The 135,324-nt window shown below is 42.9% G+C and overlaps 20 protein-coding genes and 1 gene segment (V, D, J or C); 11 read left to right on the plus strand and 10 right to left on the minus strand.

Moving 5' to 3' along the window:
• The first annotated feature begins 433 nt into the window (after window positions 1-433).
• LOC119220809 (cartilage intermediate layer protein 1-like) lies at window positions 434-15,895 on the plus strand. 4 transcript variants are annotated; one of them, XM_037477061.2, is made up of 6 exons: window positions 434-484; window positions 684-720; window positions 823-856; window positions 976-1,026; window positions 1,147-1,315; window positions 1,536-2,055. In XM_037477061.2, the coding sequence occupies exons 2-6, from the start codon at window positions 709-711 to the stop codon at window positions 1,636-1,638; spliced, it is 369 nt and encodes a 122-aa protein (XP_037332958.2). In that variant the 5' UTR covers window positions 434-484; window positions 684-708; the 3' UTR covers window positions 1,639-2,055. The 4 variants fall into 4 exon arrangements, with proteins under 4 accessions (XP_037332958.2, XP_062422231.1, XP_062422230.1 ...); XM_062566247.1 differs by lacking the exon at window positions 1,536-2,055 and adding an exon at window positions 15,235-15,895 and having other exon boundaries at window positions 463-484; XM_062566245.1 differs by lacking the exons at window positions 434-484; window positions 684-720; window positions 823-856; ... (1 more) ...; window positions 1,147-1,315; window positions 1,536-2,055 and adding exons at window positions 14,134-14,197; window positions 14,397-14,433; window positions 14,536-14,569; ... (1 more) ...; window positions 14,859-15,027; window positions 15,235-15,884.
• Window positions 4,938-6,563, minus strand: LOC119220541 (cartilage intermediate layer protein 1-like). The gene is made up of 6 exons (XM_037476642.2): window positions 6,485-6,563; window positions 6,250-6,286; window positions 6,137-6,170; window positions 5,969-6,019; window positions 5,668-5,836; window positions 4,938-5,432 (listed from the first exon to the last, which is right to left on the minus strand). The coding sequence occupies exons 2-6, from the start codon at window positions 6,259-6,261 to the stop codon at window positions 5,330-5,332; spliced, it is 369 nt and encodes a 122-aa protein (XP_037332539.2). The 5' UTR covers window positions 6,262-6,286; window positions 6,485-6,563; the 3' UTR covers window positions 4,938-5,329.
• A 3,608-nt stretch (window positions 15,896-19,503) lies between the features above and the next one.
• On the minus strand, window positions 19,504-21,083 carry LOC119220543 (cartilage intermediate layer protein 1-like). Its single transcript, XM_037476644.2, has 6 exons — window positions 21,012-21,083; window positions 20,796-20,832; window positions 20,660-20,693; window positions 20,490-20,540; window positions 20,188-20,356; window positions 19,504-19,959 (listed from the first exon to the last, which is right to left on the minus strand). Exons 2-6 carry the CDS (start codon window positions 20,805-20,807, stop codon window positions 19,857-19,859), a joined length of 369 nt encoding a protein of 122 aa, XP_037332541.2. The 5' UTR covers window positions 20,808-20,832; window positions 21,012-21,083; the 3' UTR covers window positions 19,504-19,856.
• Window positions 21,084-27,899: 6,816 nt separating this feature from the next.
• On the plus strand, window positions 27,900-29,465 carry LOC119220542 (cartilage intermediate layer protein 1-like). The gene is made up of 6 exons (XM_037476643.2): window positions 27,900-27,963; window positions 28,163-28,199; window positions 28,302-28,335; window positions 28,453-28,503; window positions 28,625-28,793; window positions 29,001-29,465. Exons 2-6 carry the CDS (start codon window positions 28,188-28,190, stop codon window positions 29,101-29,103), a joined length of 369 nt encoding a protein of 122 aa, XP_037332540.2. The 5' UTR covers window positions 27,900-27,963; window positions 28,163-28,187; the 3' UTR covers window positions 29,104-29,465.
• Window positions 29,466-33,974: 4,509 nt separating this feature from the next.
• On the minus strand, window positions 33,975-35,559 carry LOC134133026 (cartilage intermediate layer protein 1-like). Its single transcript, XM_062566320.1, has 6 exons — window positions 35,481-35,559; window positions 35,265-35,301; window positions 35,129-35,162; window positions 34,961-35,011; window positions 34,667-34,835; window positions 33,975-34,441 (listed from the first exon to the last, which is right to left on the minus strand). The coding sequence occupies exons 2-6, from the start codon at window positions 35,274-35,276 to the stop codon at window positions 34,339-34,341; spliced, it is 369 nt and encodes a 122-aa protein (XP_062422304.1). The 5' UTR covers window positions 35,277-35,301; window positions 35,481-35,559; the 3' UTR covers window positions 33,975-34,338.
• Window positions 35,560-42,517: 6,958 nt separating this feature from the next.
• Window positions 42,518-43,148, plus strand: LOC134133029 (immunoglobulin lambda variable 1-51-like). The segment is given in 2 exon segments: window positions 42,518-42,647; window positions 42,738-43,148. Coding segments are annotated over 2 exon segments (369 nt in total).
• Window positions 43,149-44,748: 1,600 nt separating this feature from the next.
• LOC119220901 (immunoglobulin lambda-1 light chain-like) lies at window positions 44,749-48,057 on the minus strand. The gene is made up of 4 exons (XM_062566333.1): window positions 47,976-48,057; window positions 47,563-47,885; window positions 45,998-46,031; window positions 44,749-45,260 (listed from the first exon to the last, which is right to left on the minus strand). Exons 1-4 carry the CDS (start codon window positions 48,013-48,015, stop codon window positions 44,932-44,934), a joined length of 726 nt encoding a protein of 241 aa, XP_062422317.1. The 5' UTR covers window positions 48,016-48,057; the 3' UTR covers window positions 44,749-44,931.
• A 3,830-nt stretch (window positions 48,058-51,887) lies between these two features.
• Window positions 51,888-55,187, plus strand: LOC119220902 (immunoglobulin lambda-1 light chain-like). Its single transcript, XM_062566337.1, has 4 exons — window positions 51,888-51,987; window positions 52,078-52,400; window positions 53,931-53,964; window positions 54,702-55,187. The coding sequence occupies exons 1-4, from the start codon at window positions 51,948-51,950 to the stop codon at window positions 55,028-55,030; spliced, it is 726 nt and encodes a 241-aa protein (XP_062422321.1). The 5' UTR covers window positions 51,888-51,947; the 3' UTR covers window positions 55,031-55,187.
• A 1,872-nt stretch (window positions 55,188-57,059) lies between these two features.
• Window positions 57,060-58,994, minus strand: si:dkey-282h22.5 (uncharacterized protein LOC107988040 homolog). Of its 2 annotated transcripts, none has more exons than XM_037476727.2 (4): window positions 58,897-58,994; window positions 58,608-58,710; window positions 58,333-58,459; window positions 57,060-57,768 (listed from the first exon to the last, which is right to left on the minus strand). In XM_037476727.2, the coding sequence occupies exons 2-4, from the start codon at window positions 58,699-58,701 to the stop codon at window positions 57,474-57,476; spliced, it is 516 nt and encodes a 171-aa protein (XP_037332624.2). In that variant the 5' UTR covers window positions 58,702-58,710; window positions 58,897-58,994; the 3' UTR covers window positions 57,060-57,473. The 2 variants fall into 2 exon arrangements, with proteins under 2 accessions (XP_037332624.2, XP_037332623.2); XM_037476726.2 differs by having other exon boundaries at window positions 58,333-58,462.
• A 1,914-nt stretch (window positions 58,995-60,908) lies between these two features.
• On the plus strand, window positions 60,909-62,291 carry tspan10 (tetraspanin 10). Its single transcript, XM_037477122.2, has 3 exons — window positions 60,909-61,064; window positions 61,169-61,761; window positions 61,860-62,291. The coding sequence occupies exons 1-3, from the start codon at window positions 60,975-60,977 to the stop codon at window positions 62,164-62,166; spliced, it is 990 nt and encodes a 329-aa protein (XP_037333019.2). The 5' UTR covers window positions 60,909-60,974; the 3' UTR covers window positions 62,167-62,291.
• A 1,548-nt stretch (window positions 62,292-63,839) lies between these two features.
• On the plus strand, window positions 63,840-67,828 carry ccdc137 (coiled-coil domain containing 137). Its single transcript, XM_037477321.2, has 6 exons — window positions 63,840-64,036; window positions 64,542-64,687; window positions 64,802-65,027; window positions 65,293-65,375; window positions 66,014-66,093; window positions 66,190-67,828. The coding sequence occupies exons 1-6, from the start codon at window positions 63,966-63,968 to the stop codon at window positions 66,412-66,414; spliced, it is 831 nt and encodes a 276-aa protein (XP_037333218.1). The 5' UTR covers window positions 63,840-63,965; the 3' UTR covers window positions 66,415-67,828.
• A 2,527-nt stretch (window positions 67,829-70,355) lies between these two features.
• LOC119221078 (G-protein coupled receptor family C group 5 member C-like) lies at window positions 70,356-73,232 on the minus strand. Its single transcript, XM_037477510.2, has 4 exons — window positions 72,766-73,232; window positions 71,097-72,082; window positions 70,582-70,685; window positions 70,356-70,481 (listed from the first exon to the last, which is right to left on the minus strand). Exons 2-4 carry the CDS (start codon window positions 72,073-72,075, stop codon window positions 70,383-70,385), a joined length of 1,182 nt encoding a protein of 393 aa, XP_037333407.2. The 5' UTR covers window positions 72,076-72,082; window positions 72,766-73,232; the 3' UTR covers window positions 70,356-70,382.
• Window positions 73,233-76,009: 2,777 nt separating this feature from the next.
• Window positions 76,010-79,846, plus strand: btbd17b (BTB (POZ) domain containing 17b). Its single transcript, XM_037477509.2, has 3 exons — window positions 76,010-76,264; window positions 77,577-77,862; window positions 78,184-79,846. The coding sequence occupies exons 1-3, from the start codon at window positions 76,177-76,179 to the stop codon at window positions 79,256-79,258; spliced, it is 1,449 nt and encodes a 482-aa protein (XP_037333406.2). The 5' UTR covers window positions 76,010-76,176; the 3' UTR covers window positions 79,259-79,846.
• A 150-nt stretch (window positions 79,847-79,996) lies between these two features.
• On the plus strand, window positions 79,997-88,229 carry LOC119220864 (dual specificity mitogen-activated protein kinase kinase 6). Its single transcript, XM_037477152.2, has 12 exons — window positions 79,997-80,337; window positions 83,479-83,545; window positions 83,844-83,892; window positions 84,026-84,139; window positions 84,356-84,475; window positions 84,547-84,663; window positions 84,931-84,982; window positions 85,078-85,205; window positions 85,652-85,729; window positions 87,443-87,582; window positions 87,819-87,864; window positions 88,048-88,229. Exons 1-12 carry the CDS (start codon window positions 80,319-80,321, stop codon window positions 88,123-88,125), a joined length of 1,008 nt encoding a protein of 335 aa, XP_037333049.1. The 5' UTR covers window positions 79,997-80,318; the 3' UTR covers window positions 88,126-88,229.
• A 14,557-nt stretch (window positions 88,230-102,786) lies between these two features.
• On the minus strand, window positions 102,787-109,227 carry LOC119221043 (inward rectifier potassium channel 2-like). Its single transcript, XM_037477451.2, has 2 exons — window positions 109,067-109,227; window positions 102,787-107,172 (listed from the first exon to the last, which is right to left on the minus strand). Exon 2 carries the CDS (start codon window positions 106,922-106,924, stop codon window positions 105,605-105,607), a length of 1,320 nt encoding a protein of 439 aa, XP_037333348.2. The 5' UTR covers window positions 106,925-107,172; window positions 109,067-109,227; the 3' UTR covers window positions 102,787-105,604.
• Window positions 109,228-110,396: 1,169 nt separating this feature from the next.
• Window positions 110,397-114,137, minus strand: LOC119220581 (inward rectifier potassium channel 16-like). Its single transcript, XM_037476682.2, has 2 exons — window positions 113,938-114,137; window positions 110,397-111,548 (listed from the first exon to the last, which is right to left on the minus strand). Exon 2 carries the CDS (start codon window positions 111,519-111,521, stop codon window positions 110,397-110,399), a length of 1,125 nt encoding a protein of 374 aa, XP_037332579.2. The 5' UTR covers window positions 111,522-111,548; window positions 113,938-114,137.
• A 1,737-nt stretch (window positions 114,138-115,874) lies between these two features.
• LOC119220582 (5-hydroxytryptamine receptor 3A-like) lies at window positions 115,875-118,296 on the plus strand. Its single transcript, XM_037476684.2, has 8 exons — window positions 115,875-115,975; window positions 116,104-116,148; window positions 116,224-116,330; window positions 116,420-116,592; window positions 117,037-117,152; window positions 117,451-117,658; window positions 117,748-117,936; window positions 118,043-118,296. The coding sequence occupies exons 1-8, from the start codon at window positions 115,880-115,882 to the stop codon at window positions 118,294-118,296; spliced, it is 1,188 nt and encodes a 395-aa protein (XP_037332581.2). The 5' UTR covers window positions 115,875-115,879.
• Window positions 118,297-119,182: 886 nt separating this feature from the next.
• zgc:112148 (uncharacterized protein LOC550424 homolog) lies at window positions 119,183-121,668 on the minus strand. The gene is made up of 7 exons (XM_037476685.2): window positions 121,562-121,668; window positions 121,325-121,392; window positions 121,096-121,240; window positions 120,556-120,645; window positions 120,013-120,138; window positions 119,789-119,917; window positions 119,183-119,707 (listed from the first exon to the last, which is right to left on the minus strand). Exons 1-7 carry the CDS (start codon window positions 121,571-121,573, stop codon window positions 119,681-119,683), a joined length of 597 nt encoding a protein of 198 aa, XP_037332582.1. The 5' UTR covers window positions 121,574-121,668; the 3' UTR covers window positions 119,183-119,680.
• Window positions 121,669-122,354: 686 nt separating this feature from the next.
• On the minus strand, window positions 122,355-125,222 carry LOC119220578 (proton channel OTOP2-like). The gene is made up of 6 exons (XM_037476679.2): window positions 124,734-125,222; window positions 124,515-124,651; window positions 124,363-124,421; window positions 123,597-123,739; window positions 122,671-123,515; window positions 122,355-122,586 (listed from the first exon to the last, which is right to left on the minus strand). Exons 1-6 carry the CDS (start codon window positions 125,206-125,208, stop codon window positions 122,416-122,418), a joined length of 1,830 nt encoding a protein of 609 aa, XP_037332576.2. The 5' UTR covers window positions 125,209-125,222; the 3' UTR covers window positions 122,355-122,415.
• A 1,447-nt stretch (window positions 125,223-126,669) lies between these two features.
• Window positions 126,670-132,591, plus strand: ush1ga (Usher syndrome 1Ga (autosomal recessive)). 2 transcript variants are annotated; one of them, XM_037476680.2, is made up of 4 exons: window positions 126,671-127,070; window positions 129,469-129,922; window positions 130,835-131,631; window positions 131,754-132,591. In XM_037476680.2, the coding sequence occupies exons 1-4, from the start codon at window positions 126,907-126,909 to the stop codon at window positions 131,755-131,757; spliced, it is 1,419 nt and encodes a 472-aa protein (XP_037332577.2). In that variant the 5' UTR covers window positions 126,671-126,906; the 3' UTR covers window positions 131,758-132,591. The 2 variants fall into 2 exon arrangements, with proteins under 2 accessions (XP_037332578.2, XP_037332577.2); XM_037476681.2 differs by lacking the exon at window positions 131,754-132,591 and having other exon boundaries at window positions 126,670-127,070; window positions 130,835-131,635.
• Window positions 132,592-133,279: 688 nt separating this feature from the next.
• The window catches only part of LOC119221108 (tripartite motif-containing protein 16-like), a 3,691-nt gene continuing 1,646 nt past the window's right edge, over window positions 133,280-135,324 (plus strand). The window contains 4 exon segments of the mRNA XM_037477559.2: window positions 133,280-134,740; window positions 134,743-134,865; window positions 135,028-135,123; window positions 135,203-135,324. The exon segment at window positions 135,203-135,324 is cut by the window's right edge and continues 112 nt beyond it. Coding sequence (XP_037333456.2) covers window positions 134,477-134,740; window positions 134,743-134,865; window positions 135,028-135,123; window positions 135,203-135,324 — 605 coding nt within the window. The 5' untranslated portion in view covers window positions 133,280-134,476.

The raw sequence follows: 135,324 nt of genomic DNA on the forward strand, positions 1-135,324 counted from the left end.
CACATGCATACAAGCATGGCATGCATGCAATGTTCAGAAAAAAGCCATTTAAGTAACATCTAAAAATAAAGACGTGATGCATTGCCATAACACATAAAGCAATATAGTGACGGGACCAGTGGATTTGAACGGCTTCACTCCAAACATTGACTTCTCATTAAACCCTCCCATAGGTGACAACATATCTTTGTAGCCAAATCAATGTGACTCGTAGGTCCTTCTCAGTACACCTGTAGCACTTAATGTTTAAACAAACATTCTTTATTTAGTCACAACAAAACCTCTGCACGTTGCCCTGGGCTATCTCAGACCAGTCCACAATGTTGCCAAATGTTTTTAATGTTTCCCTGTGGGTGGGGTCTATGTGATTGCAGCAAGCTAAGGGTTTAGCAGACACTGTATATAAACAGCTTCAGTAACCATGTGTGAGTGTAGACAACAGGAGAAGCTGAAGAAGAGAATTGTTTTTTTTTTAAGGACAAAGGTACGTTTTACAATTCCTTGCAATATCATTGACCCTCTTATTGCTACTTTGTTTAATTTAAAATTTATTAAAAACTGATGTTACAGTTTACATTTTAATATTGTAAAGAGTCTGTGAATGTTTATCCACCTCTGGAGAACTTATTTTGATAATGCAATGTTTTATTGATTTTCCTAAATGCAAACATCTTTCCTTGCAGTAATAAAAGTCCATTACCTACAATCATGAACACATTGGTAATGTATACATTTTTTTCTTAATTTGTTAATGTGGATTTACACATTCTTTATGCAGTTTGCCGTATTTTCTGATTAAAACCCTTTTATTCTCTTTAATAGTTAAGCATTGCCATTTTTGCTGGATTGTTCTGTGGTAGGTTAATTATATATATATATCTACAGTTTTCAAGATCCAAAGTCCAAATTCTGACTACAAATAAGAAAAATACACAGTGACAGTAAAGTCTATTTTTACTAAATTATTATTAACAGCAAGCAGCCAGCGGGTGGCTCCGGACGCCATCATTCCAGTGGACCAAGAATGTAAGTTTTTATTTTTTTCATTTAGCATGGCCCTGCTACAATACCATCCATATTCCAAAGCAGATTTCACCTGTTTTAAGCTGCTGTTCTCTAGCAGTCATCATCTCTCTCTTATTGCAGATTGCTGGACTTCATGGTTTGACCGAGACAATCCCAGTGGAACCGGGGACTGGGAGCTTTTGTCTGACCTGTGGACAGAATACCCAGGACAAATCTGTAACAAACCTGTGGCCATTGAGGCACACACCGTATCAGGCATCCCAGCAGTTCTCACAGGGGAGATCTACACGTAAGTTGCTTGATAAGAAAAATGCGATGCACCAGAAAATAATAAATTTGATACTTCTCAATTCCAAAGACTAATTACTGATATTTTGTAATCATCATAATGTCACCACTTTAGCTGCTGCTTAAACACTGAATGCAAACTTAATTCATATTTACTTTAGAAATTTTGTCTTACTTTAAATGTTGTAATGATTTACATAATGCTTGGAACTTTTTTTCAGCTCCCATCCACTTTATGGATTTGTTTGCATCAATAACCAGCAAAAATCTGGGTCGTGCCTTGACTCCAAAGTTCGGTTCATGTGTCCATGCAGAAGCGACTGATTCCACCACAAACACTGCGATGGATAAAAGGGGCAACGTTCAAATTTCGATCACTTGAACTTTTGTCCGATTTTTCTTTCATGTTATTTCTTCTCTCTTGTTGTGCCGGGTAGAGGAAGCATTTTAGGTCTTTTTTGCAGCAAGCAATTAGACTTAACTGTGTGAAGCTAAATGTAGCTTAGCCATTGCTAATTCTATTATCCAAGCTTCTGCTTTTACCATCTTAAAACCTCTTGTGGCATGAGGCCCATATTGTGTTTTGTCAGTCCGTCTATCATCTTTTCTTTTTTGTGATTGTTAAATCAATATCTTGTATTGTCAAGAATAAATCAACAGTACAAATCAATAAAACTGGCAATATACAACAAACTCATTTTGTTGTTACGTTTTACTCAACAAAAGGATTTGATGTTTGGAACAGACGGTCTAATCAGCTATGATACAAAGACTATAGGCAATGCAGGAGAGCAGTTTGACCTTAATTTTAGACAGAGATTGTGTACTTCTTAGGCACAGTCATAACCTAAAGTTGTACAAGCAACTTTAAATTAAAGCTGCGAGCAGCGATGAACGGGCCTTCGCCTCTCCTTGCATGTCGGGGAGGGCAGCGGTCAGCAGGACACGCGGTCAAAAAGAGACTAAAGAGACAAAAGAAGTCATTCTTCGGGCTGGTATTCCAACCTGAGTCTGTGGTTTCATAAACGGAATCCACCAAGACTAGGCTATTGCCGAACTGCAAAAGAACTGCAAAACGTAAATGAATTGTAGGATCACCTTGTTCAGTCAAGGCAAAGGACGACAGCTATTCACACCACTTTTGCTCCATCAAGATATACAGTATTAACCTTTTAAATACACAAACTGGATTACCACGTGGCTGTCTTCCTGAAGAGAGCTTTGCTTAATTTAGTAAATAATACATTTAGTAAGATACGCTTCTCCTCCAGGACATTATATATTGGTAAATTCAAATTGAATCAGTTAAGCCTTGTACTTTCAGGTAAAAGTAATATTGCAATCTTAAGGCAGAGGAGATTCCAGCAATGTTGTCAATGGATTGTGAATTCAGGTTGATAACAAACCCAGGTCTACAGATTCCAAAGCATCAAGCCAACCTCTACAACACAGGACTTGTTGTGAATCAATGATCAAAACGTCACTAAAATAATTTTGATCGCCCCCATTCAGTCAAGGCAAGATTCCTCTCCATGAGCCTTTTCATATGTGGCATGACAAGCTCTTTACCCAGTTCCTTAAAGAATAGCATGGCTTGGCTTGGAGATAACCACAATGCCATCGGCTCACTTGTGATTGCGCAATCAAAATAACACTAAAAGAAGGTTGGATCGTCTCTATTCCGTCAGGGCAGAGAATGCGATCTGTCTGTAGCGGACGGGATCTCCATCCGCTTAGTAGGGGTAAGCAACTCTCCCCCGAAAGGCTGGAGATAAAAGGAATCTATGTCTCTAAACCCCCAGGCCAACTAGTCTTGGGTCTAATCTGCCTAAGCGTAACGCATATGGTAGTCTAGGCCTTAGGATTTGTTCATGTCGCGGTGATGACCTAAGGATAGAATACGAGCATAAGTGTTCATAGGTGTAACCTACCCAGTATATCCCCTAACCACCATATACCGGCAGAGGAGACGCCCCTACTTCAGGGAAGATTAAAAACTGTAACTCAAACATAACAAGCCATACTGACTCAAGGAAATATAATTATACGCCCTTCACAACATAAGTGCACTGGAGGTGTCATATAATAAATAATGCAGATTCATCACAGTTTGACTTCACAGAAAAAAAACAGCAGTGACCAAAACAGAATACAATAAACGTCAGTGATTAGTGTCCTCACGCCCAGTAGTTTTAAAGCATGAAATGGTTCCAGTCCAAATAATGAAAAACCGGATTCCCAGTGAAAATGTTTTTTGACAGTCCGGCAAAATGTTCAAACCCCGTTCTCTTGGTCCACAAGAAGACGGCACAGTAACAAATGAAATGGGCTAGCCAAAATGTTTTGGTCCTAGCAGAACAAAAAAAAGTCAGTTCAGCCCGAGCAAAGCTATACTTCCCCATAGCTTCCTGCTAGTTAGGTTACGGAGAGACATGAATTGCATTTCTATAAAATAAGCTGCTATTCCTAAAAAGTTCACTAGGGGACACACTCTGAGTCAGTGCATGCGTGGGGACCAGGTTGTTCACCAACGCAGTGCTGGTCGATCCCTTTCATGCTGCTCTCGACCTGCGTTTCCTCTTGGCAGGAATAGACAGCTAGTTAACACTTTTCCTTCTCAGTAAAAAGAAATGTCTTGCTTTTCTTGCGTTTACCTATTTCACCCTCTGCTGTCACTCATACAGGAATGATCATTTTGTAAAACTGGAACAGACAAAACAAAGAGGTACCTAAATACCACTCGCGAGCCAAAAAAGCGTGGAGATCCCTGCGTTAGACCTTTTCTACGATGGCGTTTCTCAAGTCAGCAGCGCCTGCTTGAAAATGACTGTTTCCCCCCAATGTCGACCGTCCACGAGGACAACCCGCACCCACCGCCCATCTATCTGGTCTGGCCCACTTGAGATCAAAGTGGACGCAAACGTAAAATGAGCTTTAAGCCCCTGCTCCACGCTGTCCAACTTGGACGTAAGCTTCCCCAGCTCATCTTTGAGAGTGTTGAAGTGCCTGTAGAGGTCTCACAGGGCATCGGACAGAGGCTGGATCCTCAGCACATGCACAGTACTAATGAGTCCATTATTTCATTAATGAAATGAGTATCCAAAGAGCTTTGTGTTGTACAGTGTTATGTTTCAAAAGCTTACAGAAAGAGGAATGTTATTAATGTTCAAAATATAACCAAGAGAATTCCAATTTGCTACATGCAGGTTGAAGGCAGGCAGGACTCAAACACAGGAGTTTTCAGAATTTGCTCTTTATGCACCACAAAATCAAAAAAAGCCAAATGCCTTGCACCAACGACGACTAGACATTGACACGACGAGGGACAACAGGCACACGGGGCTTAAATACACAAGGGAGGTGCAGGTGATTGTACACAGGTGGGAACACTCAGACAATCACAGGACAGGAAGTGAAGCTCACCCAGAGACACGAGAGATAAGAAATTACAAAATGAATGACATAATTTAAAGTTGCTTTTACAACTTTATATTGTGACTGTGCCTAAGAAGTACACGATTTCTGTCTAAAATTGAGGTCAAACCGGTGTCCTGCATTGCCTAGAGTCTTTGTATCATAGCTGATTAGACCGTCTGTTCCAAACATTAAATCCTTTTGTTGAGTAAAACGTAACAACAAAATGAGTTTGTTGTATATTGCCAGTTTTATTGATTTGTACTGTTGATTTATTCTTGACAATACAAGATAATGATTTAACAATCACAAAAAAGAAAAGAAGATAGACGGACTGACAAAACACAATATGGGCCTCATGCCACAAGAGGTTTTAACATGGTAAAAGCAGAAGCTTGGATAATAGAATTAGCAATGGCTAAGCTACATTTAGCTTCACACAGTTAAGTCTAATTGCTTGCTGCAAAAAAGACCTAAAATGCTTCCTCTACCCGGCACAACAAGAGAGAAGAAATAACATGAAAGAAAAATTGGAAAAATCTTCAACTGATCGAAATTTGAACGTTGTCTCTTTTCATCCATCGCAGTGTTTGTGGTGGAATCAGACTCTTCTGCATGGACACATGAACCGAACTTTGTAGTCAAGGCACGACCCAGTTTTTTGCTGATTATTGACGCAAACAAATCCATAAACTGGATGGGAGCTGAAAAAAAGTTCCAAGCATTGTGTGAATCATTACAACATTTAAAGTAAGACAAAATTTCTAAAGTAAATATGAATTAAGTTTGCATTCAGTGTTTAAACAGCAGCTAAAGTCGTGACATTATATCAGAAATTAGTCTTTTATTAGTCTTTGAAATTAGTCTTTGAAATTGAGGAATTGAGTATCAAATTTATTATTTTCTGGTGCATCGCATTTTTCTTATCAAGCAACTTACGTGTAGACATCCCCTGTGAGACTTGCTGGGGTGCCTGAGATGGTGTATGCCTCAATGGCCACAGGCATGTTACAGATTTGTCCTGGGTATTCTGTCCACAGGTCAGACAAAAGCTCCCAGTCCCCGGTTCCACTGGGATTGTCTCGGTCGTACCATGAAGTCCAGCAATCTGCAATAAAAGAGAGATGATGACTGCTGGAGAACAGAAGCTTAAAATAGGTGCAATCTGCTTTTGAATTTGGATGGTATTGTAGCAGGGCCATGCTAAATAAATAAAAAATAAAAAAAATCAATCACATACATCTTTGGTCCACTGGAATGATGGCGTCAGGAGCCACCCGCTGGCTGCTTGCTGTTAAAGATAATTTAGGAAAAATAGACTTTACTGTGACTGTGTATTTTTCTTATTTGTAGTCAGAATTTGGACTTTGGATCTTGAAAACTGTAGATATATATATAATTAACCTACCACAGAACAATCCAGCGAAAATGGCAATGCTTAACTATTAAAGAGAATAAAACGGTTATATTCACAAAATACGGCAAACTGCAGAAAGAATGTGTAAAAAATAAATACATTACCAATGTGTTCATGATTGTAGGTAATGGACTTTTATTACTGGAAGGAAAGATGTTTGCATTTAGGAAAATCAATAAAACAGTGCATTATCAAAATTAGTTCTCCAGAGATGGATAAACATTCACAGACATTTACAATGTTAAAATGTAAACTGTAACATCAGTTTTTAATAAATTTTAAATTAAACAAACTAGCAATAAGAGGGTCAATGATATTGCAAGGAATTGTAAAACGTACCTTTGTCCTTAAAAACAAACAATTCTCGTCTTCAGCTTCTCCTGTTGTCTACACTCACACATGGTTACTGAAGCTGTTTATATACAGTGTCTGCTAAACTCTTAGCTTTTTGCAATCACATAGACCCCACCCACAGGGAAACATTAAAAACAATTGGCAACATTGTGGACTGGTCTAAATAAAGAATGTTTGTTTAAACATTAAGTGCTTCAGGTGTACTGAGAAGGACCTACGAGTCACATTGATTTGGCTACAAAGATATGTTGTCACCTATGGGAGGGTTTAATGAGAAGTCAATGTTTGGAGTGAAGCCGTTCAAATACACTGGTCCCGTCACTATATTGCTTTATGTGTTATGGCAATGCATCACGTCTTTATTTTTATATGTTACACAAATGGCTTATTTCTGAACATTGCATGCAGGCCATGCTTGGATGTATGTGCATGCATACGGCTCATCCTGACCCTCACAAATGCCAAAAGACCCAACCAAGCCCAAGTCACAAAGGTCTCCTGTCAAACGGAAATTATGTTAAACTATCCCAATCCAACCCTCTTCCATGAAGATAGCAGAACTTCTCAAGGCTTTGGTGCCCACATGAAAGCATGCAAAGAGGGGAAATACGGCATCATGTGCAGATGAAGTGAGATGATATTTTTGTCTGGAGATTATGTATTCTGTTAAACCTTTGACTTTTGTTAAAGACATCCTGGTGAAAAAACTCATCCATCCAGCTGAAATATTCTAACTTTCTGGTAAATAAATCACATGTTGACATTTCAGGGATTTCTGACAGATTCCTTTCCACCACACTATTAATGTCTGTTTTACACTGACAGATGCAGATAAAACAAACTGCATGTTCGTTTTATCAAGTTTTACTAAAAGTTAATGTATTCTGCTCCTCTATATATAATTTGGGTGAATCCAATATTAGATTTCATTATAACAATATTATTATTTAATAGATAAAAAAACTGTAGTACGAAATGTTATTCCTATGTTGGCAAACATTTTTCATATTTTACATCTTGCTAAAAGGGGTCAAAAGCTTATAGGACAGATTGTTTGTTGGGGGGTCAGCAGGATTATATCTCCAAACTTGTAAAGCATATTCTTCATTTTCACAACAGCTTTTGTGCAGCACCTCTGTCTGTCTACGTGAGTGTGTGTTTTGGAAAGAGAGAGCGAGAGAAAGCGCTGAGTCACAATGTTGTTTTACGGTTGTGTTTATTGTCATAACTCTTACTTTCACCAGTGGACCATATAATCAATCCACATATTTTTTATCTCCATCTGTGATTGATAGATACTTAACAAACATTTATTTAATCAGAATCTGGCAGAGTTCTTAAGATTTGGTGAAGACAGGCCTTTGACTTTTAAAGTTATTGGTCTTTCCTATTTAGGCCACACCCCCTACAACTTGATCAATTAAAAACCCAATGAGATATCAACAAGCTTTCAAAAACTTTAGATGACATTAAGCCAATGATCATTTTAGTATAGGTTTTGTAAAAATCGGAAAGTGTCTGGGAGGATTTTGCAAAAACGTGTTTTTCACAAAATTCAAAATGGCGGACATAAAACGGTAGGCACATTTGCAATCCATGATTGACTTTTTTGTAGAGCACATCCAAGAGCACCTGTTTGCAAAGGTTCAAGTCAATTGGTAAAAGTGGAAAAAATGTCCCCAGAGGGAGGATTTTTGGGGTTTGATGGTTAAAGTCCAGATGGAAGTGTTTTTAGTTCCTTGCCTAGCTCACAGATCCTTAGGAAATTCACACAGAACTCCCTGCAGCCACCTTAAACTAACACTAATGGTGTATTGTGGACCAAAGGTGGAAACATTGATTTGGTTATAGCAGAGATGCTCACAAGTCCCAAAGCTCGAGTCCGAGTCGAGTCTGAAGTCTTTCGAGGATGAGTCTGAAGTCGAGTCTGAAGTCACCGTGTGTGCGACTCGAGTCGCACTCGAGTCCGAGTCTCCAACTCGAGTCCCCATCTCTTATCAACGTCCCTTTTACCGTAAAAAAAACATACCAACAACTTTTTACTCCTCCTTTACTCTTTACTTGATGTTTTTTTTGTGGTTTTTCCCATAAAATGAAAATACGAAGCGTAGCCGCTAAACCGGAAGTACGTAGATTTTCGCAGTAAGAATCGACGCAACCGTCTGTAATGACAGCGGTTACCAGGGTAACAAGGAGAAAAGTTCATGAACGGATATAAATAAATAATCCTGGTCTGACGGGATGTGTTAGCAGCAGTAGTTGACTACACTCGCTGCTCTTGGCTCTGATATTTTTTGTCCACGTATTGTTTTGCTTCAGTGAGCAGAACAGAGACAGTTAAAGGAGAGTAAACGGTCCGCCGCTGGAGTGCATACGTCCCGACGTCAGCGAACCGTCGGTCGGACCGCCAGCGGCACCAGGGGCACCCCCGCCTTCCCGTCAGCGCCACCCAGCAGCGGCATTTGACATCTTATCGTGTGTGGCCGCGTGTGTGTCAATGTACGTGTTAAGTAGGCAGGTAACAGAGGGAGCGATATAGCGAGCTCATCAGATTTTTCCTAAAATTAAACATTGTTCACGAGTCCCAAAGCTCGAGTCCGAGTCGAGTCTGAAGTCTTTCGAGGACGAGTCTGAAGTCGAGTCGGAAGTCACCGTGTGTGCGACTCGAGTCGCACTCGAGTCCGAGTCTCCAACTCGAGTCCCCATCTCTGGGTTATAGGATATATCATTAAGTCTAGTATTGCTTCAAGTAATGCAATTGTTATACAATCTGAACCTGGATGCCCCTGGAGCTCCTCACTTCCAGTACAGGCTACCGGAGTTCCGGCTTAGGGCCAAAGGTCTGCAGGTCTCCCCTCTTAGCGGAAGAAGAAACCTTGTCACGAGTTTGTTCAGACAGGACATGCAAGATCATTTTGTTCACTTTGATGGGTAACAGAAAGCTGAGAGGCTCAATGACGCTAACAACAGCTAAGGTCATTACAGGTGGATATTTCTGTGAATTGACCTTGATTTAGACTGCATCTTTAAGATAAACAGGACAAGAAAAATGCACTGGATGTAAATTGTATATGTGATGAATTCGCAATCTGGAGAACGAGACAAGTGTTTCTGTGGTTCTTGCTCTTCAGCTGAGAGGCTGAGAGGCTCAATGACGCTAACGAGGGAGTCAGAACCAAAAACGTCTGATTGTAGCAAACTTAGTGATGCTCACTCATCCACCAATATTACTTTGAGCTAAAAGTAAAGAGGCAACGGATTTTAGTTTAATTTAAAATGACTAACTTTTTCTTCTCTCAGCCCGAATTAGAAAAATATATCATACATGTCAAGCGCAAGAGGTTGCTAGGCAACGTGAGCGACTGAGGAGAGAACGATTTGTAGAGCCACAAACTATTAAGCTACATATTAGCTTCATATTGAACCTGTGTACCAGTTCATCGAAGCCGCGCGATCTTGGACAAAAGAACATGTAGTCCCCCAGGCAGGACGGTCTGTGCTGCTTTAATTCATAGGTTAGACAGCGTGAGCACCCAGGATGGAACCTGCTCTAATCCACAGAGGGAGGTGGCAGCAGAGGGGGAGGGAGATAAAACCAGGCCAAGAGTGCTCCCTCTACTCCTTTTTCTGTCTGACAATGATTGACCAGCAGTGTAGCAATGATGCCTCAAAAAAAACTATCCAGTCCAACAATCTACCGCCTCCGGAAGCGCTTCCACCCTTGAGGGACAAACAAAACCATGGGCGGACAACAACAGGGCAGTTTGTGTAGGAAGACCCGCCTCACCTAAAACTCCACATAAAGAAATATATACTAATGGGCATACTGCTTGCCAGCTTCAAACTGTATTGCTTGTCACAAATATAGTTGACTGGAGAGTCCTTACATGAACGAAGATGAGCTGATGCAATCAGCTCGAGGCGTTCACACAGGAAACACATGCAAAATAAGAGCAAACATAGCAAGAGAGGCCGGGTAAAAAGAAGAGCAAAAAGAAAACACCTTCCATGTTCCGTTTAAATTCAACTAGAGTCCAAGACCACATCTTTTTGCAGACGATGTGGTCCTGATTGCATCCTCGGTCTGCAGCCTCCAACTCTCACTAGAGCGGTTCGCAGCCGAGTGTGAAGCGGTTGGGATGAGGATTAGCACTTCCAAATCTAAAGCCATGGTTCTCAGCAGGAAACCGATGGATTGCCTGCTCCGGGTACAGAATGTGTTCCTATCCTCACTTATGCTCATGAAGGACGGGTCATGACCGAAAGAACTAGGTCACGGGTACAAGCGGCCGAAATGGGTTTCCTCAGGAGAGTGGCTGCCGTCTCCCTTAGACATCGGGTTAGAAGCTCAGCCATTCCTGAGGAGCTCGGAGTAAAGCAGTTTCTCCTTTGCATTGAAAGAAGCCAGTTGAGGTGGTTTGGGCATCTGGTAAAGATGCCCCCTGGACGCCTCCCTTGGGAGGTGTTCCAGGCACGTCCAGCTGGGAAGAGGCCCCGAGGAAGATTATATCTCTACACTGACCTGGCAACGCCTGGGGATCTCCCTGTCAGAGCTGGTAGACGTGGCCCGGAAAAGGGAATTCTGGGGGCCCTGCTGGAGCTTTTGCCCCCGCGACCCGACCCCAGATAACCGGCTGAAGATGAGATGAGATGAAAATGAAATAATTTCATGGTATGAATTTTGAACAAATTAAAGTCACGAGACTTTTGTAGCCGCTCCTCATCTTAGCCAAAGCTATAGGCCTTACATTTTTCCTACATCCCATAACTGGTTGATGTGGGAGGTGTGTTTCGACAAGGAAGAAGGAGACATGGAACAACAAAGACAGCATGTTTGGTTCTGCTGCATCAGTTTTAATTCGTTTGGGTAAATGGTCTAACCATGGTCTACATGATCCATCAAGTACATACCAGATACACACTTGATGTGGTTTTGGACTAGTTGAATTTAAACGGAACATGGAAGTTGTTTTCTTTTTACTCTTCTTTTTACCGTGCCTCTCTTGCCATGTTTGCTCTTATTTTGCATGTGTTTCCTGTGTGAACGCCTTGAGCTGATTGCATCAGCTCATCTTCGTTCATCTAAGGACTCTCCAGTCAACTATATTTGTGACAAGCAATACAGTTTGAACCTGGCAAGCCGTATGCCCATTAGTATATATTTCTGTATGTGGAGTTTTAGGTGAGGCAGGTCTTCCTACACAGACTGCCCTGTTGCTTTTTGCCTTTTGTTTGTCCCTCAAGGGTTGAAGCGCTTCCGGAGGCAGTAGATTGTTGGACTGAATAGTTTTTTTTTGAGGCATCATTGCTACACTGCTGGTCAATCATTGTCAGACAGAAAAAGGAGTAGAGGGAGCAGTCTTGGCATGGTTTTATCTCCCTCCCCCTCCGCTGCCAACTCCTTCTGTGAATTAGAGCAGGTTCCATCCTGGGTGCTCACGCTGTTTAACCTATGAATTAAAGCAGCACAGACCGTCCTGCCTGTGGGACTACATGTTCTTTTGTCCAAGATCGCGCCTCTTCGATGAACTGGTACACAGGTTCAATATGTAGCAAATTGCTCTCTCCTCAGTCGCTCACGTTGCCTAGCAACCTCTTGCGCTTGACATTGATATATTTTTCTAATTCGGGCTGAGAGAAGAACAAGTTCCAGTCATTTTAAATTAAACTAAAATCCGTTGCCTCTTTATTTTTAGCTCAAAGTTATATTGGTGGATGAGTGAGCATCACTAAGTTTGCCACAATCAGACGTTATTGGTTCTGACTCCTTCGTTAGCGTCATTGAGCCTCTCAGCCTCTCAGCTGAAGAGCAAGAACCACAGAAACACTTGTCTCGTTCTGCAGATTGCGAATTCATCACATATACAGTTTACATCTAGTGCATTTTTCTTGTCCTGTTTATCTTATAGATACAGTCTAAATCAAGGTCAATTTACAGAAATATCCACCTGTAATTACCTTAGCTGTTATTACTGCCTAATATAGTTCAAATTGACCAACTGCATAAGGGACATTTGCACACTATATCACTACTCTTAATACTATCATAAACTTATACAACTCTTATTCACATATGGACATTGCACTTTAGAATGTATATTAATTAACTCAGCATGCAAGCAACGATTAACGTGAAGAGAGCTTATCTTAATTAATTAATTAATACATTTAGTAAGATACGCTTCTCCTCCAGGACATTATATATTGGTTAATTCAAATTGAATCAGTTAAGCCACATGTCGATGTCCGGCCCGTGAATGAATTATCTTTAGCCCGCATGATCAAATCTATTTACTATTAAAGCTGGCCCGCCGGTATATCGCACGCATCACCATAATACTACAAATCCCACAATGCACTCTCCGTGTTTTTCGCAGGCCCGCGAATGCGCGCCTCACAGTTTCTTTTACATACCGCTTGTGTCAACTTTCGTTGTGTACCTTATCGTCCCTTTTACCGTAAAAAACCATACCAACAACTTTTTACTCGGTTAGATTTTTTTGTGGTTTTTCCCATAAAATGAAAATACGAAGCATAGCCGCTAAACCGGAAGTAGGTTGATTTTCATAGTAAGAATCGACGCAACCGTCTGTAATGACAGCGGGTTACCAGGGTAACAAGAGGAGAAAAGTTCATTAATGGAGATAAATAAATAATCCTGGTCCGACGGGATGTGTTAACAGCAGTAGTTGACTACACTAGCTGCCCTTGGCTCTGATTTTTATTGTCCACGTATTGTTTTGCTTCAGTGAGCAGAGCAGAGACAGTTTAAGGAGGTCGCAGAGTAAACGGTCCGCCACTGGACTGCATACGTCCCGACAGAAGCGAACCGTCGGGCGGACCGTCAGCGCCACCCTCTTGTCAGCGCCACCCCCCGTCAGCCGTTGGCGCCAATCGGCAGTGGCCCGAGTCCGGTCGAAGTCGGCAGTATCTGGCCCGAACCTAAAATGAGTTTGACACTCCTGAGTTAAGCCATGTAAGGCAGCACAGACCGTCCTGCCTGTGGGACTACATGTTCTTTTGTCCAAGATTGCGCCGCTTCCCAAGATCGCGCCACTTCGATGAACTGGTACACAGGTTCAAAATGTAGCTTAATATGTAACTTAATAGTGTGTGGCTCCACAAATCGCTCTGTCCTCAGTCGCTCACGTTGCACTAGCAACCTCCTGCGCTTGACATATATTTCTATCCGAATTAGAAATATATATCAAAAAATTTCCCCAAAGGTTGCAATTGCGGGGCCAATAAAGAGCACTAATGGCGCGACGCAAAAAATTGAGATGCAACGTAATGCATTGCCATAACACATAAAGCAATAAAGTGACGGGACCAGTGCATTTGAACGTCTTCATCTCCAAACATTGACTTCTCATTCAACCCTCCCATAGGTGACACCATATCTTTGTAGCCAAATCAATGCAACTCTTAGGTCCTTCTCAGTACACCTGAAGCACTTAATGTTTAAACAAACATTCTTTATTTAGTCACAACAAAACCTCTGCAAGTTGCCCTGGGCTATCTCAGACCAGTCCACAATGTTGCCAAATGTTTTTAATGTTTCCCTGTGGGTGGGGTCTATGTGATTGCAGCAAGCTAAGGGTTTAGCAGACACTGTATATAAACAGCTTCAGTAACCATGTGTGAGTGTAGACAACAGGAGAAGCTGAAGAAGAGAATTGTTTGTTTTTAAGGACAAAGGTACGTTTTACAATTCCTTGCAATATCATTGACCCTCTTATTGCTAGTTTGTTTAATTTAAAATGTATTAAAAACTGATGTTAAAGTTTACATTTTAATATTGTAAAAAGTCTGTGAATGTTTATCCACCACTGGAGAACTTATTTTGATAATGCACCGTTTTATTGATTTTCCTAAATGCAAACATCTTTCCTTCCAGTAATAAAAGTCCATTACCTACAATAATGAACACATTGGTAATGTATACATTTTTTTCTTAATTTGTTAATGTGGATTTACACATTCTTTATGCAGTTTGCCGTATTTTCTGATTATAACTCTTTTATTCTCTTTAATAGTTAAGCATTGCCATTTTTGCTGGATTGTTCTGTGGTAGGTTAATTATCAATATATCTACAGTTTTCAAGATCCAAAGTCCAAATTCTGACTACAAATAAGAAAAATACACAGTCACAGAAAAGTCAATTTTTCCTAAATTATTATTAACAGCAAGCAGCCAGCAGGTGGCTTCTGACGCCATGATTCCAGTGGACCAAGAATGTAAGTGATTTTTTTTTTTCATTTAGCATGGCCCTGCTACAATACCATCCATATTCCAAAGCAGATTTCACCTGTTTTAAGCTGCTGTTCTCCAGCAGTCATCATCTCTCTCTTATTGCAGATTGCTGGACCTCATGGTACGACCGAGACCATCCCAGTGGAACCGGGGACTGGGAGCTTTTGGTTGACCTGTGGACAGAATACCCAGGACAAATCTGTAACAAACCTGTGGCCATTGAGGCACACACCTTATCAGGCATCCCAGCAGTTCTCACAGGGGATGTCTACACGTAAGTTGCTTGATAAGAAAATAAATTTGATACTTTTCAATTCCTCAATTTCAAAGACTAATTACTGATATTTTGTAATCATCATAATGTCACCACTTTAGCTGCTGCTTAAACACTGAATGCAAACTTAATTCATATTTACTTTAGAAATTTTGTCTTACTTTAAATGTTGTAATGATCCACATGATGCTTGGAACTTTTTTTCAGCTCCCATCCCCTTTATGGATTTGTTTGCCTCAATAACCAGCAAAAATCTCGGTCGTGCCTTGACTACAAAGTTCGGTTCATGTGTCCATGCAGAAGCGACTGATTCCACCACAAACACTGCGATGGATGAAAAGAGAAAATGTTCAAATTTCGATCACTTGAACTTTTGTCCGATTTTTCTTTCATGTTATTTCTTCTCTCTTGTTGTGCCGGGTAGAGGAAGCATTTTAGGTCTTTTTTGCAGCAAGCAATTAGACTTAACTGTGTGAAGCTAAATGTAGCTTAGCCATTGCTAATTCTATTATCCAAGCTTCTGCTTTTACCATGTTAAAACCTCTTGTGGCATGAGGCCCATATTGTGTTTTGTCAGTCCATCTATCTTCTTTTCTTTTTTGTGATTGTTAAATCATTATCTTGTATTGTCAAGAATAAATCAACAGTACAAATCAATAAAACTGGCAATATACAACAAACTCATTTTGTTGTTACGTTTTACTCAACAAAAGGATTTGATGTTTGGAACAGACGGTCTGATCAGCTATGATACAAAGACTCTAGCCAATGCAGGACACCGGTTTGACCTCAATTTTAGACAGAGATTGTGTACTTCTTAGGCACAGTCATAACCTAAAGTTGTACAAGCAACTTTAAATTAAAGCTGCGAGCAGCGATGAACGGGCCTTCGCCTCTCCTTGCATGTCGGGGGGGCAGCGGTCAGTAGGACACGCGGTCAAAAAGAGACTAAAGAGACAAAATAAGTAGGGCTGTCAAAAATAGCGCGTTAACGGCGTTAATTAGCTGTTTGTTGTTAATTACGTCAATTTTTTTGACGCATTTCACGCATGCGCAGTGTGACAAATTATTCAGGTCCGGAAAGAACCTCTTCTTCTAGGGAATGCACTTCATCCTATACAACACATTACTGCCACCTGCAGGCATAAGTCAGGCCGTCAGGTTCAGCAAGTTGTTTGCGCCAGAGACCCGCTCCCCCCGCCCCCCCCCCCCCCCCCCCCCCGTTCTCGCGCAGCAGAACAGAGAAGAAGAAAAGCTCCGCCCAGCAGAGCAAGAGCAGCGCTGTTCTGAAACATGCGGAGGAAGAGAAACCAATGCGATCTAAATCCTCCCAGGTATGGGAATATTTCACACTGAAATGGGGGTGGTAGCGGATTTCTTTGCAGCGCCAGTCGTTCTAATCGCCGCGCTCGACTTCAAGGTGTAACCTTTATTATTGTTCGGTCTGAAACGGCGCGCCCAGTGACGGGTGGTGCAGCAATATTGTTGTTCGGGTGGAAATCGGGAGAAAGGTCGGTCCGGGAGATTTTCGGGGGGGGCTTTGAAACATCGGGAGGGTTGACATGTCTGGTCATGTCTGGTCATCGCAGGAGCACAAACTCGCAGCAGAGTGGGATAAACTGCAGAGGCTCGAGACCCTTCTAGAGCCATGCAGGGAAATCAGTCTGTAACTTATCAAATAACATTGATTTGATTATTTTCTGGAATGAATTAAAAAATCAAATATCAATAACATATATTTATGTAAAAAATAATAATTATGATAATAATAATGATAATTATGTATCTGTGTCCTGTTATTTATCTTTAGTATGCATTTCAGAAAGAAAAAATGGTTAGGATTCAGGTGTGATTAATCATGATTAATCCACTGAAAATTCTGATTAATTTGATTAAAATTTTTAATCATTTGACACCCCTAAAAATAAGTCATTCTTCGGGCTAGCATTCAGACCTGAGTCTGTGGTTTCATAAACGGAATCCACCAAGACTAGGCTATTGCCGAACTGCAAAAGACCTGCAAAACGTAAATGAATTGTAGGATCACCTTGTTCAGTCAAGGCAAAGGACGACAGCTATTCACACCACTTTTGCTCCATCAAGATATATTAACCTTTTAAATACACACACTGGATTACCACGTGGTTGTCTTCCTGAAGAAAGCTTTGCTTAATTTAGTAAATAATACATTTAGTAAGATACGCTTCTCCTCCAGGACATTATATATTGGTAAATTCAAATCGAATCAGTTAAGCCATGTACTTTCAGCTAAAAGTAATATTGCAATCTTAAGGCAGAGGAGATTCCAGCAATGTTGTCAATGGATTGTGAATTCAGGTTGATAACAAACCCAGGTCTACAGATTCCAAAGCATCAAGCCAACCTCTACAACACAGGACTTGTTGTGAATCAATGATCAAAACGTCACTAAAATAATTTTGATTGCCCCCATTCAGTCAAGGCAAGATTCCTCTCCATGAGCCTTTTCATATGTGGCATGACACACACTGTCCGATGCCCTGTGAGACCTCTACAGGCACTTCAACACTCTCAAAGATGGGCTGGGGAAGCTCACGTCCAAGTAGGACAGCGTGGAGCAGGGGCATAAAACTCATTTTACGTTTGCGCCCACTTTGATCTCAAGTGGGCCAGACCACATAGATGGGCGGTGGGTGCTGGTGGTCCTCGTGGAGGGTCGACATTGGGGGGAAACAGTCATTTTCAAGCAGGCGCTGCTGACTTGAGAAACGCCATCGTAGAAAAGGTCTAACGCAGGGATCCCCACGCTTTTTTGGCTCGCGAGTGGTAAATACTCTAGCAGGAAGCTATGGGGAAGTATAGCTTTGCTCGGGCTGAACTGACTTTTTTTTGTTCTGCTAGGACCAAAACATTTTTGGCTAGCCCATTTTATTTGTTACTGTGCCGTCTTCCTGTGGACCAAGAGAACGGGGTTTGAACATTTTGCCGGACTGTCAAAGAACATTTTTACTGGGAACCCTGTTTTTCATTGTTTGGACTGAAACCATTTCATGGTTTAAAACTACTGGGCGTTTATTGTATTCTGTTTTGGTCACTGCTGTTTATTTTCTGTGAAGTCAAACTGTGATGAATCTGTATTATTTATTATATGACACCTCCAGTGCACTTATGTTGTGAAGGGCGTATAATTATATTTCCTTGAGTCAGTATGGCTTGTTATGTTTGAGTTACAGTTTTTAATCTTCCCTGAAGTAGGGGCGTCTCATCCTCTGCCGGTATATGGTGGTTAGGGGATATACTGGATAAGTTACACCTATGAACACTTATGCTCAAATTCTATCCTTAGGTCATTACAGTGACATGAACAAATCCTAAGGCCTGGACTACCATATGCGTTACGCTTAGGCAGATTAGACCCGGGACTAGTTGGTTTAGAGACATAGATTCCTTTTATCTCCAGCCTTTCAGGGAAGAGTTGCTTACCCCTACTAAGCGGACGGAGAGATTGCATTCTCTGCCCTGACGTAATAGAGACGATCCAACCTTCTTTTAGTGTTATTTTGATTGCGCAATCACAAGTGAGCCGATGGCGTTGTGGTTATCTCCAAGCCAAGCCATGCTATTCTTTAAGGAACTGGGTAAAGAGCTTGTCATGCCACATATGAAAAGGCTCATGGAGAGCAATCTTGCCTTGACTGAATGGGGGCGATCAAAATTATTTTAGTGACGTTTTGATCATTGATTCACAACAAGTCCTGTGTTGTAGAGGTTGGCTTGATGCTTTGGAATCTGTAGACCTGGGTTTGTTATCAACCTGAATTCACAATCCATTGACAACATTGCTGGAATCTCCTCTGCCTTAAGATTGCAATTTTACTTTTAGCTGAAAGTACATGGCTTAACTGATTCAATTTGAATTTACCAATATATAATGTCCTGGAGGAGAAGCGTATCTTACTAAATGTATTATTTAATAAATTAAGCAAAGATCTCTTCAGGAAGACAGCCACGTGGTAATCCAGTGTGTGTATTTAAAAGGTTAATATATCTTGATGGAGCAAAAGTGGTGTGGTTAGCTGTCGTCCTTTGCCTTGACTGAACAAGGTGATCCTACATTTCATTTACGTTTTGCAGGTCTTTTGCAGCTCGGCAATAGCCTAGTCTTGGTGGATTCCGTTTATGAAACCACAGTGATTTATTTTCTCTCTTTAGTCTCTTTTTGACCGCGTGTCCTGCTGACCGCTGCCCACCCGGCATGCAAGGAGAGGCGAAGGCCCGTTCATAGCTGCTCGCAGCTTTAATTTAAAGTTGCTTGTACAACTTTAGGTTATGACTGTGCCTAAGAAGTACACAATCTCTGTCTAAAATTGAGGTCAAACCGCTGTCCTGCATTGCCTACTGTCTTTGTATCATAGCTGATCAGACCGTCTGTTCCAAACATCAAATCCTTTTGTTGAGTAAAACGTAACAACAAAATGAGTTTGTTGTATATTGCCAGTTTTATTAATTTGAACTGTTGATTTATTCCTGACAATACAAGATAATGATTTAACAATCACAAAAAAGAAAAGATGATAGACGGACTGACAAAACACAATATGGGCCTCATGCCACAAGAGGTTTTAACATGGTAAAAGCAGAAGCTTGGATAATAGAATTAGCAATGGCTAAGCTACATTTAGCTTCACACAGTTAAGTCTAATTGCTTGCTGCAAAAAAGACCTAAAATGCTTCCTCTACCCGGCACAACAAGAGAGAAGAAATAACATGAAAGAAAAATCGGACAAAAGTTCAACTGATCGAAATTTGAACGTTGTCTCTTTTCATCCATCGCAGTGTTTGTGGTGGAATCAGACTCTTCTGCATGGACACATGAACCGAACTTTGTAGTCAAGGCACGACCCAGTTTTTTGCAGATTATTGACGCAAACAAATCCATAAACTGGATGGTAGCTGAAAAAAAGTTCCAAGCATTATGTGAATCATTACAACATGTAAAGTAAGACAAAATGTCTAAAGTAAATATGAATTAAGTTTGCATTCAGTGTTTAAGCAGCAGCTAAAGTCGTGACATTATGATGATTACAAACTATCAGAAATTAGTCTTTGAAATTGAGGAATTGAGAAGTATCAAATTTATTATTTTCTGGTGCATCGCATTTTTCTTATCAAGCAACTTACGTGTAGACATCCCCTGTGAGACTTGCTGGGGTGCCTGAGATGGTGTTTGCCTGAATGCCCACAGGCCTTTTACAGATTTGTCCTGGGTATTCTGTCCACAGGTCAGACAAAAGCTCCCAGTCCCCGGTTCCACTGGGATTGTCTCGGTCGTACCATGAAGTCCAGCAATCTGCAATAAGAGAGAGATGATGACTGCTGGAGAACAGCAGCTTAAAACAGGTGCAATCTGCTTTGGAATATGGATGGTATTGTAGCAGGGCCATGCTAAATGAATAAAAAATAAAAAAAAATCAAACACTTACATCTTTGGTCCACTGGAATGATGGTGTCAGGAGCCACCCGCTGGCTGCTTGCTGTTAAAGATAATTTAGGAAAAATAGACTTTACTGTGACTGTGTATTTTTCTTATTTGTAGTCAGAATTGGGACTTTGGATCTTGAAAACTGTAGATATATATATATAATTAACCTACCACAGAACAATCCAGCGAAAATGGCAATGCTTAACTATTAAAGAGAATAAAAGGGTTATATTCAGAAAATACGGCAAACTGCAGAAAGAATGTGTAAATCCACATTAACAAATTAAGAAAAAAATGAATACATTACCAATGTGTTCATGATTGTAGGTAATGGACTTTTATTACTGGAAGGAAAATCAATAAAACGGTGCATTATCAAAATAAGTTCTCCAGAGGTGGATAAACATTCACAGACATTTACAATGTTAAAATGTAAACTGTAACATCAGTTTTTAATCAATTTTAAATTAAACAAACTAGCAATAAGAGGGTCAATGATATTGCAAGGAATTGTAAAACGTACCTTTGTCCTTAAAAACAAACAGTTCTCTTCTTCAGCTTCTCCTGTTGTCTACACTCACACATGGTTACTGAAGCTGTTTATATACAGTGTCTGCTAAACCCTTAAGCTTGCTGCAATCACATAGACCCCACCCACAGGGAAACATTAAAAACATTTGGCAACATTGTGGACTGGTCTGAGATAGCCCAGGGCAACTTGCCGAGGTTTTGTTGTGACTAAATAAAGAATGTTTGTTTAAACATTAAGTGCTTCAGGTGTACTGAGGAGGACCTAAGAGTCGCATTGATTTGGCTACAAAGATGTGTTGTCACCTATGGGAGGGTTGAATGAGAAGTCAATGTTTGGAGATGAAGCCGTTCAAATCCACTGGTCCCGTCACTTTATTGCTTTATGTGTTATGGCAATGCATCACGTCTTTATTTTTATATGTTACACAAATGGCTTATTTCTGAACATTGCATGCATGCCATGCTTGCATGTATGTGCACGCATACGGCTCATCCTGACCCTCACAAACGCCAAATGACCCAACCAAGCCCAAGTCACAAAGGTCTCCCGTCAAACGGATATTATGTTAAATTATCCCAATCCAACCCTCTTCCATGAAGATAGCAGAACTTCTCAAGGCTTTGGTGCCGACATGAAAGCATGCAAAGAGAGGAAATACGGCATCATGTGCAGCTGAAGCGAGATGATATTTTTGTCTGGAGTTTATGTATTGTGTTAAACCTTTGACTTTTGTTAAAGACATCTTGGTGAAAGAGCTCATCCATCCAGCTGAGATATTCTAACTTTCTGGTAAATAAATCACATGATGATATTTCAGGGCTTTCTGACAGATTCCTTTCCACCACACTATTAATGTCTGTTTTACACTGACAGATGCAGATAAAACAAACTGCATGTTTTTTTTATCAAGTTTTACTTAAAGGTAATGTATTCTGCTCCTCTATATATAATTTGGGCGAATCCAATATTAGATTTCATTATACCAATATTATTATTCAATAGAAAAAAAACTGTAGTTTGAAATGTTATTCCTATGTTGGCCAACATTTTTCATATTTTACATCTTGCTAAAAGGGGTCAAAAGCTCATAGGACAGAATGTTTGTTGGGGGGTCAGCCGGATTATATCTCCAAACTTGTAAAGCATATTCTTCATTTTCACAACAGCTTTTGTGCAGCACCTCTGTCTGTCTACGTGAGTGTGTGTATTGGAAAGAGAGAGCGAGAGAAAGCGCTGAGTCACAATGTTGTTTTACGGTTGGGTTTATTGTCATAACTCTTACTTTCACCAGTGGACCATATGCTCAATCCACATATTTTTTATCTCCATCTGTGATTGATAGATACTTAACAAATGGACCAAAGGTGGAAACATTGATTTGGTTATAGCAGAGATGCTCACAAGTCCCAAAGCTCGAGTCCGAGTCGAGTCTGATGTCTTTCGAGGACGAGTCTGAAGTCAAGTCTGAAGTCACCGTGTGTGCGACTCGAGTCGCACTCGAGTCCGAGTCTCCAACTCGAGTCCCCATCTCTTATCAACGTCCCTTTTACCGTAAAAAAACATACCAACAACTTTTTACTCCTCCTTTACTCTTTACTTAATGTTTTTTTTGTGGTTTTTCCCATAAAATGAAAATACGAAGCGTAGCCGCTAAACCGGAAGTACGTAGATTTTCGCAGTAAGAATCGATGCAACCGTCTGTAATGACAGCGGTTACCAGGGTAACAAGGAGAAAAGTTCATGGACGGATATAAATAAATAATCCTGGTCTGACGGGATGTGTTAGCAGCAGTAGTTGACTACACTCGCTGCTCTTGGCTCTGATATTTTTTGTCCACGTATTGTTTTGCTTCAGTGAGCAGAACAGAGACAGTTAAAGGAGAGTAAACGGTCCGCCGCTGGAGTGCATACGTCCCGACGTCAGCGAACCGTCGGTCGGACCGCCAGCGGCACCAGCGGCACCCCCGCCTTCCCGTCAGCGCCACCCAGCAGCGGCATTTGACATCTTATCGTGTGTGGCCGCGTGTGCGCAGCCAGCAATATGTGTCAATGTACGTGTTAAGTAGGCAGGTAACAGAGGGAGCGATATAGCGAGCTCATCAGATTTTTCCTAAAATTAAACATTGTTCACGAGTCCCAAAGCTCGAGTCTGAGTCGAGTCTGAAGTCTTTCGAGGACAAGTCTGAAGTCGAGTCGGAAGTCACCGTGTGTGCGACTCGAGTCGCACTCGAGTCCGAGTCTCCAACTCGAGTCCCCATCTCTGGGTTATAGGATATATCATTAAGTCTAGTATTGCTTCAAGTAATGCAATTGTTATACAATCTGAACCTGGATGCCCCTGGAGCTCCTCACTTCCAGTACAGGCTACCGGAGTTCCGGCTTAGGGCCAAAGGTCTGCAGGTCTCCCCTCTTAGCGGAAGAAGAAACCTTGTCACGAGTTTGTTCAGACAGGACATGCAAGATCATTTTGTTAACTTTGATGGGTAACAGAAAGCTGAGAGGCTCAATGACGCTAACAACAGCTAAGGTCATTACAGGTGGATATTTCTGTAAATTGACCTTGATTTAGACTGCATCTTTAAGATAAACAGGACAAGAAAAATGCACTGGATGTAAATTGTATATGTGATGAATTCGCAATCTGGAGAACGAGACAAGTGTTTCTGTGGTTCTTGCTCTTCAGCTGAGAAGCTGAGAGGCTCAATGACGCTAACGAGGGAGTCAGAACCAATAACGTCTTATTGTAGCAAACTTAGTGATGCTCACTCATCCACCAATATTACTTTGAGCTAAAAGTAAAGAGGCAACGGATTTTAGTTTAATTTAAAATGACTAACTTTTTCTTCTCTCAGCCCGAATTAGAAAAATATATCATACATGTCAAGCGCAAGAGGTTGCTAGGCAACGTGAGCGACTGAGGAGAGAGCGATTTGTAGAGCCACAAACTATTAAGCTACATATTAGCTTCATATTGAACCTGTGTACCAGTTCATCGAAGCCGCGCGATCTTGGACAAAAGAACATGTAGTCCCCCAGGCAGGACGGTCTGTGCTGCTTTAATTCATAGGTTAGACAGCGTGAGCACCCAGGATGGAACCTGCTCTAATCCACAGAGGGAGGTGGCAGCAGAGGGGGAGGGAGATAAAACCAGGCCAAGAGTGCTCCCTCTACTCCTTTTTCTGTCTGACAATGATTGACCAGCAGTGTAGCAATGATGCCTCAAAAAAAACTATCCAGTCCAACAATCTACCGCCTCCGGAAGCGCTTCCACCCTTGAGGGACAAACAAAACCATGGGCGGACAACAACAGGGCAGTTTGTGTAGGAAGACCCGCCTCACCTAAAACTCCACATAAAGAAATATATACTAATGGGCATACTGCTTGCCAGCTTCAAACTGTATTGCTTGTCACAAATATAGTTGACTGGAGAGTCCTTACATGAACGAAGATGAGCTGATGCAATCAGCTCGAGGCGTTCACACAGGAAACACATGCAAAATAAGAGCAAACATAGCAAGAGAGGCCGGGTAAAAAGAAGAGCAAAAAGAAAACACCTTCCATGTTCCGTTTAAATTCAACTAGAGTCCAAGACCACATCTTTTTGCAGACGATGTGGTCCTGATTGCATCCTCGGTCTGCAGCCTCCAACTCTCACTAGAGCGGTTCGCAGCCGAGTGTGAAGCGGTTGGGATGAGGATTAGCACTTCCAAATCTAAAGCCATGGTTCTCAGCAGGAAACCGATGGATTGCCTGCTCCGGGTACAGAATGTGTTCCTATCCTCACTTATGCTCATGAAGGACGGGTCATGACCGAAAGAACTAGGTCACGGGTACAAGCGGCCGAAATGGGTTTCCTCAGGAGAGTGGCTGCCGTCTCCCTTAGACATCGGGTGAGAAGCTCAGCCATTCCTGAGGAGCTCGGAGTAAAGCAGTTTCTCGTTTGCATTGAAAGAAGCCAGTTGAGGTGGTTTGGGCATCTGGTAAAGATGCCCCCTGGACGCCTCCCTTGGGAGGTGTTCCAGGCACGTCCAGCTGGGAAGAGGCCCCGAGGAAGATTATATCTCTACACTGACCTGGCAACGCCTGGGGATCTCCCTGTCAGAGCTGGTAGACGTGGCCCGGGAAAGGGAATTCTGGGGGCCCTGCTGGAGCTGTTGCCCCCGCGACCCGACCCCAGATAACCGGCTGAAGATGAGATGAGATGAGATGAAAATGAAATAATTTCATGGTATGAAGTTTGAACAAATTAAAGTCACGAGACTTTTGTAGCCGCTCCTCATCTTAGCCAAAGCTATAGGCCTTACATTTTTCCTACATCCCATAACTGGTTGATGTGGGAGGCGTGTTTCGACAAGGAAGAAGGAGACATGGAACAACAAAGACAGCATGTTTGGTTCTGCTGCATCAGTTTTAATTCGTTTGGGTAAATGGTCTAACCATGGTCTACATGATCCATCAAGTACATACCAGATACACACTTGATGTGGTTTTGGACTAGTTGAATTTAAACGGAACATGGAAGTTGTTTTCTTTTTACTCTTCTTTTTACCGTGCCTCTCTTGCCATGTTTGCTCTTATTCTGCATGTGTTTCCTGTGTGAACGCCTCGAGCTGATTGCATCAGCTCATTTTCATTTATGTAAGGACTCTCCAGTCAACTATATTTGTGACAAGCAATACAGTTTGAACCTGGCAAGCCGTATGCCCATTAGTATATATTTCTGTATGTGGAGTTTTAGGTGAGGCAGGTCTTCCTACACAGACTGCCCTGTTGCTTTTTGCCTTTTGTTTGTCCCTCAAGGGTTGAAGCGCTTCCGGAGGCAGTAGATTGTTGGACTGAATAGTTTTTTTTTGAGGCATAATTGCTACACTGCTGGTCAATCATTGTCAGACAGAAAAAGGAGTAGAGGGAGCAGTCTTGGCATGGTTTTATCTCCCTCCCCCTCCGCTCCCACCTCCTTCTGTGAATTAGAGCAGGTTCCATCCTGGGTGCTCACGCTGTTTAACCTATGAATTAAAGCAGCACAGACCGTCCTGCCTGTGGGACTACATGTTCTTTTGTCCAAGATCGCGCCTCTTCGATGAACTGGTACACAGGTTCAATATGTAGCAAATCGCTCTCTCCTCAGTCGCTCACGTTGCCTAGCAACCTCTTGCGCTTGACATTGATATTTTTTTCTAATTCGGGCTGAGAGAAGAACAAGTTCCAGTCATTTTAAATTAAACTAAAATCCGTTGCCTCTTTATCTTTAGCTCAAAGTTATATTGGTGGATGAGTGAGCATCACTAAGTTTGCCACAATCAGACGTTATTGGTTCTGACTCCTTCGTTAGCGTCATTGAGCCTCTCAGCCTCTCAGCTGAAGAGCAAGAACCACAGAAACACTTGTCTCGTTCTGCAGATTGCGAATTCATCACATATACAATTTACATCTAGTGCATTTTTCTTGTCCTGTTTATCTTATAGATACAGTCTAAATCAAGGTCAATTTACAGAAATATCCACCTGTAATTACCTTACCTGTTATTACTGCCTAATATAGTTCAAATTGACCAACTACATAAGGGACATTTGCACACTATATCACTACTCTTAATACTATCATAAACTTATACAACTCTTATTCACATATGGACATTGCACTTTAGAATGTATATTAATTAACTCAGCATGCAAGCAACAATTAACGTGAAGAGAGCTTATCTTAATTAATTAATTAATACATTTAGTAAGATACGCTTCTCCTCCAGGACATTATATATTGGTTAATTCAAATTGAATCAGTTAAGCCACATGTCGATGTCCGGCCGGTGAATGAATTATCTTTGGCCCGCATGATCAAATCAATTTACTATTAGAGCTGGCCCGCCGGTATATCGCACGCATCACCATAATACTACAAATCCCACAATGCACTCTCCGTGTTTATCGCAGGCCCGCGAATGCGCGCCTCACAGTTTCTTTTACATACCGCTTGTGTCAACTTTCGTTGTGTACCTTATCGTCCCTTTTACCGTAAAAAACCATACCAACAACTTTTTACTCGGTTAGATTTTTTTGTGGTTTTTCCCATAAAATGAAAATACGAAGCACAGCCGCTAAACCGGAAGTAGGTTGATTTTCACAGTGAGAATCGACGCAGTCCGGTCGAAGTCGGCAGTATCTGGCCCGAACCTAAAATGAGTTTGACACCCCTGAGTTAAGCCATGTAAGGCAGCACAGACCGTCCTGCCTGTGGGACTACATGTTCTTTTGTCCAAGATTGCCCCGCTTCCCAAGATCGCGCCACTTCGATGAACTGGTACACAGGTTCAAAATGTAGCTTAATATGTAACTTAATAGTGTGTGGCTCCACAAATCGCTCTGTCCTCAGTCGCTCACGTTGCACTAGCAACCTCCTGCGCTTGACATATATTTCTATCCGAATTAGAAATATATATCAAAAAATTTCCCCAAAGGTTGCAATTGCGGGGCCAATAAAGAGCACTTTTTTATCCCCTAATGGCGCGACGCAAAAAATTGAGATGCAACGTAATGCATTGCCATAACACATAAAGCAATAAAGTGACGGGACCAGTGCATTTGAACGTCTTCATCTCCAAACATTGACTTCTCATTCAACCCTCCCATAGGTGACAACATATCTTTGTAGCCAAATCAATGTGACTCTTAGGTCCTTCTCAGTACACCTGAAGCACTTAATGTTTAAACAAACATTCTTTATTTAGTCACAAAAAAAACCTCTGCAAGTTGCCCTGGGCTATCTCAGACCAGTCCACAATGTTGCCAAATGTTTTTAATGTTTCCCTGTGGGTGGGGTCTATGTGATTGCAGCAAGCTAAGGGTTTAGCAGACACTGTATATAAACAGCTTCAGTAACCATGTGTGAGTGTAGACAACAGGAGAAGCTGAAGAAGAGAATTGTTTGTTTTTAAGGACAAAGGTACGTTTTACAATTCCTTGCAATATCATTGAACCTCTTATTGCTAGTTTGTTTAATTTAAAATGTATTAAAAACTGATGTTAAAGTTTACATTTTAATATTGTAAAAAGTCTGTGAATGTTTATCCACCACTGGAGAACTTATTTTGATAATGCACCGTTTTATTGATTTTCCTAAATGCAAACATCTTTCCTTCCAGTAATAAAAGTCCATTACCTACAATAATGAACACATTGGTAATGTATACATTTTTTTCTTAATTTGTTAATGTGGATTTACACATTCTTTATGCAGTTTGCCGTATTTTCTGATTATAACCCTTTTATTCTCTTTAATAGTTAAGCATTGCCATTTTTGCTGGATTGTTCTGTGGTAGGTTAATTATCAATATATCTACAGTTTTCAAGATCCAAAGTCCAAATTCTGACTACAAATAAGAAAAATACACAGTCACAGTAAAGTCAATTTTTCCTAAATTATTATTAACAGCAAGCAGCCAGCAGGTGGCTTCTGACGCCATCATTCCAGTGGACCAAGAATGTAAGTGATTTTTTTTATTTATTTAGCATGGCCCTGCTACAATACCATCCATATTCCAAAGCAGATTGCACCTGTTTAAAGCTGCTATTCTCCAGCAGTCATCATCTCTCTCTTATTGCAGATTGCTGGACCTCATGGTACGACCGAGACCATCCCAGTGGAACCGGGGACTGGGAGCTTTTGGTTGACCTGTGGACAGAATACCCAGGACAAATCTGTAACAAACCTGTGGTCATTGAGGCACACACCTTATCAGGCATCCCAGCAGTTCTCACAGGGGATGTCTACACGTAAGTTGCTTGATAAGAAAATAAATTTGATACTTTTCAATTCCTCAATTTCAAAGACTAATTACTGATATTTTGTGATCATCATAATGTCACCATTTTAGCTGCTGCTTAAACACTGAATGCAAACTTAATTCATATTTACTTTAGAAATTTTGTCTTACTTTAAATGTTGTAATGATCCACATGATGCTTGGAACTTTTTTTCAGCTCCCATCCCCTTTATGGATTTGTTTGCCTCAATAACCAGCAAAAATCTCGGTCGTGCCTTGACTACAAAGTTCGGTTCATGTGTCCATGCAGAAGCGACTGATTCCACCACAAACACTGCGATGGATGAAAAGAGAAAATGTTCAAATTTCGATCACTTGAACTGTTGTCCGATTTTTCTTTCATGTTATTTCTTCTCTCTTGTTGTGCCGGGTAGAGGAAGCATTTTAGGTCTTTTTTGCAGCAAGCAATTAGACTTAACTGTGTGAAGCTAAATGTAGCTTAGCCATTGCTAATTCTATTATCCAAGCTTCTGCTTTTACCATGTTAAAACCTCTTGTGGCATGAGGCCCATATTGTGTTTTGTCAGTCCGTCTATCATCTTTTCTTTTTTGTGATTGTTAAATCATTATCTTGTATTGTCAGGAATAAATCAACAGTTCAAATCAATAAAACTGGCAATATACAACAAACTCATTTTGTTGTTACGTTTTACTCAACAAAAGGATTTGATGTTTGGAACAGACGGTCTAATCAGCTATGATACAAAGACTATAGGCAATGCAGGACACCGGTTTGACCTCAATTTTAGACAGAGATTGTGTACTTCTTAGGCACAGTCATAATCTAAAGTTGTACAAGCAACTTTAAATTAAAGCTGCGAGCAGCGATGAACGGGCCTTCGCCTCTCCTTGCATGCCGGGGGGCAGCGGTCAGCAGGACACGCGGTCAAAAAGAGACTAAAGAGAGAAAATAAATCACTGTGGTTTCATAAGTGATTTCAAAAGACCTGCAAAACGTAAATGAAATGTAGGATCACCTTGTTCAGTCAAGGCAAAGGACGACAGCTAACCACACCCCTTTTGCTCCATCAAGATATAATAACCTTTTAAATACACACACTGGATTACCACGTGGTTGTCTTCCTGAAGAGATCTTTGCTTAATTTAGTAAATAATACATTTAGTAAGATACGCTTCTCCTCCAGAACATTATATATTGGTAAATTCAAATTGAATCAGTTAAGCCATGTACTTTCAGGTAAAAGTAATATTGCAATCTTAAGGCAGAGGAGATTCCAGCAATGTTCTCAATGGATTGTGAATTCAGGTTGATAACAAACCCAGGTCTACAGATTCCAAAGCATCAAGCCAACCTCTACAACACAGGACTTGTTGTGAATCAATGATCAAAACGTCACTAAAATAATTTTGATCGCCCCCATTCAGTCAAGGCAAGATTGCTCTCCATGAGCCTTTTCATATGTGGCGTGACAAGCTCTTTACCCAGTTCCTTAAAGAATAGCATGGCTTGGCTTGGAGATAACCACAACGCCATCGGCTCACTTGTGATTGCGCAATCAAAATAACACTAAAAGAAGGTTGGATCGTCTCTATTACGTCAGGGCAGAGAATGCGATCTGTCTGTAGCGGACGGGATCTCCATCCGCTTAGTAGGGGTAAGCAACTCTCCCCCGAAAGGCTGGAGATAAAAGGAATCTATGTCTCTAAACCAACTAGTCTCGGGTCTAATCTGCCTAAGCGTAACGCATATGGTAGTCCAGGCCTTAGGATTTGTTCATGTCACGGTAATGACCTAAGGATAGAATACGAGCATAAGTGTTCATAGGTGTAACTTATCCAGTATATCCCCTAACCACCATATACCGGCAGAGGAGACGCCCCTACTTCAGGGAAGATTAAAAACTGTAACTCAAACATAACAAGCCATACTGACTCAAGGAAATATAATTATACGCCCTTCACAACATAAGTGCACTGGAGGTGTCATATAATGAATAATGCAGATTTATCACAGTTTGACTTCACAGAAAAAAAACAGCAGTGACCAAAACAGAATACAATAAACGTCAGTGATTAGTGTCCTCACGCCCAGTAGTTTTAAAGCATGAAATGGTTCCAGTCCAAATAATGAAAAACCGGATTCCCAGTGAAAATGTTTTTTGACAGTCCGGCAAAATGTTCAAACCCCGTTCTCTTGGTCCACAAGAAGACGGCACAGTAACAAATGAAATGGGCTAGCCAAAATGTTTTGGTCCTAGCAGAACAAAAAAATGTCAGTTCAGCCCGAGCAAAGCTATACTTCCCCATAGCTTCCTGCTAGTTAGGTTACGGAGAGACATGAATTGCATTTCTATAAAATAAGCTGCTATTCCTAAAAAGTTCACTAGGGGACACACTCTGAGTCAGTGCATGCGTGGGGACCAGGTTGTTCACCAACGCAGTGCTGGTCGATCCCTTTCATGCTGCTCTCGACCTGCGTTTCCTCTTGGCAGGAATAGACAGCTAGTTAACACTTTTCCTTCTCAGTAAAAAGAAATGTCTTGCTTTTCTTGCGTTTACCTATTTCACCCTCTGCTGTCACTCATACAGGAATGATCATTTTGTAAAACTGGAACAGACAAAACAAAGAGGTACCTAAATACCACTCGCGAGCCAAAAAAGCGTGGAGATCCCTGCGTTAGACCTTTTCTACGATGGCGTTTCTCAAGTCAGCAGCGCCTGCTTGAAAATGACTGTTTCCCCCCAATGTCGACCGTCCACGAGGACCACCCGCACCCACCGCCCATCTATCTGGTCTGGCCCACTTGCGATCAAATTGGGCGCAAACATAAAATGAGCTTTAAGCCCCTGCTCCACTCTGTCCAACTTGGACGTGAGCTTCCCCAGCTCATCTTTGAGAGTGTTGAAGTGCCTGTAGAGGTCTCACAGGGCATCGGACAGAGGCTGGATCGTTCTGATGTCCTCCTGATGACGACCGCAGGTGTCTCTTTTTTCAAATGACCTCTGTTATCTCTGTCTTTCTTCCTGATATTTTCTGCATATGATGAGGCTTTCATGGTCATGTACCAAATTGAAATTCTCTTGGTTATATTTTGAATATAAACCACTTTCCTCTTTCTGTACGCTTTTGAAACATAACACTGCACAACACAAAGCTCTTTGGATACTCATTTAATTAATGAAATAATGGACTCATTAGTACTGTGCATGTGCTGAGGATCCAGCCTCTGTCCGATGCCCTGTGAGACCTCTACAGGCACTTCAACACTCTCAAAGATGAGCTGGGGAAGCTCACGTCCAAGTTGGACAGAGTGGAGCAGGGGCTTAAAACTCATTTTACGTTTGCGCCCACTTTGATCTCAAGTGGGACCACATAGATGGGCGGTGGGTGCTGGTGGTCCTCGTGGAGGGTCGACATTGGGGGGAAACAGTCATTTTCAAGCAGGCGCTGCTGACTTGAGAAACGCCATCGTAGAAAAGGTCTAACGCAGGGATCCCCACGCTTTTTTGGCTCGCGAGTGGTCAATACTCTAGCAGGAAGCTATGGGGAAGTATAGCTTTGCTCGGGCTGAACTGACTTTTTTTTGTTCTGCTAGGACCAAAACATTTTTGGCTAGCCCATTTTATTTGTTACTGTGCCGTCTTCCTGTGGACCAAGAGAACGGGGTTTGAACATTTTGCCGGACTGTCAAAGAACATTTTTACTGGGAACCCTGTTTTTCATTGTTTGGACTGAAACCATTTCATGGTTTAAAACTACTGGGCGTTTATTGTATTCTGTTTTGGTCACTGCTGTTTATTTTCTGTGAAGACAAACTGTGATGAATCTGCATTATTTATTATATGACACCTCCAGTGCACTTATGTTGTGAAGGGCGTATAATTATATTTCATTCAGTCAGTATGGCTTGTTATGTTTGAGTTACAGTTTTTAATCCTCCCTGAAGTAGGGGCGTCTCATCCTCTGCCGGTATATGGTGGTTAGGGGATATACTGGATAAGTTACACCTATGAACACTTATGCTCGTATTCTATCCTTAGGTCATTACCGCGACATGAACAAATCCTAAGGCCTGGACTACCATATGCGTTACGCTTAGGCAGATTAGACCCGAGACTAGTTGGTTTAGAGACATAGATTCCTTTTATCTCCAGCCTTTCGGGGGAGAGTTGCTTACCCCTACTAAGCGGATGGAGATCCCGTCCGCTATAGACAGATTGCATTCTCTGCCCTGACGTAATAGAGACGATCCAACCTTCTTTTAGTGTTATTTTGATTGCGCAATCACAAGTGAGCCGATGGCGTTGTGGTTATCTCCAAGCCAAGCCATGCTATTCTTTAAGGAACTGGGTAAAGAGCTTGTCACGCCACATATGAAAAGGCTCATGGAGAGCAATCTTGCCTTGACTGAATGGGGGCGATCAAAATTATTTTAGTGACGTTTTGATCATTGATTCACAACAAGTCCTGTGTTGTAGAGGTTGGCTTGATGCTTTGGAATCTGTAGACCTGGGTTTGTTATCAACCTGAATTCACAATCCATTGAGAACATTGCTGGAATCTCCTCTGCCTTAAGATTGCAATATTACTTTTACCTGAAAGTACATGGCTTAACTGATTCAATTTGAATTTACCAATATATAATGTTCTGGAGGAGAAGCGTATCTTACTAAATGTATTATTTACTAAATTAAGCAAAGATCTCTTCAGGAAGACAACCACGTGGTAATCCAGTGTGTGTATTTAAAAGGTTATTATATCTTGATGGAGCAAAAGGGGTGTGGTTAGCTGTCGTCCTTTGCCTTGACTGAACAAGGTGATCCTACATTTCATTTACGTTTTGCAGGTCTTTTGAAATCACTTATGAAACCACAGTGATTTATTTTCTCTCTTTAGTCTCTTTTTGACCGCGTGTCCTGCTGACCGCTGCCCCCCGGCATGCAAGGAGAGGCGAAGGCCCGTTCATCGCTGCTCGCAGCTTTAATTTAAAGTTGCTTGTACAACTTTAGATTATGACTGTGCCTAAGAAGTACACAATCTCTGTCTAAAATTGAGGTCAAACCGGTGTCCTGCATTGCCTATAGTCTTTGTATCATAGCTGATTAGACCGTCTGTTCCGAACATCAAATCCTTTTGTTGAGTAAAACGTAACAACAAAATGAGTTTGTTGTATATTGCCAGTTTTATTGATTTGAACTGTTGATTTATTCCTGACAATACAAGATAATGATTTAACAATCACAAAAAAGAAAAGATGATAGACGGACTGACAAAACACAATATGGGCCTCATGCCACAAGAGGTTTTAACATGGTAAAAGCAGAAGCTTGGATAATAGAATTAGCAATGGCTAAGCTACATTTAGCTTCACACAGTTAAGTCTAATTGCTTGCTGCAAAAAAGACCTAAAATGCTTCCTCTACCCGGCACAACAAGAGAGAAGAAATAACATGAAAGAAAAATCGGACAAAAGTTCAACTGATCGAAATTTGAACGTTGTCTCTTTTCATCCATCGCAGTGTTTGTGGTGGAATCAGTCGCTTCTGCATGGACACATGAACCGAACTTTGTAGTCAAGGCACGACCCAGTTTTTTGCAGATTATTGACGCAAACAAATCCATAAACTGGATGGAAGCTGAAAAAAAGTTCCAAGCATTATGTGAATCATTACAACATGTAAAGTAAGACAAAATGTCTGAAGTAAAAATGAATTAAGTTTGCATTCAGTGTTTAAGCAGCAGCTAAAGTCGTGACATAATGATGATTACAAACTATCAGAAATTAGTCTTTGAAATTGAGGAATTGAGAAGTATTAAATTTATTTTCTGGTGCATCGCATTTTTCTTATCAAGCAACTTACGTGTAGACATCCCCTGTGAGACTTGCTGGGGTGCCTGAGATGGTGTATGCCTCAATGCCCACAGGCCTTTTACAGATTTGTCCTGGGTATTCGGTCCACAGGTCAGACAAAAGCTCCCAGTCCCCGGTTCCACTGGGATTGTCTCGGTCAAACCATGAAGTCCAGCAATCTGCAATAAGAGAGAGATGATGACTGCTGGAGAACAGCAGCTTTAAACAGGTGCAATCTGCTTTGGAATATGGATGGTATTCTAGCAGGGCCATGCTAAATAAATAAAAAAAATCAATCACTTACATCTTTGGTCCACTGGAATGATGGCGTCAGGAGCCACCCGCTGGCTGCTTGCTGTTAAAGATAATTTAGGAAAAATAGACTTTACTGTGACTGTGTATTTTTCTTATTTGTAGTCAGAATTTGGACTTTGGATCTTGAAAACTGTAGATATATTGATAATTAACCTACCACAGAACAATCCAGCGAAAATGGCAATGCTTAACTATTAAAGAGAATAAAAGGGTTATATTCAGAAAATACGGCAAACTGCATAAAGAATGTGTAAATCCACATTAACAAATTAAGAAAAAAATGAATACATTACCAATGTGTTCATGATTGTAGGTAATGGACTTTTATTACTGGAAGAAAAATCAATAAAAGGGTGCATTATCAAAATTAGTTCTCCAGAGGTGGATAAACATTCACAGACATTTACAATGTTAAAATGTAAACTGTAACATCAGTTTTTAATACATTTTAAATTAAACAAACTAGCAATAAGAGGGTCAATGATATTGCAAGGAATTGTAAAACGTACCTTTGTCCTTAAAAACAAACAGTTCTCTTCTTCAGCTTCTCCTGTTGTCTACACTCACACATGGTTACTGAAGCTGTTTATATACAGTGTCTGCTAAACCCTTAGCTTGCTGCAATCACATAGACCCCACCCACAGGGAAACATTAAAAACATTTGGCAACATTGTGGACTGGTCTGAGATAGCCCAGGGCAACTTGCAGAGGGTTTTTTTGTGACTAAATAAAGAATGTTTGTTTAAACATTAAGTGCTTCAGGTGTACTGAGAAGGACCTACGAGTCACATTGATTTGGCTACAAAGATATGTTGTCACCTATGGGAGGGTTTAATGAGAAGTCAATGTTTGGAGATGAAGACGTTAAAATCCACTGGTCCCGTCACTATATTGCTTTATGTGTTATGGCAATGCATCACGTCTTTATTTTTATATGTTACACAAATGGCTTATTTCTGAACATTGCATGCAGGCCATGCTTGCATGTATGTGCATGCATACGGCTCATCCTGACCCTCACAAATGCCAAATGACCCAACCAAGCCCAAGTCACAAAGGTCTCCCGTCAAACGGATATTATGTTAAATTATCCCAATCCAACCCTCTTCCATGAAGATAGCAGAACTTCTCAAGGCTTTGGTGCCCACATGAAAGCATGCAAAGAGGGGAAATACGGCATTATGTGCAGCTGAAGCGAGATGGTATTTTTGTCTGGAGTTTATGTATTGTGTTAAACCTTTGACTTTTGTTAAAGACATCTTGGTGAAAGAGCTCATCCATCCAGCTGAAATATTCTAACTTTCTGGTAAATAAATCACATGATGATATTTCAGGGCTTTCTGACAGATTCCTTTCCACCACACTATTAATGTCTGTTTCTGACAGATGCAGATAAAACAAACTGCATGCTTTTTTTATCAAGTTTTACTAAAAGTTAATGTATTCTGCTCCTCTATATATAATTTGGGCGAATCCAATATTAGATTTCATTATACCAATATTATTATTCAATAGAAAAAAAACTGTAGTTTGAAATGTTATTCCTATGTTGGCCAACATTTTTCATATTTTACATCTTGCTAAAAGGGGTCAAAAGCTTATAGGACAGATTGTTTGTTGGGGGGTCAGCCGGATTATATCTCCAAACTTGTAAAGCATATTCTTCAATTTCACAACAGCTTTTGTGCAGCACCTCTGTGTGTCTACGTGAGTGTGTGTGTTTATTGTCATAACTCTTACTTTCACCAGTGGACCATATGCTCAATCCACATATTTTTTATCTCCATCTGTGATTGATAGATACTTAACAAACATTTATTTAATCAGAATCTGGCAGCGATCTTAAGATTTGGTGAAGACGTCCTTTTACTTTTAAAGTTATTGGTCTTTCCTTTTTAGGCCACACCCCCTACAACTTGATCAATTAAAAACCCAATGAGATATCAACAAGCTTTCAAAAACTTTAGATGACATTGAGCCAATGATCATTTTAGTATAGGTTTTGTAAAAATCGGACTGGGAGGAGTTCGCAAAAACGTGTTTTTCACAAAATTCAAAATGGCGGACATAAAACGGTAGACACATTTGCAAACCATGATTGACTTTTTTGTAGAGCACATCCAAGAGCACCTGTGTGCAAAGGTTCAAGTCAATTGGTAAAAGTGGAAAAAACTTCCCAATAGGGAGCACTTTTGGGGTTTTTACGGGGGCGCTGTAGAGCACTTTTTTTCATCCCCTAATTGCGCAACGTCAAGAATATCAGAATTTTTCTGCTCTCTAGTGGCCCCGTAATTGCTCCCTATGGGGACATTTTTTGATATATATATATATATATCAATGTCACGCGCAAGAGTTTGCTAGTGAAACGTGAGCGACTGAGGACAGAGCGATTTGTGGAGCCACACACTAATAAGCTACATATTAAGCTACATTGTGAACCTGTGTACCAGTTCATCAAAGCGCCGCGATCTTGGGAAGCGGCGTGATCTTGGACAAAAGAACATGTAGTCACGCAGGCAGGACGGTCTGTGCTGCTTTACATGGCTTAACTCAGGGGTGTCAAACTCATTTTAGGTTGGGCCGGATACTGCCAACTTTGATCGAACGCGGGCCACTACCGATTGACGCTGACGGCTGACGGGGGGTGGCGCTGCCAGGGGGGTGGGGGGGTGCTGGCGCCCCACGGTTCGCTTCTGTCAGGACGTATACACTCCAGTGGCGGACCGTTTACTCTGCGACCTCCTAAAACTGTCTCTGCTCTGCTCACTGAAGCAAAACAATACGTGGACAATAAAAATCTGAGCCAAGGGCAGCGAGTGTAGTCAACTACTGCTGCTAACACATCCCGTCGGACCAGGATTATTTATTTATATCCGTTAATGGACTTTTCTCCTCTTGTTACCCTGGTAACCCGCTGTCATTACAGACGGTTGCGTCGATTCTCACTGTGAAAATCAACCTACTTCCGGTTTAGCGGCTATGCTTCGTATTTTCATTTTCTGGGAAAAACCACAAAAAAAAAATAACGGAGTAAAAAGTTGTTGGTATGGTTTTTTACGGTAAAAGGGACGATAAGGTACACAACAAAAGTTGACACAAGCGGTATGTAAAAGAAACTGTGAGGCGCGCATTCGCGGGCCTGCGAAAAACACGGAGAGTGCATTGTGGGATTTGTAGTATTATGGTGATGCGTGCGATATACCGGCGGGCCAGCTTTAATAGTAAATAGATTTGATCATGCGGGCTAAAGATAATTCATTCACCGGCCGGACAACGACATGTGGCTTAACTGATTCAATTTGAATTAACCAATATATAATGTCCTGGAGGAGAAGCGTATCTTACTAAATGTATTAATTAATTAATTAAGCAAAGCTCTCTTCACGTTAATCGCTGCATGCATGCTGAGTTAATTAATATACATTCTAAAGTGCAATGTCCATATGTGAATAAGAGTTGTATAAGTTTATGATAGTCAATATGGTGTCCGAATGCCCCTAATGTACCGTATTTTCGCGACCATAAGGCGCACTTAAAACCATTTTTTTTTCTCATAAAACAACAGTGAGCCTTATAATCCGGAGCGCCATATATATGGATCAATTGGTTGATCCATACTGGTTAATGAGGATCCATTGGAGGGAAAGTCTGCTGCCAGCAGCGGCGGTAATTCCAGCTCAAACAGCGTATATTAAAGCTCGTAGTTGGATCTCGGGATCGAGAGGACGGTCCGCTGCGAGGCGCCACCGTCTGTTCCAGCGCTGCCTCTCGGTGTAAGATGCACGAAAGCATTTGCCAAGAATGTTTTAATTAATAAAAAACGAAAGTTAGAGGTTCAGAGATATTGTTAATATCCACATTAACGTTTGAACAACGTTACCATGGAAGTGAACGCTTAATAACGTTAGCACAGCCCGATCTAGTGGATGCATAACGCAACCCCAGTCAAACGTTTTACTGCAGTATCTTCTATTCTATGCGCCTTATAATCCGGTGCGCCCTATATAGGAAAATAGTTCTAAAATCGGCGATTCATTGAAGGTGCGTCTTATAATCCAGTGCGCCTTATAGTCGCGAAAATACGGTAGTTGGTCAATTGGAACTATATTAGGCAGTAATAACAGCTAAGGTAATTACAGGTGGATATTTCTGTAAATTGACCTTGATTTAGACTGCATCTATAAGATAAACAGGACAAGAAAAATGCACTGGATGTAAATTGTACATGTGATGAATTCGCAATCTGGGGAACGAGACAAGTGTTTCTGTGGTTCTTGCTCTTCAGACTCTACCTTTATTTTACAGGAATACATCTTTTTGTTATTGTGGTCATCGTGCCCGAGACCCTTAACAATTACTCTGCGATCTCCATGAACTGTCTCTGCTACATTTCATTTACTTTTTGCAGGTCTTTTGCAGCTCAGCAATGTTGGTGGATTCTGTTTATGAAACCACAGACTCAGGTTTGGATACCAGCCCCAAGAGTGATTTATTTTTATGTTTCTTTTTTCAGGGTGCTTGTTCTCTCCCTTTTGGCTTTTGGTCACAATGCAAATGGTGAAAATTTAGGGGACACAACGGGTAGCTTCAAATTAGTAACCTCTTTTCAAATCTAGATTTCTTTTAGAGCTCAGCAACAAAAGGGGAGGCACCTGTCGCACAAGGCCTCTCTTTTGCTTATCCAAGAAGTCATAACCCTGTGCCATATTATGAGAGTTTGGTGCAGCCTGGAGGATTTCTGGGTACTTCTTGATCAAGTGGAAATGTGCAAGTAGATGGTTACAGTCCAGATGGAAGTGTTTTTAGTTCCTTGCCTAGCTCACAGATCCTTAGGAAATTCACACAGAACTCCCAGCAGCCACCTCAAACTAACACTAAAGGTGTATTGTGGACCAAAGGTGGAAACATTGATTTGGTCCCTGAACCAAAAGCATATATAATTAAGTCTGGTATTGCTTCAAGTCATGCAATTGTTATACATTCTGAACCTCATCCCCGTGCTTTTCAAGTTTTAAGTTCTTCTCTCAGCCCGAATTAGAAAAATATATCAATGTTAAGCGCAAGAGGTTGCTAGGCAACGTGAGCGACTGAGGAGAGAGCGATTTGTAGAGCCACAAACTATTAAGCTACATATTAGCTTCATATTGAACCTGTGTACCAGTTCATCGAAGCCGCGCGATCTTGGACAAAAGAACATGTAGTCCCCCAGGCAGGACGGTCTGTGCTGCTTTAATTCATAGGTTAGACAGCATGAGCACCCAGGATGGAACCTGCTCTAATCCACAGAGGGAGGTGGCAGCAGAGGGGGAGGGAGATAAAACCAGGCCAAGAGTGCTCCCTCTACTCCTTTTTCTGTCTGACAATGATTGACCAGCAGTGTAGCAATGATGCCTCAAAAAAAACTATCCAGTCCAACAATCTACCGCCTCCGGAAGCGCTTCCACCCTTGAGGGACAAACAAAACCATGGGCGGACAACAACAGGGCAGTTTGTGTAGGAAGACCTGCCTCACCTAAAACTCCACATAAAGAAATATATACTAATGGGCATACTGCTTGCCAGCTTCAAACTGTATTGCTTGTCACAAATATAGTTGACTGGAGAGTCCTTACATGAACGAAGATGAGCTGATGCAATCAGCTCGAGGCGTTCACACAGGAAACACATGCAAAATAAGAGCAAACATAGCAAGAGAGGCCGGGTAAAAAGAAGAGCAAAAAGAAAACAACTTCCATGTTCTGTTTTAATTCAACTAGAGTCCAAAACCACATCAAGTGTGTATCTGGTATGTACTTGATGGATCATGTAGACCATGGTTAGACCATTTACACAAAAGAATGAAAACTGATGCAGCAGAACCAAACGTGCTGTCTTTGTTGTTCCATGTCTCCTTCTTCCTTGTCAAAACACGCCTCCCACATCAACCAGTTATGGGATGAAGGAAAAATGTCCCTTGTGAGATTAAAGTTTACTACGCTAGTTGTAAGGCCTATAGCTTTGGCAAAGATGAGGAGCGGCTACAAAAGTCTCAATTTGTTCAAACTTCATAGCATCAAATTATTTCATTTTCATCTCATCTCATCTTCAGCCGCTTATACGGGGTCGGGTCGCGGGGGGAGAGAAGGGGGCCCCAGACTTCCCTTCTCTCTAAGGGAGACTGCAGCCACTCTCCGGGCCATATCTACCAGCTCTGACTGGGGGATCCCGAGGTGTTTCCAGGCCAGTGTAGAGATACAAAGAGGCGGAAGTTAGTTCCATGGTGCAGTGAGTGCAGTGAGGCAATTAAGAAATAGAAAAGGGCTTTTAAGATGTTAAAAAATCAGCTGCAGCTGATTAGCAAATAAGAAAGAGGATAAATTGCGGTGCCAAGCCAGAGTTGGGGGTGGTTGTGGCAGTGGAGGCCAGAGTGAGCAGAGAGGCGTCGGAGACCAGTTGGAGACCATTTGGAGACTAAACCAAAGAAGCCAAGCTGGCCTTCCTTTTGAAGATTGTTTTCAGTTGCTTTGTTGAGTTTTGTTCATTAAATACCTGTCTGTCAAGACCTCCCGGGTTTATTATTTAACATTGTTTCCGTCCTCCACCCCTAGACCTTTTAGGGACATAACACAGATATTGTGATCATACTAATGCAGTCAAAGACATTAGCTGCATAACATAACAGTAACTTGCTCTTCATCCTCCTTTTCGTGTCCCCTCACAATAAGACTCATGTTGGCCCTCTGCTGCTTGTTTGCAAAACAGCAGCAAAAGTCATCTAAGATTGAGAAGCACCACTTTTCTCTCAGGCTTTAAAGTAAAATATTTGCATTTCCAAAATACTACTGCTACAAGGAATATATTTAAGTATTTAAATGATTGATTCAGAATATTGAATAAGATCACCCAAGTACACACATATTCCTTGCATGAAACGTTTTTTTTCTTTGGTTGGTTTTCACATTAACGTGAGGGAGGTCAGGTGTTGTTACTCCTTTGAATGCACAGTAGAGAGCAGCACTGGATTGTTGTTGGAAAGACACAAAGGGAACTGTTACAATTTACATAAGTTAAAAAGGAAATGCAGCCTTGAAAAAGAGAACAGCAACACTAGATTTCAGTGGAAATTACCGCTCATTTTTTTTAACTTGCGTTCAAATCTTCAGGATGCACCTGCAGGCCTCCTGTCTTTATTTAACCTCATGCAAATGAAGAGGTTAAGTCTCAGTTCTCTGTAATCCTGCACATGACTGGAAGCACTGATGTAGATTATTATCCCTTGCTTTTTTTTTACATGTGAGAATAGACTTTTGCAAGTCAAAACTTTGTTTAATCTTTAACAAATTATTCTTCTAACCGACTAAAGGAAATATACAAAATACCATGTATACCATCACTGCAAGAAATCTTTTCAAATCCCTTTTTTGCAGAGTTGTTTAAGGAAATAACCTGCACTGATAATAAGGCTGACGAATAACACAACTGTGAGAAACCATGCAGACTGAAGCTAAGCTCCTCCCCCTGTCAGTCACTCCCAGCTTCAGTGTTGTATTAAATGTGCCCCCAGCACCTCCTCTCCTCATCCTCCAAAGCCTCTAATGTGGCAGCAGTCAGGTCTCTTTCCAAGTCACAAGGCCATTCTCATCACACACTGACACCATGCTGGGGACCCTCTGCACTCTCATCACTGCTCTCACATGTGAGGAGGCTGACTTCCTGCAGCTTGGACTTCATGTTGGACTCATCAGTGTGTGTTTCTCTTGACTCCATGTCGTCTTGTTGTTTCCAGGTGTGAGTGGTGTGACGCTGGTGACACAGAAGCCTGTTGTAGCCGTGATGAGAGGACAGACAGTCTCCATAGACTGTAACCTCGGGACTGTTACTGGCCGTGTTGCTTCCTGGTATAAACAGATTCCAGGAGGAGTTCCTCAGTTTGTGTTATATTTTCATCACACCCACAGCTCTCCAACGTATGGCACTGGTTTCTCATCTTCAAAGTTCACATCTACTCATCAGTCCACTACAGATTATCGTTTGACCCTAAATGACATCGAGGAGGGAGACTCAGCCGTCTATCACTGTGACACATGGGACGACTCTGTTAATGAGGAAGCATAACAGTGATTTACACTGTGACAAAAACCTCTTCACTGAGTACTTCTGCTTTTTGAGACACTGACACATTTTGAGTGAAGCCATCAGTCAATTTCTGTAACTCATATTTCTTTTAATAATATATATATATATATATATATATTATATATAACCCATATATAAACCCATTTATTGAAATTCTACACAAATTCACAAATCCAGTGTAGTTATTAATAGTCTGCATTGTGTACACACTTAAACCCTGATATCATTGTTAATACAAGCAGACATCCAAAGACAACTACAAAAAAATAAATGAAACAATGTGGATGTGATGCAAGAAATACAAACCAAAATTCTATAATTTATTATGATTAACTGTGTTTTATCTCCTCCTTCTCCCCTCCTCAGTGTATTTATTAGCTCTATCGTTACTTTATCACTTTATCCCTTGTCAATAACATTTGCATCACACATTCTTCTCTGGTCTTCTTCTTTCAAGACACATATTTGTTTTAACATATTATGTATTAATATATTTAATTCTAATATATTAAATACGTTTCACACCATTGTTCCTTTAAAGCTAGTTCAAGATTAATGAGTCCATATAATAATGCACCATTTTATCAATAAATACAGTAAGTATGGGAATATTATATAGTTATTTCTGCTAGTATTTTTTATATTTTTTCATAGTTATTGCTGCAAGAGTCTTCTGATCTGTCAGCCTTTTTACCTCCAGAACCATGTTTGAAACAAACACTGCAAGATTAGGCTTTTTCTTACTGTAAAAAGTAGAACTATTTGAGAATAGAATGTATTTTATACCAATTAGTATCCTTCCACAAACAAATCCACTGACTGACCATTTTATTAGTATTTATATAGTATTTCATACCTCATATTAACTGATAATGTAGTTTAGTTGAGGTCAAAGATTAATAAAAGTAAGGAGAGGAGACAGCTGCATTCTGGGAAGTCAGAGAGGGATGAATAGAGAGGTGAATGATGCACAATGTCAATGATGACAGTAAAGCGACTAAACCAGATTAAGAAATATAGTCAGCTTTAAAGCCATAAAAGTAGTCTCCTTAATGTACTAGTAGTAGGACCAAGTTTGCACAAAATGTTCTTAACAAAGCTACAATTTGAGAAATTGAGACAAAAGGTTATCTACAAATCTGCTTTTTCTTGAACTTTCAGTGATGGAGAGACAAGAAATGTATTGTTTTACAAAATGCTTTTTATGGTTCTAGATTCCTCTGTCAGCTTTTTTTTTAAACAATAGAGTGTCTTTCAAAACAATTAAAGGATTGTTTTTCTCATTTCATAACTCATGTAAAGAGAAATGTTTAATGGATAAAATCATGAAGTTTGGTTGAGGTCATGGAATAATAAAACTAAGGAGTGGAGACTGCTGCATTCTGGGAAGTCAGAGAAGGTTGAATAGAGCGGTGAATGCTGAACTGACAGAGGATGACAACTTGGTTTCATTTGCCCATTTCATTTGATTAAAAGACTGCAAGCAGATTAACCAGCAACAAAACTAGTTTTTCTTCATTTACTTTCACAGAGTAGAACCAAGTTTGGACAAAACGTTCTTAAAAAGCTACAACTTGTGCGAGTGAGACAAAAGGTTCTCTACAAATCTGCTTTTTCTTGAACTGTCAGTGATGAAGAGACAAGAAATGTATTGTTTTACTAAATGCTTTTTATTCAAAACCTTTTACTACATTTTGCGTTTGCAAAGCGGATACAACACCTCTACCTAAGCGTCAACAACATGTGTTACAAGCGTGGAGACACATGTTATAACATGTAACGCTTGTGATGAACAAACAGCACAAAGAGGGAAGAAGCAGATGTTAAATGGTCCTTGTGCTCCTCTACTGTTGTTCAGTGAGGCAGTCAGACTTCTTGATGCTTTTCTGTGCAGTCTGGGAGCCCAAAGACACTTTACATGTGTAAACCTTATCCATGTTCCAGTCTGACGCCTGGATGGCCAGATAGCTGCTGATGTGGAAAGTGTGATCAGGTTGCTTAACAGCGGTGCTGGTAGAGATCCCAGTGACCACTGGACTCCCTCCAGACATCCAGGTCACATCTGCAAAAGGCCCAGACTGACTGGACAGACAGACCAAAGAGGCTTTGTTGGACTGCAGCTCAGCACTGGACGGAGGAAAGACAGTGAGGACGGGAGCAGGGAGGCTGGAGCCTGAGATACACAAAAGGCTTTCTTTAGATGAAGGGAAGTGGAGTTATTAATACAAATCATGGCGGCAAAAGTCATCTGTTAGTAAGTTGAGAAGATGATCAGCACTAAACTAATGAAGCATTTCACACAAACAAGCATTGAGAAACCATCAGTTTAAAACAAAGTATATTATTCACAATCTAGATAATACAACACTGTTCTATGTTGTTAATGTTCAATACAATTGTACTTTGTGTTACAAAAGGCTGTCATTTATAATATAATCTCGTTTGTTGCTGTGAGAATACAGTCAAACAGAACTGACTTTGGTTTAATTTTTCTTACTATCAAAGCAAAACTACATTTTAAAAACCGAGAAATAAAGCAATAAAGCTAACAAATGAAGGTAAATTAAAGACGTGCCTTTCATTTTAAGAGAAAAGTAGTTTATCAACACAAGCTCTGTAATATAATATTCATACTTTAACTTTGATAATTTAGTATACTGTAAAGTATACGATTTTAAATGTTAGTTTTCAATAAACAGCAAAATGTAATATGTTAAAACTTGTTGAAACAGAACAATTGTTTGCTAAAAAGCAGCTTGGTTTCAAAGTAGATGAACAAAAGTCTAACATGTTAAATATCTTTAAAAAAATACAATATGTAAAATACTAACATATTACATGATTCTCTGTCAAAATGAAGTAGGAACCAAAGAATCCCTTTAGTCTTAAGAAGAGATTTAAAGTACTTACTTGTCACCATCAGCTTGGTTCCTTGTCCGAATACCACAGTGATTCAGTTGGTACACATGGCTGTACAAAAACCTCTCGACTCGCTCTAATGACGGAGTGGAACTGAAAGATCCTGTTGACACCAACTTTCATTGTCAACATCTCACTAACTTCATCACTTTGATTTGCTCCACACTGAATTGTCTCTTTAGAAGAATTGATTTGTTGTCCTTCAATATTTTGAAGCAGTTTCCCTTGTTTGATGTGTCTGATTTAGCTGAGAATCAATAAATCTTCAGTAGGTCTCTGATGGAGGTTTTTGTCACAGTGTGAACCACTGTGATACAGCTTCACTGGCAGAGTCATCCCATGTCTGACAGTAATACTGAGCAGAGTCTCCTGTCTCTGAAAGCTTTATGATGAACTCGTATTCTATGTCTGAAGAGGATTTAGAGTTGAACCGTTCTGATGAGAATCCTGATCCAAATTCGAGAGAATCTGAGTCATGGTGAAATGCTAGAACATACTGAGGAGCTTCACCAGGAACCTGTTTATACCATGACACATAATTTCCATCATATCTCTGAATGTTGCAGTTGAGGACAACCTCTCGTCCTGGAGGAACTGTGTGGACAGCAGGCGTCTGAGTCAACACTATCGCTGCATCAACATCTGTCAACACACAGAGAAAAGTCAGGGGAAAGGTTTCTGCATGAAAACATGGAGCATGAAGTGAAGGAGAAGGATATCTTACATGTGAGAGCAGTGACCAGAGTGCAGAGGATCCCCAGCATGTTGTCAGTGTGCTGTAAACGTTCCTTACAGTCCAGCTGAGAGGTGAGCAGGGCGGGAGTGTGAGGAGAAGAAACACTGAGGCTTATAAAGACAGTGAGGAGGAGCTTAAACACTTGATTCACTTGTTACACACAAACAGACATCGAGTGTGAGTCACATCAAACACTTGTTCAGGAATTCTGTTGATCAAAAAGACGTTTATTTTGTTTTTGCAAGTCAGCTAATGTCATTTGAGTATTAAATTTAGTTATGGAATCACTTCATTAAATCTTGATGAAGATTATAAAACGGATTATTGTATGGATGTGGCTGCTGAATTTTAGATGAGACTCGTTTGAAACTACAAGATTTCTAACTTGAGTGAAACCGGAGGATGACACAAATTCAAACATTTGGATAATTGTGGTCCAAGAACTGAACCCTGAGGGACTCATGATAATCAGTTGAGATCATAAGCTGGTACAGTGTTTACTTTACTTGTCATGTGTCACCTTAAGAAGAGACATTCATATTTACATCTTTTTAACTAGTTTTTAAGTAATTTACATTACATGTGAGCTTGTTTTTTTTTCATGTGTGTTCAACGCAAAGTAAAAATAATTACCACTACGTAAGATTTGAGAAATTTTGTGAGAATCGAAACAATGGGTTTATAAGTTTGAAAAGATCTGTTAGGAAGAAACATGAGTTACAGAAACTGACTGATGGCTTCACTCAAAACGTGTCAGATTCTCAAAAAGCAGAAGTACTCAGTGAAGAGGTTTTTGTCACAGTGTAAATCACTGTGATACGTACTCTTTAACAGAGTTGTCCCATGTGTCACAGTGATAGACGGCTGAGTCTCCCTCCTCGATGTCCTTTATGGTCAAACGATAATCTGTAGTTGACTGATGAGTAGATGTGAACTTTGCAGATGAGAAACCAGTGCCATATGTTGGAGAGCTCTGGGTGCGATGAAAATATAACACAAACTGAGGAACTCCTCCTGGAATCTGTTTATACCAGGAAGCAACACGGTCAGTAACAGTTCCGAGGTTACAGTCTATGGAGACTGTCTGTCCTCTCATCACGGCTACAACAGGCTTCTGTGTCACCAGCGTCACACCACTCACACCTGGAAAAAACAAGACGACATGGAGTCAAGAGAAACACACACTGATGAGTCCAACATGAAGTCCAAGCTGCAGGAAGTCAGCCTCCTCACATGTGAGAGCAGTGATGAGAGTGCAGAGGGTCCCCAGCATGGTGTCAGTGTGTGATGAGAATGGCCTTGTGACTTGGAAAGAGACCTGACTGCTGCCACATTAGAGGCTTTGGAGGATGAGGAGAGGAGGTGCTGGGGGCACATTTAATACAACACTGAAGCTGGGAGTGACTGACAGGGGGAGGAGCTTAGCTTCAGTCTAAATGGTTTCTCACAGTTGTGTTATTTGTCAGCATTATTATCAGTGCAGGTTCTGCACTTATAATAACAACTCTGCAAAAAAGTAATCTGAAAAGATTTCCTGCAGTTTTATTTGAATACAGTTTCAATTAATTGGAATTCATGGTTTACATGATATCTTGTATATTATTTTTTCATTTGTATGTCTCCTTTTTTTAGTCGTTTAGAAGAATCACCTTTTTTTAGTCTCGAGTCTAATTGCTTTTGTCACATGTATATTAAACAAAGGCAGGATTATAGAGCAAACACAACACTTATGTGATGTCAAAACACATAACGTATGACGGTCATTGTATCTTAAATGTTTAATGGCTGGAATTCAATAATTAAAATTACATAATTTTTAATCATCAAATATAGATACAACATATTACAGTATTTAGCTCTACACACTTACTCAATCTAAGAACTACGAGATGTCAATTCAAAGAGTGAATTATAGTTACCTCTTATTACACAGAGTGCTGAGACTTGACCTCCTCATTTACATGAAGCTTTGAATAAGAAGAGGAGGCCTGCAGGTGCATCCTGGGAAAGAAAGGGGGAGTAAAAAGGTGATGCTTCACTGATAGAGCATGAAAACGCAAGTTTCGTTTTACATAATGTAGTCAGATTAGAAAGGAACATGGTTTAACATGTTTTTAATTTGTCAAGGTGTCGAGATGGTTTCTTTCCTCCTATAATGAAACTCGTTGTATTGATTCAATTTTACTGTCACAAACAAAAAATCATTGGATATATTTAAAAATAAAGGCGTGAAGGGTCTTGGCTTTTCCAAAATCCATCATGATCTATCCATATTTCTGTAATCTTGCTCATGCTATGGCTCATCAGGATACAGATGTACAGCATCTCTCATGAGGTAATTGATTTAAGCTGCCACCTTGTGGTTAAAAGTGTCTTTTTATACAGAGAGGATGATGAAAACATTGTTTGGGAGTTTTGAAATTTGTCTTTTCAACACCATCTTGTGACCATCTCTGTCACATAAAGAGTTCCTTTTAAATTTATTTTGTAGTTTCCTGCCTCTTGTGTCTGAGGGTTAACTTCCCTTCTGGCCTGCTGTATTTTCCCCTGTGAAAGTGTGATTTTCTGCCCTGTCCTGGTTTCCTCCTGTGTCCAATCACCTGCACCTCCCCAGTGTATTTAGTCCATGTGTGTCCCTGGTCTCCTTGTCGGTTCTTTAATCCTTGATGCTGTGTGTGTGTTGCCTCCCTGCGTTTCTCGCTAATAGCAAATAAATTTGGTTTTGGTTTCTGAAAAGTAACAAGTTGGACTGGAGAATCTCCCAGGGCATCAGACAGAGGCTGGATCCTGATCACATGCAGAGATATTTGGGAAAGTACAAATGTCATGTTCATCTTCAACCTCTTATTCACGGTTAAGACGCGGGGGAAACCGCTCCAGCCTGCAGTCAGCCAACAAAGCCCCTTGAAACGGTTACTGAGGAATGCTCTTTTATTAAGAGTCGTTTTCCCTAAACAAAACAGTTCTCAACTGGGAATACGGTGTCACTTTATATTTCACGGATTCCTTTTTACAGTGTAGCTGTTGCTATCACCGTGCAGACACTAATATCTGAAGGAAAGGCTCAGTGAAACACTGGCTGAGGTTAGAGGTCATTGACAGCCTTATTTGGACCACAGCACTGGCTCCGACGGGTCCGTGGTCTTCTGCCCAGGAAATCATTTCAATTTCTAATTTAGTACAACAGCGAGGAACAATAAAATGCTCGCTGACGTCACTGACTGTTTTGTTTCACACTTCTACTCAACATTTGGACTTTCAGGGTTAGAATGGCATATTTTTAGTTGTTCAGTACCTGGGTCAGGTTGGAAAAAGTCTTTACGTTAGTATGTTCTGCTGAAGATGCATCAGGCTTTTTCCGTCCCATTTAATGAATTTCCAGAGGAATCCTCCTAGAGAGTAAGAGCACTTATTTAAATTGAATAAAACAACTTAGATCTGAGATATACAGGTATGTTGTGCATTCTTGGGACAGATATTGTTGTGATCGTACTATTAGTTAAAATCCGCCTTGCATTTGCTACACAACATCACAACAACCTCGGATTGCTTCTCATCCTCCTTATTGTGTACCCTCCCTCATATTCAGACTCCTGTTGGCCCTCCGCTGCTTGTTTGCAGAAGAGCAGCAAAAGTCATATAAGATTGTTTATATTCAAATGATCAATTCAGGAATATTGAAAAGATCGCTTAAATAGTAATAGTTCAGGAATCAGGAATCGTTTATTGCTATAATATGTCAGACATACATGGAATTTGACTTTGGTGCATGACGGCAGATAGTACAGTAATGGACAACAGACAATGTGATGCAGGAATAAGATGAAAATATAATAAAATATATGCTGTGGGTTAGTAAGTTAAGAAATAAATATACAATTAAAAATAAAGATAAAGTGCACCACCTAAAAAAAAAAGTCAAGAGTGAAAGTGACAAAGTGTATGTAAATGGGGTGAGAGTCATTCAGGGGGGGACCCGGGCGCTGTTGATGAGCCTGACTGCCGACGGGGCACAAACAGTTCATCTTCGGGGTGAGAGGGGTCAGCTACAATCTTTCTGGCCCGCTTCAAGGTCCTGGAAGCAAACATGTACTGAAGAGTCGGCAGATTGCAGCCAATCACCCTCTCTGCAGAGCGGATGACACGCTGCAGCCTGCCCTTGTCCTTGTCCTTGGCTGTGGCTGCAGCGTACCACACGCTGATGGAGGAGCAGAGGATGGACTCGATGGTGGCCGTGTAGAAGTGCACCATCATCGTCTTTTGGCAGGTTGAATTTCTTCAGCAGAGGTGTGAGCCTCTGATGGTCGGGGGAGGGAGGGGTGATGGAGCTGAGGGGGATGGAGTCAGGACATTGTCTTTCAATTCTGCAGAAGACCTCATTCAGCTCATCTGCCAGACGGAGGTCATTCATGGAGTTGGGGGGTTTCGTCTTGTAGTTTGTGAGGTGTTTAAAACCTCTTCAAACTGAAGGAGAGTCACTTGTTTCTCAGAGTAAAGTAGTTACATTCTTGAAAGACATTTCTAAGATCAACCACGATTTGTTTTACTTTGGTTGGTGTTCACATTGACGTGTGAGGTCAGGTGTTGTTACTCTTTTGAATGAACAGTAGAGAGCAGCACTGGATCGCTGTTGGAAAGAACTGTTACTGATGTGGCTCATTTTTGAACTCTCTTTCTAATCTTCAGGATGCACCTGCAGGCCTCCTGTCTTTATTTAACCTCATGCAAATGAAGAGGTTAAGTCTCAGTTCTCCGTAATCCTGCCCATGACTGGAAACACTTTTAAGATACTATTTTTTGTGGTTACGTGCGAAAAAAGCCATCTTCTGCAAAGCCAATCTACGTTTAACTGAAAAAAGATTTATCTAAACTACTAAAGAAAAGAGAAATAAACAATTGGATGCTTGCCATGAATTCTAATCAAATGGAAATGTTTTACTAAAGAATTGCCAGAAATCTTTTCAGATCAGTTTTTTGCAGAAGTGTTTAGGGAAATAACCTGCACTCATAATAATGCTGACGAATAACTGTGAGAAACCATTTAGACTGAAGCTAAGCTCCTCCCCCTGTGAGCCACTCCCAGCTTCAGTGTTGTATTAAATGTGCCCCCCAGCACCTCCTCTCCTCATCCTCCAAAGCCTCTAATGTGGCAGCAGTCAGGTCTCTTTCCAAGTCACAAGGCCATTCTCATCACACACTGACACCATGCTGGGGACCCTCTGCACTCTCATCACTGCTCTCACATGTGAGGAGGCTGACTTCCTGCAGCTTGGACTTCATGTTGGACTCATCAGTGTGTGTTTCTCTTGACTCCATGTCGTCTTGTTGTTTCCAGGTGTGAGTGGTGTGACGCTGGTGACACAGAAGCCTGTTGTAGCCGTGATGAGAGGACAGACAGTCTCCATAGACTGTAACCTCGGAACTGTTACTGACCGTAATGCTTGGTGGTATAAACAGATTCCAGGAGGAGTTCCTCAGTTTGTGTTATATTTTCATCGCACCCAGAGCTCTCCAACGTATGGCACTGGTTTCTCATCTGCAAAGTTCACATCTACTCATCAGTCAACTACAGATTATCGTTTGACCATAAAGGACATCGAGGAGGGAGACTCAGCCGTCTATCACTGTGACACATGGGACAACTCTGTTAAAGAGTACGTATCACAGTGATTTACACTGTGACAAAAACCTCTTCACTGAGTACTTCTGCTTTTTGAGAATCTGACACGTTTTGAGTGAAGCCATCAGTCAGTTTCTGTAACTCATGTTTCTTCCTAACAGATCTTTTCAAACTTATAAACCCATTGATTCGATTCTCACAAAATTTCTCAAATCTTACGTAGTGGTAATTATTTTTACTTTGCGTTGAACACACATGAAAAAAAAATAAGCTCACATGTAATGTAAATTACTTAAAAACTAGTTAAAAAGATGTAAATATGAATGTCTCTTCTTAAGGTGACACATGACAAGTAAAGTAAACACTGTACCAGCTTATGATCTCAACTGATTATCATGAGTCCCTCAGGGTTCAGTTCTTGGACCACAATTATCCAAATGTTTGAATTTGTGTCATCCTCCGGTTTCACTCAAGTTAGAAATCTTGTAGTTTCAAACGAGTCTCATCTAAAATTCAGCAGCCACATCCAGACAATAATCCGTTTTATAATCTTCATCAAGATTTAATGAAGTGATTCCATAACTAAATTTAATACTCAAATTACATTAGCAGACTTGTAAAACAACATAAACGTCTTTTTGATCAACAGAATTCCTGAACAAGTGTTTGATGTGACTCACACTCGATGTCTGTTTGTGTGTAACAAGTGAATCAAGTGTTTAAGCTCCTCCTCACTGTCTTTATAAGCCTCAGTGTTTCTTCTCCTCACACTCCCGCCCTGCTCACCTCTCAGCTGGACTGTAAGGAACGTTTACAGCACACTGACAACATGCTGGGGATCCTCTGCACTCTGGTCACTGCTCTCACATGTAAGATATCCTTCTCCTTCATTTCATGCTCCATGTTTTCATGCAGAAACCTTTCCCCTGACTTTTCTCTGTGTGTTGACAGATGTTGATGCAGCGATAGTGTTGACTCAGACGCCTGCTGTCCACACAGTTCCTCCAGGACGAGAGGTTGTCCTCAACTGCAACATTCAGAGATATGATGGAAATTATGTGTCATGGTATAAACAGGTTCCTGGTGAAGCTCCTCAGTATGTTCTAGCATTTCACCATGACTCAGATTCTCTCGAATTTGGATCAGGATTCTCATCAGAACGGTTCAACTCTAAATCCTCTTCAGACATAGAATACGAGTTCATCATAAAGCTTTCAGAGACAGGAGACTCTGCTCAGTATTACTGTCAGACATGGGATGACTCTGCCAGTGAAGCTGTATCACAGTGGTTCACACTGTGACAAAAACCTCCATCAGAGACCTACTGAAGATTTATTGATTCTCAGCTAAATCAGACACATCAAACAAGGGAAACTGCTTCAAAATATTGAAGGACAACAAATCAATTCTTCTAAAGAGACAATTCAGTGTGGAGCAAATCAAAGTGATGAAGTTAGTGAGATGTTGACAATGAAAGTTGGTGTCAACAGGATCTTTCAGTTCCACTCCGTCATTAGAGCGAGTCGAGAGGTTTTTGTACAGCCATGTGTACCAACTGAATCACTGTGGTATTCGGACAAGGAACCAAGCTGATGGTGACAAGTAAGTACTTTAAATCTCTTCTTAAGACTAAAGGGATTCTTTGGTTCCTACTTCATTTTGACACAGAATCATGTAATATGTTAGTATTTTACATATTGTTTTTTTTTAAAGATATTTAACATGTTGAACTTTTGTTCATCTACTTTGAAACCAAGGTTTTTTTTAGCAAACAATTGTTCTGTTTCAACAAGTTTTAACATATTACATTTTGCTGTTTATTGAAAACTAACATTTAAAATCGTATACTTTACAGTATACTAAATTATCAAAGTTAAAGTATGAATATTATATTACAGAGCTTGTGTTGATAAACTACTTTTCTCTTAAAATGAAAGGCACGTCTTTAATTTACCTTCATTTGTTAGCTTTATTGCTTTATTTCTCGGTTTTTAAAATGTAGTTTTGCTTTGATAGTAAGAAAAATTAAACCAAAGTCAGTTTTGTTTGACTGTATTCTCACAGCAACAAACAAGATTATATTATAAATGACAGCCTTTTGTAACACAAAGTACAATTGTATTGAACATTAACAACATAGAACAGTGTTGTATTATCTAGATTGTGAATAATATACTTTGTTTTAAACTGATGGTTTCTCAATGCTTGTTTGTGTGAAATGCTTCATTAGTTTAGTGCTGATTATCTTCTCAACTTACTAACAGATGACTTTTGCCGCCATGATTTGTATTAATAACTCCACTTCCCTTCATCTAAAGAAAGCCTTTTGTGTATCTCAGGCTCCAGCCTCCCTGCTCCCGTCCTCGCTGTCTTTCCTCCGTCCAGTGCTGAGCTGCAGTCCAACAAAGCCTCTTTGGTCTGTCTGTCCAGTCAGTCTGGGCCTTTTGCAGATGTGACCTGGATGTCTGGAGGGAGTCCAGTGGTCACTGGGATCTCTACCAGCACCGCTGTTAAGCAACCTGATCACACTTTCCACATCAGCAGCTATCTGGCCATCCAGGCGTCAGACTGGAACATGGATAAGGTTTACACATGTAAAGTGTCTTTGGGCTCCCAGACTGCACAGAAAAGCATCAAGAAGTCTGACTGCCTCACTGAACAACAGTAGAGGAGCACAAGGACCATTTAACATCTGCTTCTTCCCTCTTTGTGCTGTTTGTTCATCACAAGCGTTACATGTTACAACATGTGTCTCCACGCTTGTATCACATGTTGTTGATGCTTAGGTAGAGGTGTTGTATCCGCTTTGCAAACGCAAAATGTAGTAAAAGGTTTTGAATAAAAAGCATTTAGTAAAACAATACATTTCTTGTCTCTTCATCACTGACAGTTCAAGAAAAAGCAGATTTGTAGAGAACCTTTTGTCTCACTCGCACAAGTTGTAGCTTGTTTAAGAACGTTTTGTCCAAACTTGGTTCTACTCTGTGAAAGTAAATGATGAAAAACTAGTTTTGTTGCTGGTTAATCTGCTTGCAGTCTTTTAATCAAATGAAATGGGCAAATGAAACCAAGTTGTCATCCTCAGTCAGACATTCACCTCTCTATTCATCCCTCTCTGACTTCCCAGAATGCAGCAGTCTCCTCTCGTTAAATTTATTAATCTTTGACCTCAACTAAACTACATGATCAGTTAACATAAGGTATGAAATACTATATAAATACTAATAAAATGGTTAGTCAGTGGATTTGTTTGTGGAAGGATACTAATTGGTATAAAATACACTCTATTGTTGTTTAATATCAAATGGTTCTAATTTTTACAGTGAAAAAAAGCCTAATCTTGCATTGTTTGTTTCAAACATGGTTCTTAAGGTAAAAAGGCTGACAGATCAGAAGACTCTTGCAGCAATAACTATGAAAAAATATAAAAAATACTAGTAGAAATAACAATTTCCCATACTTACTGTATTTATTGATAAAATGGTGCATTATTATAATATGGACTCATTAATCTTGAACTAGCTTTAAAGGAACAATGGTGTGAAACGCATTTAATAAATTGGAATTAAATATATTAATACATAATGTGTTAAAACAAATATGTGTCTTGAAAGAAGAAGACCAGAGAAGAATGTGTTATTGACAAGTGATAAAGCGATAGAGCTCATAAATACACTGAGGAGGGGAGAAGGAGGAGATAAAACACAGTTAATCATAATAAATGATAGATTTTTGGTTTGTATTTCTTGCATCACATCCGCATTGTTTTATTTGTTTTTTTGTAGTTGTCTTTAGATGTCTACTTGTATTAACAATAATATCAGGGTTTAAGTGTGTACACAATGCAGACTATTAATAACTACATTGGATTTGTGAATTTGTGTAGAATTTCAATAAATGGGTTTATAAATTGTTATATATTATATATATGTATATATATATACACCTGGAAACAACAAGACGACATGGAGTCAAGAGAAACACACACACTGATGAGTCCAACATGAAGTCCAAGCTGCAGGAAGTCAGCCTCCTCACATGTGAGAGCAGTGATGAGAGTGCAGAGGGTCCCCAGCATGGTGTCAGTGTGTGATGAGAATGGCCTTGTGACTTGGAAAGAGACCTGACTGCTGCCACATTAGAGGCTTTGGAGTATGAGGAGAGGAGGTGCTGGGGGGCACATTTAATACAACACTGAAGCTGGGAGTGACTGACAGGGGGAGGAGCTTAGCTTCAGTCTGCATGGTTTCTCATAGTTGTGTTATTCATACAGTTTTAAGTGATTTGAATTTATGGTTTACATGGTATTTTGTATATTCTTTTTCAATGTGTAGGTCTCCTTTCTTTAGTCGTTTAGAAGAATCACCTTTTTTCAGTTTAGAGTCTGATGGCTTTTGTCACATGTACATTAAACAGATCCAGTCAAAGGGAGGGAGTGCTGAGACTTGACCTCCTCATTTACATGAAGCTATGAATAAGAAGAGGAGGCCTGCAGGTGCATCCTGGGAAAGAAGGGGGGAGTAAAGAGGTGATGCTTCACTGATAGAGCATGAAAACGCAAGTTTCGTTTGCTCATTTCCTTTAATTTTCAAACATTTTATTGCAGCTGAGTCATTCAACATTTAAATGTAGTAAATTTAACCAACATAGTCATTCTTTAATTTGTCATGATGATTGGTTCCCTCCTATAATGAAATTATCAGTGCTCGTTGTATTGAGTCAATTTTACTGTCACAAATAATACGTTAAATTTATAATTAAGGTATTTAACCAAAATAATAATTTGGGTAAATAACTAAGATAAAAACTGTCTGTTATACAATGTATAAATATTGTATGAAATCTTTTATGTAGACTATACAGCCATTATGATGTCCTGCTATTATTTAAACACAGAGCAGTGTGATAAAAGTGCCAATAAATTGATTTAAGCTGCCTCCTTGTGGTTAAATGTGTCTATTTAGGCAATGGTGAAAAAATTGTTTGGACTTTTGAAATGTGTCTTTTCTAGACCATTTACTAGCTTGTGACCTATTCTCACATTTCACTTCTCAATAAAACTATACAAACTAATCATGTTAAAATAACCACAGTAACCCTTGGTTGATGCATCAGTTCTGATGGGTCTTCAGTCTCTGTGGTCCTCTTCTCCTGGCTCTGCTCACCTTTGACCCCTTGATTGTCCCCTTGTCAGGTGACCTCATCTGAGCTCTCAGTGGAGACCTCAAACCGAGGGAGGGGGGAAGCCTCTGTACGGGCCGCTGAGCCACAGACAGCCTGCCGTTCTTCAGGTCGTCCACAAAACCCTCCACGCTGTCCAACTTGGACGTGAGCTTCCCCAGCTCATCTTTGAGAGCGTTGAAGTGCCTGTAGAGGTCTCGCAGGGCATCGGACAGAGGCTGGATCCTGACCACATGCACAGTACTAATGAGTCCATTATTGCATTAATTAAATGAGTATCCATAGAGCTTTGTGTTATGTTACATAAGCTTACATGAGAAAGAGGAACGTTGTTTATACTCAAAATACGACCAAGAAGAGAAACCCAACTTGCTGCATGACCATGAAAGTCCAGAAATTGTGTAAAGCAGAAACAGCCTCATCATATGCAGGAAACATCAGGAAGAAAGACAGAGACAAAAGCCCCTGAAACAGTTACTCAGGCAGGTCATTACCTAGCTGTTGCTATAACGGTGCTGACACTAATCTCTGAAAGAAAGGCTCCTGTTTTCTGTCATAGGTCATTGAGAGCCTTGTTTGGACCACAGCACTGGCTCCGACGGGTCCGTGTTCGTGTGCACCAGAAAGTTGCATCATTTCTAATTTAGTACAACTGCGAGGAACAATAAAATGCTCGCTGACGTCACAGTGTGTTGTTATCCGCGCTCTTACTCAACATTTGGACTTGGGTCTTCTTGTTTTTACTTCTGCCTCTAGAATCACAACAATGCAGGATCCAGTGTGACCCACCTGCTGTATTCTGGCAGCACAGAGGCATGGTCATTGATCAGCAGGTCTTTCACGTGGGTTAGAATGGCGTATTTCCAGTTGTCCAGTACCTGGGTCAGGTTGGAACAGGTCTTTGCGTTGGTACGTTCTGCTGAAGATAGTCATTCATAGAAGTTATCGTCACGAACGGCAAACAAACTTTAGAATTCATTCAACGCTCAAATTAACAAACAAAACCTTTGGCTTATCTTTTACAGATTGTGGAGAAAAAAAAGAAAAGACACATCGTCCCTGACCTTTGGGGTCCCAACGTGAGCTTCCCTGGTTCCATTTCTGAGCTACGCACGTCAGGACGGTGCACAGCAGGACCACGATCCCCTTCATCATCATCTTCCTCGCCTGACAAAAACAGAAATATGAGAGGGGTTCTACAGAGAGGCAAGTGTACAGCAAAGGAACAACATACTGGTGACTTTTTACATTTAAAAAAAGCACAATTTACTAACACTATAGTATTCAAACCAGATCAAATTGGTTCCAAAGAGAAGAACTTTACCACTAAAGTTTATTTGGGTTTTACTTTACCTTTCTGTGAAGTAGCGCCAGGGGTCTGTCCAGGTCACAGCAGCGCAACACACGCTGTGGTACGATCCTCCAGCGAGGACACACTCAGAAGACTTGACCCGGTCAGCACCCTCTTATAACTGCCTCCCTCATCACCCGGAGCCATTCCCCCCACCTGCCCCCACCCACTTCAGTGATGCAGTGAAGACTCACCCTGTTCCTTCAGCACGCACACACACGCACGCACGCACACACAAACACACACACACACACACACTTGCTGCTGCGGACAAAACATTTCATGCATGTCAAAGCTCCTGAAACACTCTTGATGGGTCTCATCTCCTACATTGATGAATAGCCCCTGAATCGGAGGTCCCGATGATCCTCCATCGATCCCCCAGATGTGTTTCAGCTGCTGTGAGCAGTGTAGAACAACAGCGCTCGCTGTGGGCTCGTATCCAGAGAAGGTGTTTGATGTAGCAGTGTGGCTCCAGCGCAGCATTCTTACTGCCCACTGTAATACAATCTGCTCAACATCTGGGCTCCGACAGATGCAGCCAGCAGCGGCCCCTGTCACTGTCAGTCGTGATCAAAACCCAGAGACACGTTCAACGGGCTTGATGGAGCTAAAAAAACAAGTGTTGGCTGATGTTTGGCATTTTTATAAATATACTAAATAAGAAATAAACAGCTGAGCGTGATTGACCTTATTACACAACTTTGACACTAATCCGCCTGTGATGAGTCCAAATGATTTCAATGTGTCTGGAGGACAGGTCAGTGATTTGGACAGTTTGGGGAAGGAAAAAAGGCAGCTGTGCTCAAAAAAGCAGAAAGATATTCATCCGGGCAGGGAGAGGGCTTTAATTTAACAGCTCGGTCATGAAATAACTCTTCATAACCAACTCCAGCTCAGAGCAGTTCAATTTGAAAGGCCCTGAATGCTGGTGCATCCGGAGTATTGATGTGTGAGGCAGAAGGGAATCTGACTGGGCCATGGTCCCTGCCATCTGCACCTATATTAAACCCCCCGAGGCCTACTTGTCTACTGTATGCTGTTAGTAGTATGATTCTCATCTATATACCACACATCTTCAATGCTGAATATACACAACTGGTTGGAGTCAATTCAAAGAGTGGAAACCAGATGCTCTTTAAATCAAGCCCCCCCCCCCCCCCCCCCCCCCCCCCCTCATGAAGGATTTAAAAAGAAGTAAATATCTCACACTCACTTGATTATCTCAACTGTCAACAACCAGTCACAGTGATTTAGCTGCTACATATGGACCATATATGCTAACATCTGTCTCTCTGTTATATATATATATAATATATATGTTTGGACACACAGAAAGTGTGGCCAAACATATATATGGTGCTGTACACGTACATCTATATACCATATATATATATACCAAATGAATATGGAAATAAGTTAACTGAGTTAACACTCGTATCGTCCTTCAGCGCCGGGCTCCATCTGCAGAACGACTTCCTTCCAGCTCGGTGCAGCGCAGCCAGAGGAAAGAATGACAGCAGCCGACCGGCAGAGCCAGAGAGTGAGATAACCGGGCCTCTCTCTCTCTCTCTCTCTCTCTCTCTCTCTGCTTTTTAACTTTCTGTCACGTTGGTTTCGGCAAACGCTGCTTTCAATGACTCACAGCAGCACATCACTTCATGAAGACTTCACGACTGTCAAGCACAGACTTATTCAAAGCGTTCTCAAGATTTCAATGTGTTTCCATGCGTTTTCGGGCCAGACCAAAAAGGCAAGAAAAAGAAAAAAATACTTTTTTAACTACTTCCTTTAACAATTAGACCTTGGTGGTTCATCTAAGTCGAACCAGAAGTTAGTTCTGCTCAGAGTCCCGTTCTTGTGTGCGTGGATACCTCACACGGGCCGTGTAATCCCCTCACTGTGACTCTCACATGATGAAGAAATCCTCCCAGCAAACCGGAGGCTAAACACTGCATGGGTTTCTCCAGCTCAGCTCACATGCTTCTCGGCTCACACTGTGGTCAATGCTCCCCCTGTGCTCCACTTACGCTTGAGTCATTCCGTCCAGCTGAAAGAAGAAGGGAGAATCGTCTCCGTCATGAGCAGAAATTACACGATGAAAAGGATTCTTTGGCCGTGGTCGAGGAGGGACACCACGCCCAATGAGTCCAGTCCGCTCATACCAAAGGTAAGGGGTCACTCTTGACCCTCCGTACATTGAGTACCTCTGTGTGTATTTAAGTGCTTGGGGTGGCATTAGTTCTCATAACTTGCATTCCTGTGTGTCCAAAGGTAAGCGCTGCCAAAGAGGACGCCGAGGAGCTTGGCGATGTCCCCGCCGCCATTCACCAGGCAGGGCCGAACAGGGGGCGGGACGACGGCCCCGTCTTCGCAGGCGTCCGGCCCCACTACAGATATTCTTTTATGGACTATTTCCTAAAGTACCTCCTGGTCCTGTCCAACCTGGTGTTCACAGTCCTGAGCCTGATGGCTCTGGTGCTGGGGCTGTGGGGCCTCGTCAGCAAGCAGTCCTTCGCTCAGGAGAGGATCGGCAGCATCGGCACCGACCCAATGCTGGTGTTTCTGACTGTGGGCTCGGTGCTGACCCTGCTCGGCCTGTCCGGCTGCGTGGGCGCCCTGAGGGAGAACCGCGCTTTGCTGAAGCTGTTCTCCGCCGCGCTGCTCGCCCTCATCACAGCCCAGGTGCTGACCGCCATCGTGGCCTACAGCCTGCAGGATCGGGTCGTGGGCTACCTGCGGTCGGGCATGTTGGCCGCCGTGGCGCGCTACCAGGATGACCTGGATCTGAGGTTCATAACGGACGAGATTCAGTCCAACCTGCAGTGCTGCGGGGCGGATAACTACCGCGACTGGGAGCTCAACATGTGAGTAGCAGGTGACTAGCTAGGGACGCGTTTATGTAAAAGTAAGTACACCACCAGTGCCCGGAAAAGTGAATGGTTATCGATCCCTCTTACCCCAGATATTACAACTGCTCCGCGCCGGGGGTGCTGGCGTGCGGCGTCCCGGCGACGTGCTGCGTGGACCCCCTGGAGAACGGAACGGTGTGGAACTCTCAGTGCGGTTTGGGAGCCCAGCTGCTGGACGAGTTCAGCGCTCAGAGTGTGATCTTCCTGGGCGGATGTCTGGGGGGAATCTCTCGCTGGATTGAGCAACACGAGGGCCTGATCGGCACAGTTGCAGTAGTCGTGGTTGGGGTCCAGATTCTGACTTTGTTCATCTCCACGCGACTGTTAGAAAGCATCCGGTGGCATAAGGTTTACACATAACACGGGATGGTGGATATATCCGTCCACTATATTATGTTTATGCAAATTATGTGATCCAGATGACCCTGTATAAACATCTTGTGTTCTGATATTTAAGTTTCTCAGTTGTCTCATGCTGTACATCCTGAACCACACCTTATTTCATGGACGTATTTTTACATTTCTGTATTAAATGTGAAAATGTGCCATGTGCATTATTTTGCTGTTTGATTCACAAAGATATTTTGAAGTTTTAAAGGCCAAGACGTCTTTAACATAAGGTTACAAGGCTTTACGAAGTCATCAGAACCCCCATGAAAACCTTTTTTTTTATTTTTGTTCAAACAAAGTAGACATGCCATGTATTAATTTGTGATCTTTACATTTAGGGATTTGGACAGAGCTGGACCTCGCTGTCTACCTACTGCTGCTCTACATTCACCCCATTGACATGCGAGTGGTATCATTTTTCTCATTTAACTCTGGGCAGGAAAGCAAAGACAGAACAAAAACTTAAACGATTCCTTTTCCTAGTGATTCCTATGATTCCTGTAATTTGGCGCAAATTGAGATTGGAAAAACTTGGACAAAGCACAGCGTTCCTTTTCACCCGTACTTTAGTTTGTGGTTTACCCTTCCGTGATATTGGTAAACAATTTCCCAGCAGAAAGAATCAAATGACACCATACAGAGCCAGTTCATGTAGCTCTAGATGGTGGTATGCTTCCCACGGGCCGATTACGGTGATGTCTGAACGAGCAAGAACAAACACAGAGTGAGGCAAAGGAACCGTGGGGATGTTGTTTCGGTGTTTTTGGTGCAGTGGTCCACAGGAACTGTGATACTTGCTTGCCGTGGTTTGGCCACATCCAAATTCATGTTTGGGCGGGAAAAGCGAAGTAATTGTTGTCCTTCGTGCTAAATGTTAAAATACATTGCATTCAAGGCCTATATCCACTTCTCCCGTTCAGACAGCTGCAGCTGTTTTTAGAATAGTAATGCTGATGTGTGTCCATCAAGAGGCATTTGCAAATTTGCTGTTGGATTTTCTCAGATTGCCTTTTCTCTCCAACTGTTTTATTATGATTCTGAGAATAGGGCATGAATGGCGAAAGTTTTCTCCTTTCCCATCAGCAGTCTCTGAGATTCTGTTGCATCAATTCATCTGATGCCTTACAGCTTCTCTGAGTAATCTATTCCATTCATAAGCAAACACATGGGACACGTGCAGGGACACGCACTCACTTTCTTGTGCACTATTTAAACAATGTTTCTCTCGTTGACTCACAAACCCAACCTTATACTATGCAACAGAATCACTCAAAACATGTGGATACATTTTATTCGATTTTCTTTCTGGCCATTAAAGGGGTTAATAATGATGTCTGATACTTGATCAGGAGGATGCTGAATCAGACACATATTACAAGATACCAAACCTGAAACAAAGTGACATCTCGAAAGTAACTTAGTGCACACTAGTATTGTCTTATACTTTAGCATACTATAGCATTGCCATCGTGTGATTCCCTATTTCACAACATTGAAAAAGCTCTGGGTCTCATTCGACGCCAACTAGTGGTGTCCGATGGAAGCACTAGCTATAAAACGGAATGAAGGATCCAGCAAAGATCGTCTATTGTGAATCTGAGGAACCGACCCCGGTACCCGGAAATAGATACGGAGTAAGACCTCACTACTTCCTGTCTCCCACTATCGAGGTTAAGGTTTGTAGGTTAAAGGTTATACACGCTGCTCCACATGTGTGTTGTTGTTTTTTTATTGATAACTGGCAATCCGTTCAAATAAAGGGCAGTGACATGGGGAAGAATAAGAAGAACAAAAGTAACGAGTCAGATAAACAAGCGGACAAGTCCGGCCAACATTCCAGGTAACGTTGGGAAGCTAAAATGTAACAGAAGATATGCTAGCTAACCTTAGCTCAGCTAGCCGTAAACGCTAGCTCTCATTAGCTCGCACGTTAATCACGGCTAACTGCAGCGTCACATTTAATAAATGAGATTCAACTTGTCAACGTAATCAATTTAGTTAAGTTAATGCGAACTGATGACATTCACCTGCATCACGTAGCCTTGAGACATTGAAAGACTGACTTGAATTAACGTGAACGTATCGTTAGTTAAGTTAACGATAGCTAACGTTATGTGTTCCTTGCAGTTACTTTCCGACCTGTATTGTGTTTATGCTTCGTACTGTGAAACTACTATATCCAAAACGTGACACCCTTACGTTTAAATTTAAGTTTCTATTGTACGTTTCTTCTATTTTATATATTTGATTCTGGATTTGTTTTGCAATTCTTAACTCACCCTCCCCCCTTACTACGTTTATGGTGTGCACCAATGCACAAAATGGATTGTGATTTGTTTTAACAGTGATAAGAGACTCAAACAGAGAGATGGGAAACCCAAGAAAGCCAAACCAGATCACATGGAACACATCCCCTTCAAACTGCGTGAGATCATGAAGAGCAAAGAGAGGCTGAAAACGGGATCCGTGAAGCCCAAAAAGCCCAAAGAAGGTGGACAGACACACTTCTTTGACATTACGTCATGTGATGCAAGTCTTTATCTTTTTAACAGTAGTGCTAGTTTTTCTTTATACGTATTGGGAAAACTTGTTTTTGTCTCTATAGCCATCGCATCCAAAGGTAAACCAGACGATCTGCAGATCGAAGACATCCCTGTCCCACATTTCAAGAGGGGAAATGCAGAGAGTGTGAAAGCATATCTGCGGCGCATGGAGAACGAGACGAAACACGTCCTCTTCCTCACCAACAACCAAGTGGACAGAAAGCCTGAGCTGGATGTAGATGATCAAGAGAGACCCGCGAACCAGGGCAAGTCTGAGAAAAAGAAAGAGTAAGTTTGCCAGTACACTGATTAAATGCATTTGTGCTATAACGGGATGGGAAAGTGGGTCTGACTCATGCCCTCCTCCTGCTAAGGCTTCTTATTGTATACTTATCTTATTGACTCAACTGGGTAATTTGTTTTAGTTGTCTGGACTGTAACGGTTTACAGGTTACAGTAAATTCAACAAAAAGTGCTTTACTTTTTCTTTGAAATGAGTGGGTGAATTAAAGACATGTATATTGTAATGTGATCTCTGCTTTCTTTGCTACAGGCACGGCAGATTCAGATTAGAGAAGCTACACGAGAAAAAACTGAACAGACAAGTGGCCGAGATGGAGAAAGAGATGTTTATTGGTAAGGAGAGTTATATTTATATATTATATTTATATTAACACAGGGTCTTTTGACGTGAGGTAGGATGAGACACACATTCATACATAAACGCTGCTCGCCCTGGGGGAAGCAGTAAAATCTAGATATATATCTAGTAATTTGGAGAAAGTCAAACAAGATACCTGCATTTCTTCCCTCTATGAGAGAGGCATCAACATCCTGGATGGACAGTTAATCATCTTTATTTATATTTTAGTTTATGTCCCTGGAATCAAGATGAGAAGAAACTAGTTTGGTTTTCAAGTGTATTTAAAGCTGCAGTTTTTTGTTTTATATATAATATAATATCAATGGATCACATGACCTCATGTAAGGGGTTGTTTATAGTAAGCAACCTACAAACAATAATCACTCAACACTGCAGTTACGCTAAGCTCCACTGAACTTATAGTTGTCAGTTTTCTAGTGTACCTTCCAAACTCCCTGTGGGCTACTTCCACAGTGCACAGCACCACACAGCAGATCTGGAAGCAGCAGCAGCCAGCCATATTATTTGCCATATCATTTGCTAGCTAAGGTTTCAGATATTTACCATAGAACAGGTGTGGTGCTGATCATATACTGACATGATTGACCTATTCTTATTATTTTCTTTATAGATACCGTTCCCTTCGGTGAAGTTGCAATGGCCCCACCGTTTTTAAGTGCCAAACCCAAGAAAGCGCCGGTCAAATCTCAGGTAACCCCCTAAGTTATCCAACGTCACATGGGTGATCTCCCTGCTTGAATGAGAGGTCAACGCTGTTGTTTTTCCTCCCCCGGCGACATCGTCCAGCAACCACCAAAGGGGCTGCTTCTCAACTCTCTCCTGGGCCGCGCGGTGGTCTCCACGGCCAAGCCCTCCATGGCCAGACAGAGGATCGTGGAGGAGGAGAGGGAGCGAGTGGTGGAGGCTTACCGTCTCCTTAAGAAACGGAAACAGCAGCAGCGCATGGACCTGCCGGCTAATCTGGAAAAACTGAAGAACCCAGCGGGGACGTTCCCCGTCGAGGAAACCTAAGTCGGCACTGAGGCAGAGGGACTGAATCGGGGCGCGAGATAACGATCGTCAGACAGTTTGCGTCATGTGACCCTGGAACCGCCTCGCGTGACGTAGCCATGCGAGGGGGGGGGGGAGACTAAACTTTTGCACGGGGCGGCCACAGTAAGAGGTAATCATGGCACCGACTTTTGCCTGCTGCCTCCAGTGCTGCATGTTCAGCTCAAAATGAAACGGGGGGGGCTATTTATACGTCTTAAGAAGACAAGTGATGCCACCAAAATAATTAGATCTAGACAACTGACTTTTGTTTATGATCCCACCTGTGATTTTTAGTTTTTTTGTATTTGCTTCTTTGTTCTTGCGACTATGACATCACATGTTATGTGGTAGAGAGTAAATTCAGAAAGGCCATGTCAAGGCTAAAATAAAGATTCGACTGTTCTCTCTGTTGCCACTAGATGGCAGTCTGCCCGCAAAAAGCTGGTTTTGTGATGTTTGTTTGGTGAACTGTCAGAATATGAAGACTTTAAAGACAGGACAAGTCATTCTTTATTTTAAATGTTAATTTATGGCTATAGACTTTAAATACCTTCAAACCATGTCCCCCCCCTTTTTTAAATCCTGGGATCAATGAATCCATCAGCCGTTTCAAGTGCTGCGCATTACAGCCTGGCACCGCTGTTTTAATCCGTGAACAGGGCCTTTTTGTCTCGACAAACTGCAAATTCACATTTGTTCGTTGAACAACTTCATCTTTTAAATCAACGTCAATCTCAAAGCAAACATTACACTGATAATTGTTTTATTGTGACAGTATTACTGTGCTAAATAAAAACACCAGATGGTTTCACCTTTTTAATACTGACTCCCTGTTGTCTGGTCTATCGGTTCACTGTCATTTCTGTTTGAGCAGGGTTTTTTTCGTCGGGTCTGTGTTTGTCCACTGACGGTTGTCACAGTGACAAGGAAATGCATTAAGTGGGGACAGCTGCTTGGGATTGGTAGTGCTGACTCCCTTGTGCTGAGCTCAACCGCCATTGGTCATTTAGCCCCGGTGCCCATGTGCACAAGACAGCTATCTGCATTACCAAGGGATTTACAGAAGCGCCGTGTCAGAGAGAGCTGCTGTTTTTCATTTCAGCTCAAGTCACTGATGAGGTATTAACATTTAATACGAGTGCCGCGGTTAACACACGTTACCCTTGGTGTGGGGATAACCCCGGACAGGTGAGATTACGTTGGAAAGGAGATGACAAGATTCCAAGAAACCTGAATGCGGTTCTGGTTTTACATTTGTCCCGCTCTGTGTTCACAGTAAGCTCCTTCGATAAAACTGCAGAGCTTTCATTTTTGCCGCTCTTTGTGTCCGATGTTGTTTCTACGAGCCGTGGAATAAAATGGCCATCCCACCGTGAGAATCTCTACATTTGTGTTATGTTGTACACTCACCGGCCACTTTATTAGGTACCCCATGCTAGTAACGGGTTTGACCCCCTTTTGCCTTCAGAACTGCCTCAATTCTTCGTGGCATAGATTCAACAAGGTGCTGGAAGCATTCCTCAGGGAGTTTGGTCCATATTGACATGATGGCATCACACAGTTGCCGCAGATTTGTCGGCTGCACATCCATGATGCGAATCTCCCGTTCCACCACATCCCAAAGATGCTCTATTGGATTGAGATCTGGTGATTGTGGAGGCCATTTGAGTACAGCGAACTCATTGTCATGTTCAAGAAACCAGTCTGAGATGATTCCAGCTTCATGACATGGCGCATTATCCTGCTGAAAGTAGCCATCAGAAGTTGGGTACATTGTGGTCATAAAGGGATGGACATGGTCAGCAACAATACTCAGGTAGGCTGTGGCGTTGCAACGATGCTCAATTGGTACCAAGGGGCCCAAAGAGTGCCAAGAAAATATTCCCCACACCATGACACCACCACCACCAGCCTGAACCGTTGATACAAGGCAGGATGGATCCATGCTTTCATGTTGTAGACGCCAAATTCTGACCCTACCATCCGAATGTCGCAGCAGAAATCGAGACTCATCAGACCAGGCAACGTTTTTCCAATCTTCTATTGTCCAATTTCGATGAGCTTGTGCAAATTGTAGCCTCAGTTTCCTGTTCTTAGCTGAAAGGAGTGGCACCCTGTGTGGTCTTCTGCTGCTGTAGCCCATCTGCCTCAAAGTTCCACGTACTGTGCGTTCAGAGATGCTCTTATGCCCACCTTGGTTGTAACGGGTGGTTATTTGAGTCACTGTTGCCCTTCTATCAGCTCGAACCAGTCTGGCCATTCTCCTCTGACCTCTGGCATCAACAAGGCATTTCCGCCCACAGAACTGCCGCTCACTGGATGTTTTTTCTTTTTCGGACCATTCTCTGTAAACCCTAGAGATGGTTGTGCGTGAAAATCCCAGTAGATTAGCAGTTTCTGAAATACTCAGACCAGCCCTTCTGGCACCAACAATCATGCCACGTTCAAAGTCACTCAAATCACCTTTGTTCCCCATACTGATGCTCGGTTTGAACTGCAGGAGATTGTCTTGACAATGTCTACATGCCTAAATGCACTGAGTTGCCGCCATGTGATTGGCTGCTTAGAAATTAAGTGTTAACGAGCAGTTGGACAGGTGTACCTAATAAAGTGGCCGGTGAGTGTATATCGCTAATTGGCCTGATTCATTATTTTTTTCCAGGTTGCGAGCAATTTCTTTTCCTGAGCAAAGGACAGGCGACTGCTGACGCAGTGCATGGTAATTGGGGGAGAGCCTACTCGGCCTGCTGCTAGGCAGCCACAGATCACTCAGAAGCTCATAAAGTGTGTGTGTGTGTGTGTGGCATGTCACGTGTTAATAATTGTTCCTCTCCCTGTGGAGAGAGGAAACAACTCTTTGCAAGTGAAAGCAGTTGTCCCTGCTAACGTGTCCCTCTAACAGCGATGCGGTGATGGTGTCTGCGGCCCACTCGGCTTCCAATGTGACCAACATTCACCACTTCTGCTGTCACACAATGCCGTTTTTATTAGATTGTGCATCAACGTACAGCACGGGGCTTCAGGTGAAGCTGTCAAAGCTTATTAAAGCCAACCTATGTAAATATCTTCTGCGAATATTGCGTGCACTTCCTCGTGTACTATCCCACATTTGCATCCTAAAAAATTGTTGTTGAGAATTAAAAGATCCATAGGCAGATAGTATTTAAGTAACCTTTTATATGTCAAGTTAGAAATGTACACCTTTACATTCAATTACAGGTTAAAAAAAGTTAAAGCGCTAAATAATAATTTGGCTTTCATACTATAAGTCTGAATCATAACTTCATATCACAAGTGAACAAAGTATAGTTCACAACACATTAACAAATTAGACTGTTGATTTGTGACGTTAAAGGCTTTATATTGGTGGAAAAAACTTTCAGTTTGTAGATAAAAATGTATATATATGTATTTGCTTAATCGTAAACTTTTTTCTTTCCAGTGCACCTAACGCATGTCTTGTTTCTCCATCAACCCACTGTAGGCCATAATGTATACCTGTATCCACTTTGAGATGTCCTCTTTTTATTAATGTAAAAAGCTCTCTATAGGGTATATGACATAATCATTGCTTTTCCATAGAGGTATAAGAAAAAACGCAGCTCCTTCTCTGGGTAGTCTTTGAAAATCAAGGCACAAGTAAGATGGTTTTAGTTTGCCTTAATAAGGTGCAGGGCTGATGGAAAAACCTAATTTAAGCTACAACAGCCTCTCTGCTGTCCATCCAACAGATATTGTTTTGTGCCTCTTTTATAAATGACCCTCGGCACAGACAAAAGGCACAAATATGAGAGGAAGTAAACAAAGTTTGTGAGAGGAGCTTGTTGAAATTACCGCGAGCTCAAGAAGAGAAAGGAGGACCACATTACATTTGATACAAGGCATTTCCAGTGGAGACACATCGGCCTCCGAGACCCCCCCCCTACTCCCCCCTGACTCCCGCTGCCTCAGGGCGAAGAGGACCGCGTCGGACGAGGCAGAGAGCTGCCACTTCCCTGGCTCAGAAAGGCGCCAGGAGCTCGAGGCCTCATGGCGCCCTGGTCCATCTGTAGAAACACACACAGCGATGTGGTTGTATATATCGGCAGATGTGACAAAGCCGGGGGGAGAAAGTTCCATGGCTCAAGTGATGTCACCGGGGCTCACCTTGGTCAGTCCCCTGGCGATCAGGGCTAATTCGGTGGGCTGGTACATGCAACCCCGTGGCTGACCGTTATAAGCGCCATACGGAGACACGGGCTTGCTGGGTACTGGAGAAAGAAAAGGTGGATTGAAAAACATCGGTTGGTTTGAGAGGGTCGTCCAGCCCGTTAGTTTGCATCCTTTGACACAAGATCAAAGATTAAAACAGGCGTGTAAAACAAAACGACATAGCAACACGTTTAGTCACGCCGAAGCGTGCCGTGATTCAACATTTGCTGCATCAGTGTGGATAAATTAGACGCCTTGCACGCGTCGGGCGTTGTCACCCTTTACTGTATTCTGTTACTCTGTTTGACACCAAGTGAATGGCTAAAGGGTACGAGCATTAACTCACCACCTAGAGCGCCGTCCTCCACACTCCTTTACATTTTTTATTGTGAGGATTAAGCCTGTAATCTATACGTAATGTAGCTGTCATCGTAAAGGTTAACGTTAAACCACCGTGTGTCATGCAGTACCCATTGGAGGCTCGTCCATAGCGAAGGCTTTGTTCTCCATGTACAAGTTCGGCTGGGGTGGCTCCGGCTCCCGAAGGATGTTGTCATAGGCCACGCTCCTGGCGGGATAAACGGGATCTCCATCGATTGGCAGCTCCTGATCTGGGTCCTCCTCGGTCAGTAAGCAGACCCCCGGGATGGCGTAGAGGACGAGGAACACCCAGGCGTTGGACACCACGGCTACGGCCAGAGTGGGATCGTCCCAACTGGGATTCCCGAGGACTCGGTTCCCGTGGACGTACATGACGACCCAAGCTACCCAGATCGCCGCGCTGAAGAGCCCCGAGACCAGGATGAAGGCTCCGTCCCGCCGCCACTGGGCGTGCTCGTGCGCCAGCGAGGGCACGGCCGTCAGCACCACCGCCAGCAGCAGAGCCATGACGTAGATCAGGGCCATCACAAAGTCGCGATTGGCGATGCTGCAGGACAGGTCGGAGGCGTTGAGCGCCGTGGCCGAGCCCCTGGCCACGGTGATGACGAGCCACTCGGTGTTGATGATCACCTCGACCAGCCACAGAGCCAGGGCACCCAGGCACAGCATCCAGCTCCTGGGGCCCCGGCCCCTCCGCCCCAGCAGGGCAAGCCACAGCGCGTGCATCACCAGGCAGGCCAGGCAGCCCGAGAACAGCACCCCAAAGAGGAACCTGCGAGCAGCGCAGCTGGTCGAGTGGCGCTCCACGATGAAGGCGAAGGTGAGTCCGAAAAGTCCCAGTGTGAAGACCAGCACGCCGGCCTGCAGTGCCACCATGCCCTTTCTCCTCTGGTCGGTGACAAACGGTAGGCTGGCCATGAGGACGACCAACAGAACGAAGGAGGTCACCCCGCCGACCGCAGCGACGGCCTCCACCGCGACCCCCCAAACTGCAGTCAGGTCACACAGGTTGTAATATACGGAGTTGATACTGGGATCGCATCCCTTCGGAGCGCTGGTCGATGCCATGGCTTCACTGGAGGTTTTTTTTTTTTTTTTAAGCAAAGCAGCCACAAAAAAAAAAACTTTAACATTTCATTATACATGGATGGAAAGATCAACAAATGATGTTTACTTTCTACTACTGTGCCACGGACATTAATGACTAAACCTGTTTTACTGGGTCGCACTCACATTGCTCGCAATGGAAGTAAATTCAATCAGGTGACTCAAGAATCTAAAACTTAGAGCAATTGGTCTCCCCGGTCTTCAATCATAACATGAGACCTTGTTGGATGACTACAACTCTGTCCGGGCTGTCTGACCCCGAGGTATCATTTTAACATTTTCAACATATCGAGTACATCCACCTAGCATCCCGATTAAATTAAAGCGCAATTTGTATTCAGTTTTAATTCCTATAATTACATCATTGTCAATGTAATAATATTAGCATCCACAAATATATACACAATACTACAACTGATCAAAGAACATTGGCTGTGTAGTTAAAGGCCGGTAACTCCCAATAGGATTATGTGATTGTGATGTTTTGAAGCAAATTAAGATATGAATTGCCCCTGTATAGGTCGCAGATGTTAAAGTTATAACCGTATACGGCCACAGAGAGTATCATTAACATCATTATTATTATTATTATTATTATTATTATTATTATATAACGTTATTAATAATGATAATCCCGGTAGGACGTCTTACCTGGACCGATGACTGATGACGCAGAGCAGCTCGCTCCAGCAGGTGACTCAGGTGGATTCACTCCGGGAAGAACAACCACGCGGGGTCCGGAATTTATACCTCGAGCGTTGAGCGCTCAAATGATCACCTAGTGACGGAAGGGCTGCACGTTGTTGTTGTTGTTGTTGTTGTTGTTGTTGTTTTGTGTCTCCTTGCGGAATCATGCCCGGTCCTCCATCACGTCCACTCCTCCCCAGCTGGTAATGATCCGCGTTGTCAGAAAAGTTAAAAGGGGCCACTTGTGAGCCGAGCTCTTCTTTCCCCGTGAAGGAAACCCTTTGGAAGGAGTGGATCAGGCTCGGACCCCTCCGCCGGTCATCCGGGCTCTCGTGCAGCTTTGCATATTCCGTGAGATTATAGGTCCCGGCCTGTAGACCATTCGCTGCAGGCTGCTTACCTGCAAACAAAGGGGCCACTCACTTCTCGAGTGAGACATTAACCTGATGTGCTCGAACTGCATGCAAACGTCATCCAAACCGTGGTTGCGGGTCGCGCACAATGGAGGTGAACGGCTTTTAACTGTTGGAGTCAGCGTTCAATGACTATTCAAAATGCACTTTAAGACAGTAGAATACCGTATTTATATTTTATAGGGTGATTTGCAGTAGTGTTTTAAATACATTCATTTGTGCAAAAAGCTTGGTTGAACATTATCAACGTCCTTCAAAATGTATTTATTTGTTTAACATCTGTTGTAATTCATTAAAAGTACGTAGAAATAGGATTGATTACTGCAGAACAAAGCAAATGATCCAAGCAGCATTTGTAAAAGGATGATTCTTTCCCAAGTCTTTTGATCCATAGTGGATTGATGTCACTGAGCTCAAATAATACCATGTTTTTCAGTTATATAGACGAAAAAGGTCATCATAAAGTTGTTCAATTTATTTTTTATTTTTCTTTGAATAATAAAATGATACTTTATACACAAGCAACTGTAGACTCTTGATGCTTTCTCTTTTTAAGCATTAGTACTTCAGGGCAGTCACCTTGTGACTGTGGCTCCAGTTTGCAGAGCCACCTGGTGGAAAATATTGTTACAGGAGAGGTTGACGCCTGTGTTTCATAATCCAATGAGACCGCACACAAAAAAAACAACGATTTTGTCATCGATCTCTTGTAGGCCACTTAACAACCATTTGGCAAATAGGAAATGACAGATGTCATTGATTTAAAGCTTTTAAATTGTGTTCACTCAGTAAAATGTATAAATATTCAGGGTTCTGATGAATTATTGTGATATTATTAAACTGTGACAGTCCGGACTCTTTATTTGCTTGTTTGTCTTATTAAAAATCTCAAAACTTCTGTTGTCACCTCTCTGCCTCATATAGTTGTGAAATATGTGGTTAGAAAATCTTTGTCGCAAATAAAAATATATTTAGCCCAGACATTCTTGGAAATGTCGTCGTGAGACCTTTCAACGGAAGGCAATGTGGGTTTTACACATTTTTGTTTGATTCTTCTTGCATTCATAAGACACTTAGTGCATCCAACGTGAATGTGAAATGTGTGATTCAATCAGACGTCCTTGGTCTCATGTTTTGGAGACCTGTTTATGTGGGTCATACCCTCAGGGTTCAGCACAAGAGGAAGGTCATCCAGGGCGCCTTGCTGAAGCTCACTCTGGCACACGGCCTGCACTAAACGCACTGTTTACGCTGCATGATGGAGCCCCCCGTTGTGCATATCGATCCCTTCGATGGGTCCCGTCCCGAGGGGCGCTCTCACAGGCCGAGCGGCTTGTCAAACCGTCCCTCCGCACTCGTTGTCCCTTTAGCGGATTCTTAAACGGGAGCTGATCTCGAAGGAGAGAGAGCAACGTGACCTTAACGAAGGGCACGCCGTTCTCACGCATAAAGAGGGCTTTGTTTTTGGTTTTCTGATTTCATTGCGCAGCTCGACTTTAGCTGCCTGATTTGTGTGTACAGCTATACTTTGAGCTGTGAACCAGTATATCAGTATTTCCACAAAGCTCATCATTTTCCATTTTGTGCGGCTTTAGGAAGTGAAACGAACAAAGCATGTCACCATAGTGTGATCCAGTGCCTGGTCGTGGTTTGGTCCATTTCATCAGGGCACCTCAGCAGCACATTGTCTCCTCCGAAAACCTGTCAGGGAACTCATAGCAGAGACTCATTCTACCGCATTTTTTTTAGCACAGCCTCGGCGGCACCCCGGGGCAACACCACAACCCTGTTCCCTCTGAAAGGATGTCCCTCCCTGTCGGTCTGTCCTCTGCTGACACGGTATTTTGAACGCATCTGTCACATTGGACCATTGTGATTGGGCTAATGGTCTGGTCGGAATCCATGATTTCCAAAGTAAGTATCAGGTCATTACTGATGACATCTGTTTGAGAAGATTCAAAGTCCCTTTATCCACTGTCCCATCTCTGTCGGATCAATGCTAATTGAGGGATATAGAATTGGCTCTGTAAACATCTCTTTGCGCCATGGCCTGAGGCGATGCTATTGCTGTTTGACATTGAAGCGTTTTTTGGGGGGGGATTGTATTTTATTCTATGATATGTGGCTCTCTCATGACATAAGGCTCATAGGCTCACTTTGAGTCGTTATAGCATTAGGTATTGATTATCATAGCTGGAAGGACACTATGTTCCATATCCAGCTGGACTTTGAATATGTACTTTTTGCGGCATGTGACTACATCAAATAGTGATTGGCAGTAGAAGTTGATCAACAGAGCGTGCCTTTAATTGACGAGCGGACCCAGCACCAATTACATCACCCTTCCATTAGTGAGATTAAGATGCCATGAGAGGAATGATTCATCCCAGTTCAAAAACACCTTACAAAATGAGAGATTTGACAGTCACAACCTCATTAACTCATGGCAGATCTCAGTGGCAATTTCCTCTGATTAATTGACTCATTATAGGATGCCGATTATACTTAACTTAGATATCTTATTGAATATTTTACAGTCCAGAGATTTGCTGCATTCTTAGTGCCATTAAAACATGAAATTATGTTACTATCGATTGTTGATTGATCTAGAACTTTGAAATAAACAACAAAAACAAACAAACATTAAACTGAGTCCGTGGTTGGCCCGGTGCCAATGATCAATGTAACTTCCAAAAGGGAAGAATTCAAAATCATAGCTGTCGCTATAGCAACGCCCCCTGCCAGATTCCACCAATCAATGGAGTCCGCGGGGTTGCGAGATGCGCCAGGGAAAGGCCAGCGTCCTACATAAAGAGTGCGGGACAGGGAGCCGGGCGGCACACGCGGGGGCAACAGCACCTTTCTGCAAGCACCACCGCCAGGACACCAGCAGCGAGAGGAAGAGTCGGGAGAAGGGTGGCACAGAGTAAGGAAGAGAGAGGCAAGGAATAACTGAGAAGATATGGTTCGCTCATGTGGACGAGGGATCCCTGGCGGGGCCTATGTGGGCGCCCTGTTCCTCTTAATCCACTCTGTCACAGTTAGAGGAGGTAAGATGACAAAAGGAATCAGCACTTTCAACTGATTGCTACCGAAGAGCCATATAACCCTATTAATCTTTTTTCTGTGTGTTTTTTTTAATTTTTTAATTTATTTTTATATATCCTAAATAGTAAGCTGTGTTGTTCTATTTCTATTATCCATCTTCCCCCACACTATCAGTGGGTAGTGGAGCACGGCATGAATGCGTGGCTGGTACTCGGCCTCGGGGCAAGGGATGTGTGTTCATCTATTCTATCTGTCTGCCGGGTGCAGGGTAAGAGAGGCAAGTCCACTTGCTCTCTGGCGTTGTGCCGGCTCGGTAATACAGTACAAGCGCAGAAGGAAGGCTTTCCTTGCTTCTTAAAGAAGATCTGACTTTGACGGGTTCTGACCACAGCTCTCGAAGGCCACATTCTTCTGCGTATTGGATTCTGTTTGAAATTCCTCTAAAATGTAGGGAATGGGTATAAAATGTGTTATTCAAAAGCTGTTCTCAGCTTGGGTTGAAGAAAAAAAATTGTGTTTAAATCTCTTAGACGTGATTTTTTTTTCTTTGAGAAAATATACATATAAACATGTATACTGTTTCCGTAGTTATAATGATGTGGGTGTTTTCAATTGGCTTCAGTCTGCCAAAACAATTTGGCCAAACACACCCTGACACCCTGCTCAGCCGGGTGCTGGCGGACTAATTGGAAAAAGGTTATTTGAACTGGGAGCGCTTGATTGTGGCAGAGATATGAGGACTAAGACATTCCAGGGAGCCAAATGTGCTCCCTCTGTGTCTCATTAAACCCCCCCCCCCACACACACACACCCCGTAATAGGCCAACCACGCTGCCGATGGCTAAGGCGGAATGGAAACAGCAGCTTGTCATGCTGAGTCTTTCATGTCGGATTCTCCAGTATGTGACTCTTGTACTCGCACACAAGAAGGCCCAGAGAAGCAGCCATCTGCAATGGTGCCGCAAAGTCAGGATCCTTCCTCTGTGCGCCTTGTGTCGAGGGTTTTCTGAGTAGGCCACCTGGCTTGTTAATTGAAACCAGAAGAAAAGAATAATGTGCAAGTGTGCTTTTTTCTGTTCTTTCTGACACACACAACATGAGTTGGGCTTTTCCAGTCCTTGCTGTGTGAAATCGGATGTAAGAACAAAGTAAATGAATTCCTCTGTGAAATCTCGAAAAGCAGAGTCGAACTGACCTAAATTACGGTGGTGAGCATCCCGATGTACAAAAATAGCCAAAACTGACTCCTTTAAAATATTGCTGAATTTCTGCAACGCGTGAAGGGTTCATCATCTTGAACTTTCTTTTCCACAGCTGCCCTGAAGCAGGAGGTGGCGTTGGACAGTGGGTCCACGGTGCTGAATCACTCCATGAGTTTGCTGCAGCGTATGGAGACCCTGCTGGCCCTGGGGAACAGCAGTGACGTCACCCTCAAAGTGCAGACCATCAACACGGACGAGGTGAAGGTGATCCAGGCCCACAGCCTGGTCCTCTCGCTGCAGAGTGACGTGTTTGAGGAAATGCTGCTCGGCCGCAACGGCAGCGCTCTGTTTTTGAGGGAGACGGCCGACTGCGCGGCTGTCTTTGACAAGTTTGTCAGGTGAGGGAGACTCGTTTGTTCAAAGTGAATCGGGTTCACTCAAATGGAAGCTGCAAGAAACTGTGGACTGAGCTGTAGAGGCTTTTGTTTTTTCCGCAGCGTTTTGGATGCTCCGAAGGGAAAGGCACATTCTTTTGAAATATTCTAAGATTATCCTTGGTGCTTGTGGCTCACAGTTGAAAACTGCGCAGTGTGGGTTTATTCAGTGAGTCAGATAGGGAGGGAGAGAAAATAAGTAGTATGACTTATTGAGAGGTATTTTGTATGTATTTATTTAAAATGTCTTTGGATGAGCATTCCAGCTGTGTTTTTCTCTTGCAGGTATCTGTACTGTGGTGACATCTCAGTTCGGCTGGATCAGGCCATTTCTATGCATAAGCTGGCCAGCAAGTATCACGTGTGGGCTTTGCAACAAGGTCTGACCCAGTACATGACCCAACATCTGTCTAGTGATTCGCCCATGGGCCATGTGATCGGGTGGTACAACTATGCATTACAAATTGGGGACGTTGTCCTGCGTGACAGCTGCCTGCAGTACCTTTCCTGGAACCTGTCATCTGTGCTGCAGAGCGGAGAATGGGGCTCCATCAGTGAGGACCTGCTCCTCTCCTTGCTCCAGCGCTCTGACCTCATTCTGCAGAGTGAGCTGGAGCTTTACGACGCCCTGGAGGCCTGGATTAGCCAGAACAAGCCCGTCACTTCGACGATCGAACGCGCCTTAAGGGCCGTTCGATACGGCATGATTCCCCCTCAGCACCTCTTCCGTCTTCAGAAGCAATCCCCCCTCCTTCAGAAGCATTACGAGTCTATCCGTGATCTTCTCTACCTAGCTTTCCAATTTCACTCGGCCTCACCTATACAATTGGCCAAGTACTTTGATGTCAACTGCAGTATTTTCACCCCCCGTAACTACCTGTCCACCTCCTGGGGTTCCCCTTGGCTCCTCAATAACCCCACCCGCGATGACCGCAGTTTTAGCTTCCAGACCCAGCTCGGGCCCAGCGGCCATGACTCCAGCAAGAGAGTGACCTGGAACGCCCTTTTCTCCCCTCGCTGGCTCCCACTCAGCGCCAGGTCAACCTACACTGAGATGGGTGCCATGCAGCCTACACGCACAGATGCAGGTCGACCTCGCATCATCGTAACACCAGCAACCTCTAGTCCAGACTTTGCCGGTGTGAGTTTCCAGAAGACAGTGATCGTGATGGCAAGACAGCAAGGAAAAGTGGTGGTTCGGCACGTCTACAACTTCCACCAAAGCACAGAGGAGGCCGGCGACTTCCTGGTCGATGCTGACCTGCAGAGACGCGTATCAGAGTACCTGATTGACAGCTCCCTCTATCTGCACGTTGTTATAAAACCTCTCTACCACACTCTCATTGTGTCAAAGAAGTAGGAATTTGCCTGGAATTTGGCGTGACATTATCATCAATTTATACATCCTTCACCCTCATTCCAGAGAAAACTCATGTCATAGCACATAATTTAGGCATCTCTATTTTGCACGAAGCTACAAGGCAGAATTTCCAATATAACTCCTTAGCAGTGATGGTCAAAACGATGCTTTCTTTGAGTATTTATGCATACTAGAGAAAAACGTATTGTACTGTATTTGTTCTGTAATCCTGTAGTTTAGCAGTTTTTTACTTGCATGTATGTGATAGTTTGTTGTTTGCTTAAGTACTGTAGGGTTTTTGCTTTAAAAAACGTACTTCTTTTGCATTTCACTATCTACAAGTGAATGATAGATATTTAGTTAATCACACCTATATCCTGTTCAATACTGTACAATATTTGTTAGTTGTTTACATAACTAAATGTGTAATTTGAAGTGCAATCCCACTATTTTCCTTTGTATGCTCTGGATGAGTTGTATGACAGTCCTCCAGAATTTTATTTCTTATTCGTTGTTTTATCTCGCTTTCAAATAAACTTCACAAGTATGTGATTTTTGTCCTAATACAACAAAAATATTAATAAAAGACATCCAAAAAAGCCTCAGCGATTAAATTACTAACTTATAAATTTAAAAAACTTTTTAAAAAAGCGTATCGCTTTATTTGCAGAACACAGCGCGAAACCCAATTCAAACTACTCCTCCCATGATGCTTTGCACGAGGCAGGAAATACGTCATCACGCCGTTGAAACCTTCAGCTGTCAGACTTTGGCCACCCTAAAAGTGCAGGTTTTGTTAGCAAACTAACTCGAACTGTTCAACCAGCGGCGACTTCGTTCAAAGTTGTGCATTCATCGGCCTTTCGATCGTCGTACGCTCGAGCGGTCGATTGAGGCGCAAAGATTTGCACCAAAACGAACCGCTCAGTTTTAATCGCTGCTAGTTTTTGCACAAGCCAGCGATCCTGTAGCGGGTGTAAGGCTCGATGCAGGGAGGGAGGGAGTAAAAAAAGGCAAAAGTCTTTGTGCTTCCCTTCCCCCTCATCAAAGCAAAGGGGAAATGTCTCTGTCTAAAGGAGGTAAGTGTTTTTTTCCCCTAATCTTTTTTTTAAAAACCACCGTGCATACGTTTTAAATATCGAGGTGCAGTTTGCGTGGAAGTAATTTAGCTAGCGATGTTGGCCAAACGTAACCTTGCCAGGTGGAAAAGCTGCATGTTTGAGAGGAGGAAAAAAAAGAGCAGCTAGCCAGCATGTCTTTCGTGCTTTTCTATCATTTCTGAGAGTCTCGAGACATGCTGCTGTCTGCAGGTATTCCTCGTAGACCCAATGGCGGTGTGCTAAATTACATATATTTTTTACCATTCACGTTTTAGCTAAGCGCTACGGTCGCGTCTCCTTTTGAAGCGCCCGTGTTGTGGTTAGCTAACGCGTCATTTCCACGAGCATTAAGGGACTTTTGCCCAGGCTGTGATTATCCACCAACTTGTCCCTCAGCGGGGTTAAGTTAACTTAGTAAAGTGAAGCACATCGGGACCACAGGTGTATTTCCAGGGGCTCCGGTCTCGCGACTGGTCAGTTGCCCTTCTGTCCATTTGCTGCTGCCTATGTGTACCATTAAAACAAAAAAAATGTTTTATTATTTTTCAAATTAAAACCGGCGCTTATGCAAAGGAACCATGGCGCTATCGCAGCCTTTTTTTTAATTTTTTTTTTTTTTACTTCCGCCAGCGAGTCTGTGCGGTGTAATTAATCACTGCGGCGTTTACACGGTCGAATAAAAAAACAACTTGGGAAGAGAAAAAAAAATCAAGGTCCTTACTCTGCGTCACACACACACACACACACACGCACACAGAGCATGACGATGATGTCAATTTACATTTCAAGTTCACCGCTTGTGCGGTTACACAATCATACTAGCGTTACCATGGTGGGGAGTACACACGCGGTGTGGGTCCGCTCTGCCCCGCCGCGGCGAGTTGTGACTCGCGGGCCCGAGCGCGAGCCTCTCTTTTGATTACACTTCGCCGGCTGCGTGCAGAGACTCCATAGCTACCACACAGGTTTCTGCGCTGTGATTATTGTGTGCACCAAAAGTGCAGCCCCGCGTGTGTGTGTGTGTGTGTGTGTGTGTGTGTGAAATGTTTTTGTCTTGTTTCTTTCACAAGTGGTGCATCGTGAGGCCGCTGTAGGCATTGCCGAGGCATGTTTTGGTAGATTGGATTCTCCCTAACGGTGCCGATACCGAGGTTGTGTGGAAGATTATACGTGCATGAGTCATCCCTTTTCTGGCCATGGACTTGCTCTGAGGCTGGAGCTATTGACACTTTGATCTAATGCACAATCCGGGCATTCTTGTTCACATTACGTGCTGCACTGTGGATACTTTCCTCCGAACATGTTTCGGTTTCCGAGACTTACTGAGTTTCCTTTTTAGAAGACCACACACTGGCTCTCTGTGATGGCTGTTCCTGGTAATCGGTGAAAAGACACAACGATTCCATTTTTAACAATTAAAAATACTGTTGCTTAAATAATCTCTTCCTATGTGAAATATAACTTATGCAGAATGCAACTTTGGTTGAAAACGGGGTTTGAGTGCATGTATTAACGTACTGGTAAGCGATGTAGCACAAATACTTGGAACGGTATCTGTGTAGTATTTTTACTTTGACTGCAGCAGAAGCCGGTGTAATTGTACCAGTCTGTGCGAGTTCAAGGACCAGGCAGGTCTTTGCAGCAGAGAGCTGTAGTGGATCAGGCCTCCATTGGAGGGGGGGGGGTGAAGGGGGGGAAGTGAGCAGCTAGCAGGAGCCAAGTGAAGTGACATCATTTCTCCCGAAGGGTCCTGACAGTTGTTGCGTTTTTAAGCGGATGTGTCCAGTCTGACTGGCTGTGAGTCATGTCCCACTGAACACTCCCTGCTCCAGGGTCAGTGCACACACACACACACACACATGCGCACACACCAACTCATGCACACACACCACGCGCTGCTACCTGAGAGGAGCTAGTATTCCACCAATGTTTCCAAGGTGAATATTTAGCAATAAGCCCGTACCAGTCAAAACCGCATTAGGATTTGTAGTATTTTTAGACATCTGGAACAGCGGCGCTTGTCACGACGTTCTCGCGCCCCTGCCTTCCGTGTGCTCTGCTAACTTTGATCAACAAGATGTCTTATTGGTCGGGTCAGTGGAGGGCCGCGGGGTTGCCGGCGCTTTATCCCCCGGCGGAGGAAAACGCAAAAATCTATTTTTGACCGAGCATGTGCGAGTAAATCGCACTTGGCTCTCGCCGCAGCACACGAGTGTACGCTCGTACGTCCACACGCCGCCGGCCTATTTCAGGGCGGCAGCACAAAGTGTACCTGTCTTGACAGTGTCCACAGAATCTTAAAATCGTTGAAACTTCCCTTCCAGCTTAATCTAGCAAGGAGGGGTTTACCCAATCGCACTTCCTCCGCGCTCAAGTATTGTGACTCACCCCATGGCAAACCCAACCACGCACTAATAATGAGCGCTGTTGCATTTGTTTCCCGAACGAAGGTGCTCGTGCATTTTGAAAACCAGTTTCTGCAAACCGGTGTTAAATAATTGTTAAGCCGGGCCCTCGTCCTGTGTGCAACAGGAAACAACCCGTCTGTCACCATATCCAACTCTGTTAGGTCGTGGCGCACGCACAGATAAAGGTCACAAAAAGTTTTTGCTTTTTTTTTCTCCCCCCTCCCCTCCACCTTGCAACAAGAGCAAACACGCGGAACACAAGCGTGTCGAGGAAAGCTGAGTCGGTGTTCCTGTGTTGCTTCTCGTGGGCCTGGGAGCTGTGTCCTTTTTGGCAGTGACTCGTGGCCTCTTGTGGGAAGTCCCAGAGGCTGCTGGTAAACGGCTGTTTATGAATGGAGGGCTGTCACCGACTTAAATGTGAGCTTAAACTACTAAAAATGAGAGAGACAAAATGAGGGGGGGAATGCTTTCATAGTCTAGTTGATAGCAGTGATGAAAGTAAAAAAAAAAAAAAAGTCTCCCATAGTTCGCACCTGATTTAGGTCTTCCGTTGTGGAAAAACCTTGATTTCCACGCTCAGAGCGACACCGACGTGGTGAACCGAAAGTCTGCAGGTGTCTATTTGCCGTTCTGCAAAACACTGCATGGATGACAGTATGTCTAAGATGGAGTCCGAGGTCATGATTGTGCTTCTGACTTCCTGTCTCCCAAGGGAAGAAGAAGCCAGGGCTGAAGCTGTCCAAAGAAGTCTTTGCACAGCCCGTACCAGCAGCGGCAGCGTAAGTTTGTATTTCAATTTAAAAATATGTTTGCAGGGGGGATATTGGCGGACGGCAGAACCAACCCGAGAGGGTCTCGAAATCAGAGCCGTGGGACAACCTGTTGCAGCGATATCACATGGGGGTATATGTCAGAAATGGAGCACTGACTCGGATCAATGTCCCGCTCAAACGGATCCAATAAACACGCACGTTGTCGCTCAAAGCTTGAATGTCCCACAACGGAGCATTGTGACATGAAAAACTGCTCGCACACTGTTGCTTGTCCTCTCACCTGCTTTTAACTCGCTCCCTGCAGGCCCCCTCGAGATCTCGACTCAAAAGCTGATGTCAAAATTGGAGGTCAGGTAAAGACGCCCGTGTTTTCCTCCTGTTTTGGATTCGTTTTTTCTTTTTTTTCTGATTTTCCCCAACACTCATCACTGTGACCCCCCCCCCCCCCCCCCCCCCCCCCCCCCCCCCCCCCCAAAACGTGTCCAGAACTTTGTGGTGAAGGCCGATGACTTGGAGCAGATCGAAGAGCTGGGCCGGGGGGCGTACGGCGTCGTGGACAAGATGAGGCACGTGCCCAGTGGTGTCATCATGGCGGTCAAGGTGGGCGGCTCCTCGGGTCACCCGATCTGCGAAATGCATCGCGCCGTGTTTCTAAAACAGCGGCATGACTCGTAGATGCGTTCAACATGTGATCTTAACTTGTGGACCTCTGGATGAGAACGATCGCACCCGTGACATTTGGGACAAGGGACGCCGTTTGATCAAAGCTACGCCCGGTCACCCGATGTGTGACGTGTGATGTGTTTGTCTCCCCAGAGGATTCGAGCCACGGTGAACACTCTGGAGCAGAAGAGGCTTCTGATGGACTTGGACATTTCCATGAGGACAGTGGACTGCTTCTTCACGGTGACCTTCTATGGCGCCCTCTTCAGAGAGGTGAGTACAACTATGACTTGTGTGTGTGTGTGTGTGTGTGTGTGTGATCATCTTGCATTGTCTCTTTACAGGGAGATGTTTGGATCTGCATGGAGCTGATGGACACGTCTCTGGATAAGTTCTACAAAAAGGTTAACGAGAAAGGCAGAAACATCCCCGAGGACATCTTGGGCAAGATCACAGTAGCCGTACGTCCGGTTTCATATTTTGCATTTATAGGCATCAACACATCAAGTGACTTTGCATGTGGATCCAAATGAATGTTCACACATGTTAGAATGTTCTTTTTGTGTCCGATAGCAAGTTGATCACCTGTTACATTTGTTTTCATTTGTTTGTCTGTGTAAAATAAACACGTAATTTATTTTTCTAATCTAATTGTTTTCAGTTTGTTTCCTCAGCAATCCCCCCCCCCCCTTTTTTAGTTGATTTTTTTTTTTCCTCTCTTCCCACAGGTTGTCAAGGCATTAGAGCATCTGCACAGCAACCTGTCAGTGATACACAGAGGTAATCCCATCAGTAACATCCACACGGTTCAGTTTCCTGTTGACGTTTCTCGACGTTTTGTTTGCTCGTATCATTTTGCCAACGTCTCTCTCCAGATGTGAAGCCCTCCAATGTTCTGATCAACACTCAGGGCCAAGTGAAAATGTGTGACTTTGGCATCAGTGGCCACCTGGTGGACTCTGTGGCTAAAACAATGGATGCAGGATGCAAACCCTACATGGCGGTAAGTGTGTGGGGGGGGGGCTAGTTGAGGTTTGGGAAACTGAGGGATTTCCTTTTGTCTAAAAGAAAAAAAAATTGAATGAATGGAAAGGCACAGTCCAGGAGGATATCAAAGAGTCACTGCACACGTAAAGGTGTTTTTTTGGCTCCAGACTAAATGCCTCTATTTTCAAATCGTGTATATCCTATGACATTATGTTTTAGAAAATGTTGCAAAACATCTTGTCTGCATGTTTGAATGTAGTCTAACAAAACTTTTAATTCTGGCAAATTTAATTTATATGAAAATAACTGCTTATTTGTATTTGTCTATATATAACGTGACAGGTTTCTGTGCAGATGATCTGTAGCTTTGCTACAAATGACAGTATCCTTTTTTATGATAACTGTTCAAATGCTTTCCAGATAGTGTTGGTTCTTAATATGTTGCCGTATTTTCTATTTCAGCCCGAGCGGATCAACCCTGACCTCAACCAGAAAGGCTACAGTGTCAAGTCAGACATATGGAGTCTCGGTATCACCATGGTGAGTCATGTTGGCTCTCAAAATTTGTCTCTTCCTATCATTTGTGATACATTTTATATTGTTTTTTTTCTTCTAGTTCCCCCTCCCCCCATAGGATTATAACAGTAATTATATGAAATGTGTCAAAGTGTGTTACGAGGAATAAAAACGTCGCAGTCAAAGTTGCAGAAAAGTGGCAGGTGGCATGTTCTTGTCCCAGAACGGCATGTTCCTTTTTCAGAACGTCATAAAGCGATCTCAGAACGGCATTTAGCGGCATGTGCCCGCCTCCTCGTCCACGTGCAAATCCCATTCAACCGATAGCTTTTACGAATATCGCTTTTCAAGACCCGAAACCTGTTCCAAACACACGTTTTCATGAGATCAAGCGGGAAGATGCACTGCTATGAATTATATTCATCTTGGTGGAAAATGGCAAAGCATTGAATCAGACTGCCATGCCGTTCCATGGGTGCTACATGCCGACCACTGAGACTGGCATCGTTCGTGTGACCGGAAAGTGTCGTGATTCAGATTGCCATGGCAACGCCGAAACAATACAGAGGAACATATGTGTTGACCGTGCGTGCTTTTAAATATTAAACCGAGAAGTCGGCGTACATGCACACTCGTTGTTACCATTGATTAGTCAGACTCGCTGCGGTGGGTTTTAAAAACTTTGGCCAAAGACCAGACTCGGGCTACATGAGCAAATACAGAATCCCTTAATCTTCATTCCTAAAACCTCGCATTAAGCCAAAGAAGGAAATTACAGGGATAAAAAAGATGCATCATTTTATTAAAGACTGCTACTTTCAAGTTAGAAAAAGTATCCAAGGGGTTTGCCTGTGGATGAGGATGGGGGGGGCCATGCCGTTACATGCTGTTCTGAGATCGGTTTATGACACTTTGCGAACTCCCCGTCACTCGAAAGTTGAGCTGCTTTCTATTTGTTGTGGAAATTTGTGGATTAAGCCCCCGTGACACATCAAAAGTGTCTTAAACTTGCTTGTGATTAAGTATTTATTACTAACTAGCATATAGAAAAATCAAGTTCAGACAGAAGTATTTTCAGCTGAAAAAGGGACGAATTGTTCCTTCTCCTTCAGAGGAGCAGGAAGATAGGACCAATCTTCTTGGTTTAAGAGAAGCTTTAATACACATCAGAGAGGTCAGTGTTGCCCACTGAGAAGAACTTCAAAAAGGGGAACAGGTGTGGAGGAATACACCCCCCTCCCCCCTTAGAGTGGCCATAGCTAATCATTGTTTGAAAGACAGACAGAAGACAATAAAACCCTGCCTTTGTGAATTTTGTCCAGAATGTAGGTCCCTAAGTTAATGAGAGCGAGGCCACACAGTTCAGGGAGAGGTCACTAAGTTAGTGAGAGACTCGTAGTGTGCATTAGATGAACTCCATGCTTTCAACCAAATAAACATTTGGACTCTGATAATTAAGAAGGTGATGATTATCGCATATCTTAAAGCAGCTGCATGTTCCACAATGATCTGCTACGGAGTCACGGCCACTGTGGTTTTAGATGCCCGTGCAACATTGATGCCAGATAATAAGTCCATGCTGTAAACATTTGTATTCATTTCTATCTTTGTACTTTAAGCACAGTGTTGGACCTTTTTTTTAATACCACCAGAACACTTTGTGTTGCTGGTGCACCCACTGTAGCCATGTGCTCTGGTTCTACCGTGCACAAACCTCTCGTTAAATCCTCTCCCTAGATCGAGCTGGCCATTTTGAAGTTCCCCTACGACTCGTGGGGGACCCCGTTCCAGCAGCTCAAGCAGGTGGTGGACGAGCCGTCTCCGCAGTTGCCCGCCGACCGCTTCTCCGCCGAGTTTGTAGACTTCATCTCCCAGTGGTGAGTCTCGCACGCCGACGGCTTCCCTCGAAGCGATGCGCCTCGTTCACGTCGCTCGGTGGCACTGAGGCCCGGCAGGGTCCGCTTTTTGCTCCGCTGTTTGCTGAAAGAGGAAGAGCTGGTGTCACTTGACTCGTCTTGTGTTTTTATAGGAAGTTGACACACACACACACACACACACACAATGTCCTGCTTTTCACACTTCTGTGTTTGTTTTGTGTTTTTTTTTTTTACAGCTTAAGAAAGAAGCCAAATGAGAGACCCGCTTATACAGAACTAATGGTTAGTAGTTTTTTTAAAAAGCTTTTTCCTCTTAAATAACCCAAATATTATTAGGTGTTGTCTCCCATGCCGTCGTTTGTCCACTAGAGGCCAGACTCCCCCCGTTAACCCGATGACACCACGGCGTGTGCATTTCACATCATTGGATGACCTAAGTGTTTTCTCTCCTTGTTTTCGACGCAGCAACATCCCTTTCTCACCATGCACGACTCCAAAGACACCGACGTGGCCAGTTTTGTCAAGGTCATCCTGGATGACTGATGGGCTTCCCCTGCAGGCCTCAGCCCATCAGGTCAGGCAGGGACGTCTCTGCAAACAAACCAATGACCTACTTTTTTTTTTTTTTTTTTTTAATTTGTTTTTTTTTTTTAAACTCACTGGAATATCTGACTCTGAAGCACCCACACACAAGGGGGGGGGGGGGGGAAGGAGGAGGAGGAAAGAGGGTGGGGGGGGGGTACCCAAAGACTGACAGCCGAATTGGAGCAGGAGAGTGATGGTAATGTGAACTTGTACGGTCAAAAAACCAACTTGAGCGGTTTGATTTGCTCCTCCAAGCTTCCTGTGTGCAAGAAGTCAACATGACAAATATGAACTGAACCAGATTTGCTTTTGTTTTCTTTTTGTCTTGTTGCTTTTATTTTTATTTTTTTGCCCCTCAGCCCCTTTGTATCTCTTTCTCTTCAGAGCGGACAGAGCCAGCCATCATTTCTATGTGACGGATATTGTATAAATACTCTGAATATCATCTGCAAAACCAACAGTTAATGTGTCGTTGTGTATTGAAATCAATATCTGCATTTGTATGTTTTCTCTTTATACAGAGCTTTTTTGATACTGTCTGTCGTCGACGTGTGTGAACTTTACCGGACCGGGGCCTTATTTGCTCAGATCACATCAGGTAAACGATTCAACCTGATTCTGCTCTGAGGTGGTCAGGAGACTCCAGAGCTAAGATAAAACGTGTAAGAAATGTCAAAGGTCACATTCTGTCCGTGATGAGTTTAAAGTCATAACGCAGGAATGCAAAGCATCCCGTATCACCTGATCCGATTGGGATCCATGCAGTGACCCCTCCGCACTTCGTCAGCGTTGTTTTCTGTCTTTGGGTCTTAACGCGTTGTTGCTACCTGGAAGAATTCAGAGGTTGCCTAATGAAGCTCACAGCTTTCTCTTTCTGTGTGCCATTTTCTGAAGTTGTTGAATTATTGCATTAATTGTGGGTTTGTTTGTTTTTTTGACTCGTTCTGTACTGCATTTTGATTTTATTTTAGCAGCATTTATACTCCCTTTGCCCATAGTTCTCAAGTCTGGCGTCAGAAAAGTCTTTTCACATGAGGCACTTGTTTTTGTTTTTTTTGTTTTTTTTCCCCTCAGATTATTATGCGTTAGAGACATTTAGGGAAATAATTTATATGTGTATATACTATATCGACTCTTTTCTTTTTTTTTTTTTTATGTAACATGGCGCTGTCACAACTCAGCAGCGCAGATGGGCGGTAGAGCGGCTGGTGGTTTAATACAGCATGACACACACACACACACACACACACACACACCCACTTGTACTCACAGGGCCAGCTGACTACCGTACACCTATTTTGGACTAATGTGCTGTCAGGCTCCACCGCTCAGGTTTCTGGGCCCTCTGTCATGCAGAGACTGCCCCATTTATCCTCCCCCCCCCCCCCCCCCCCCCCCCCCCCCACACACACACACACCCACCCAGGGTCGTACTCCCCTTGAGTCCCTTCTCAGTCCGCGGTGGGCCGCCAATCCCCTCTGTGCGACCGTACTATGCAGCGCCCCTTTCGCCTTGGCCAGGCGGCAGGAGGCCCCTGCCATGTGTTCAGAGGCCCTGACGGCCACGATGGCTGCGTTGCGTCTGTTGGTGGCTCGCATTGCCCCTCTGGTTTACACTGTAGTGCAACCTTTATCGACAAGTCCGTGGTTTGGGAGTATTTTTGATCGTGAATATAAGGGAAAGCTAGCAACACCGCAAAGAAGCTGCTTTCTTTTTTTTTATTTTTATTTTTTTTTGTCAGCTTTCTTTGCATGGCCATTCCCTTTGGTGTGTAACGCTGATCACAAATGAGAATGGAACACTTGCTCTACCTCTTACTCCTTCACTCTATTTGCCACCTTTTCAGTGGGTGGGACCGACAAACTTGAACTATGGAAAGACAAAAAATAAAGGCTTTATTGTTCAGTATGTCCGTTTATAGCTTTTCCTTTCATGTTGATGGCGGTTTAGAAAGTAAAGAAGCATTTGTCTGTTTTAAAGGCTAAGGCAATATCTATTTTTCAATAAAATATGTCAACAATATCTACTCTTCACCAAAATATCACGGCATAAGATTAAAAAAAAATAGTTGCCACAGTGATACCTATACAGAATTGTGAAAGCCTTGATACTCTTATTTCCCACCGGTATTGAATGCAACCCGCCCCCAACCGCGCAGCATTGTGCATCGTGTATAATGCAGGGGTGTTGTAGTCTGTGGGCCTGCTTCATCGGCAGCAAAAACATCTGAGTACACCGCAGACTTCTATTCAAACTGACCATGAAATGAAACCGTGCCCTGCTTTTAAGGTCTGCTTTTTAAAATGTTCTCAAACCCATAACGAGTTCAAACTGGGATTGGGGCAGAGCTCTGCAGGTCGATTGGCATGTGCGCTTCTGAATAACAAAAACCAATGTATTTCAAGCAATTTGATCTTGTGATTTGGTTTCTTAAAGTGAAATGACGCTATAAAAAAAAAAAAGAATAAATCCCAAAGTGATTAGGAAAGTTCCCCATGCTCACTCCTGCTTTGCCTGTTTAATGGGTCTCTTCTCAACGTGTTGTACATATATGGTCGACCCACTTGGTTCCTACTCCCATGTCACTAACTATTCCACTTTAGACTTTCATCCCTTTTAATCAAGACGAGCGATACTGGAGCCGACTGATCCAGCTGATAGAAGGAAGCCGAGTCTTTGGTTGTTTTTTTTTATCCGCAGCGCGCTCGAATTCTCACTTTTCTCCTCTTACACCTGTCTGCATGTTTTTCATTCTCTCGCATGTGATTCTGTAAAGAAGGCATTGTGTGATGGAAGTGTGATGGGAAATGCTACACCTGGCCTGCGCACATGCGCACTGTAACTTAAGCCCTGTTGCCGATTGGATACGTAGCCTTTAACCTTTCAAGCTTTGAGCCTGAATCCAATTATTACAATCAGCTTTTTATATCACAGTATGCTTGTTTCATCAATATTACCGTTTCCATTTGTCTAAACATCCTTATGTAAGTACACAGAAGTGAATACTCGATTCTGGTCAAGTCATGGATCATCCGGATGTGTGATGAATAGAAAGAAGAATCTTATTTTGATGGGTCTTTCAGGGTGATTTTTTTTCTTTTCTTTTCGGGCTGTGAATCTTAACAAAGGAGCCTAACAAAAGCTTGCTTTGAGCACAGTGCTCTGAGTGTGTCCATCAAAGGCAGATGACTTCATGCCAGGATGAGGAAATGTAATGGCGTGTAGACTGCAGGCAGTTGGCCCAGGGTTGTGCAGAAGAGTGGTTTGCCAGTCAAATTTAGACTTTTTTTTTTTTTTTAGGAAAGGAGGCCTCTGATGATGATGATGCGGATGATGATGAGGATGACTGCATAATGCCGCTCAAAAGATCTGCGTGTCAGTGTAAAAATAGGCGACATGCAGTTGAATTACTGTCCCTGCGCGATTCAATGTGGACCGTGATGCAGAAGTGAATCACGGCCTCTCCGAGCTGCAAATGGGAATTTTTAGAAACCAGCAGGGAAGCTGTGAAATTGAGTGGTTGGGTAATTATGGCTTTTACAAATGGATGTTCAGAATGCAAGCCATTAGAAAAGATGGGGATTGTAACCAAGTAGATTTACTGTAACTACTTGCAAACCATTAGAGATACTTGAAGCTACTTCACTATTTCCAGCTTTATACTTCAGATCCACACAATTAAGGTTATTTTTTACACTATAATTATCTGATTGCTTATTTTACACACAGAAGTTTACAAATATGTTTAAGCCTACAAAAATATGATTAAACTATGGCCAACAGTATAGACTATGGTTCTAATAATAAGTTCCCAGCCATAGCAGTAAAATTCAATGTAACAAAGATAACAGTGTGATAATTTAAGATAAAATAATAACCAGCATTTTTCCATTGTTAGTGCTTTAATATTGCGTAAGAATGTGACATTGAATTTGATCTGTATAATCTGATCATCAAAATAGTTTTAAAAAGTGTGAGGGTTAATATCAGAACATTGGAGCTTGGTTCAAATCCACCATAATATGTTGCAGTAAATAATAATAATAATAATAATAATGTAATACGTGGAGTTGCAGCATCTGTGATACATTACATTGAGAACAAACAACGTACAGAATGTCAAATATTTATTGATGTTCTATACATGTCAAGATGTTCTATACATGTCAAAAAGCTAATTCCCAGAAGGACAGTTTTTCCAGCTTTAAGACGGTGGGATGACGTGGTTTAATTATCACACACCTTGATGATTTATGTGGCCAATAACTCAAGTCGAGGCCTTGTTTCTCGCTCTGCTCAGCCTTTCCTGGTTCTCATTTCTTTCCTTCGAGTCTGTCCAATCTTACAATCAAGTACGAGTGATTCAAATGGTCCCTATTTTTTTTGCGCAGTGAAGTTTGGGAACTCTGTTTGCCGTCATCCCACGGGACTCGCAGATGGACAGGACAAGATGCCAAGAAGTACGTATGTGCGCTCCATTTTGGAATGACTTTCCTGCATCTAATGCCAGATCTCACGATCTCCTGACCTGCTTACGTCACCATGGAAATCCAACGGCCGCGTCTGCAAACCACTTACCAACTCGTTCGAGAGTGGTACAATCATCTCCGAGGATGACATGTGCCAATTAGAATAACCACCGAGGCATTGTGATGTGTGAATGGGCCCGTCGTGGAGGAGCTCAGGACTCATCCCTCATCAACCACCCGAATCCTCGGCACCTCTCTTTCTCCGGCTCTCTTTTTCCTGCCAAAGGCAAAAACGGGGCCCTCACAGAGACAGTTGATGGCAGCGGATCACGCCCTGTACATTTTTCTTCTTCAGGGCAGGACGCAGGGTGGCCTGTGATGGAAAGTTACAACAGGGTCTAAAAATGGACCGTGTTGTAACTTTTCTAGTTAAAGAGCCTTTATGGAACCAGATCTTAAGCCCTGGGCTGTCACTGCACAGACTTATGTAACATGCTGTGCTGTATTTTATAGAGGGGGCTCCCAGAGGGGGGGGGTGGGGGTGGTGTGTGTGTGTGTGTGTGTGTGTGTGTGTGTGTGTGTGTGTGTGTGTGTGTGTGTGTGTGTGTGTGTGTGTGTGTGTGTGTGTGTGTGTGTGTGTGTGTGTGTGTGTGTGTGTGTGTGTTGGAGGGAGGCACGGACTCTGTCACACATGACAGGTTGACTGAGGAGACCTGAGCCGTGTCATTACGGTCCAAATTAGAGGGTGTCGGATCTCACACACACACACACAAGTGCACGTTTTGAAAATCTATTGTTTTCTACCAGCCATCCTTTCATGCCAGTAAATGGGGAAAGGATGATGTCATGCTGCAAGATAAGACCTGTTTATTTATACAACTACGTGTGTTTGGCTCAAAAATGAATATGTAGATATATCTGTCGCCAGAGAGACAAGTGAAAAATGGATTCAGAAAGACTTTTGCATCAGCATGCAAGGCACCAAATGTCTAATCTGAAATATGACACTCTTACTAGTAAATATTTTTATCTTTTCTATTACTTTTAAATGCAGGGGTTTTACTTTTTACATACTAAAACTTACAATGTGTCTTAAGTGAACTGGTCACTGGGTTGTTTCTCTTTTTTTTTCTATTTGATAATTAATAACTACAGCATTGGAAGGGATTCTCCATGTCAGGCTGAAATTAGATGAATGAGATGCAGGATGCCATGGAGATTCATTAGATTTCAGTTTAAATAATGACTTGCGGGGAACAAAAAGTGTTTCAACCAGTTAACAAAACCAACCTATATTTAGCTAGTTTTAGTATATTTCTTTCCCAATGCTTGTGCTATTCTAGTGTTGCTAGCATTACTTCTAAGTGTTCTTCTTCTGTTGGATGTAAACTTCCTTCCTTCCACCAAAAGCCTTCAGGGCAGTGCTGTACTCTCTGTGGATTCAAAGGACTGCGGGACAAAGCAGACATGAAAAAACCCATCTCAGAGGGACTTGAGGACGAGGCAATTACATAATTACACTTCGGTTACATCTTTGGGAATAGAAAGTGTCTCGGGAATATCGACTGTGGTATTTTTATTATTATTTATTTTTTTCAAGCCTCTCAGACTCCGTTGGCATCCAGGCTTACATTTGGGATGCGGCGTTTAAATGGCATGAGATACGAGGTCACAGTGCCGCGTGTCCAGTATGAAGGCAGAGCTGGAATGAGCCTTAAGCCAAAGCAGCAGAGGGCGTCTTGAATCCCAACGAGCATCTGCTCGTCAGAGGTTCACGAGATTGAGAGAAGTGTCCATCGATTCGATGTCCCCAAACTTACTGCATTGTGTAAAAAAAAAAAAAGTTTATTTGTCTCTATTCACTTGATGTACAGCACCCTTAAAATCCCTCACAGAGGCTTTGCTTCACTGTTTTGTGATGCAACGACCCCCCACCCCCCTCCCGCACCCCCCCGCAGAGGGTAGTTGTTCCCTCTGACGTTGAAGGTGATACCTGAACGGATTTGATAGTTGAGCCTGGATTAAAAGCGTGTCGTAGTTTTAAAACCCAAAGCCCCGCCGATAAAGCATCGCAGATCACAAAGCCAAAGATTTTTTTAATCAAACTGGAAAATACAAAATATGTCCCAGGGACTCTTTCCTGACCTGAACGCAGCTCTCTTGAATGGGCTCCCTTTCTACCGTAATGCATGGTGCCAGTGGTAATAACCAGTAACATTACCGCCACTTTAGGTTGTGGTCGTGACATTCAGAGCGGCCGTGGCAGGGGATGTATGTTGTTTACTGCGTGATTTGGAAAAGTTTGACTATTTTAAAACCCGGCGATACCAAAGCAGGTGAAATGTAATATCGCCGCCGGAGAAAAAGTGCAGTTGGCCGACGTCAACAAGTGGAACAGCTGCAACGAGGCAAGACGCTCTCGCCTTTCAGGCCGCAGCTGCAGGCAGAGCAGAGTATTGTCACTGGTGATTTTCTAAGGACAAGTCGGTTACTTTATTTCACACTTATTGGATGCCAATACTTTAATTTTCAGCCGGACACAAAGGATTCATTTGTGCCCTCTCATCTCCCATTTGCCTGATTACGTAAATGTGTTTCCGTGTTTGCATTGATGACCTCCAGCATTACTGGCAATCCTCTATTGATTTATACGTTTTGTTGGGGTTGGCAACCTGGCAGACGAGCTGAGAGGCAGACGGCTCAAACAACTCCGACCACTACTGAAACTACTAGAACACTGTTGTAACAACGCAAATGAATGCCAAAGTGTTTTTGGAGCCTGTGGCAAAACTTTGACCCTGCAAATATTTACTTTTAACGCCCGGTTGGCCTCAAACTGAACTTATGGATGGATTGCCATAAAATATGGAACAGATTTGCTCTCTCTTCAATGATCTCATTCTTCATGATCTCCTGCTTGGCGTCGTACTATCTCAGGTCCACATGCTCGCATTGACAGTTAACTGTTCTTCTTTTAGTGCTGGCAAACGGAAGGAAAGGCTGGATTTTTCTGATCTATGATGCTGACCGCTGTACTGTAAGCAAATGTTGCCATGGCGAAATGATTCAAAACTAAGATGGTGACCATGGTAAACAATAGAGAATACATAATACGCCAACGTGCTTGTGTTGTCCGTCGCTTCACTTGTCTTTTGAATTAGGGTTCTGTGTAAGTTTCCGATGGTCGTTATTTTAGCTTTAGAATATTAGCGTGGTCATTGTGAGAGGTCAGCGTGTCTGAAGGCCCACAGAGCTACTAGAACCTCTATATGCTACGATGGCTGTACAACATCTTAGTACCCTGTCTTGGGTTAGAAGTTATTATGAATCACCGTCCCATAGTAACAAGGAGTAGAGTAGGCTACATCCTCTAACATCGCAGAAAAATCAACATTTGCTGACCTGTTCAGTATTTCTCTGCAACTCGGACTTGTGAGTTACACAACAGACCCGGCCTACAGATTCCTGCAAAATTGCTCTTAGTCACTGAATATGTTGGATTTGCTCGTTTTTCCTGCAGTTGTCTATACTTCATGTTCAATTGAAAGGATCCATCTTCGCAACAGATTACAGTGAATGTAGACCGTATTTCTTCAGCCTCTGCACACACCTGTTGCTGTTGACACTGGAGTGAGGTCCCCCCCCCCCCCTTAACCTGGGCTGTTTTCCTGAAGGAGAGGCCGTCCAGAGGTCCAATGGAATCACGCATGTCCCCAGTGAGAGTGAGTGTAGAAAGATGCTTCTCATCAAGGCTGCAAGTCTGTGCCTGTTAATGCAAAACAAACCGGACTAAAAAAGATTTGGACTGCTGGGGCTTCATTTTACATTTTAACCTCTCCTCTTCCCTCTAAATGTGATGAAGCCTGATCTGGTTGTATAGCTATCACTTTGTTCCTATGGGAATTGTGTCTTTTTATGCAGCCACTCTTAAAATAATAAAAGAAAAAGGTGCAGTCAACTATTCAATTTAAGAAAAACTTTTAAATTGACCCGAAGTGGACACCAGCAGAAGAGTAAAAATGCATAAACAAAAAGTTGCCGAAGTGTGTACTATAGTTTTGCAGTGACCGAGGTAGGCGTTAGGCATTAGGATTAAGTTTCATAGTGGAAAGTGGAACATCTTTATTTCCAGGAATAAAGTCAGTTATGCTCCAGAGGTCTTTGCAGAGTGATTAATTTCAATGTTTCCCAACATCTTTTTATTTATTTTTTATTGCTGATGGAAAGTAATTGTCCCTTTTTTATGAATAGGGTGACGTACTGTTACTGAAATAGACTAAGCGACGTAAGCGTTTTACTTTTGTTCAGATTATTCCCAAGTCTGCCAATATCTAAATGACACACATAATCCTCGCTTCCGGGAAAGAGGATGATGCCGTCCGCTGTGTCTCCTTTACCAAGTAATCTTTCAAGTTGCCAAAAAAAAAAAAAGTACAAAGCTTCACGCGCACATGCGCGCAGAGCCACATGGTGAGAAAACTTTCAATTCTCGCCTGTTGTTGAAACGAGCCACACTTTTAATCTCAGGTCCTCGTGCCACTCGTCTGTTGTAGCAAGTGACGACGACGACGACACAACGTTGATTATCTGATCACACAGGCGCCACACCGAGGACATCCTAAAGCTGCCATTCTCCTGTTACCTGTTCCTCTAAGTGTGCATGGAAAACCTGTACTAAAACGTTGCATTAATTAAACCCTCGCCTCTGGCATCGTGCCAGGAGAGTGCGTGTTGTGCTCATCCGCGAGGCAGGACTTAGCTGTGTGTAGCGCAGGGATCAGATACCGAGCCCATGCACTGATAATGCTGATATCACGGATGCGCGACATAAACCTGTGTGTTGCGATCGCTCCGCGCAGAGAAATGTGACGTCGAGCGTCGCCCACTCGTGATCCATCTATCTTTGCCCCGTGGCGTTTCTAAACAGAGGTCAACAGATGTCATCTCCTGCAAAGCTTCTGTCGTACTGCTTTTCTTTATAGCAGAGGTGCTTAAACTAAGCATAAGCCACCTCTGTAATCTCAGAACAGGAGAGAAAATTGTGTTGTGACGTAAGGAATAAGCTCCTTGTTGGGAGAAATTGCATTCAGAGCAGACTGATGAAATCGCTCGGCGTTATTTTTAGAATCAGTTGGCTGTTTGCTCATTAACACTTATCTTATTTAATTGAAAAAAAAATGCGGCCGACAAAATTGCTTTTACAGCAAGGTGGTGTTCGCTGCGCCACTCGGGGAACACCATGGAACCCCATCCAACGGACAATCGGCATCCAGTAGGTTTGAGGCCCGGGGTAAAGATAATTTTATGTAGAAAAGATGACATCTGCTTCGTCTGGAAGGGATTTCATTGGCTTTCCATAACAGGGTGGAGCAATGGGCATGATTAGTCCTCCCTGGTGTCCGATTACACTGGGTACCTGGCTCAATGTCATCACTGATTGGATCATCTGATCTTGTTCTGTGTGAATTAAATCTAAATTGGGGAGGAGGGTGATCACATTCACTTTGCCTTGTGTCTATTTGTGTCTGTGTTGCTGCAGCAACTTCTACTTCCGGTCTCTGATCAACATTTACAGCATGAGGCATCTATCCTGGCTCTGGACAGAGATCTGAATCTTTGACACCATTTCCACCGGGCATTAGCAGATCTCCGGAAGGTTTCCAATGCTAATTCAACTCCCAAAACAGTGACACATTAACAATTACATATGGATCTGAAAGAATAAAATGATATCCAATTGAGGTTTACTAGGTCGTTGCTTGTGAGGCTATTGACGCGGTGGGCTTTAGAACAAAATGTTCACATCACTATTTTACTTGCTTAAGGCTGGTAAACATGCAAGCAAGACAATATTTGCTGACGGAAACACTAAAACACAAACTGCTGCGTGATGGAAACGTCACTCTGCAGGAGTGCTGGAAATATAGAAATACTGTAGATTAATGGAGAGGAATTGATATTGTGTAGAATTTAATTACAAATAAATAGAACAAAAACTGTTACAATAACAGCGAAAGTAACAGACATACATTTCCCACTAGACTACCAAAACATGTGTCGAACTGTTACCACCCTCATCTATCTTTGAACACTGAACCAACAGTGAGAGTTTGATTGCAAGTTTCTCCCTATTGGTGCTCCAGAGAGATCCACACTGGAGGTGACGTCGCCGGTTGCCCAGACATTGCCACGGTAACCTTGGCTGCGGGGTCGGTCTTGGGCTCTTTTTAGGTGAGCAAGCTGCTTCGTCCTGAGAGGGCGGATGGGCCATGCAAAGAACGGAAAGATGTCAGCTCCCTCCACAAAAAAAGGGGCAATAAGACTGAATGGAGCAGTGACATGGAGCCAGCAGCAGAAACAGGCTCAATCCTCAGGGGAAGCTGTAACAGTCATGGATATAGTTTGATCAAATAATTTGAAACATGTTTAATCCAACTATTCCGTACCTACTAATCTCCCAGGATCTCTGCCTTGTGCTCACATCATTATGTAACAACATGTCAGTATTCGGTCCGTCCTGTCGGACCAACTTGAGAGGGATTCAGTGCAGCTGGTGGTCCTTCATGTAGTAACATAGAGGCTGGTTGGCCTTGACCAGTCTGATGGAAACCTTAATCACCAAAGGACTGGACACAGTTCAGCTGTCCTCATAAAACAAACAAGCCCTTCTCAAGTATCTCATGCTTTTTAATTCCGATGTTTCCCAAAGACTTTTGTATACTCTGATTTCCTCATTGCTTCACATTACATGAGTTTTGTTAATTTACATGGAGACCCTCTAAAGATCCCGATAGGGTAACCGCGGATGGAACAATAGTTCATCTCAAAAACATAAGAGTGACAGAGGAACGTTTAAGGAAAAAGAGACAGAAAAGAGGGCACCCGTGGTTGCATGCTGAGCCCTAGCGGACCCACGTAGGGCCTTGTTATGGCGGGATTGATGAATGTCTTTGTGTTAACTGATGTGGCTCACTCACCGATGCGCCTCCATTGCAACAAAGTGCAGCCCCCACACGGAGCCAAGTCCTCCTGTTACAGGGAGCCTGTGTTCAGAAGCCAACGACCAGCATATAGGTATCACTTTTGTTTCCTGGCTCGAAATGTATTTGTTAAGGCCAGAGGAGCCAGAGCCAGAAGGGTAAAGGTCAGCGGCATTAATAGACCAGCAGACTGCTGAGATACAGCATCGAGATTGCAAGGCTGTAAATGTATTCTTCCCCAACGAGAACCTGCAGGAAAACAATCTCAGACACAAACGTACAAGGTAAACGGTGAAGTGAATCATTAAACCAGCAGCCATGCATGATGGTCAGACACTATTTAGGTTAACGTGGGTGAGTCGTCCCCACTGGGAATGAATGTACAGATTATATTTCAGCAGGCGCGGGAACTGGAAAAACCCCAGAAACCTGTCCAACATATTGTACCTGCTGGAGACCCTCAGCTGTCGAGGATAGAGCCCAAATAAGTGTCAGCAGGTGTTTGAGAGAGAGAGAGAGAGAGAGAGAGAGTGTTTACGTGTTTGCATGTGTAAGGTTATTATAGTTCAAAAATCTGAAACTATAATTAAATGCAGGGAAAAAGGGGAAAACAAGCAAGTGAGACAATAGATAGTACAGATAATTTATTAGCTTCAAATGTATTAACAGCACAGATATATGAAGACTCAAAGTAAAGTATGTTTTCTCAGCCTCTGTTAAAGCAATATTTTGCACAAATGTTTTATTTTTGTCATTCCATTTAGTTGCTGCTCATTATGAAGAACCAAATTTGAATATGTTAAATGCAACAACTTTGCACAAACTCCCCAACATCAAGCAAGTACAACAACAAAATCACCCTGCTGGCATTTTAAAAACAATTGCAAGGCATTGAACGTATTAAAAACTCAGAAACCTCCCGAGGTATTAACAACGTTGTCTTTTGTTTGTTTGTTTCATGTTGGCTGACAGGTCCCAGGACGAATGGCATCAGGATCACCCCTCAGTGTCAGGTGAGCATCATTGCTTGCCCCCCCCCCCCCTGTGTGAAAAATCCTCCCCTGCCATCACTGACCGACTGACACAGCAGGTGTCTGCGCCACTGTCAGAGCCCCCATCAGAATGATGTCGTTTATTGAATCCCGTTGCACGCATGGATGGTGTCTTGTGTGGATTTCGTCATCAGTCACGTCATTTGAGGGGCAGGTGACGATGCCGATAACCGATAATGATGAACTTATTCCTGTGGCCCTCCCAGTCCGACGGGCTCCACCAGGCTTTAGAAAAAGTTTGCTGTCCGCACGTTCTGACCCACTTCCAGACTTGTTGAGGCCATAAGTCTTTTTGACTCAACTGGTGCAATTAGCGAGCGCCGTCGCTACAGCTCTATCTTTCCTATGCCGTCAAGATTTCTTGGAGGGAGCAAGAAATGGCGAGTGTGTGTGAGGCAGGATTGCATGACGTCTGTGATGATGGGATAAACCTGCGAGTGCTTCATTGTAGTCGTGTACTGAAGTTCAGTCCAGCTGTATTTGACTTCCTTCTACTTAATGTCTCCCGGCAATATAGATGACTTAGAAAGTTCTCCAACAGAGATTTCACTCTCTTTTTATCTGAAAAATATTATTTTCTGACCTCGCCGGCACATTCAAAACATGAATCTAGGCCAAACACATTGAGCCACAGCTATTTATAATGTTGCAGGTTGTGGATGTGCCCCACATAAGATGATGCTGGATAATTCTTCTGATAAAGTACCTTTTCTAAACGTGTTCAGCCAAGACTTTGTCCAGACTACACACACTTCCTCCTGAGAGATAAATAAGCCTGGGGTTATACATTTTAAATTGATGTGTTTATAATGTCTCTTAGTTCTCTAAGTACTGAGATGGAACCAGGGGGGTTTCTGAGCTTTTGAAGTTGGTAATAATAGCACAAATACCACACTGTGACTCGTGGAGTTCTTTCCATCTACGCTGACTACCGTAGCATGCAATAGGTCCGCTTCCCTTTATGTGTTTATTCAAACAAATGGCCGATTGTATTTAGCGCAAAACAAGATCACGCGTTTGACGTAATGTATATATTCATCCATCTGGTCTAAAGGTCAAGCGGACCGGCCTGCGTTTTAATAAGCCCGTTCAGGGGAATCTGCCAGAGAGACGTCATCGGCATCATTGACAGCAGCTCTGTGGCCAACGCTGGCTGTCAATTCCTTTCAAACAGCTCAGCCGGCACAAACCGAGCAAAGCGCGTCGTTCCCGGAGGTTCAGACGCCGAAAAAACAGCAGCAAAGGTCACTGCGGAAAAACTGCATTAGCTTTAACGTTGAGTAATCAAAATGCAATTTTTGATCAGAAAAGGGAGAGTCCTCATTCCCTCTCCAGGCCGGAGCTCCGTGGCGGTCTCATTGGCTAATGTGGAAAATGCCCCGAGGCAGCAACCACTTCCTGTGTAGAACCAAATCAAACCGGCTCACCGCCCCGCTGCGGACGCGTCAGATCGATAGAACCCTCGACTGCGTCTCATGCTGGCGGAACGCAGCCGTGGATGGAAACTAACTCAATTAGGCGCACGTCCACCTCTGGTACAACCGCGTGGATCACAACTCACTGCATTCTGTGCACACCGATGCAGAGGTGCTGGCTGTGTCATGCCGTGTTTTCTCATTCTTTTCAAAAACAAAGGACAAAGTGAGCATTGTTACACCGTATATATTTGAATTGATTTGCTCAAATCGCATCTGCTGATTGTAGACTTCGGCGTTGTGACACTTAGTGCAGAGTACACTTATTTTCCTTTTCTTTTTTTTTTAGATTGGGTGGAGAGACTTCTTTCCATCGCTGTCCCTGAAAATGACTTTGGGCGGAGGCGACTTGATATCGCATTGGGGTCTCTGTGGGCTTTTTCACAGGGCTGGATGGAGTCAGCCTTTTGAACTATAGTAAATGATTGTGTGAGCTCTGACGGCCAGCAGTCTGGAATTTGGGCCGCGGGTTCCAAATTAGAGGAGCACAGCTAAAACCGTAGAGCAGGTCTCCAGATGTCACACATTATGGGTCAAAATGCAAATCAGTGGAAACTTCTTGCACATCATTTAACTCGGGTAAACATAGAAGGGTTTCTAATGATTATAGTCTAATACTGTTTGTTTACAATAAAAAAAGAGTTCATTTTTAGTTTTTTTTTATTGAAAAAGGACCTAAACTGTTTTCAACAACTGCAATATTAATACACAGTATTTTCATAATAATTTACAAAAGATAATAAAAAAACTGTACAGTCTCTGGTTTGTGCAGGAAGGCAGGAAGACCCTTGTAGAAAAATGAAGAGCTAAGACAGGAGAAGTGTCAATTTGAGAACAGATGAAATGTTTTAATTCTAATTCCCTTTAGCAAAGAAGCAGTACAGCGTTCGGCTTTCACTGATCTAAGCGTAAATGTCTCACAAAAACAGTCAAGAAACATTTAAGGCCCTTTTTATGTAAGACTGAAGTCAAGTGCCGTTTCAGAAATAACAAATAACCACGGCCGCCACGTGCCAAGATCTGCAAGTGCGCCGACGTTAATCAAAGCAGACTACGTCAGAATCAACCATTGTAGGATAAAGTCTGGTTTCATATCAACACCAACTAACAGATGAGTGCCGGTTTTTGTTGCTTAAATACATGCACACATTTGGCTTTAAGTTATTAAAACAGTCTTTGCTGTTGTGTGGGGGGGGAAAATTCTCTGCAGAGGAAAAAAAGTACATTAAAGCTTTGGAAAACACATTGATAGAATCATGCTCGTCTACATCTAGAAATAACATTATAGTTTTTCAAAATAGATACTTTAAAAGACATAATACATTTTTGGCTCCAAGATTTCCCTCTAAACATACACTCACCGGCCACTTTATTAGGTACCCCATGCTAGTAACGGGTTGGACCCCCTTTTGCCTTCAGAACTGCCTCAATTCTTTGTGGCATAGATTCAACAAGGTGCTGGAAGCATTCCTCAGGGAGTTTGGTCCATATTGACATGATGGCATCACACAGTTGCCGCAGATTTGCGGGCTGCACATCCATGATGCGAATCTCCCGTTCCACCACATCCCAAAGATGCTCTATTGGATTGAGATCTGGTGATTGTGGAGCCCATTTGAGTACAGCGAACTCATTGTCATGTTCAAGAAACCAGTCTGAGATGATTCCAGCTTTATGACATGGCGCATTATCCTGCTGAAAGTAGCCATCAGAAGTTGGGTACATTGTGGTCATAAAGGAATGGACATGGTCAGCAACAATACTCAGGTAGGCTGTGGCGTTGCAACGATGCTCAATTGGTACCAAGGGGCCCAAAGAGTGCCAAGAAAATATTCCCCACACCATGACACCACCACCACCAGCCTGAACCGTTGATACAAGGCAGGATGGATCCATGCTTTCATGTTGTAGACGCCAAATTCTGACCCTACCATCCGAATGTCGCAGCAGAAATCGAGACTCATCAGACCAGGCAACGTTTTTCCAATCTTCTATTGTCCAATTTCGATGAGCTTGTGCAAATTGTAGCCTCAGTTTCCTGTTCTTAGCTGAAAGGAGTGGCACCCGGTGTGGTCTTCTGCTGCTGTAGCCCATCTGCCTCAAAGTTCGACGTACTGTGCGTTCAGAGATGCTCTTATGCCCACCTTGGTTGTAACGGGTGGTTATTTGAGTCACTGTTGCCCTTCTATCAGCTCGAACCAGTCTGGCCATTCTCCTCTGACCTCTGGCATCAACAAGGCATTTCCGCCCACAGAACTGCCGCTCACTGGATGTTTTTTCTTTTTCGGACCATTCTCTGTAAACCCTAGAGATGGTTGTGCGTGAAAATCCCAGTAGATTAGCAGTTTCTGAAATACACAGACCAGCCCTTCTGGCACCAACAATCATGCCACGTTCAAAGTCACTCAAATCACCTTTCTTCCCCATACTGATGCTCGGTTTGAACTGCAGGAGATTGTCTTGACAATGTCTACATGCCTAAATGCACTGAGTTGCCGCCATGTGATTGGCTGCTTAGAAATTAAGTGTTAACAAGCAGTTGGACAGGTGTACCTAATAAAGTGGCCGGTGAGTGTATAATATGTAACTTAGCAGCACTTATCGCCAACATTCATGACCTTGGCTCAGGGTTGAGCTCACTGTCACGTTCTTGTATTGCACATAAAACAATAAAGACCTGCAAGAAGTGGCAGTATTCTGCCCAGTGAAACCCCCCTTAATACCTCCTCCTCCTGTGACATTTATTGCAGTGTGTGCTCAGAGTGCCTACACACTGAGGACTGAGACTGTTTCTGTTAAGGCGCACGTTGCAAGAGATGCTAACTTGGGACGAGATGATAGCCCGGAGGAGCATATTGTCTTTTCCTGTGTCCAGCTAGGGGAGCAACACCAAGACCACCACATTGAGGAGGGCCGTAAATACACTTTGCTAAGAGACCAGCTCATTAACTAACGGTGACCTTTGTGCAGGAGGTTTGATGCTGTGGATGGTCTAACAAAACATGCTCAGACTTAAAATGACTAGAAATGCGTACATTTGGGTTGGTTTTTGATTTAGGTTCCCTTTTTATAGATGTATATTTAAATACTTTAGTCAGGTGTTGAGCGCTTAGCCCTTGCACTTGGATGCATTTTGCTGAACCTCCACTCTATTTTTCAAAAAATATTCTAAGAAGGGTAGACTGCACAGTGTGCGAGGGAAGGCACCCTGCCCATGTTACACGTGTAGCTCCATGCCACCACTCCGTTTGTCAGCGCTTTCACCATCACATACAGCGTGTGTGGAGTCTCATGGTGTCTTGTGCACAAGCGTCTGCATACAGAACTGCATCCTCAAATCGCAGCCTTTTACATACTGTCATGCATCATAAAGAACAGCCAATCAGGATCAGATTCATTTTTTTTCAACATACACCGTGGTAGTTGCCTTCTTTTTTTACATTTTTTTTTATACCTGCAGTCATATTTCAGATTCTGCTGTCAGCGGCCTTGTTTCCAAAGGCAAAGAGTCCAGGTTGCCTTCAGAGTCCGAAGCCACGTCTGTGCTTGTGCGCTCCAGCGCACCGACCTCGACGCCCCTCGCCTCCATGTTTTCCTCCACGTCAAACTCCTCCTCCTCCATCTCGACCTTTTCGAGAGCCACTTCGTTCTCGTAGCAAAAGGAGTTCCTCGAGCTGGACGCATCGGACTTCCTCTCGGCTAGTTCCCTGGCGCTGCAGTGGGGCGTGCTGGGAACCTCGTACGTGTTTTCAAAGCGAGAGTAGTCGACTTTGTAGTAGTTCTTCTCTTCGAAGAGCACCGGCTCGAAGCGGTAGCCCCACAGGATCTCGCTGCCCAGGTAGGAGCTGCGGCACTGAGTAGTCATGGCGGTGGCCTCCACCATGCCCTCCAGGATCACTACGATCTCGAACTCCGACGTCTCCAGCTCCTGTCTGCTCATCTCGTAGAAAGGGCTGTCCTCGTCGATCTCGTGCACGATGGTGATCGGCGACACCAGGAAGATTCTGTCGATTCCGCTGTCGAAGCCCACGTCGATGTCCATCTGGTCGAGGGGGATGAACTCCCCCTCGGCGGTGGTGCGGGTCTTGAGCAGCTGGGCCCTGACGTGGGCCTCCACCAGGTGACTCTTCCTGAGGTTCCCCACGCGCCACATCAGGCACAGTTTACCGTCCCTCATGGCCACCGTAGCGTAGTGGCTGAACACCAGGGTCTCGTTTCTCTTCTTGGGCTTGGCCATCTTGGCCATGACGGCACCGATGATGAAAGCGTCGATGATGCAGCCCACGATGCTCTGGAAGACGACCACGAAGACCGCCACGGGGCACTCCTCTGTCACGTAGCGATAGCCGTAGCCGATAGTGGTCTGTGTCTCCACCGAGAACAAGAAGGCAGCGGTGAAGCTGTCCACGTTGGAAACACAGATCTGAGTCTTGTTGTTCAAGTCCCCGTAACAGAGGGCCACCACCCAGAAGACAAAGCCAAAAAACAACCACGACAGCAGGAAAGAGAGGCAGAATATGAGCAGCATCCAGCGCCAGCGGACGTCCACGCAGGTGGTGAAGATATCGGCCAGGTACCGCTGGCCCTTCTCGCTCATGTTGATGAACTGCACGTTGCAGTGGCCGTCCTTCCTCACGAAGCGGTTCTGATGCTTGCGCTCCGTGTGCACCTTGCTGACGTTGCCGTTCCCGTAGCCATTCGGCACAGCGATGGTGGCCAGCTTCATGCCGTCTTCCTCCGAGGACACGATGCTGTACCGGTGGCTTCGCACACTCCCCATTGCTTCCGCCTGGGAGGGCTGGGCCGGTTCTGCTGTGGAAAACAGTCTAAGTTTTCGGTAGAAGCGTTGGAGAAACAGTTTCGAAAGATCTCGGGGACTCGTTCAAGTAGAAAATGTTGCCCACTCGATCCTGCAGCAACAGGAAGAGTGGAGGGCGGGCCGGTGGTTCTGCAGGCGCGCTGTGCTCCTTCGGCGAGGGCAGCTCACTCCTCTCTGACGGCTGCTTTGGACCTCATCCGTGAAATGGGCTGTGGGAGTTACACATGGAGAGGAAAAGAGTTTTAGAGGAATATGATGCAGTGCGCAGCTCACAGTTCAAGTATACACGCACATCAAGTATACAAACAGTGCGCGCAGATAGGTGACGATGCGGGATGAGTATTAATAAGGCAGGTGGAGCTGTCATATTAATCAAGGAACAAGTTCATGTTAATCCAGCAGCCGCGTGCAGATGTGTGTCATCACGGACATGTTGCATGCTTTTAGACTCGTTATTACATTAGTGCTATTTCATCTGGGTTATGAAGTGCACATTTTTTAGTTTCAGTGACACATGTAAATGAATAATGAATTCAGAGCCAAAGTTTTTATCACTGCGTCATGGGACAGAATTTAATGTACCTTGCAGCATTTCAGAGAGGATGGGTCGTTTTCTCTGAAACCCACGCTAACCTTGCCTCATATGTAATAGGGCAGCAAGGGCAGCTAAATTAGAAAAGCTATTGACCTGGTGTATGTGGCAGGAGAGGTCCATTAAAATGCAGCACCACAGGCTACAAAAGTCCATGGTCACCCAGATATGCTCTGCTAGTGCCAAAATAACTCCCTATCGCCACTTCTGATTCATCTAAGGGTCAATTGTGTCCAAATTAAAATATCCATCCAAGTCTAGGTGACATTTAAATAAATATTTAAATGTTTTTTTAAAATTAATTTAAATGTATTTATTTATTGCGCCACCTAATGTTGCGTGCATTAAACTAAAGTGATCAAAACTAATTTGGGGACAACATACGAAGAACAAGGTCACAAGTCGCCTGCGTCACCTTTGTTTTCTCAACTAATGATGTCACTGCCGGGGCCAGAAGAAATAGCAACATGTCATGCACACTATTGGGAATATGGGGCTCCATTTACTCATAGCTCAAATGGTGCCAAATAATTAGGTTCAGTAGATTCCCTGATTGTAGTTGTTTCTGGCCTTACTGTTTATTGGTTTAAATGAATTACTTACATTTTTGGTCTATCCAAGGAGCAAGCTGCCCAAGTCTTTTTTATCCAATTGTGGCACTCAGACAAGTGAAACACGAGACTGCACTAAAGCCTGCACACATTACACTATATGACTGGAGAGAAATTAAGAGGAAAACATCCATCAGAGGGGAGAGCACTCGAGGGATACTTTTATCCAATGCAGCCTGCAGCAAACAGTGCATACTTTTTGCACAGAGGTGACCCCCAAGTGTGAATTACATCTCTAGCTTCTGTGTTGATACGCATGTGATATATGAGCTCATTATAGCTCCCACTTTCCAACTCTGATTGCAGTTGGGATCTTGGTTACTGAGCTTATCTGCTCACTATATCACATGCTACTGCAGGTTGGTACATGGTGACAGACTGAGGCTTCCAGAGGCTGCACAATCTGAGATTGTTTGTTTTGCATGTGTTCTCAATTAGAGGGAACAGCTGAGGCAGATGGAAACCGGTTACATAAAGCTGCTCTATTTTGTTTTAACACCAATCAATATCTATGGCGAATCATTCAACAGACAGGATGTTTCCTTATACGCTTTTACGGGCACCAAGCGTTGTAGAATTTCAGTTCATTTATATGGTTTGGTAACTATAATATTGTAGTTGAACTAGAAAAAGATCACTCGCCATCGTTATTTATCGTTAGGCTACAGAATTTACTTTAAATTATAGATCGTCCAGTCCACATCCCGCACGCTGCAGTAAGAGAACAGTCTAAAAATGAAAATGGTAATCATCATAATTTCTCTGTATTTCAATGATTCTGATCACAGTACACGTTTTAGCAATTTTTTTTTTACAGTGACACTGTTCAGTAATTGCAGTGTAGCTCTATTACTCATTCCACACACCTCCCCCCTCCTCCCGCCCGCTTAATACACCTACCTGTTGGTTATAGCGGCGCAAGTCTGTCGTTTCCTTGTTGTAATACGTCCCATATGCGCCGCATACACCCACTGCAGCACTTTAATTTTTGCTTCTCTTTTATTATATTCACTTAGCTTCCCGTCTGTCACTGCGAATTTTGCCATAACCGTCTCCACCAATACTGAAGAAGATGTTTGTCACTGCAAAGGGAGCCTCAGTAGCGCGTGTGTTTGGCCCCGCCCCCCCGCTGCAGCGACGGCCAATAGAAACCTGTAGCGCTTGTTTGAGGTTCCGAGCCCAAATGGAAGGTGCGTCATTTGTCAGAGTGGGAGACGAGGAGAATGAAAACAAAACCCTCATTTTGAGGAGATAAGGAAACATGACGTTGGAACAAAAACCGTCTGTCAACGTGAGTGCGAAGTGCGCCTGGAGAATTTACCTGGTATATGCAATTTGTGAAACTACTCTATTGTTTTGGGCATTTTCTGTTAAATAACAAATCTGATACAGATACGTTCGTAGTACGCTTACCTCTGCTGTGAAATTGCACTCGGTGACCACAAGGTGGCAATGTAGGGCCACAGAGGAGAGAACAACATGCTCGCTGGCATCGAATTATGTGATTGACATAAGCCTTCTGTAATTGTTGGCATACTTTAATTACATGTACATGATAAGTATGTTAACATGTATGTATTTAATAGATTAACAATTAAATGGTATATTTGTAACTTTCATTTCTATAGAGAAATTAGGAATTGATTTTCAGTCGCCCAGCCAATCAGAGGTGGTTGGCGTAGGAGGCCGCGTTCTGAGAGGTGGGGGGGTCAGGGCAGAGCGACCAACAGACAGTCCAGTGCAAAATTTGTAAATTGAGTACACTCTGTTAATGTACTGTTGAACGTCCAAGTTAAGAGGCGCGGGAGTTTTATTTAATAGTCTGAGTCGTTAAAATGTGAACATGAGCCGGTTGTCGAAGATGAAGTATGGACTCCTGCTAATCAGCTAACGTTAACACGGAGTAAAGACTCTTAGTGCATATATGAAACGCCTTTTTTCTAGTGTCTAGGTACTGATAAATGTAATGATATGTATAATTATTTGTCATTTATGTGCCTTTCTGCTTAGAGTGTGATGGATGCTGTCATTGACCACCCCTCCGCCAGGCTGCTCACAACAGAACAACGAGTACAGATAATGAGTCAGTCCTTGTTCAGTTTAACAAGTTATGAACCATATTTTTATTGCATTCAATCATTAACATTCAATGTGCTGCAAACCGCATATAAATATATTTACAGAGGTACATCTTTTCATATTGTGCATCACAAGGACACCTCGTGCTGCTCTACAAAAAGGTTTGCTGCCCCACTTGCTCGGTGATCGTCATCCTCTCGCCTGCTGCAAAGAGCCGACGGTGGGGCCGCCTGTCCTCTGCGGGACGTCCTCTACGGTGAAACTCCTCCGCGCTGAGCCGGGGCACCGGCACCCACGCGGTCGCATTGAACAAAGCGTAGTCCACCATGTAGTGCCCTCGGGTCACTTTCAACATCTCCTGGAAGCGCTGGCCCCAGCGGATGTCTGCTGGTGTGTACGAGGTGCGCGTCTGGTGGAGCATGCCCGTGGAGTCGCCGGTGTAGGTGAACGACACCACCAGCTCAAAGTCGTCCCCCGGCGTGCCGGCGGGGCCCAGGCTGTAGAGGGGACTGCCGGGCTCCAGCTTGTGGACGACGGTGGCGGGCGTGGCCAGCACGATGTCTTTGTCCTGGATGCGCAGCTCCTGGTACGACATCGCGAAGGACCCCTGTGGCCCCTTCACGGGGCGGACCAACATGGCCTTGGCGACACCTTCCAGGATGTGGTTTCCCCGGAAGTCTCCGAGTCGCCACGACAGACAAAGGCTGCCGTCCCGCAGGTTGACCACGGCACAGCGGCTGAAGCCCACCGTCTGAGCCCTTTTACGCGCGCATGCCATTTTGGTGACCATGACGCCGATGGCGACGGTGTCGAGGAGGCAGCTGAACAGATCATGGCACGTCACCACGACAATGGCTCCGACGCAGTTCTCGGTCATCCCCCTGAAGCCAAAGCCGATGGTCGCCTGGGTCTCCATGGAGAACAAGAAGGCTCCGGTAAAGCCGCGCACGTTTTCCACGCACGGCGCGCTGTCCACATCGCCGACGTCGCCGTGCACGAACGCGATGAGCCAATAACAGAGACCGAAAAATAGCCAAGAGAGGATGTAGGAGAGGAAAAAGATGAGGAACATCACCCTCCAGCGGATTTCCACTAGGGTAGTGAAGATGTCCATCAGGTACGGGCTCCAATCCCCGGGGGCCTTCTGGAAAACCACGGGGAACTTTCCATCCTGCTGCATGTAACGCAGCCGGCGGCCCTCGCTTTTCGGGCCCATTGTGTGCACCGTGGTGCAGGAGGTGTCGACGGCGGCCTGCTCGCCGCGCTCCACCCTCATTTCGAACAGGGCCGACCCTTCAGCGTCCTGTACAGTGGAAAGGTCGGGGAGAGGTGCGGATGGCATGTAAGGACGACAGTAGCCGTGGCACGGGCAGCAGTGACAGTATTTTACTCATTAAAGTGAAATGTAAAAAGGCTATTAGCTTTGTTTGTGGAGGCAAGCCTTCATGTTTGGGGAAGCAGCCAAGGTCACAGGATTAGTGATTAGGGCGTGAAAAACTCGCTGGTTGATCATTTACCTCAGGTTTCTTTGTAGTTTGTATGGACACTGCTTTTGTGCTAAAAGCTTCATATTAACTCTGCATTATGACCATGTATATTATTTCTGTGTGGACCAGTTTGACGTTAGTAATGAGAATTTGAGTTCATGCAATATTTACACGTGTCACTCAAAGGAGGACGTGTGAACTCAGTCATAGAAGCTATTAAGACAAACTGAAATGTGGGTCAAAATTCGACGCCACACAAACCCAGCATCATCGTATGAAATGCCAACCCAGTATGTTGCGGGCGAAGGTCGCGGTAACTGAACATTATCTGTGATATTAGCGGCGCTAGAAAAGTCTGAAGGCTGTTTGTCACGTAATAAATAAACGGTCGAATCGCATCCGTGTCTGTCTGCACAATAAGACCCTGCAAACGTGTTCCTTTATTGATCTTCTTCATTAACAGGAAACGGCATTGGACACCTAACGAGACGGACTGTGTTTCTACGATTAAGGGACATTTGGAATTCATTAGAAGTATGGCGCTGTCTTTCTGTGGGATAATTAAAATAGTTTCTTTGTACTCCTGCTGGTTTCCTACATTACCAACCCTAGCTTTAAGTAGTGTTGGGAATTGACAGCAAATGCAAAAAATGAAAGACGCGATTTTTGAGGCTTTGAGTCATTGAAATCTATTTTCCACAGTTCCTTCAAAATGTTAAAACAAACTACTAGCTACAGGCAGCAGGCTTTGGCACTAGAACTCAATTTTCAGTATCCACAAAAGTGAATTATGTTCATTAAAAATGTTCATAGGATTCAATGTTTATTAAGTCCTAAGAATGCACATACATTGACTCTCTAATTCCGCCATGATCATCCTCCAAACACCCCTGACAGCGCTCATTGTCAAATGTTCTCAAACGTCAAACTTTAACCGCCTGCTTCTGTGTATCACATAAAATGCATCAAGGCCAGGACATTGTTATCGCTTTCTTATGGTGTACTGCAGTGATCTGGCAGCCGCTTGAGTCGTTTATCTTTGACTCGCTCACTGATCAATACGTCTTTTTAAGCCGTGCCCCTTTTTTAGAAAAACTTTTATAAACTTTTTACTGTTTAATAAAGTCAGCGGGGAACATATGCGATCAACGATAATCGAAATCCAGTTTTACTGTGGGCTTAACTGGGTTGTTAAAAAAGATAGAAACAATAGACTGAATCAGATATTTATCAGTAACACTTTCTGTATGTAGGGGAGAGCTATACCTAAAATGCCTTAATATGTGCATGTGTATAATCGTAGTTATAAGCCCTTGTAAGTGTATAATGCTTTAAATACACCTAAATCATTTGATGTCAAGTCACCTAGCACCTAACAACAAAGTGTGACCTATGTTTCTTTGCATTGACGGACAGTGCCTCAGTAATGTTGTGGCAGGTGGTGTGCAGGTTTTGAGGGAGGAAAATGCAGGTTACCACGGTTACCAAGTAAACGTGCACTTAAAGCTGGTTGAGTTCTTCATGAGTGGCTGAGCTCAGTTGACTTCCACCCGGCAATCGCTAAGTCCACAGGACGATAACCGGCTTCAGGGCCAATCAAGGCCGACATGCAGAGTTACGCAGCTACAATGAGCAATTAGCAGCAATGGCTTAAGTTGCTGCAACAGTTGATAGTGGTCCTTCCTTTGTTTGTATGCACGCACTATGTGAGTATGTTTCAGAGACCCAGAGTCTCCGAGGTGTTTTGAACTAATGAGCTTCAGTCTGAAATACATTTTATGATTCCTGCCGATATACTGGATGTTTTATTTAAATCTATTTTGTATGTTTTATTAGGTTATATGCTCAAAATAGTTAATAAATCTAGTTGATCAAACATCAAGCAATATGTGAAAAGCAAAAAACACTTTTTTATATATTTAATGATGTATGCTTTTTTCCCAACAATACTTGTAAGAATTGTTAATAAGAGTTAATATTAATATTCTATTACGCAACTGGCTTGACTCTGTTATTATCTTGGAGTGTATTCCCTGCATATCCTATCATTTTTCCCAACTTGTCTTTACATTTATCGTATTAAACTATTTCGACACATTTTCTACCTCCATAAGCGTTGATAGAAAAACAAAGTTAATTTGTTTCCTCTACACAGACACTTTACACATATATGTCAGACACGGAATCTTCAAGAATTCAACTTACTTGCAGGAGGAATTATAATTTTCTTCTCAGGTGTCTCAGAGGCCAGCGGATCAAACGGAGTGTTGCCTCAGTGAAGAAACCTCGGAGTTGTGTTTGGGGCCGTCCTCGTCCTCCGGTAAAGTTCCATTTTGTCTTAATATCACAGCAATCACTTCCCTCTCAATCCCATTGGACAATCAGGATTTATGACTTATGGAATATTTTCAGACCACTGATTTGCTTCTGGGTGGCGAAGTAGGAAATTGCGTAATTTGGTCAGGCAAAAAAAACGAAATTAAAGGCAGAGAAATGTTGATGATGTATAGATAATTTGCAGCTATGCATATCTCAATCATTACTCTTTCTATAATTCATTAGACAGAAAGTTAACCTTCAGTCTATTGGGATTTGCTTTGTCTCAGTTGTCCAGAGTTTGTTCCCGATAAGACAAGAGCTTTCAATTCAGCCGCGCAAGGTCACATTTAACTTTCAAACCATCTTTATTACAGTCACAAAGAGGTCAACCACATCAAAACACCTCGTTGTGTTTTTAAAAATAAAATTTGACACCCCCCCAATTACATTGTAACACCTGGGTGATTTACCACACATTATTAGTTTAAGATGTGTGAAGGCAGAGATAAGAGACATTCCACTGAGAGATAGCCTGGAATGACACCAGCCAGTGTGCCATTTTCAGGCAGTGACTATAAAACCAGAGTGAACAGGGAACAGTATCACTTCCTCATGCAGTACATCATTGTTTGTCCCCATTAAGAATGAAACGGGACAGGAGAGAGATGTATTAATGCATTATTGATCTTGTATGTATATATATACTGTATATATATATATATATATATATATATATATATATAGTTGTAACCCTGTGGAAAAAATGTTGTTTTATATCTAGCTGCCTCGAAACTCAAAATTATGATATTTTTGCATGATTTTCTCTAACACAAGCTTGGAGCTGATTTTTTAAAAGTATGAGGCTATTAACACAAAATAAACAAAAAATTACACTGATTCAATTCAAAATACATTTGTGATAATAAAGCAAAATAATACCATAATACATCAAGGTTGTAAAGTGACATAATGACTAGACACACAAATCAAACTACGACCACTACTATTACTATAACGTCGGAGCATTCATCGGAGAACAACAATTGAAAAAAATGTTACATATTCTTCTCATTTTTTGGGGTTAAACTCTATAATTGAATAAGACAACCGCATCATATAGCTGCAATATAAAATGAATGACACTTCTAATTACTTATACAGATTGTAAAGAGCTTGTGGGCCATCTTGTCAAAACTATTGAAATTGAATGAAAGACAAACACCTGAAACCCTCCTGCAGCTGTAAAAACACGTGTGTGTATAATGGCTGTGACGCGTCCATGACTGGGAGACATTCATGTCAACTCCGGGCCTCTATTATTGCCGGGCCTCCAGGTGAGCGTCTTGCATGACAACCGCAGACTCATTATAACGCAGAATAGCACGACGAGCCATAATGCGAATGTCAGTGTCTGCTGACGGGTGAACACAGAGCCAGACTGCTGCACTTGTGTTGCGACTGTTTACACAGGATCATTCTCACTATTGTCGTGCGGTGTGCCAAGTTGGGCTGTAATTACCTGACCAAACATTCACAGTTGGGCCTATTTAAACGTCCTGTTAGGGGCCCTGGAGGGAGGAACACAGCAGGAAGTCACTCTGCTGCAGTTTTCAGCCTCGTGCGAGATGTTGAGATTTCTAAGCCACACTTTTTGGAAGGCTGTCGTCTTAATGGCTTTCCTAACAGGTGAGTGTGATGTGCGTCACTGAATGTTGTTTGGAGAAGTAGAATGACTGAAGAACTTAAAGACTCATGCAGCAGTTTTTCTTCACCTGTGATTTCAGGATGTGGACATGCTCTATGCACAACTCGCCGATGTCTGGCTCAAATGTTGATGGATAAAGAATATCTATCTCAGCCACAAACTGAAAACTGCACCTTACAGATTTTTGTGAGATTCCTTGAGTACCAGACTGTGGAAGTTGTAAGTATTGTTTTCACCAGACGGTTACCTGAGTAACATTTCAAGACAATGGGATGTCATTTCTAACAGCAATCCAATATAGATGACACTTTGCTTAACCCCATTTATTGCCTCTTTTTTTTTAACAGGACACAAAGAGTCTCGTCTTAATAAGTCGTCTGCTAGCCTCCATTGTAAGATACCAAGAAATGGACAATAGCTATCAAAGGGTCTGTTTCAGTCACAGTAACTCTGATTTGAAACCACAGGAGTGGACGGATCCTGATTTGGCGTGGAACGCGTCACTTTACCAACATGATGAAGTCATCCTGCCAGTGGATAAAATCTGGGTCCCAGAGCTCCATGTCACCAACGGGTGAGTCCCGAAACAGAATCCAGCTATCGCCGCAAATTCACCTCATAGACTTCCAAATATTCATTTCCCACCCGTCTCCTCGTTTCCAGAATAACAACCGAAATGTCTCACGCCTCCCCTGATCTGCTGGCTTACAGTAATGGCACAGTGATGCACGATGTGATCATAAACGCACAGGTGATCTGTAAAGTCAACCTGTTCAACTATCCCTTTGCCAGCGATAAATGTCCCGTTGCCATCCAAGGCTGGTCGGGGAGGACGGGTGAGCTCAGCAACTCGCCCACAAACATGATACAGCATTTGATTGAGGTTTGAGGGCAGATTGGGTGTCAACTCATGACGTCTTAATTTGCGTGGTTTAATTATGTCACCCCATTGTTAAATCTGAAGAAGATATTGATCCATTCAACAAACTGTTGGCGGGCATGTTGCATCATGGGTAATGTCATTGCCATGCTTGTATGCACGCACAACATTTTTTTTTCCACTTTTGAACTGCCCATGACACAGTTCTCTGTAAGTGAAGTCCAAAATGATAATATTTTTGCATGATTTTCTCTAAAACAAGCTTAGCTGGCTATGGAGCTGACTTTATGTATGAGTTCGATTATTAACACAAAATCAACAGAAAATTACACTGATTCAATTAAAAAAACATCTGATAAGTAAGTGAAGTCCATTTTTTTAAAGAAGCCGTTTCATTCAGGATGTGGCACGCATCTGGTATTCGATCAATTAAAGCCGATTTTGGGGTCCAGTGGAGATTGGAGTACTGACAATGCAACCCTCCAGAGACAGAGAAGTGACCGCAATTACATCCTGGTAAGTTTGTGAGCCTGTAGAATAGTCATTTATACATGAGGTAACGTTTCACCAAATGCTTCCAGGAGTGGTAACAAAGAAACAAAACAGTTTGGATTGGCTGTTACAACTGAACGAGCAGGCGACAAATCAATAGTCAATCGACAGAAAAGCAATCTGCACTCATCAAACATTTCTTCATTGTTGTGATGTAGCTTTTATTTGTATGTGGTAGACATAACGTCTTCAAGCCAGGAGTTCTGAAACCAATTGAAAAGCAGTTTTCACATTATTGCACCGGTGAACTCTGTCCTCTCAGGTGTCGTTGAGCGTCAAAAGTACCGGACCCTTCATGACGTTGGTGCTGCCCAGCATTCTGATCATCATAGCCGACGTGGCCAGCTTCGCTCTGCCGCTGGGAGGTGAACGCAACGGTTTCAAGGTCACTCTGGTGCTGAGCTTCACCATGTTCCTCATCATCCTCAACGACGAGCTCCCGGGAGACGGCGAGTGCAGGCCCATCATCCGTCAGTCCACGGCCTCGCCGCAGACAATTCAGCCCGACGAGACACCCCCCAAAACGGCGTCCCTCACCGCCTCTCCGTGTGTCCTGCAGGTCTCTACTTCTGCAGCTGTCTGGTCATCCTGGTGGTCAGCATGTTGTGGTCCATGGTGATGACGCGGGTGTTCGCGGAGGGCCGCATCGTTTTATTCCGGCGCTCCAAACGGCCGGCGTCGGGGAACGTGGGAGGCGGGAACGTGGGAGGCGGGAAGGCGGGAGGCGGGAAGGCGACGAAAGACGAGGGTGAGAAAGACTCGACTGTTACTAAGCACAATAAACCGTAGAACTAGAAGACTGGAAAGAGAGGAGAGAGTATGACCTGCTCCGATCGCGGATTTGTTTCCCGCAGGAGTCAAAGCTGAGGTTGGCGTGGACGGCGGCGTGAAGGACGACGGTCAGATGCTCAGAAAGGTGGTCAACTTCCTGGAAGCTCTCGATGCAAAGACCCAGGAAAGTTACAGAAATCAGATGTTTGCCAGCAATCTGGACCACAAATTCTTTGTTTTCTACTTAGTTGCTAGCAGTGTGTACCTTATTGCCATGAATGTGGTGATGGCTGTATATCCGTGTTCACTAGACCATTTTCAGTTTTGGTACAATTAAAAGACGGTCACTATGGAAACGGCTTAACTGAGCTGTTCAGATTGCGACATGCTAATCTCAGCTCATATCTGCTACTTTTGCTGCATGTGTTTGACCTTACTGTCTTTGTATTCTATCAAATATTTTAGTGCTCAGTTTACTTTTGGGTGTCCTAAAAAGATGTGTTTATGCATAGTTCTTAAAATCAAACCACTACAGGAGTTTCTTACTCATGAGTCATTTTCTGTGTCATGATTTATGAGAGTCGTTTTAGCGGTGTATTGCATAGAGTTGTATTGTGTTTATAGGGTCATGGTTTTGGTTTGTTTTGCACATAAAAAAATACATAAATATATAAATCAAGCAAGCGAAATAATTGCCTCTTTTATGTCTTGGAAATAATGATTTGTATTTGATAGCGATGAAGCAACATTTGTTGGTCCTTGAATGCTTCCTTTACAATTTTAAAACGGGAACATCTGGACACATGACGCATGGCCTGGATGGGCTAATGTTCTGTTACCACCTAGTGGTGAAATCATTTACTGCACACAAGTCACCTGCTGCACTGCATTACTTTAGACTTGACCAATTTTCAGAAAGCAATCAAGTTGTCAAAGGCTGTTCATGGACAGATACATTTCAGCAGGGGAATACATCATGATTGAAGGACCAGATAATTATTACCAGATGATAGGGATTTTATTTTATTTTTTTGTAAAAAATATCAATTCAAGAAGCCCAGGGTAAATCCCCGTTTTTATGTAGAATCAGACCAAGTGGCATTTGTAAGAATACAAACTTCTCCTTTCCATATTCCAATGTTTTTCACAATATTTTTTGTTAGATAAAGTAAAAAGCTGCAGTAGAACTTTGAAGGCCCACATTGGTAGTTTAAATAGCACAATAAGGTAACCCTATATACATTTATTGCTCCCCCAAAGCCCTTTTTACAACAGCATACAGTACAGTCAAAGATGCTGAGCAATTACAAGTTACAAAAATTGAATATAAAAAAAGATTTGTTTTTCATTTTAACAACAAAACCCTGACATGATCAAAACATGACCTCTTTAGCTCCCATTTGTGAATCCATGAAAGCCTGCCAGGGACTGTGCCCGTTTTGAGGTAAACTCATTTTATCATTAAGGGTTTACATTTCAACCTTGCATCATTAAAAATGATAACTGTGCTCCGACTTTAAAATCTATTATAAATGACAACCTTAAGCATTAATAGAAAGTTTGGTAACTGAATTTATAAGTCAATGATTTCATAGAAAATAAACAAATATACAAAAATCTGTTGTATCATAAACATTAACCCCCTTAGAAGAAAACAAACATGAAGAAGATATCACACGTCCATCACGACGCAGATGGTCCCTCGCTAGACCTCTGGAGTTTCAAGCTTCCGCTGTCTTCTTCATTGCCTTTTGTGAACAGAAAAAATGCAAATGAAGCTGCATCATGGCCTTTCAGCAAGAAGATTACGTATTTTACGCTTCACGTACCTGTTTAAAAATCTGGACACCAAGGTAGTTCTTTGCCATGTTCCTCAGGTCTGTCTGTCCACCGAACTTACATCTGACGTAGCCGTACAAGTTTGCCCATTGTAAAACCAAGCCCATGATTACTACAGCCTGCGGGGCGAAAATGACCCAACAGGAACCAACATTAAGCAACTTATAAGGACGGGAATTAAATCAGCGTTCACTTTGGACAGCAGTGGACTGACCAGCCATTTCATCTTGAAAGAGAAGATGGTGCTGAACACAAAAATGATCCAGAAGACGGGGCACACGATGAGTCCGAGCCAGAAGATCTTCGACTCGGCACTGGATGTCGTGTTCGGACTTTGTGCCTGCGAAGAGAAGGAAACAAGAGTTTTGTTTGACGCCACTCTACAAAACCCCATATAGTGTTTTAAAACGGTTATATTTCTTGGAAATCCCTGTCCGATGTCCATATGGTGACGTGGGATAGAAAACGGAGGACAATGCAGCAGTTCTAGGTTACACAATGTTCTTCAACGGTCTAATAAGGTCATGCAGATACATTACACTGTAAAACAAAACGGCTACACACACTCAGGAATCCCGTGACCTCCGACAATGAAGATCCTTCTTTTTACTTGTGATTACTTCCCACAGAGCTGCAGTTGCTTGCTGGCTGGCACTACTCAAACTAAATTATATTCATAAAAAAAAAAGAGAAAAAGAAACGTCTTCCTCTGCTGTTCCACGTGAGAAACCTTTCCATCGGATCACCGTCCAATTACCTTCCTGGACTCAAACACCCAGTGGCTCTTTCCATCTTTATCCACTTGATTCCACCACCGAAGGCCCACCAACAACCTGCCAGACACATTCTGATAGGGGGAAAAAAAAACATGTACTTTGATTTGTTCACAACCCTCTATTAACAGCATACAAATAATTACACATGTCCAAATATTCACAAAGCAACGCCAGAATTAAGGGAAAGGGAGATTCAAAAACAAAAAAATGATTAATAATGAGTGTATTGGACACTTTTTGTTAAAATATGTCCTTGTGAACTAAATATAGTTGGTGTTGGGACAAAAGAAGCCATCGGAGTGTTTCAGCTTAGAATTTGGGGAATCACTTTTATTGAAAGACGAATGTCTAAATAAAGTGGGTTTTGGACCTGGTTAAATATGCTCTAAACGTGAAAGGTGTGAGAGAAAGTGGCTCAGGAATCTGGACTCTGTAGATTCAGTTTACATAACTGTACAAAACTGAAGCACGATATGGAATGATTTATTTCCACATCTAAACGATCCACCTGAGCTGCTCACCTTCACGGTCCAGAAGTCACATGACAGCAGGAGGATGATGGTGACCATGCAGGCGATGAACTGGCTGCTGAAAAAGTCACACAGCAAGTAGACCAAGATGGCACTTGTTCGGAAGAAGAGGTGGAAGAAAGAGACCAGCGGATGCCTGAAACGCAGGTTGTTGTTGTTTTTTTTAAATAATAAAACGTTTGTTAAGAACAGGACAGTCACTTAGGTAAGAGCATCTCACCTAATGTTGGACTTTCTAGCTCCTACGTTGCCGTCATCTTCACCAAAAAGAGGCGCGTCTTGCGAGTCCTGTTAACGTACAAAAACATAAACTGTTTTCACGGCTTGGTTCCTCGTTTAAATCAACAGCCTCGAGTTCTTGCGCCAGAAATATTGATTGAGATGAGTTACACCAGGTTAAAAAAAAACACAGTACTGTTTCTGAGTGGTCACAAAAGGGAAAATTAGGAGCGATCACCTGTCTCATCATTGTTGAAACTCTGGACGTACTTCCTGGTGACGTGGTGGTAAACAAACCCTTATGCTAAGGACCCAAAAAAGAAGGCTGGCTTTAAATGTGCCTGACTCAAAGGTAACTTCAAAACGCCAGTGGAAGTAAATAGCAATATCTTCTTCTATAGTATGTATATAGAAAACTACAGGCCATTATTTTAGTGTATATATATGTGGTTTTATTGCTTGGTTTTCACGCTTATAACATCTTTCAAAAGCTATTGGAAATGCTTGTTTAAACTCTTTCCGTAGGTTTTAATTACATTTGAGTCTTTGAGGTGTTTTGTGCACCTAGTGGCCACTATTTCAACCAAATTAAACTTAATCAACTTGGATGGTTAAATATGTTTAATTTAATTAAATTTTTATTCAAACAGTATAACATAGAAGGAAGTCCAAAATCCATGTTTAGATTTTCACAAATCTATAAGCTGCAAAAAAAACATTTTAACACAGTATACAGTAGATTCAGAGACTCCACTAAAGGGCTGAAACCAACAACAACAATTATTATTATTTTATTGATTAAATCGATTAATGAGAACATTTAAATCAGACCCCAGCTACACATTTTAGTCATAATGAATTAAATTAATGAGACGATAATTTCCTTTAACCAAATTACTGATTGACTTGTCTTTTTTTGTACCTGCAGAGGCTGAAGTATAAAATGTGTCACAAAAGATAAGTGTAGCAAATTCTTTTGGACTTCTGAAAATAATATTTTGAAAATCATTTTAAATCTGGACAGACAACTACAGTTTATACAAAACAACTTTATATTGTCAAAACAGTGGATTGTTGTACGCTCCTGCAGCGTTATGAGGACTGAAAAACCTCAAACAGACTGGCGACTGAATGCATGCGGTAGAAAATGCCGAAGGGAAGTCCGATATTTACAACAGAAGCCCACATGCTTAATGTGAAGAATTCCATTTCAGTGTCGAGGTCAAACTGGGGACGAGCACCGAATGCCGGCATGATCCACAGCTGTCAAAGAGGGGAAAGGAGAAAAGGTTTAGCATTTGGGGAATTTGAAGACTGTAACCTTGAGAGTGTAAGAACATTACTCACTATTATGTTGCCCAGCAGCAGAAACGCAGAGACCTCCTTCAAAATCCATCTCTTCCACAACAGTTTGGGGTTGTGCTCGGTCGAGTGTCCGTGCAGACCGTGTGCCGCGACGGCCGGACTGGGCTTCGCGTCCCTGTCGGATCCATCAAAGTTGCTCGACTCTTTGCCCGGCTGCAGCACGTACGGATTTTGAACCACGGTGGCCGCGTACACCTTGTGGAAGGGCTCCCGGTGTAACCCTTTGATGATGAAAAGGTTTTGCAGGCCGATTTGGATCACCATCAGGACAGCCAAGGCCAGGTTGAGCCTGTTCAGGTAGCCCATGGCTCCAGTTGCAACCATCGCTACGATGGTGAAGTAGCATATGGTGAACTGCCCCAGCGAGGTTCCAATCAGCAGCCCCACATCCAGGCTCCGTGTGGGGTTCTTCTCTGATACGTGCTCCCTGTGGTCCACCTTGTAGATGGCGCAGCCGATCACAGTGGAGACCGACATCAGGGTTGCAATCACAATATTCATGACAAAGTACATTAACAATACTTTGTCTCTTTGCTCAGCATTACCACCTCCGTTAACCATTGCCATCTCATACAAGACGAAGGTTGCCAGACCCGCCACCACGAGAAGAACTCCTGCCAGAGGACCGATTAATATATTCTTCAAATGAAATTTGATGTGGGGCTCATGTTCTTCCGTCACTCTGCCCACATTTTTCCACATGATGTATGCCATGGCTGAGGCAAAGAGACTGTACTCTATGTTGAAGGGGTACAAGTAGTAGTAGGCCTCCTTGAAGACGCTACATGAAGTGTAGCTGCACATGCACGCTTCCTCTCCATAGGCCGCTGTGGGACACAGCGCGTCACAGGTTAGGTACAAGTATTGCGTTTTGGTGCTTTACTCATCACTATATCTGCTTTGTTTACCTTTATTGATGTACACGCTTCGCCCTGAGATTTCAGTGATGTTGCTTTGACCTTCGGGTTCTATGTCGTGGTGATTTGACTCCTCAGTCACTGCAGTCATCCACATAACGAGGTTTGTTGAGAGGGTGAGCATCAGCCCGCAGCTAAATAAGAAGACCAGAGGGAATCAAAGTGTGGATTCTATTTTACTCAATTTTCAGATTTATACTAAATGTAAAGGCAACGTCTATATCCTCTAATGATAATAGCTTTGCGTTAGATTTGATTTATTTTTCATACCAATACATTGTACATAGTTTATCAGGAAAACATCAACAAAACATCAACATGTATCAGACAATCGACAGAAAAATAACTGGAAACTAATTTTAAAAGAGGAAAATTAAGCCGTTTAAATCAAGGGTTTGCTATATGCAAAATAATATTTGCTGAATATGAATGTTAGATCTGGGAAATTGTGATAAGCATTTTACGCTATTTCTGACATCTTCGTAGGCAAATAACTTGACCAATCAACAATATAATCTGACAAACAATAAATACATAATTTATAACTATTGTGCATTGCAGCACTCTTTAAGATAAGCATGATGAAAAATAAGGTGATAATTTCATACTTTATATGCAAATGGGGGGATATTTCTGATACTGACGGTGAAACAATATCAAGACTGCAGCTACAACTAAAATACAAAAGGCTAAAGCAGAAGGGTTCATTTTTAAGCAGAAGCCCTAAAAGACAGTGAATGGTCAATAAATTACCCACCGTGTAAAGTTCCGTTGTTGCTGCACACAGTCCTTGGCGTGCATCCACAAAAAGTATGTCTGCAAATCGTTTGCACACATGACATTAATCCTTTTGTAGAAAATAAAGCCATGAGTAAATGATTTAACGTTCTAATGTAATATGCATTTTACCTGCACGAGTACGAAGACGAGTTGCACCGCAGGAAAGGCCACCTTAACGGCTGAATCGCACTGGAGGTATCCCGCGTAGCTGGCTATCTTGAAAATATCCATGAGGATGCTGAGCAATCCGAACAGCACAAGTCCTCCTTTAGGGAACAACGACTCGTTAAACATTATCAGGAAATATAAACACTTTCTCATCCTAAAAGATGTGTGGTATTGACTTACCCCGGAGCCATATAGGTCCAGCACGGCCATCCTTGTAGTCAACAGCATTTTCTTTCCTGACCGTGTAGCTGAGATAATAAACCATCCAGATGGAGGTGAGGAGGAGGAGGACTATGAGGAAGATCTGCAGGTCGGTGCTGACGAGTTTCACCTCTTTGTTGGCAGTGCCGCTGACCAAGACGCAGCCCAGGATCAAAACGTTCATGCAAATGATGCCGGACAGAATCCAGCCCCAGTTCCGACCCCTCTCCTTCGGGACTCCGGTGGGAGGAATGTCGGGGTCAGGCTGGCACGCGCTCTCCACTTGAGTCGGTACATCGATGGTGTTGGACAGGTGGGCCTCCTCTGTCTCCTGGTCTTTGGCCGTCATCCTGCATGGTTCACAGGGATTGCCGTTCTTCAAACACATCCTTTGCCTTCTCTGAGGTCGAGTGACATACGCGCCGTTCGATGCACCTGGTCCCGTCTGGGGCATTACAGGTCTGACAGCTACACCCACTTATTGCAAGCCTGTAGTGACAGATTACCAGCCGCAACCTTTCCACGGACACAAAAGAGTGGTTTCTAAACGGCTATCGGGATTGATTTAACCCTTCTTTGGGATCTATTGTTGCATCCTCACACCGCTGCATAGAGTGAGAATCCACAAACACGTTTGCATAGATAAACATGATAGAAAGTAATCAACACTATATCTCCATCTGAATGAAAAAGTAAACGTTAAACAATAACGTCCGTGTAAAAGCCCTTGTTAGCAAAACGGAGCTCTTATTACAGTCCGACAAAAGAGTGACCTATTTGTAAAGAAGGTGAGTTTAAGGATGCCTGTAAACCTACCTGATGCAGTGTGATACTGGCAAGCAGCCCGAGCTGTTGAGGTTATATACGCCGTCAGAAACATTGTGGTTTACTGTGCAGCCATAAATGTCAACTGGTTTGAGCAACACAGTATTGTCACCAAACATGTCGTGTTTTGCACTAAATATAACACGTAAAGTTCAAAAGACGTACAACCTTTTCTCACGTACTCCAAAATACAAGCAACCAAGTGTTGTTTTGGGGTAAAGCTGTGTCTAAGAAAAAAAAGTATATTTTAAGATGCATTTGTAATTGAGGACTTTTTTGAAGTCGTAACTGTGCACACAATACATTTAAATGTTAATTTGTTGTTTTATAAGCCTTGAGAGTTGTCTTGTCTTATTTAATTTAATGCCCGTTTTGCTGTATGATAATCTAAATATGATCTATTTGATCTAAACAGGCTTGAGATGTGTAACTCTCTCATCTTTTTAATTCAATAATTGAAGACAATACCCCCAATTCTGATTAACGCTTTGGATCAATGAAGAAACGGGCCTCGCACTTCGCCTGAGACCATGAGAAGCACGCCGCTTTCTGTGCCTTTTCTCAAGGAACAGTTCAAAGTATGTCACAGACAATCCTCACTGCTTATTCCTCGTAAGGAGTTGATGTCCATTTCTCCAGATCTGACAGTGAGGGACCTTTAGTCATTACAACACTCAAGGAAATCATTTGTCTGCAAACATCACTAACCAGTGACGGGGAGTTTAAAACGAAAACAATGGTATATTCATTCTAAAGAACGCCGACAAACAGATAAAGTGAATAGCTCTTCCTTATTTGTCACAATTTGACATCTCCTAATACTTATATGTCTTCAAATAGCTGTGCCATTAATATCCGGCACAGCCCAATTAAAGTGTTGTTGGATGCTTTTGAAATGTCGCAGTAATTGTGCAGGTGGACCCGATGCATGGACACACTAGAGATGTCTGTGGGGGTCATGTCTCGACCACCATAACCTCGGCTAGTGCCACACTGTCTGCTCTTTAATATGGAAGCACTCATATTGTTTGGGGTGTTTCGTTGACAGACTTTCTTGGCCCCCCTCGGCCACCGGGAGCAGTGTTACCCACGCGCCGGGGGCACGCCGCGGTGTCCCTGGATACCACCGACGCGCTCCTCCACCCTGGATCGGGAGCGACTCGCTCCGAGGCGACCGCGGGACCAATTGGCACTTCAGTCCGGTCTGCCCCCGCGACCCGCGGGACGACGACGACGATGCTGATGGTGGTGGTGTTGGTGGTGGTGTTGGTGGCGGCGGTGTGGATTAAACGGAGTGGAGTCGAGCAGGGTGGATTCCTTCTGCGCCATGAATGACAGGTACCACAAGGCGGCCCGGGACGGCCACCTGGACCTGCTGAAGGAGGCGACTCGGAAGGATCTCAACGCCCCGGACGAGGATGGCATGACACCGACGTTGTGGGCGGCTTTCCACGGCAACCTGGAGGCTCTGCGGCTGATCGCGGCGAGGGGGTGGGTGCATCGCCGTGAGACCTCCACGCGCCCGTGGTAAACCACGGTGCACACCTTTACCGTTCTGTATTAAACTTGTGAGAGCCAAAGTTCAGCATTTTACCATTTTCCTCTCATATTAGCCTACAAACAATTTAGCTGGTCACAGTGAGCAGTAAAACCAGAACACCAAATTACTTTATTTATCGGAAATAATGACACGTATATCCATAAAAAAAATAACCAGGTCAGGCTAGAGAATCTGTATTTCAAGAAATATCTGTCCATTTAATGTGAGGAGGCCTAAGCCCCTTTTTATTTGCTATTGGCTTTATTTGCATCACACATTTTAGACTGATATTTTAGCTGATATCATCAAAAGATCATTACCCACATGTCAGTTTTTCCTTTTGCTAAAGCCACATAGAACTGGACAGTGTAATGTAAGTCATGGAATGGGTTGTTGAGATATTTATATTGTGATGATAAAAGTATCAGTCTTTAATCTATAAGAGCTTTCTGTTGACATTCATTTTTACTCATTGCTGACTCATTCACTTTTCTGCAAAGGAAACGTTTCCTTTAATCAATTATAACTACCATGTTGATATATTCAGCAGCAAAAGACAAGGGCTCTTTAAATTAACAGCAGATCCTTTTAGTAGGCTACTTCATTGTTTTAAAGTGGGCAATTGTTGTTCATGAACAGCCCATTCCTCATCTTTTCTGGCTGACCTGGTTTGCTGTCAGGCAGAAAAATGGAGCCCATTGTGAATCTGCTTGATTGCGTAAAGCTTCGGAGCAAAGTAATGTAAAAGTCAGAGAACATCATTCATCAGTGTTTAGTTTATTTGATGCAACCTGTCTGATTTGAGGACATTTTTTTTTAAACCAGTCTCACGTTCCAGTCTACGTGATTAAACTGAAATACTTTTTGTTCCCACGGAATACCTGTAAGCAAGTCTCTGGATTCATTATGCACCCATGAACACATAAAGTCCTGATTGACATGTGGTAACAAAATAAACATTAATAGCTTAATGTTTGCAGAGGCACCAAACCTGTGAGACCCATGGGATATAATGCAGATAAGTTTATTAGTGCTTGGGAAAGATGTCATGCAGTGCTCTTTTTGGCAAGTATACTGCACCGGGCAACTTGCAGTAACATCAAGCTGTCACAGGAAGTGAAGATAGAAACAGCCGTTAATGTGATAAAGAACAGGAGGGGGAGGGGGTAAGTGGGCAGAACTATTACCACTGTGTTCAGCCTTTTACTAGGACAGACATAAATTATGTCACATAAAGCTGCCATGTTAAATGTTCTCTTCCACAACGATGTTGGATAATAGAGGATGATAAATATTTCTTCTCAAAATGAAAATTGAACATAGCTAATAGCTATTCATCTTCCTTTATCACCTGTTTGTTCCGTCACATATTTCAGCTCAGGATTACAGGGCAATTCCTTTGTCACTTTCTGGGCTGTTTGCAACATGCATCCATGAGTTTGTTTGCATCCATGAGTTTGTTTAAACTCAAGAACCCCTTGATCCTAAAGCAGCTTTTGCTTTTGTAAATCAGGGAGAACCCTCACTGCACAAATACTTTTGCCCTTTGTAGGTACAGCTTCACATGGATCAGACAGCAGACAGCAGACTGTAGAGGCTAAATAGGAAGATAGAGACAAAACACAAGACAGTTCAGTTTATAATGAAGAAATCGTCATACTCAAAAATATCTATTAGATGCTTAATGGAATACAAACTCTTTGATAATGGGAATAAAATTGGTTGAAAATTAAGAAAGCTCCATACACATCATCCAAATAGCTGTGATTCTGGTATGTTTTGACTTCATGAATTCAGCGTGACGTCACCAGCCGTGCACCGTGTGCTTTTGGAGTCAGGCGCTCCCCTGAAACTGGATACAGGTAGTGTAGCAGCGCCGCTGGCAAGCATGTGGTCATGTTACAGAAAAGGCACCAACAGTGCAGCGCATTGTGAGGTAACCCAAAGGTCGTGGACTGTCAGCCAAGGGTTAACGTCGCAAATGATTTTGATTATGGCCCTTCAATGTTAGTAGATTCTCTTCAACAGGTTTTATTCAAACCCTCTATTTGCCAAATGGTCTGAGCCTTAAATAAAACGGTGTAATAAAACAGCGTGTACTATATGTTCGGTTTTACGAAAGGTTAATGTGGTGTTCACGCTATAAATTATTAAACAAGGCCCTACTAACAAGCCACGGATGTCAGGTAAGTACTGAAGACATCATCAAAAGATCACACGCTTACTCTCGAAAGTTCCTCTAAGTAGACGGCCATGGAGGGAACTTTCTGCACTGGAGACATTTATTTAGTAGATTTGAAGTCCCCTGACTCCAAAAATAGTATCGAACATGTTTCTGTTGGTCCACAGAGGAAACCCTGACAAGTGTGACATATGGGGGAACACACCACTCCACCTGGCAGCTGCCAATGGTCACCTCAACTGCCTCTTCTTTCTGGTGTCTTTCGGTGCCAACATTTGGTGCCTCGACAACGACTACCACACGCCACTGGACATGGCCGCCACAAAGAATCACATGAATTGCGTCCGCTACCTGGATACCATCGCCACCAAGCAGACGGGCCTCAACACGAAGCTGGTCGGCAAGATGAAGGACAGGGCCTTTCGCGATGCCGAGCGGCGGATCAAGGAGTGTGTGAAGATGCAGAAGAAACACCACAAACGCATGGAGCGGAGGTTTCATAAGGAGACTTCTGAGGCGTCCGCATCAGACGTCATGAGCTTTTCCAGTTACACCAGCAGCTCTATCAGCCACAGGCTGCACAACTTTAATGCAGCTACAGTCAGTGTGCCATATTCTCAGGTCAGCATGGGGGTTTCTATCTATTCTTAAGGGACAACATGTTTTGCACATTTGCATTTACATTTTTTTTCTTTCTTTAAATACATTTTTTTGGTCAATTCAAGTTATCAAGTATAACATTTGTTCCCGATTCCTTTGACCGCATAAGACTGAGCTAAATGCTTACATGGTCACAGCGACAGTGCTAACAGTTATGTTCAACAGGTACGCACTACTATTTGTTCTACACATTTATATTCTTAACTTTACATGCTTCTAACTAGTAGTTAGCATGTAGAAAGACGGAGACTGCTAGCATGCAGGATTTTTGCTAGTTTCATCAATACATATTTTTTCATTTTGTATTATCCGTAGTCGAAAGGAAACACTTTTGTAGTAATCCCCAATTAAGTTTGGCTTTGGTTCGATGCTTGTAAATGGTCCATGTGGAAATCAAAAGAGAAGTAATGCATTGACAGAGATCCAATCTGGGAGTCTGGCTACTGTTTGATGAGGATTAGTCTTTCATTGGTTTAAAAACTACTCAATATCCAGTCTCACATCTCAGATTTTGAAAGTATTTGGTCATAACCAATATACCAAGTCTAAATCTTGGCCTGTTAGAGGAAAACTATAGTTTTACCAAAGCTGTTAGAATGCATCACCACAGGCACCATGACGGTCTGTTCAAAATGTCAATGCAATCCAGTTGATGGTCTTACTGCAACAGCCCACTAGAATGGTCAGCATTTAGACATGAGTTTGGGTTTGGGTAATCTAACCGACATGAGTGGTGAGGCCGCACTCGTGCTCTCATTCAGGCACATCGCACATACAAACCAAACTGAAATTTGGTTATTAATCATACCTAGAAAATCTAGTCTCCTCATTTGAGATTGTCCCTATTCACTGTATTCATTCATGTCCTGTTAGGCTACTCTACATGCCACAAACCGAGGGAAGACAAAGATTCAGAGGAAGCTGGAGAAGAAGAAGCAGGGAGACGGGACATTTAAAATCTACGAGGACGGGAGGAAGAGTGTGCGCTCCCTCTCAGGCCTTCAGCTGGGCAACGATGTCATGTTTGTCAAACAGGGGACCTACGTCAGCCCAAAAGACCGTGGCCGCCGCAACGTCCGGGAGATGTTCACCAGAGATAATTACGATGCCATTTCACGTGCCATTAGTGAGCCCGACCTCCACGGGGCTGATGTGGACTACTCTGAGATCAGCACTGACTCGGGACACGATTCCCTGTTCAATAGACCCGGTCTGGGAACCATGGTCTTCAGAAGGAACTACGTGAGCGGGGGGATGTTTGACATGGAGGGTCGGGATGAGGACAGTGCAGACCGGTCGGGCAACAATGTGCGTTCGCGCGGCCGGCTGCAGCAATACCTGAGTGCAGATGAAGACAGCATCGGCAGTGCACACAGCCTTCAGGACAGGAATGTGGAGGAGCTGCCCTGGGAGGAAGTTGAATTAGGCCTTGACGATGATGATGAGGCTGACACGAGCCCTCTGGAGGTCTTCCTCGCCACACAGGGCATGACTGACTTCTTCTCAATTTTCAAGAGGGAAAAGATTGACCTCGAAGCACTCTTGCTGTGTTCTGATCACGACCTTAAGAGTATTCACATCCCTTTAGGACCAAGGAAAAAGATCTTAGATGCCTGCAAGAGACGGATGGAGACACTAGAGGAGCCAGACTGCGTTGAGGACACAGAACTGTGAGTGATTGGATTTTCCGTTAAACAGTTTTATGTGATATGTTTGGACATTTTATTTTGCACAACACGAATCAGCTTCCGTTACACGCCGTTTCATTTCATGTCTTCCATCTGTCCTACAGATAATTACAGTTGCTGTAGATGGCCCCTCCTGCCATGTGCTCATCCAGGCTTAAAGGTCAGTGGAGAATTATGGAATGAATGTCAGCGTTTGGACGAGGGAGGGCGCAGGGATTTACCTCTCCTGGTGCCTCAGTGGCAACAAAGCAGAAAGGACCCTGTCATGAGGAATACATCAAGCAAGAAGGGTGAAGAAGTGCGAGACAAATTCCTTACAGGATCCTTTTAGGGCATCTTGTTAGCATCTGTGAATATCCCTGTATGTGGGCTGGTTGAGGTCCATTGCACTGCATGTTTAAACAAACTAAAAGGCACATTTTCACAGTGCAGTGTTCACTGTGTGCAGTTTGGCAAATTTAACAGAGAACTGATAGCGGGGTCCAAATCCTCTGAATGTGTAGGCCCCTGTGGGGTGAATCCTACCGCCTCATGTGCCTGCATTGCTCGTGCCTGTGCGTTCGCCTAATGTTGTCTTTTGTCTTAAATACCTTTTTGACATTAATTTGATTGTAACTTTATTATTAACCATTTCCACTACAATAGACAGTGCAACATTTTCACCTTTCTTTATTTCGTCTATTTGTAAATGTTTACATATAGCAAGCCATGTCAGTCCAAGTGTGGCTCACTGGCAATGCAGGCCAATTGTTCATTGAGATAACTGCTCTAATTTTAAAAACACTATATATATATTATAATACACAATAAAGCATGTTGCAGTTCTATATTTTGCATGTGCATTCCATACAGATGTATTAACCTTTGTATATCACCTTTGACTTCTTGATAGTCTTCCAACTGTTTTATTTTTAAATGTTTTTAATTAACATCTGCACAAAAGCTGTTGATGTTTATTGCCTACATTTTTTACGTGTAGGTGGATTAAAAATATACTATATATATATACTAATGTTTTAATGCTGTGAATTACTTAACTGATATAGATCAAGTTTGGCCTTCTTTTGTCATGGTATGCTTAGACAGAACCCAAACACGGACTGGATCGGTGGTGATGTATCATGTGTGACCAAAGCAATAAAAAGTCAGGCAAGACGAACACTGGCATGACGGAATCAGGCAGGATTGCTGGTCAATGCAGGCTGTAATCCTGGGCGGGGAAATGGAGTCACTGAAATGTTGAGGAACAAAGACAGGCCATTATGTCCAAGCCTAAACAAGTAAACCCTCGAAACTTGTGCGGTTTAGCGATCCAGCAGGGACTGGATGTCAGGGCTGCTCCTGCATCTCCTCCTGAACCTCTAGGAACCAGGTGTGTGATTGTTGAACAGCAGGCGCGTCATCCGGGTCTACGCCCCGTTACCATGGCCACCAGGATAAACATCAACACACGGACATACCCCATAGAACGCAGAACAGGGATGACAACACAACGCGCAAAAACCCTGATCACGGCGCAGATATTTTATCTGCAGAATAGCTCAAATTGGAGATGCAGAGGTAACTGTATGGTGTGCCTGTATAAAGCAAGGCCATTGTCATCATTGAGGTCATGTCTTCAATCACCTTTAAGGACATATATGGATTCTTTGTGGTTCTTCATTACATTACCTGTCATTTAGCTTACACTTTTATCCAAAGCGACTTTCAATAAGTGCATTTCAACCATAAGGAAACAAACTCAGTAGAACAAGAAACAAGAAAGTGCAGTTTACAGTACAGTACATTCAGTATATATCGTACATTTTCTCTGGAATATTCTGATGAATTAGCAGAGCTTACTTACAGAAATAACCATACCACAATTGAAGAAGTGCACAGAACGTTCTGAATATTTAAAACATGTAATTTAACAAATAAATGAAAAAAAAGGAGGATTCTTCCCAAAAAATGTATTCACAACTACTGAGAACACCTCTATTATAGTTTGGTTTGGGTTAATTTTAGATGATTGAAAGTCTACAGGAAATAGTTTACCTTAGTATTTTGACCTGCAACTGTAGGGTATAGAATAGTCATTTGTGAACCAAACAATTGCTATTCATCTACTAATGTTAACTGTTTGTAGCTGCTTGAGTGTGAATCCTGTCTCAATTGCTACCTGTTTACGTAGTCAGAGAGAACAGAATGTACTTGGGTCTGCCTATTCAGCCATCGTGACAATCCTCACGTGCCGCCTACACAAAAAACAAGTGTGATTGTTGCGTCTGTTCACAAAGCAGGAAGTTCTGCTGTAGATTAGCGGCATTAGGTGGAAGTCGGATGCCTCTCAAATAACTCTGTTATCAGAAGGAAACAGTGGGACACTCCCACGTGGAGCCTGTTTCACCCCGAAAGTATTCATAGCGCTACTTTACACAGACTTTAGTGATGTTTCTATTCAACCATTTATCTCATTGGGGATGGAAGCTGGAGACAATTGTACTCTTGTAACCATTATTGTTGAATTTAAAGTTTTCAACTTTTCCAAAAAGTCAGTAAAGTTGTTAACTTGGAAAGAATGAAAGAGAGGATGTTAATTTCCTTCCCTGGCTTAGTCATTACACACTCGTCATTTCCTCCCCTCCTCTCAGTAATCTGCTTAGTCGTCAGTTGTTGTATGCAGAGAGAAGAGAAGATTTAAAAAGGGAGGGGTCTACAATGCTTCAGCTAGCTGAGTCTGAAATACCTTAGGCGAGGTTTTTAATTATTTCCCCCTCCTCTCAGAGGGTCTCGAGATCTCAGGAAAAAGCAGCAGAGGAACCTTGTGAATAGAGGAACCCTATCAATGGCTACTGCAAGCAGTAACAATGATGACACCTTGAAGGACAGTGAGCACACCATGGACGTTGAGGAGGATCCTGCCACCGAGACGTCTCAGGATGTCTTATGTGACTCCTGCATGGACAGCCCCAGCAAGGCCCTGAGATCCTGCATGACCTGCCTGGTTTCTTACTGCGAGGCCCACCTCAGACCCCATCTGGAGAATGCCAAGTTTCAAAACCATCGTCTGGTGGATCCCCTCCACGACGTCGACCGTCAGACCTGTGAGGTTCCTCACATCGGCGTCCTCTGGAGCGCTTCTGTCTGACGGACGGCCGCTGTTTGTGCCTGGAGTGTGAGGAGCACGAAGGGCACCCGACTGCCTCTGTACGGGAGGCACGGACACAGATTGAGGTCCTCACAAAACCGCACAATGGTTTCTTACCGTCTCGTTTTCAATGTGCTTGAATGTTTCAAAATACTTCCTTGTATCATCTCAATGTGCAACAGATTAGTTTGCACATGGGCCTTGCGATTTTGCTGTAGTTGAGTTTGTAACGAGTATTTGTGCTGTAGACAGAGCTGGAGAAGAAACAAAAAGAGATCAATCAAACTGCCTCGGCAACTGAGACAGAGATCGGAAAACTCCAGAGTGACCATGACTGGATTAAGGTATTTTACATGCATTTTGTATTAATTGAAAGCACCATTGTCTGGATGGAATTTTGTTTTTCTCTTTCCTCGCCGGCAGTCGTCAGTGCAGGACGTTTGTGTCACTGTCCTGGAGCAGTTTGCCAGGCTGCAGACAACCCTGGAGGAGGCCAGAAGAGGACTGGTGGATGGGCTGGAGGCAGAGCAGAGAAAAGCCCTCAG

The sequence above is a fragment of the Pungitius pungitius genome, chromosome 12 (assembly GCF_949316345.1).
Source record: "Pungitius pungitius chromosome 12, fPunPun2.1, whole genome shotgun sequence".
Lineage (NCBI taxonomy): Eukaryota > Metazoa > Chordata > Actinopteri > Perciformes > Gasterosteidae > Pungitius > Pungitius pungitius.

Coding starts and splice junctions, on each gene's coding strand:
- zgc:112148 (XM_037476685.2), bottom strand. Junction 121,241..121,324: donor GCTAGAAAGTCCAACATTAG/GTGAGATGCTCT, acceptor CCTGCGTTTCAG/GCATCCGCTGGTCTCTTTCT. Junction 119,918..120,012: donor CTTTCAAGATGAAATGGCTG/GTCAGTCCACTG, acceptor TTCGCCCCGCAG/GCTGTAGTAATCATGGGCTT.
- LOC119220582 (XM_037476684.2), top strand. CDS start 115,880: ATGTTGATGGATAAAGAATATCTATCTCAGCCACAAACTGAAAACTGC. Junction 116,331..116,419: donor GAGCTCCATGTCACCAACGG/GTGAGTCCCGAA, acceptor CCTCGTTTCCAG/AATAACAACCGAAATGTCTC. Junction 117,659..117,747: donor CGAGTGCAGGCCCATCATCC/GTCAGTCCACGG, acceptor TGTGTCCTGCAG/GTCTCTACTTCTGCAGCTGT.
- LOC119220581 (XM_037476682.2), bottom strand. CDS start 111,521: ATGAGGGTGGAGCGCGGCGAGCAGGCCGCCGTCGACACCTCCTGCACC.
- LOC119221078 (XM_037477510.2), bottom strand. CDS start 72,075: ATGGCATCGACCAGCGCTCCGAAGGGATGCGATCCCAGTATCAACTCC. Junction 70,686..71,096: donor TATGGACGAGCCTCCAATGG/GTACTGCATGAC, acceptor TTCTTTCTCCAG/TACCCAGCAAGCCCGTGTCT. Junction 70,482..70,581: donor TCGCCAGGGGACTGACCAAG/GTGAGCCCCGGT, acceptor GTGTTTCTACAG/ATGGACCAGGGCGCCATGAG.
- tspan10 (XM_037477122.2), top strand. CDS start 60,975: ATGAGCAGAAATTACACGATGAAAAGGATTCTTTGGCCGTGGTCGAGG. Junction 61,065..61,168: donor CCAGTCCGCTCATACCAAAG/GTAAGGGGTCAC, acceptor GTGTGTCCAAAG/GTAAGCGCTGCCAAAGAGGA. Junction 61,762..61,859: donor CGCGACTGGGAGCTCAACAT/GTGAGTAGCAGG, acceptor CTCTTACCCCAG/ATATTACAACTGCTCCGCGC.
- LOC119220809 (XM_037477061.2), top strand. Junction 857..975: donor TTTTGCTGGATTGTTCTGTG/GTAGGTTAATTA, acceptor TATTATTAACAG/CAAGCAGCCAGCGGGTGGCT. Junction 1,027..1,146: donor CATTCCAGTGGACCAAGAAT/GTAAGTTTTTAT, acceptor CTCTTATTGCAG/ATTGCTGGACTTCATGGTTT.
- si:dkey-282h22.5 (XM_037476726.2), bottom strand. CDS start 58,701: ATGATGATGAAGGGGATCGTGGTCCTGCTGTGCACCGTCCTGACGTGC. Junction 58,463..58,607: donor CTCACGTTGGGACCCCAAAG/GTCAGGGACGAT, acceptor GACTATCTTCAG/CAGAACGTACCAACGCAAAG. Junction 57,769..58,332: donor GTGCTGCCAGAATACAGCAG/GTGGGTCACACT, acceptor GCATGTGGTCAG/GATCCAGCCTCTGTCCGATG.
- ush1ga (XM_037476681.2), top strand. CDS start 126,907: ATGAATGACAGGTACCACAAGGCGGCCCGGGACGGCCACCTGGACCTG. Junction 127,071..129,468: donor CGGCTGATCGCGGCGAGGGG/GTGGGTGCATCG, acceptor GTTGGTCCACAG/AGGAAACCCTGACAAGTGTG. Junction 129,923..130,834: donor TCAGTGTGCCATATTCTCAG/GTCAGCATGGGG, acceptor ATGTCCTGTTAG/GCTACTCTACATGCCACAAA.
- LOC119221043 (XM_037477451.2), bottom strand. CDS start 106,924: ATGGGGAGTGTGCGAAGCCACCGGTACAGCATCGTGTCCTCGGAGGAA.
- LOC119220542 (XM_037476643.2), top strand. Junction 28,504..28,624: donor CATTCCAGTGGACCAAGAAT/GTAAGTGATTTT, acceptor CTCTTATTGCAG/ATTGCTGGACCTCATGGTAC. Junction 28,794..29,000: donor CTCACAGGGGATGTCTACAC/GTAAGTTGCTTG, acceptor ACTTTTTTTCAG/CTCCCATCCCCTTTATGGAT.
- LOC119220578 (XM_037476679.2), bottom strand. CDS start 125,208: ATGCCCCAGACGGGACCAGGTGCATCGAACGGCGCGTATGTCACTCGA. Junction 123,516..123,596: donor AAGCGTGTACATCAATAAAG/GTAAACAAAGCA, acceptor TGTGTCCCACAG/CGGCCTATGGAGAGGAAGCG. Junction 122,587..122,670: donor TGCTGCTGGGCAACATAATA/GTGAGTAATGTT, acceptor CCTCTTTGACAG/CTGTGGATCATGCCGGCATT.
- LOC119220543 (XM_037476644.2), bottom strand. Junction 20,541..20,659: donor TTTCGCTGGATTGTTCTGTG/GTAGGTTAATTA, acceptor TATCTTTAACAG/CAAGCAGCCAGCGGGTGGCT. Junction 20,357..20,489: donor CATTCCAGTGGACCAAAGAT/GTAAGTGTTTGA, acceptor CTCTTATTGCAG/ATTGCTGGACTTCATGGTAC.
- LOC119220901 (XM_062566333.1), bottom strand. CDS start 48,015: ATGCTGGGGACCCTCTGCACTCTCATCACTGCTCTCACAT. Junction 47,886..47,975: donor TCTCATCACTGCTCTCACAT/GTGAGGAGGCTG, acceptor TGTTTTTTCCAG/GTGTGAGTGGTGTGACGCTG. Junction 45,261..45,997: donor AACCAAGCTGATGGTGACAA/GTAAGTACTTTA, acceptor TGTGTATCTCAG/GCTCCAGCCTCCCTGCTCCC.
- LOC134133026 (XM_062566320.1), bottom strand. Junction 34,836..34,960: donor CATTCCAGTGGACCAAAGAT/GTAAGTGATTGA, acceptor CTCTTATTGCAG/ATTGCTGGACTTCATGGTTT. Junction 34,442..34,666: donor CTCACAGGGGATGTCTACAC/GTAAGTTGCTTG, acceptor ACTTTTTTTCAG/CTTCCATCCAGTTTATGGAT.
- btbd17b (XM_037477509.2), top strand. CDS start 76,177: ATGGTTCGCTCATGTGGACGAGGGATCCCTGGCGGGGCCTATGTGGGC. Junction 76,265..77,576: donor CTCTGTCACAGTTAGAGGAG/GTAAGATGACAA, acceptor TCTTTTCCACAG/CTGCCCTGAAGCAGGAGGTG. Junction 77,863..78,183: donor GTCTTTGACAAGTTTGTCAG/GTGAGGGAGACT, acceptor TTTCTCTTGCAG/GTATCTGTACTGTGGTGACA.
- ccdc137 (XM_037477321.2), top strand. CDS start 63,966: ATGGGGAAGAATAAGAAGAACAAAAGTAACGAGTCAGATAAACAAGCG. Junction 64,688..64,801: donor GCCCAAAAAGCCCAAAGAAG/GTGGACAGACAC, acceptor TTGTCTCTATAG/CCATCGCATCCAAAGGTAAA. Junction 65,376..66,013: donor GGAGAAAGAGATGTTTATTG/GTAAGGAGAGTT, acceptor TTTTCTTTATAG/ATACCGTTCCCTTCGGTGAA.
- LOC119220541 (XM_037476642.2), bottom strand. Junction 5,837..5,968: donor CATTCCAGTGGACCAAAGAT/GTATGTGATTGA, acceptor CTTTTATTGCAG/ATTGCTGGACTTCATGGTAC. Junction 5,433..5,667: donor CTCACAGGGGATGTCTACAC/GTAAGTTGCTTG, acceptor ACTTTTTTTCAG/CTCCCATCCAGTTTATGGAT.
- LOC119220902 (XM_062566337.1), top strand. CDS start 51,948: ATGCTGGGGACCCTCTGCACTCTCATCACTGCTCTCACAT. Junction 52,401..53,930: donor ACAACTCTGTTAAAGAGTAC/GTATCACAGTGA, acceptor TGAATCACTGTG/GTATTCGGACAAGGAACCAA. Junction 53,965..54,701: donor AACCAAGCTGATGGTGACAA/GTAAGTACTTTA, acceptor TGTGTATCTCAG/GCTCCAGCCTCCCTGCTCCC.
- LOC119220864 (XM_037477152.2), top strand. Junction 84,664..84,930: donor TGGGCAAGATCACAGTAGCC/GTACGTCCGGTT, acceptor CTCTTCCCACAG/GTTGTCAAGGCATTAGAGCA. Junction 87,583..87,818: donor GTAGACTTCATCTCCCAGTG/GTGAGTCTCGCA, acceptor TTTTTTTTACAG/CTTAAGAAAGAAGCCAAATG.